The sequence below is a fragment of the Halichoerus grypus genome, chromosome 13, assembly GCF_964656455.1.
Source record: "Halichoerus grypus chromosome 13, mHalGry1.hap1.1, whole genome shotgun sequence".
NCBI lineage: Eukaryota > Metazoa > Chordata > Mammalia > Carnivora > Phocidae > Halichoerus > Halichoerus grypus.
Window position 1 is genome coordinate 40,400,683 of NC_135724.1, and position 144,179 is coordinate 40,544,861.

A 144,179-nucleotide genomic window follows, 5' to 3' on the forward strand; every position below is an offset into this window, starting at 1 on the left:
TAATAAACTCAGTTGGATTTCTGCTTTTTTACATTAGTGGCTATATAAAAATGCATTTTAAAAATTACCTCAGTGAATTGGCTAGGACTTGCCTTAGAGCATTTGGTAACAGAAATAAAGTGGCTTAGACAATGTAAAAGCTTATTTTCACTAATGGAAAACAAGCTCAAAATCTTGGACTTGTATGGATGCTGGTTTTTTGTTTTTTTGGTTTTTTTTTACTGTTTTTTAAAACATTTATTTTAGAATTGCCATGAAGGGGAAGCTTTACAGATTTGAATCCATTAAGTCTAAATATTTCTCCGGAGGAAGAGATATCCAAAACTAAGTCACAAAACAAATAAGAAAATCAGGAAAAAAAAAAATAAGCATTTGTGAGAGATAATACATTACCATTAATAATATACTAATGAATTTCATAAGTTGATATGAAAATAATAAATTACTAAGTAAAATGGGCAAAGAATATAAACAGATCTTTCACAGAAGAAAGGACAGTTAAATTTCAAAATGAAAATATTCTAATCTCACTGATAGATTTAAAGCAATGAAAAATTAAACATCTGTTTACTACTATATTTCTTTCATTCAAACTAAATAATTTTTAAAGTACATATGTTCAGGAAAAATTATGGAGAAATAGAATCTCTCATAAATTACATCTGCAGGCTAAGTTGTAGCTGGCAAATGTTTTGAAAAAAAATTATGAATACATTGCTATATTCAAATCAAGACATTTTACCCAAAATGTGAATTTGTGACTTCTTTTGAAAAATTGACAGTTCTGGTGACACTGAGTCTATATTCTCAAAGTCTGCCAATTGGCTAGAAGTGGAAAGTGGCATTCAGTGCCCTCTGCCAAAGCCAGCGCCCTCTGAATCTTGCCCTTCATGTCTCAGACAGGAAGGCTTCAATTATCATTTATTAGGACATTTGTACTTTCTTTCTTTCCTTCCTTCTTTGTTTCTTTGTTTCTTTTCTTTCTTTTTCTTTCTTTCTTTCTTTCTTTCTTTCTTTCTTTCTTTCTTTCTTTCTTTCTCTTTTTCTTTCTTTCTTTCTCTTCCTTCCTGTCTTTCTTTCTTTCTTTCTTTCTTTCTTTCTTTCTTTCTTTCTTTCTTTCTTTCTTTCTTTCTTTCTCTTCCTTCCTTTTCTTTTTTCTTTCTTCTTTCTTTCTTTCTTTCTTTTTCTTTCTTTCTTTCTTCCTTCCTTCCTCCCTTCCTTCCTTCCTTCTTTCTTTCTTTCTCTTTCTTTCTTTCTTTCTTTCTTTCTTTCTTTCTTTCTTTCTTTCTTTCCCTTCTTTCTTTCTTTCTTTCTTTCTTTCTTTCTTTCTTTCTTTCTTTCTTTCTTTCTTTCTTTCTTTCTTCTTTCCCTTCCTTCCTTCCTTCTTTTTTTCTAAATATGGAACGCTTCATGAATCTGCATGTCGTCCTTGCACAGGGCCATGCTACTCTTCTCTGTATTGGTCCGGTTTTCGCACGGGTGCTGCTGAAGCCAGCACTGTACTATTATTTTCTGAAGGTAGGTTTAAGAGGAGAAAAGAAACAGGTTTTCTGTACTTTCACTTTTTCAAAACAATTTCAGAATAATTTAAAAGGGCTGCTTTTTTCAACCAACGTGACCTCTTTATCTTGATTTCTTTCCTGACCCCTGCAGGCATTGACGTTTGTAGCTAGTTGTGCTACATGAGTTTCAATATAAAATGAATTATTTTGCCATTTGGCATACAATCTACTTGACTTCTTCCCTGTGTTCATTGTTTATTGTTTTCTCTCTTCTCCCCACATTGGAGTGTAAGCTCCATCAGAATGGTGCACAGCACATAAAGGGAACTCAATAAATGTTTTTTGAAGAAATTTATTGAGTGCCTACTATGCGCAAGCATTCCAGAACGCTCTTTTCACAAATATTATCTCATTGAAAATATTAACAACATTACTTCCAATTTAAGCATTATTATTCCTATTTACTAATAAGAAAACTGACGCAGATAGAGGTTAGCTGACTCAAATAAGCTCAGACTGCTAGGTTTCCAGAGAGCCAGGATTTAAATGCAAGTCTGAACAATGATTGCACCCTGAACATTCCTCTTCAAATGGCTTTCCATATCCGTAATACAATGGAAAAAATGTTTAGGACTTCTTAATCCTAAAAGAAAATTATGCATCCTGTGAATCTAGGTTGCTTATTCAGGACCTTCTACGACGTAAATTTCAATCCTCAGCTGGTAAATTTCCATGGGAAGGAGGATGACAAAACAGTCTTTCTTACATCAGAGCAATCCTCTCCACACCAGAATCTATGGGTTAAGTAGATGAATTGTTTCCACTTAGAGTTGTCCTAGTTATGTGTATATTGATAACAATCAAGTTTGCATCTCCAGATTGGATGTCTCTTGAATTCCACATCCATATTCTTTACTAATTATTTCCAGCTTTATGGTTCACAGAAATAGCAAACTCAGTATCTTCAAAAGTGAATACTTAATGCCTTCACAAATGAGCACTTCGCTGCTGTCCTTATCTTTGTTACTAATAGTAACATCCACTCATTGTCCAAATATATATCAAATCCAGAATTCTGCAATTATCTGGGCATGTGAAGAATAGAAAATTAATGCACTCCCAGAGGAGACAGATTTATAAATCAAGTAATTACAATACTTGGGTCAGATAACAAATAACAGAGGCACATGTCAAAACCTGTATGCACACAGAAGACTTGGAAGTGCTTTTCCCTACACAGAGAAGTGAGGGAAGGCTCCATGAGCACTGTGGAAGGAGGCATTCTAATAGAAGTGGAAGTAAGCATTCCCAAACCAAACTAAGCCAAAAACAGACAACTAAAAGCAAAAGAAAACAAGCAAAAAACAAGAATGACTGGAGTTTCAAAAAACACAATTTGAAAACCACTATCATGGAGGATGGATTGGAAGCCTCTTAGAGCTGGAAGACCAATGAAGATGGTCCAGATGAGTGATGTGGAATCAGATATAGCAATTAACCCAGAGACAGATGGATGTGAGCGTGAGGCAGAGACAGTGTCTAGGATGACTCCCTGGTTTCTTACTTGAGTAAGTGGGAGGATCATGAAACCATTAACTACAAGGAAGAGAAAAGCAAAGTTTTGTTATGGAAAGACAATGGCTTTGTTTTGAGACATTTTAAACTTTAAGTATCTGTGGGAGTTCCAGGGAGGTATGTCCTGTCTCAAAGTCACAGAGGACATGATTGATGCTCCCCACCCCCACCTCCCACTCTTTATTACTTAACATCCAGGTTATCCATCCCCAAATATCGGAATTTCATTTAGGGCAGGGACCACATTTTAAATTGCTTTTTATCTAAGTAACTCATGGTATAAATACCTTTTTTTCTTGTATGAATATTCAAAGCATCTTCTCTTTCCTCTGCTCAGCAAGGACTGCCTAGGCATTTCCCCCTTACACCTCTTTTCTCCCTCCCTTCTAGCATCCCTTCACCCCTACCCTAAACTCTAGGATTTGTTGTGAAAATCAAGCCAACCAGCCATATGCTAATGAGGATTACTATTAAGTGAAGTAAGATGTATGTGAGAAAAAAGGATGTGAATTGTATCTCAATAAATTTGTTATAAAAAAGGAAAGGAAAAAAAGAGGAAGTGAGAAAAAAAGAAGAGCTCAGAGAATGAGGAGGTAGTTTAATTTATCTTGTGATAGTTGTTGTTGAGAAATAGAAAGAAGGAAAAAGTTAAATTCACATTTTCAGGAAGCAACATTACACTGAATACAGGACATCTGGAAGGAAGAAAAGATTGTAAAGATGGTTGCAGGGTATTAAGAATACCTCTTGAGAAGGCTAGAAAAGACTGGAAGTATTTGAACAAGTTGGTGTTTGACTGTGTTTCCTGGAAGGCCCGTTGGGCTGAGACTGGGACTGGTGGGGGCGGATAGGAGTGCCGGCACAGTCACTGGTCAGGCAAAGGTCAGGGGAATGATGGCATTGGTGTTTGGTTTTGCTCTTAAATTTATTGAGGTATAATTGACAAATAAAATTTAAATATACAAAGCGTACAATGTGATGATTTACTATACATAATAATTTATGAAATGATTATCAGAATCACGTTAATTAGCAAATCCATCAATTCTTATAGTTACCTTGTTTGGTTTGCATGTATGGTAAGAATGCTTTGGGGTCTACCTACCTGCTTAGCAAATTGCAAGTACACAATACAGTGTTGTTACCTATAGTCACCAGGCTGTACGTGAGATCTCCAAAGCTTATTCATTTCATAACTGAAGGCTTGTACATTTTGACTGGCATTTTCATCTCCCCCTTACCTCTCGGGCCCTGATAATCACACTTTAATCTTCATCAGGTTATCTATCTATATCTATAGCCCTATCTATCTCTCTATCTATCCAATATTGACTAGCTGGCTTCCCCAAAATTGATCAGATGAAAAACCCAACCATAGTTAAATACATGAATCCCTGCTATTACTTTCTCTGGAGCAAGCTCCATAGAATTGTCTATATGGAATACATCTTTGTTGCAAACCAATGCTTGTAATTAAGAATCCTGGGACTTTTTATTTTTGGTTTGAGCCTCACGTTTATGACCACTGTTTATTGATGTTTTTTCATATGCTTTCTACAACTGGAAATTACATAAATCTCTCATGCCTCATTTTCAGTTGTTTTGAAGGATCACAGCCTCTATATGGGGTGACTTCTCAGATGCCCGAGTATAAATTTCAGGTTTGCTTATAGCCAGTATTTTACCTATGCGTATTTCAGAGTAACATCATAACTTGTTAATAATTGGTCTATGGATTACAGGTAGTTTGGTAGTTTGATAGCATATACATTTGTTCAACACATATTTACCAAGGGCCCACACTGTGACAGGCACAAGTTGTAGCCACGGAAAGTGGAGAGGAATATAAGAGCTCATGAAAATGACATTCTAATAGACAGAGATAGACCAAGAAAGCAAAATAAGTAAAATATGAGAGACAGATAGATGGTAGGATGGAGTAGTATATGGAAGACCAAAACTCCCACCAAGACCAACCAAGAAACCTGGATAAAATACAAAAATTTATCTGTTTTGAGATATCAGAAAGTTGCAGAATCAACAAGAGCAAGAGAAGCTGATCTTCCAGAGGGGACAGCACCAGAGAAAGGGGAGTTTATCCCCTGTAAGATAACTTCACTTTTTCCCGAGGGAGCATTTGAAGCTGCTGGACACGGGCTAGCAGCTAAGAACCCAGCCTTGGCCAAAGCAGAAGGCCACTGCCTAGGAAGAGAGAAACGGGGAGCTTTTGACAATTGCTCAGGGCTAGAGTGACAAAGACACTTGACGGATTGCACCTACCTCCGGCTCTCCCTTTGAGACATTTGCTGGGTTCTAAACCTTCATGGGGTGGGAACCTAATAAAAGCAAAACCCTCAAAAAAAAAAAAAAAAGGCAAAACCCTCCAATAAACAGAAAACCATTTCCACAGTCTCGTAGCTCAGGAGACAAAGACCTGCCCGGGGAAGGAGTCACAGTGAACCCACCAGGCTCTTAGTTAAAATCCACAGGAAGTAATCAGAGGTTTGAAGTTTCAATTAGGGTGGACAGGGAAGGCCCCAAAGAGAAGGGGGCACAAGGGTCAAAAGCTGAAGGAGGTGAGAGAGCTGTCTGAGGGAGGAGTGTTGAGTGCAGAAGTGAAAGCCTGAGGAGGAATATGCCCGGCACGTTCCAGGAACAGCCGAGGGCCCCCACCCCAGCAGAGCACGTGATCGGGGAGTAAGAGTTGGAATCTGAGAGACACACGGTGCAATGTGTCAGCGCCCGGGGACCACTGGACAAACTCTGGATTTGATCTAAATGAGATAACAAGCCTCAGAGGGATTTTTTGTTTTTAATCTTTTAACTTTGGAATCCTTCTAGAGGAGGTTGGGGAGAGAAATGTCATGATCTGACCTATTTATTACCAGGGACAGTCTGGCTGCTGGATTGAAAAGAGACTGAAGTGAGGCATATTGGAAGCAGAAAGACCAGTTAGGAGGTTTTTCAAATAACCCAGGTGGGAGACGATAGTGATCTGGACAAGAATGGACATGGTGGGAAGGCGGAGATGCAGGGTATATTTTAAAGGTAGAGTTCATAGAATTTACTGACAGAATGGATTTCTTGTATAAGAGAAAAAGAGGAAGTCTGCAAGATGTTTTGACGGAAATAATTGGGAAGGATGGAATCACCCACCATTCATTGAAAGGGGAGAGACTGTGAGCATCGTCAATGGGGAAGATCAGGAACTCAGAATTGGAAAGATTAACTCTGCAGTGCCTTCTGGACAACTAAGCTAAAATGTCACGTGGACAGTTAGAGCCTGGAGTTTAAGGGAAAGGTGGGGGATAGAGCCTTCCGTTTCCCAATCATCAGCACGGAGATGGTATTTCAAGTCAGAAGCCTGGGTGAGACCAACAAGGGAGTGAGCAGGGATAGAACCAGAAGAAAGGTCTAATCGCCGAGTCCTGGGCATTTGACTAGTTAGAGGTCATGGAGGGAAAAGGGAATCAATCAGTGAGGCACAGAAGGAAAAAGAGAAACCAAGTGAAGAATGTGTTTCAAGGACGGTGTGCAAACTCTCTGCAATAAAGACAGTAATGTGAAGCTGAAAAATGACTAGTATAGAAATCTGAAAGTCCCCCCAACCTTTGTAAAAACACTTTTGGTGAAGCAGTAGGTGAGAAAATTTGATTGGAAAGAGCTCAAGAGATAATGAGGAAAGAAATTGAAGACAGTAAATACAAAACATCTTTTCCTAGAATTGTTTTCTGTAAAGAAGAGCCGAGAAATGGGGTGTGATCGCTGGACAGAGAGATGGGACTTAGAAAGGCAGAGACTCCTGCTGTTTCTGTTTTTGTTTTTTTTAGGTTTAGTTGATCTGCTACAAAGGAGGATAGTGATGGATTAAACTGATGCTGTTGGAGACGAGGAGCAGAACTACCAGAGCAATGCCTTTGAGTAGGGGGGAGGAGAGGAGAATGGATGCACCAAGGGAGAAGGTGACCTTGGCTGTGAACAGAGGCGGGTCATCCATAGCACAGAAGAAAAGGCCACGTGGATGGTACAGATGCAGGCAGGTGGTAGGTGTGGGGAAGCTTGTAGAAGTTCTTCACAGTTTCTTTTTTCTCTGTGAAATGGAAAGCTAAGTCAGAATGGAAAGTGAGAATCGAGGGGGATATACAGGAGGTTTGAGCAGAGAAAAGGAGGTTTTTATTTATTTATTTATTAAGATTTTATTTATTTGAGAGAGAGTGAAAGAGCACAAGCAGGGGGAGGGGCAGAAGGAGAGGGAGAAGCAGGCTCCCCGCTGAGCAGGGACCTGGCGTGGGGCTCCATCCCAGGACCCTGGGATCATGACCGGAGCCAAAGGAAAGCAGATGCTTAACTGACTGAGCCACCCAAGCACCCCAGAAAAGGAGATTTTGGGGAAAAAAATGCCAAGGAGAATGGGGGGTGGTTGGGTAGACTAGGCAGATAGAGTAAGGCAGTGGGCAGCATTAACTCCAACTTAAGACACTGATCATGACCTTAAAGTGAAACTCCTGAACTTGGGTATGAGTTCATCTTCAGCCACAGTCAGAGTATGTGGGAAGAGCTGGGAAGCTAGAGAGTTAGATTTAATTGGGGAGTAACTTTGACCAGAGAGAATCATCTTCTGATTTTGTCTGTTCAACGGGTGTAAAAGGATAGTTTACGATTTTAACATGTAGTTTCCTAATTTTTAAAAAATGTACTTTGTAAGCTTTGAGATTCCTCTATTGTAAAATACCTGGTCATGCTCTGCCCATTTTTTTTTCTATTGAGGTTTCTGTCATGTTCCCATTGATGTGTGGGAGTTCCTTGCATGTTCTGGATATCATTCCCTTGTCCGTGTTAGTCATAACTAATGTCTTTCCCAATCTATCACCTGCGTCTTACCTTTATTCATGGTGTCCTTTGTTGAATTGAAAGCCTGACTTTAATGTAATCAAATATATCTTATTTTATTATTATTCCTATGTGATACATGCTTTTGGGGTATCATTTCAAAAATCTTCCTCTACCTCTGGGTCACATAGATATTCTCCCATATCATCTTCTGTGGACTTTATGTCTTGTCATCACAGGAAAGTTTAAACCATCTGGAGGCCGCTTTTTATGTGGTATTTAGTAGGGAATCAGTTTTGTTTTTCTCCAATAATGATTCAGTTTTCCTAATGCCACCATGGAATAATTTCTCCTCTTCTCAATGGTGTGTGCTGTCCGCATTTTATCAGATATTAAGTTCCCACTTATGCACTGGTCTCTTTCTGAGTTCTATATTAAGATTTAGTAGCATATTTATCTGTTTTTGTGCCAAGAAAACACACCAGGAATTCTTGATAGGCCCATCTCACATTTTAACAAATATGCTAATACATGTCCATCATGCATGAGATCAGATTAGGAACTCTGATCCTGCTAAATTTGATCCAAGACATCACTTTAATAGGCCAATAAATATTAAAAATAGAGAAAGGAAAACAAAGAATTACTGATCAAAAAAGTGCTTTGGCATTACTCATTTATTCATTCATTTACTCGCTCACTCAACAAATACTTACTAGGTGTCTATGGGCGGGGATTCATCATGGATAGAGCTGGAGATGCAAGGTTGAGCCAGAAAAAGCAAGTAGCTGAAGTCATGAAACCCTACCATCTTTGATGAGAAACAAACATTAGTCAAATAATTGTTCAAACAAATTTAACGTTGTAGTTGTGACAAGTACTCTAAACAAGAGGAGCTGTTTCATGAGGAAAGCTTGACTTCATAGAGAGAATTTGACCTGGTAGAGAAGAAAATAAAAGGTAATATTTGTAGGGTGGTTGGGAGGTAACCAGGCTGGAGAGATGGAAGAAAGTTCCAGGTAGAGGAAAGAGCGTGTACAGAGTACTTATGGTAGAAAGGCCCTGAGTGCAAAGGTCTGAAAAAAGCACAGATGTGTTTGTGTCAATATTTAGGAGTCAGAGTAGAAGGAGCTAGCCATGGAGAATGCATGGTCACAGCCAGCAAGGGAAGAAGAAAACAGGACACGTTGCTGTCAAAGAAGCCAAGAGCAAGTATGCTCTAGGCTAGGCTATCTCACGGAACAGTGCATTTCTTGTCTCTAGGTCCTTTTAAGAAGTAGGTAACATTTCATAAACCATGAACAGATTTAACACATGATGTTTATATCGGTGATTTTTCATCCTTATAGAATGCTGTTTATACATCATTTTGTACTTAACTTGAGACTAATCTTCTCTTTTGTTTTACAAAGGAGTCAGCAGGATGTATATCTCAATGGAGCATGTTTCTTGTCCTACCCAGTTATCTTATTTTTCCCTATGTGTTACCCTTGAGCATGGGCCCTGTCTTGTTCACCACAGCATTCCCAATGCTGAGAACAATGCCTGAGACATAGCAGGTTCTCAATAAATACTTGTCAAATGAGTTAATTAGTAAGGCAAACAAATGAACATTTTGTAGTTTTACATTTTTGTATTATTTGTTCATAGCACTCCTGGGGGCCATATATCAATGGCATCTATCAAAGCTGAAGCAGGTGTCATGGACCGGCTCTGGTCATGTTCAACACGATTGCCTCAAAATTCTTTCATTGGCTTGCTTTTATTGAGGGTTTATTAAGTCCAAAGTACTGTAATAAGAATTGATTTGTGATTTGTTTCACACTTTATCCCTTATTTAGTTCCAAAATATACTTAGAAATGTCATGGAAATTGAGTTTGATTAGTACACTATGCTTTATTGAGGCCAATTTTGAAAAGAGAACATCAAAGAAATATGGACAGCATTAAAAAATAAAAATTTTATTTATTGGACAATAAACAACATTAAAAAACTTTCTCCCATTATATAAAAGGATTCTTTTTAAGAAAAAATGGTCTAAATTTTCAGAAACTGCACAACTAGTACGAACTGTGGCAGCTGGCCTTAATGCAGCACACTTGCTCCATTTGGGTCAGAGAAGGTCTGGGGGTCATGTGGAGGGGAAGGGGGTTGAAGGATTTGCGTGTGGTGAGTGCCTTAACCCTGGGGTTCAGCCCTAGATGAGCGTCTGAGGTGGGTACTGGAAGAACAGGAACCAGGGAGCTGTGGTAGAGATGAGGTTGAGTGGGGGTAGGAGTGGGTTGTAGGGATATGGTAGCACAGGAGGGATACCCAAACTAAGTAGCACTTAGGGAGCACTTAGAACATCCTAAGCGTTTCATTTGCTTCTGGGTTCCATTTTGTGCCCTACACCATCCCAAGAGAGATTTGCCCTGAGGGTCACCTGTGCATGTGGACCCACCTTCCTCCAGTAGTGGGAGGACTGGCAGAAATCGTACAGCTCAGGTACTCTATGTACACTTCAGTGAGTAACTGAGATTGTTTTTGGCCACCATTAACATGCTTGCTTTCTGGTTTCTGAAATTAGAAAACTGTGAAGCTAGGCACCATACATGTGCCCCTCTGGACCTGGGGCTGCTGTTGTTCATCTCTTTCAGGACAACTCTGATTCTGATTTTCCATGTGGAAATAAACATCCATTTCCAGCTAACCTTTTCCAAAAACCAGCCACAAGAGGTCTAAGTAGTTTAATTTTAGAAGTGGAAGTTACCATAGACAGCATTCAGTATGACTTTAATTATCTTACTTAACTGCGACTTCTTTAAGTTGTTCCTGACTTTTGGTCTGGTGCACGCCTTGCTATAGCACACTGGAAAACCAGTTCAGTCAGCAGAGTCACCTTCACAGCCAAAAGACATTCTTCTTCTTCTTCCTTTTTTTTAGATTATTTATTTATTTATTTGAGAGAGAGAATGGGAGAGCACAGGTGGGGGGGGCAGATGGAGAGGCAGACTCCCCGCTGAGCAGGGAGTTCTAAGACACGGGGCTGGATCCCAGGACCCTGAGATCATGACCTGAGCTGAAGGTAGATGCTTAACCGACTCAGTCACCCAGGCACCCCCCCAAAAGACATTCTTACAAAAAAATTCTTCTACACCCATTTCATTGTCTTTTCAAATTTATACCTGAAATTTCAAAATTGTTTTATAGAGGAATCCATTTCAGTGACCATAAAGTCTAATCTAAATACATTAAATAAATCGGGCTACTTGTTTAGAGGAGGTCCCTTATATTTCATTCCTTTGTTTAAAAAAAAGTCAAAAAACCCTCCCCCGTCACCATTTTAATAGCCTCAATTAGGTAATGTGAAAGATGAAAATAAATATCTATGATGAATTCTTTTCAGATTGCTTTTCCACCCTTTTTTGGAATGAGGAAAAATGTAAGCTACCCTTAAGGCATTAGGGGTTGAAGTGTAGGTAAGAGTTTGGAAATGTCCTATTGTCAAGGACTATGATGATAGCCTGAGTACATTTCTAGAACCTGAAACTAGCCTGTTTCTCTGTCCTCTGAAGAGCTTCATGCTAGAGATCATGATGTCATTAATAGGATGAGGTGTGTTTATGAAATCATTGCTGGGAAAACATGAGGGTTAAAAAACACGGAAACAAAATCATGTCAACTATTGTCTCATGCCGATGACCCAGGCTTATTTTACTAGCAAAGGTGCAATGATAAATTTTGTGGCTATAGAAATAACAGAACAGCTCATTATGTGTCATTCATTAATAAAATAGAGCATGGGACTAATACATAGAATGCAAGCCATATAGTGTTTGACATTACTTTTGAGTTTAATTATATGGTCAATATTATAATAATCTTGGCTCTGTGTATAATGGTATAGGATGGTACATGTTTTTAGGAACCGAAATGGTGCGAGTGACTTGGTTGGGCTTTTCAAACAGGTTTCTCCAAACATCTCATAGGAGAAAAACCAAATGAAATGGAAGACAAGTTTCTCCTTTGTGGTCAGACTTCCCTGGTTTAAGCCAGTAGTTGAAAAGAGGTGCAAGAGGATGAGTCAGAACGCCCTGTCATTGTTCTCTGGAGAGCACAAGCATGCTGCTTTCATATTTTAATCTTCCAGGTGAAGGCCCGAGGTAATTCACCTAGTTCAAGTACATTGCAAACCAAACATAAATTGTATCCCATTCTTTTTCTTTTCTTACTGCAAACTCTGGTTTTGGTGGTAGGAAAGGAAGAGAGAAATCTCCAGTAAACGTCCAGTTCATTTTAGGAGATAGCTATAAGAAGGTCAGTAGATGGCTTTAATTTGGGACAAGGGAGGGTCTTGGAGATCAGCAGTAGCACACATTTAGTTAACGTCTAGGATCTGAAGCGATGCGTTTTCTGTTGTAACTTACCCTTGATGTTATTTTTTTGGAGCCTGGAATCCCTTAATTAATTAATTAATTAATTATTGTCTTTAATTTATGGTAATTTTCTTGCATCACTGCTATATTGGCCATGACATTTCTTTCTTTCTTTCTTTCTTTCTTTTTTTTTTTTTTGATTATTTATTTATTTGACAGAGACACAGCGAGGGAGGGAACACAAGCAGGGGGAGCGGGAGAGGGAGAAGCAGGCCTCCCGCGGAGCAGGGAGCCCGACGAAGGGCTCGATCCCAGGACCCCGGTACCACGACCCGAGCCGAAGGCAGACTCCCAACAACTGAGCCACCCAGGCGCCCCGGCCATGACAATTCTAAAAGCAACAACAAGACCCCCAAAGAAAGGCGTGCCACAGATGAAAACCCTGTGTGAACTGCACTTGGATGTCTGCAGTGCATTTACTCCAGCGAAGAGTCCCTGGAGTTCCTCTGCAGCAGGTAGGCCTGAGGCAGCTGGCACGTAGACCGGACCTCTCCAGCTCCTCCGGTCTCTGACCTCGGAGCCGCTCGCCGGCCGAGAGGGCAGCGCGCGGGGGCGGAGCCGGGGCGCGGGAGCGCGCCCAGGCCCGCGCCTCCTTCCCGCGGCCCGCCGCGCCCGGGGAGTGAGTGTCTGTACAGTCAGGGCTTCTGCTGGGCAGGGCCAGCTGCTAATCTTCCAGGCGGACACCGGGGCGGGGGGGCGAGACGGGGCATATAGGTGGCGTCCGCTGCTGAGAAACACCTAGCGCAGGTACCAGGGTGGCGGCGAGAGGGAGTTCCCACCTGTTGCGTTCTTAAAGAAATGAAGACTTGAGAAAATACCAAGGAGGGGCCGATCGGTGTCTTTCGGGCGCGCCTGGAGCCCCACCCTCGGCCAGAGGAAAAGCCCTTTGGGTGGCAGGCAGGCGCTTCAGAGAAAGCCAGAGGAAACGCGCCTCTCCCCGCGCGCCACCTCCTGTGCCTCCCACTCGTTCTGCGCGGCCGGCCCAGCCTGCACTCCCGCCGCGGCCTTTGGCCCCGCCGAGCCTTCCCACCCCCGCCTCCCAGCGCCTCTCGGCGACCTGTCCCCGAGCGCTCCCATGGCGCCCGCCCGCCCCACGCGCTCCCGGAGCGGAGCCCTCTGCAGGCAATTGCTGCTGGCCCTCACGGTGAGTGGCCGCCCGGCTGCCGGCTCCCAGAAGGGGGCTCCGCCCGTTGGGGGAGCCAGGGGAAACTCTGGGAGCAGGAGTGGGTGGGGGTGGCGGGCAAAGCGGAGGTTAATGTGTCGCCGGCCGGTTGAATGAATGGAGTTGTTGGAATGGGGGAAGGTTGCCAGAAAGAGGTTCGCGACCTGGGCGCCGCGCTCCCGAGGGGGAGGAGAAGGGAGTCATCCGTAGATGTAATCAGCGCAGGCAGATAGAGACGCAGACGCCAGCTGCAAACACCCATCCAAAACCTTGGCCTCTGGGGACGAGCGGGGAGCGCCGCTCCTCCGTGCCTCTGCCTTTCGGGGGGAGGGTGCTGTCCACCTCGGGCGCGGTGCCGGGTTCCCGCCGCGGCGGAGGGGAGCGCTGGGCGGACGGGACGGAAAGTGCCCTTGGGTGGGAGGACTACGCCCCTTTCCGGGGCTTGCTCTCCGTGTGTGTGCGTGTCTGTAGAGGAGTGGTCTCGACACTCGCGCCTGGAAATGGTAGATGGGCGGGCCCTAGATGACCCTTTGTATAGTTCCCACTGTCAGCGTGTGCGGTTGCTACTCCCTTAATCTTTAGGGAAATGCTCGTCCGGATTTCTTGTGCACAGGGGCATCTGGATTCTTCTCTTTTGCCCTCTCGCTCTAACTTCTTTCCCACTTTAAAGAACACAGTAGCAATGACCTCACCCACCCAAACCTGGGAGTGAAAAGGGGTGGCTTTATTTGGGGACGGACGGTTCCCCCGCCCAGGCAGAAAAGCCTGGGATCCCCTGGCCAGGGGCGGAGAGGGGGGAGGCAGAAGGTACAGGAATTCAGTGCCAGTGGACAGCCCCTGGGAGAGTTTGGGATCAGAGGTTTCCCAGACTGGACTTCCTGAGTCCCGTAGGAAGAGAAAAATTAAATAGACCAGGTGCCAGAAAGTGCTCAACCCGGTAGTGACCTTTCTCGTTGAGCCCCAGGCGTTGGAGCACAAAGTTGCCTGAAGGACAAGGGGACAAACCTGGAGAACAGACAGCAGGAAGATTCCTTCTGGGAGTGCTGGAACTGGGGGGATGAAATAGTCGGATCATTTCACTTCTCAACCGCTCTTAGTTTACAGTGAATTCCTTAAATTTTTAAATCATGAAATTGTAGTGCTGTCATTACACTATCTTTCTCTAGGAGTTCTCTGGACTTCAGACCCTTAGTTAAATTCCCAGGGCACATTAGTGTCATAAAAGGGCCAGGTGTACAGCAATTAGTATTTTATAGTTGAGAAAACCAAGAATGGAATAAATAACGGTCACAACATATGTAGTCGATGACAAAGAAATGACTTTGGTTAGATCCCTAATAAAGTTGCTGCTTCTTTTTAAACCACTGGCCATTACTCTTTGAAGGAAAAGGGGTAATTAAGCATGGACAGTAATAGCTGTAATTAAGCATGGACAGTAATAGGTATGGGCAATAAATAGCATTGCTTTGCATATGCTTGCACACAAAACTTTCTTTGTGCTCTCAGGTCCTTTGTAGAAGAAAGACGATGAAGTGAATAAACTAAAGGTGACTTTTCTTAGCTTCAGAGCTGGATTGGCCAGAAGTGGATAGATAGCAAAGCACCCCTCATCCTGCTACATTCTAGCTGGAAGGTGCGGTGTGGGTCCTTCTAGCTGCTCTGGTGTCTGTGTGCATATCAGGGCCAAGTCCTGCCAGCCTCAGGTGGTTCTTGTGCTCGTGAGCCTCAAGTGAGATAGATGTGGAAAGAGCATTTGAGTAGAAGATATTATTAAGTAGGAGTGAATAATTCCTTTTCACTGGGGGAACACCCTTTACATTTCCTCCTCTCCATGTACCCAATTAATCCTTGACCATTCTACAAATCAGCTTCTCCCTGCTTCCTACTACTGCCTCGCCACACAGGTGTCTCAACCACTTGAACTCTGGTTTCTACCCAAACACCTAATGAGGCTGCTCACTCTCTAAGGTCATACCGGATCTCCACTGCTAAATATAAACCATTCCTTATACAATTCCACCTTGTAGATTGTGCCTTTATTGAAATTCACTCCCTTTTTTTCTTTTGACCTTCCTGACTACTCAGAATCAGACTCCCTATTCTAGGTTCTGTCGGTGAAATATCATACAGGTGCCTCTTTAGATGAAATGTATTTTGGTAGTTGGGATGTCTTCATTAAACAATAAGTCTTTATATCTACCCAGTATGCTGTGTGACACAGCAGTTATTATCTTCTCAAACAATGTTGCTTTTCTTCTTACATCCTGTATTTCAGTGAATGACACTACCATACACCTTGTTGCTCAGGTAGGATGTCTGGAAGCTGTTTGCTTTTCCTTCCTCACTGCTCCCCTCCCCAAATCCATCATTAAGTCCTATTAAATCTACATTCAGAAATACCTTATGGATATCTCTGCTTCTGTCCATCATCTCTGCTGTTACTTTTTGCTATTACAAATAATGTCATAGTGAATAAACTTGTATATATATGTCATTTCATGTATGGGCAGGTGTATGAATAGAATAGATTAGATTACCAGAAATGGTACTGCTAGATAAAAGTATAAATGACTGTGTACTTTTGGTAGATATTAACAGCTCCTTCACCCCTCCATAAAGGTTGTACATGACTAGATGGAAAGCTGTTTTATAATGGACGTCATATCACATCATTGAGGATTTATAGAGAGTATTATATATAATATATAATGTATATAGTATACTAATATATTAGTTATTATAGTAATATATTATAGTATTTTAGTATAGTACTATACTCAGTATAATATACTATATTATATATTATAGAGCATGTTATACTATACTGTATCATATTATACTATATATGTGTATATATATATATAGTATGAGACTACTTGATCTAGGCAGTCATTTGGCAAAAGATGAAGTCGAACCCATAACTCATGTAGAACACAGAAAAGTCCAAAGAGATGAAAGGGTTAAATGTAACATACGATACCATACAGTTAATAGAAGAAAACATGGTGACTTCCTGTTTAAGTTTGGAGTCAAGAAGGCCTGTCTATGGTTCACATGGCTTAGATTTCAAAAGCCATTTATTAATATTGAGAAAACCAATTATATCAAATTATGATCATTAATATAAATATATTATAAATATTATAAATAATATAAATCAATTATATTAAGACACACACACACTTGTCCATGGCAAAAATAACAACCCAAACAAAAATATTATAAGCAAAGTCAAAGGTAACTCAAATTAGAAAAAAAAAATTGCAGATCATATTTTAAAAGGCTAATCTACAAGTATATAAAGAGCTCTTATAAATCAAATAGTCCAACATGAACATGGATATGAAAAAGTCCCATAAAGTACTAAAAATGGCCCATAAAAATATTTCAGCCTCGCTCATAATAAGAAAAGATGTAGTTAAACTTCAGTGACATATTCCTCATTTGGCAAACACCCAAAAGTTTGACAACACACAGCATAGGCAAGAATGTGGTGAAATAGGAACTCCTATAATTGGTGAGTGTAACAAAGTTAGAACATTTATGGACTGTATACAGTTATAACAAATACAAATAGAAACTCTTTTACTTCTTCCTTTCCAATTTGTATGCATCTAATATCTTTCTGCCTATTCATATACAAAATGGCAGTTTTAATTATTGAGACTTCATAGTATTTTTAAATACCTGCTAAGCCTAATATCCTTTCATTGCTTTTCTTTTTCATAATTTTCCCGTCTATTCTTAGTTATTTATTTTTCCTTATGACCTTTTAAATCAGCTTGTCTAGTTCCAGAAAAAATACTATTAAGATTTTTATTGACATCATGAAATTTATAATTTAACTTAGTGGAAATTGATATATTTATGTTGATTTTTTTTTCTATCCAAAATAATGATATATCTTTCTTTTTGTGCGAGTCTACTTTGTGTCCTTCAGAAATATTTTCAGATTTTTCTCAAGTAGAGCTTTACATGTTTCTTGTTAAGTTTACTCCTTGGCCTTTTAACTTTTTATTGCTTTTGAAAATGATTCCTTCTCTTTCATTATATTATTTAACTTGTATTTATGTGTGCAAAGACTAATGATTTCTGTATTTTAATAGTTGTTTCTGCTCCCTTACTGAAATTCTATAGTAATTATAGTAATTTATAGTATTTTATTAGTTTTATAGTAATTTATTAGTTGATTTCTTTCAGTTTTCCAGGTAGTCATATCAAATGCAAATAGAGATTTTTTTTGCTTCTTCCTTTCCAATCTATATGTCATCTGATATTTCCCTCTTGCCTAATATATTTTAATGTAATGTTAACTATAAATGATGACCTTGGAAAGTATGCTGTTTCTGAGTTTAGTGGGGCTGCTGCTAATGTTTTCCCATAGATGTTGTGATTAAAACATAATATAAAATCATCTTGAAGAAGTACTTATTAACTCCTTGGGGGGCTTTTTTTTTTTTTTTAAATCTAAGGATCGTTATTGAATTTGGTCAAACGTCTTTCAGCATCTATGGTAGTGATTACATGCCAGGCCTTCTTTAATCAGTGGCTTGAGGTTCCCAGACCAAGCAAGTAAGGTGAATGTGGATCACAAATCCGTTCAAGGACCAGTTTGCTTCAGGCTCCCTCTACGGCGAAGGTTTTACATTTGGGGTCCCAGATTAATGTGGGCAGCTCTTCTCTTAGATCTTAGGCAGGCCTGTGCTTGATTTTCTTCTCTTCTATTGAGGCCAAACAACCAGAGTCCAATCTTTTTTCAGATCAGAAGTTGTGTCTGATTACCACTCTGTGTTTGAGTTTGATCCTGAGTTTCTGCCTAGCATTTCTTTGCTAGATGGTTTAGGACCGTTAACAAAAAAACATATCCATCCTTTTTCATTTTGGCATTTTTTTCCCCTGAATGACCTAGCTGCCATTTTTGGAAATGAGAATCATTCCCCTGATCCATTCCCCACACTGCTCGGACTCACCTTGTTCCAATGGGAAGCTGCTTATGTCGTTTATCTGCTTAAAGCAAATCTTTGGTTTCTTACTGTCTTTAGGAAAAAAAAGATCCATATGCTTTGTTAACACTGTTCAGAATCTACCCCACACCTACTTCTCTGAATCCATTTTCTTTTATTTCTTTTCTAAGATTTTATTTTTAAGCAATCTCTACACCCAAAGTGGGGCTCGAACTCACAGCCCCGAGTACAACAGTTGCATGCTCTTACTGACTGAGCCAGCCAGGCGCCCCTGAATTCATTTTAAACTTTGTCCCTTTTGTGCTGTGAGCATCAGCCTTTTAAGATTTTGTTTTCAGACCCGTGTCATCTCTGGGCTTCACATTTGCCGTTTCTGTATTTGGAACACGGAAGCTGTGCGTCCTCTTGAACTGGCTAATGTACAGCCACTCTTCAGATGACCTCACCTGGCTCTTACATGAGGCTAGTTCCCCCTGCTATCCTATAGCACCCCGTACCCATCTAGTAGAGCATTTATCCTACTTTATTGAAATTACCATTATGTCTTATCCTTGAATTGAAAGTTTCATGAGGATCATGTTTACTGCTCTGTGTCTGGTACATAGTAGACATTCAGTAAATATTAGTTAAATGCAGGAATGAATGGATGTCCAGGATACTGTTCTCTAAAGTATTGAATTAATCCAGCCATTTTTCACCTTCTCTGCTGTTTTCACCTTAGTCCAAGTCACCATCCTCCCTCTCTTACATTTCTGCTGGAACCTCCCAATTGGTCATCTTGCTTCCACTCTTGCTTCTCTGTAGTCTGTTCTCACAGGGCCACCAGAATGAGTCTGTGTAAATGCTCACCACATTATGCCACTCCACAGCTTCTAAACCTATGATTGTTTCTCTGTACTCAGAATAAAATCTACACTCCTACTATGGTCTTTTAAACCATATGTGATATGCCCATGACCGTCCCTTTAATATCATCTTGTATCACTATTCCCTCACTGTGCTTTCCTACCATGACTGCTTTTTTGTTCCTCTAACACACCAGGTAAAATACTCTTCCAGGGTCTTTGTTCTGGGTTTTCTTCCACCTGGAAGACTCTTCCCCGGTTAGTGAACTGGTTTGCTTCCTCATTTCATTCAGGCTTCTGGTCTTCCCTCTGTCACCTTTTCTGCCTGTTTTATTTTTCTCATAACATTTATCTCTTGGCATTATATGACTTTTATGTATTTATTTTTTTTTGTCTCACATTATAAGGTAATCTCCATGAGGTCAAGGACTTTGTTCACTGCTGAACACTGCCTTGTACATAGTAAGCAACCAGTAAATGTTGGTTGAATGAAGAAGTAGATGCATGTTTTCAACCACCTTGAATTGGACTCTTCACACATCTCATTTTACTCCTGTCTTCTCTAAGACAATACAGCCAGTGAACATTCTTCTCATCTTTTAATTTCCAATCCAAATAGTCTCTTCACTGTGTCCATCCCTAATTTCCAAATGACATGTAATCACTGCCTTGCCTGATCCTCCATATATAACTTAAATTGGATAATTAAATGTATTTTGGCATGTGTAGTGGAAATAAAAGTGTATATTAGAAATAAAAATTTTAATCCAAATTTTGATTATTTTAATTTGTGTTTATAGACTTTGTATATATAGTATCAGTGCTAGTCAGCTATGTTGCTTTTGGTTAAAAGCCTTTGCAAAACTATAGAATTGTTGAATCTTTCAGAAGCGTACATTATACAGTTTTAGGGAGAACAGAATTAAATTTCGGTGTGTTCAAATATATATTGTATTGGAATTGGTTACCGTAAATCACTAACTCATTTAAAAAATTTTAAGTGAAATATTTTGTAAAATGACCTTACTGGTCACTTATGAGAAGATGCGCCTTCAAAATAAATTCGTATTTCAAAGTTCTGTGCTTGTTTGTGTGGGGTCATAGATAAGTAATCTCCAAGTCACTCCGTGATAATGAGTTGATGCTTCTCTTTAAAGCATTGGGTTTTTGTTTAAGATACTATTGATTTGGTACCATAGTTCATAGGCAGTTGACTATTAATTGAAACACTTTGCTGACTCTAAATTTGTTTTTGTTTATTTTTCCTATTCACATACCTGTGCTGCCTTCCTAAGTTTTTAGTGCTCTCACATTGGTTGTCATTCGTTCCTCAGTATACTCACCGTATTAGTCAGTGAATTTACTATTAGCTCCTTTTTACAGAATAGGAAACAAAACCCAAGAGGGTAAGGAATTCTTGGAGTTTACATGCTTTGTGAAGGAGGGAGCCATGACTCTTGGTCTTTTGTTTTATTCTTCCTCTCCATGTAATTTTGTTCTGATTTCTACTGCAGTGTATGTTTTTAAATTTTATTTTGCTAGTTGTATAAACTAATTTATAATTATACCAATTTCTAATTTATATGAATGATGTACAGATTAAAAGGATCTTTTTTTAATGTGTAATACTGATTTGATGTTTTAGATCTTAACATTTACCTGTGATGCCTGCAAAAAAGTCATACTACAAGTTCCCTCCCAGCTAGATGCTGAGAAATTTGTTGGTAGAGGTAAGAAACTGCTAAAATGTGTAATAGATCTTACTTGGTATGATCTTGTAAAATTAGTGTAATTTTTAGAAGGATAGCTGTATTGGAATTAATAGTTAAAACTAATATATTACATTATCATTTGTAATACACACAATATCATTCCAATAAAAGGAATATTGTCCTTTATTGAAAAACATGATTATATGAAGTAGATAAAAAGGCTTAGTTTGAGTAATAAATAATTATTAGTATTTATATTACATGGGGGTAATGGTATATGTTATAACATACTTCTATGAAATTGAGAAATAGTATTGAATCTATTTCTTGAGTTTAAAGGTATTGTTTTTGGATTTTAATAATAAAACATTTTGGTATTTTACTGATATATATTTCCAGAAATTGCTTTCTATCAATTATTATTATTATTATTATTTTGAGTGAGAGGGAATGAGAGAGAGAGGGAGAGAAAGAGCAGTGGGGGGGGGCAGAGGGAGAGGGAGAGAGAGAATCTTAGGCAGGCTCTGCTCAGCGTGGAGGCTGACGCAGGGCTCGATCCCACAATCCTGAGATCATGACCTGAGCTGAAATCCAGAGTCCCACGCTAAACTGACTGAGCCACTCAGGCGCCCCTTATCAATTAATTTTTTTCACATAACTCAAGCTTACAAGGAAAGAGCAGACCAGTGAGAACACAGAATATAATGACTCTAACAATAGATGCAAAGAGTTAAGAAATATTTTAATTTAATAACTGCTGATTAATTTTCTAGATTCTGTTTAAGTTCTCTCATGTGTTACGCTATAGCTAATTTCAGTTAATAAAGAAAAACATCTTTTGGTGTTGGTTTACATATTAAAACACTGGAACTCACATGCCTTTATTTTAGGACAAATGTCTCTTTTTTAAAAGGACGTAAAGGAGGTGTTTGAAGTGACATAGGTGTTTATGCACAATTTAATTAACCATATAGTTTCATATGTACTTTTAAAAATGCAACATTTACAAGTGTCAGTGTAATTTTAAGTTTTTGGTTCCGCACCCCCAAATGAATAGATTACTGTTAGCACTATATATTGTTTTGTTTTACCTTACAAATGATTGCTTGTGTGTATTTTCTACAGTTAACCTGAAGGAGTGCTTTCAATCTGCAAATCTAATTCATTCAAGTGACCCTGATTTCCAAATTTTAGAAGATGGGTCTGTCTATACAACAAATGCTATTCTTTTGTCCTCAGAGGAGAGAAGTTTTACCATATTACTTTACAACACTGAGAACCAAGAAGAAAAGAAACTGCTTGTTCTTTTACAGCATCAAACAAAGGTACACCAAACTATAAAAATGAAGCATAATGAATTGTATTCTGCAGGTGTAACATTACCAGGGAAGATGTGGAATCAGAGATGACGTGGGATAGTTCAGCTTGATGAAGAATGGAAACCATCATGCAACTTAACAGTGTTCAAATGGTGGAAAAAGGTTTTGCCACCTCAGTTATTCTAGGTTGTCATTGCTTTTCATTTGGGACATAAACAGAGAAATTGGGAGAAAATAACTTGGTACGAACATGGAAGAAAGAGAGATGGAATTGGAAGCCTAGAAGCAAAATTAAATTGGAAGCCTAGAAGCATGCGAATTTGAGATTAGACACAAAGAAGCATTTCTTAATCTTTTCCTGTAGAATAGATTTCCAAAACAAATTTTGCAACTCTGTCTATATGTATCTTAGACAGCATAATTTGTAGTCTTAAAAAGTAGATGACTATTTTAGGTTGAGATTCAGACCTCATGCATGCTTATTGGACTCTGACACCAAAGATCCAGATGATTTCTATTCAACCATCGGCCATAATTCAGTGCAGCAGCTTGAGAGTTATCACCATTTTTCTCTCCCCGTTCTGACACAGATTCTCTCTCTGTTGGTCCCTGGCTCTTCCTAGTTGCTGGTGAGTGGAAGGTGCATATGCTATATTTAGAAGGTCACTCACTTTATTTCTTTTCCTTGCATCTCTCTCCTCCCATGGTTTTGCATGGCAATATGGCAACAGTAACGTTGTTGGTTTTTATTTTATTTTTTTTTAATTTTGCTTCTAGGCTTCCAATTCCATCTCTCTTTCTTCCATGTTCGTACCAAGTTATTTTCTTGAGAGTACTGTTGTGTTAACAGATAGGACTGCTATTTCTTTGTTATCTTTTTTGCAGTGTTGACATTTAGTTTGGTTTTCAAGCACCACCATGGTCTTACACCTTCCCAGTTAATCCTCATGAGAGATGTGTCAGAGTTCCAATGTTTGCGAATAAAGTAACCATGGACTTTATTATTTTTTTCCTGTGTTCTAAATTGAGGTATTAAAGAAGAGGCATTCTAAAGAAAAAGTTCTAAGACGTGCCAAGAGAAGATGGGCTCCTATTCCTTGTTCAATGCAAGAGAATTCCTTGGGTCCTTTCCCACTTTTTCTTCAACAGGTACAATTTACTTTCCTTTCACTGTGAAAGTCTATGGTTTCCATTTTTTTTTTTTAATTTGGATGATGAATATAAAGTTATTTTTAAAAACAGTTCTGTATGAATACATGAGTATGTGTATTATATGTTTCAGTAAATGGGTATAAATATATATCTTTATACCAGCATATACTTTTTTGCAGTTTTAGTCCTGCAAAGTCCATTTATGAAATTGTAAAACCCATCTAGCACTCTCAAACATATTGTTCCTTAATGAATTTTCCTATTAGCAAGCATGTCACCTGGGCATAGTCTAGAAACCCCTTTCATAATAGATGAAATTGCTTACACCAGGATAAATGCCATGAAGGGCAAAAGACACATACATCCTTTCCATTGTTTATCCCCAAGTCCACCACTTAAATCGTACTGGATCCACATTTTCTCTCTCTTTCTAACTTTCAGTAGCAACCCCAGCAAATCTTGCCTTCTTCCACTATCCATTGCCATGACCATTGAGTCCTTGACTTGGGTTTCTTTTCTCTCAGTTCTTGAAATTTGAGAGGAACTCTCCTTTATATCCACCAACAAATTTCATACAGTTGAGAAAAGAGCATCTCAAAGTTGAGAAAGAAATCATTTGAAAATCATTGTTAGTCATCCTGACATATAGTCAAGATCTTACTAAGAGGATCAAAACAACTTGGGAAAAAATTTGCTTTTTGAATCAAGTACCAGAATATCACACTTGCCAAGATATTATGTCATTTCTATTCTCCCTCATTTCCACCCATCCTTTCACCTCAGCTTCTATAATAAAAAGATGCTGACAAATAATAGAAACTAATTAAGGAAAGCATTTCCCATGGTTTTTCCCTGTATACAGTAACTTTAAACCTAGCGTCTCAAATGTTATGTATAATAAAACTTCAAGTTTAAAAAATTAATGAAAGGGTAATTTTTCATGCTCTGAATACTTTGTTTTCTCAGACAGTTAAAGTCTTAAATGTTTGGTTCACATAGGTACCATTTAGTGTATTTCTCAGTTATTCGGGAAAACTAAGATACTACTACATTATTTTCCTCATGCCTTGCTCTTGAAATTTCTCAATTATTAGGCTTCTTTATTCTATTGCTGTTTTTTATTCATACATGATAACAAATTAAAGGGGGCAATTACTTATTGCAACAAAAATGGCAACATGATTGTATAAATATATATAGATGAAAGTTTTGCTGAAATAAAAATTTGTCTCTTATGTATATAATATCTACTTTCTAGATTCAATCTGACACTGCACAAAACTACACTATATTCTATTCCATAAGAGGACCTGGGGTGGACCGAGAACCTATAAATTTATTTTATGTAGAGAGAGATACTGGAAACTTGTATTGCACTCGTCCTGTAGATCGTGAGGAGTATGAATCTTTTGAGGTAAAGTCTAAAGTTTACATATTGTATTAGTAATTATTAAGCTTGACTGTTTCATCTCCCATTCTCAATTTGCTTACCTTTTTCTGTTCTCTGAGCTTGTTGTCTCTGCTCTGGCTACATCTGATAGCACAGACTTGAAGCAAAAAGAGCTTTATAGAATAGAGAGCATTAGATTCTTAGATTGGTCTTGGTATGATAGTTTCACTTTTTTTTTTTACTTTTTAAAAAAGATTTTATTTATTTATTTTATATATAGAGAGAGCGTGCCTGAGTGGGGAGAGAGGCAGAGGGGGAGGGAGAAGGAGAAGGAATGAATCTCAAGCAGACTCTGTGCTGAGTAGGGCTCGATCTCACAACCCTGAGATCATGACTTGAGCTGAAACCAAAAGTTACTAACAGACCGAGCCACCCAGGCATTCCTAGATTTAAATATTTAGGTTTGGAATTGCTACAAGATGGCCTTCTAAGTACCTGTGATGCTCTGCTTTCTCTGAGAGTTGTTATGAGAAAAATTGGAGTTGAAATTCATATTATAAAATTAAAAGAAATAAATTGCATTCCACATACAATTTATAGCCATGCATTTGTTCTATTTCTGACTTTCCTTTTTTAAAGTAAAAATTCTCATGAAGAGAATTATCTAAATATAACTACCAATATGCATGAAATTCTAATTAGTAGTATATAAGATAATATTTTAGTTAACTGCGCCTGGGGAATTTGGAGTCCTAAGAATCCAAAGTTACTGAAGATCCAGAGAGGGTATTTAAAATCCATGCACTGGAAACTTTCAAACAAAACAAAATAATAGAGAAATGGAAAGATATTCCAGGCTCATGGGTTGGAAGAACAAATATTGTTAAAATGTCCATACTGTGCAAAACAGTCTATGGATTTAATGCAATCCTAATCGAAATACCAATAGCATTTTTCACAGAACTAGAACAATCCTAAAATATGTATAGAACCACAAAAGACCCTAAATAGCCAGAGCAGTCTTGAAAAGGAAAAACAAAAATTCTAGACTTAAAGTTATGTTACAAAGCTCTACTAATCAGGGCGCCTGGCTGGCTCATTTGGTGAAAAATGTGACTCTTGATCTCAGGGTTGTGAGTTTGAGCCAATGTTAGGTGTAAAGATTACTTAACAAAAATAAAATCTTTAAAAATAAACAAACAAAGGGCACCTGGTTGGCTCAGTCGGTTAAGCATCTGCCTTCGGCTCAGGTCTTGATCTCAGGGGCCTGGGATTGAGCCTCGTATCCAGCTCTCTGTTCAGCGAGGAGTCTGCTTCTCCCTCTGCCCCTCCCCCTGCTCATGCTCCCTCTCCCTCTCTCTCTCAAATAAATAAATAAAATTAAAAAAAAGATAAACAAAGCTGTACTAATCAAAATAGTGTGGTACTGGCATAAAAATAGAGACCTATATTAATGGAATAGGATAGAAAACCCAGAAATAAATCCACAATTATATGGTTAATTAATCTTCACCAAAGGCGGAATGAATATACAATGGGAAAAAGACAGTCTGTTCAACAAATGGTGTTGGGAAAACTGGTCAGCTACATGCAAAAGAATGAAAAGAATGAAACTGGAACACTTTCTATACCATACACAAAAATAAACTCAAAATGGCTTAAATGTGAGACCTGAAACCATAAAAAGCCTAGAAGAGTGAACAGGCAATAATTTCTCTGATATCAGCCATAGCAACTTTTTTTCTAGATATGTCTCCTGAGGCAAGGGCAATAAAAGCAAAAATAAACTGTTGGGACTACATCAAAATAAATAGCTTCCACACGGTGAAGAAAACAATAAAACTAAAGGCAACCTACTGAATGGGAGAAGATATAGAAGATATTTGCAAATGACATATCCAATAAAGGGTATCCAAAATATATAAAGAACTTACAAAACTCAACACTCAAAAAACAGATAATCCACTTAAAAATGGGCAAAAGACATGAGCAGACATTTCTCCAAAGAAGACATTCAGATGGCTAACAGACACATGAAAAGATGCTCAACATTGCTTATCATCAGGGAAATGCAAATCAAAACCACAATGAGATATCACCTTACAGCTGTCAGAATGGCTAGATTCAAAACACAAGAAACAACAAGTATTGGCAAGGATGTGGAGAAAAAGGAACCCTCTTGCATTATTTCTTTATTTTTATGAAAGATTTTATTTTATATATTTATTCAAGAGAGAGAGAGAGCATGAGTGGGGAGGAGGGGCAGAGGGAGAGGGAGAAGCGGATTACCCGCTGAGCAGGGAGCCTGACACAGGTGGGGCTCGATGTGATCACATCTCATGACCCCAAGATCATGACCTGAGCTGAAGTCAGATGCTTCCAAATCACCCAGGCACCCTGAACCCTCTTGCTTTGTTGATGGGAATGCAAACTGGTGCAGCCACTGTGGAAAACAGTATGGGGATTCCTCAAAAAGTTAAAAATAGAACTATCCCACAATCCAGTAATCACACTGTTTGGCATTTACCCAAAAAATACAAAAGCACCAATTCAAAGGGATACAAGCACCCCTATGTTTATAGCAGCATTATTTACAATAGCTGAATTATGGAAGCAACCCAAGTGTCCATTGATTGATGAATGGATATGAAGAGTGGTATATAAATGCAATGGAATATTACTCAGCCATAAAAAGAATGAAATCTTGCCATTGCAATGACATGGACGGAGCTAGAGAGTATCATGCTAAGTGACATAAGTTAGAGAAAAACAGATACCATAGAATTTCACTCATATGTGGAATTTAAGAAACAAAACAAACATGCAAAAGGAAAAATAAAAGAGAGAGGCAAACCAAGAAACGGACTCTTAACTATACAGAACAAACTGATGGTTACCAGAGGGGAGGTGGGTAGGGCGATGCGGGGAATAGGGGATGGGGATTAAGGAGGGCACTTGGGATGAGCACCGGCTATTGTATGGAAGTGTTGAATCACTATAGTACACCTGAAACTAATACAACACTATGTTAACAACTGGGATTAAAATGAAAAACTTAATAAAACAAAACAAAACAAAAAAACCCCACAAAATAATCTTCAAGACTGTTCTGGGAAAATAATAATAAAAGCTGTTAACACTCATCCACAATAGTAAGTACTAGTAAAGAAACCAAAATTATCTATGTTATTATATTAAACATAAAATGCTGTAGTACACCATGGGATTAACCACCTCCTGTGACATTAAGGTTCCGTCCACATCCCCAAACAATAACAAATGGTGAAACTCACACCGCCGTGCTGAACAGTCTCCAAATTGAAGCCAAAGGAAGTTGGAACCATATTTTAATTTTGCTTTTTTCCTTATTTGACTCTTCACAGCTAATTGCCTTCGCCACAACTCCGGATGGATATACTCCGGAACTTCCACTGCCCCTGGTAATCAGAATTGAGGATGAAAATGATAACTACCCAGTTTTTACAGAAACAACTTACGTTTTTACAGTTTCCGAAAATTGCAGAGTTGGTGCGTACCTACCTTAACAATGTATGGCAACTTAACATTTTAATTCATAAATTGAATTTCACTGTGACCATTGGGAGGCAGCATATTCCGCTGGCAAGAACAAGGGACTTGCTAATCAGGGTTGCTGTGGGTGGGAATTTTGCTCTGCCTTTCACTAGCTGTGTGCTCTGACCTTGGGCAGACTTAATAGTCTTGACAAACCTTGTTTTCTTTATCTGTAAAATGGGTTATGATATGCGAGATTGTTGTGAAGATTAAATGATGCATCGTACATCTGGAATGCCAAGCCTAGTGCCCGAAAACTAGAGAAATTACTCAGTTACTTCCTGTGTGAGATAAAATAAATACTTGTAAGAGAAAACACTCTAAGAAGAGTAAGTCTTTGAGCAATTAAAGTCTTAGCCTTGAAGAGATCTACTGATATCCCATACTGATTAAATGATTGGCAGTACTCTGAGCATTATCATAAAGGTCATTGAGAGTAATACAAAGGTTTTCTCAATCTTATGTCAATGGACTGTATCAGCTGGAAGTCAGAATGCAATTTTTGAGTCTTCCAGAAAGATCTAACTAAACCAAGAGTTTTGGACACATTTTTGACCATTTGATCAATGTAAGGGCAGACTGAGAAATAGAAAAAAGTTAGAGTAGTTAGAATTCTTTAGTCTAGAAATACAATGGCAATGGATGGATATTATTAACATTTATAAAATTATACAGTAAATACGGATATGGTCACCAAATTCCCAAATGTTAGAATGCTGGGATATATTTAAAAATGATACTTTATATAGAAGTCTGCAAATGTATAAAAACTACTACTCAGCCATATAATTAAGTGGTCCCAAAGCTTTTTGAGGTAGATGGAAAGGAATGAAATAAAGGGGATGTTGAAAATGTAAAAGTTTTGGAAATGAAAGAGGATTTTTCAATATGTAGGTTCTACCGTGGGACAGGTGTGTGCAACTGACAAAGATGAACCTGACACGATGCACACGCGTCTCAAGTACTCCATCATCGAGCAGTTGCCAGCATACCCCACGCTGTTTTCCATGCATCCAACTACAGGCGTGATCACCACATCATCGTCTCAGCTAGACCGAGAGGTAACACCAATATCAGCAGACAAAACCTGATTGTCACATCGCCATTGAATCATATCTGTATATATCTTGTATAGCGCCTGTAGATGTGTTTGTGAAAAGCATGTTGTGAATCTAATTTTAGAAAAGTTACTAAGTTTGCTGATGGAGGTCATTAACCTTGCAGTGTGCTAATTTTGAACTGCTAATTTGTTCTCTCTTGAAATGTATGTTTTATAAAGTCAAGTTACCTAATATTAGCATTTTTATAGTATAGTAGTAAAAACAGGAAATGTCAAATATGAAAAGTGAAACTTTTGGAAATGTGCAGACATTTGTTATTTACAGATAACAATGCTTTTTTTTTTTTTTTTTTTTTGCCTGTATCGTCTCTTCCCCGACAGTCTCATCTACATTCTTCCCCTTATATAGTTTAAGAGAAAATTTATTTCTCTTTGATCTCTAGTTTACCATTTTCAATCTACTGCTTGAAATCCTGATTTGGATGTTTCACAGGTACCTAAGATGCAATACATGTAAAATCGAACTCTTTTTTCCTTTTAAACGTGCTCTCCTTGCCGTGTTTTCTAGGTAAAATGACATTAATACATTCTTTTCCTGTTGATAATTTTTCTCTTGTCACCCTGAGTTCATGCTCTCAGAATTGTATTTAATGTCTCCTCTTGCTCCCTTGTTCAGATCACTTTCCCAAACATGGTGCTGTTACCTCCAAAATTACATTGTATTTATATTCTGTCCATTTCCACTGCAGCTATCCTAGTTTAGTGAGTCATTCATTTAGGTATTCAACTATTACCTCTTCCACCAGGCATTTATTCATCTGAATTCTTAGTTTATCTGGCCTACTTACTACGTTTATAATCCTTAATCTTAAGGTATAGTAATACATGCTTGTCAGGTATTTGATTCCTAAAACTTCATACCAGATTCATTTTATCTTCCTCTCTTTTTTCCTCATGGATTAGAGTAGTGGTCCTCAAATTTTCTGGTCTCAGGACCTTTTACACTCTTAAATATTTTTGAAGATTTCACAGATCTTTTGTTTATATGGGCTATATTTATTGATATTTATTCCATTAGTATTTAAAGCTGACAAAAGTTTAAAATATTTATTTATTCACCCATTTAAAAATCATAAATATATTACACATTATCATAAATAACATTTTTATAAAAAACAATTACACTTTCTAAAACAGTAAATAATTTACTGAGAAGAATGACACTATAATGTATTTTTCCAAGTCTCTTTAATACCTGGCTTAATATAAGACTGGTGGATTCTCATATCTCCTTCTGCATTCAGTTTGTTATAATATGTAGCTTTAGCTAAAGTATATAAAGAAAATCCAACATGAGATGAAGTTAGAAAAGAGAGGAGTATTTTAATAGTAATTTTAGGTCATTGTGGCTACTCTTTTGATACTACACCAAAACTTGACAATTTTTGTTTCATAAATGTTAGTTTCATAAATGTGTTTTTTGCAATGTACACTCTAAAGCCTTATCAAGGAGCTTTCATACTTTGTTATATTAAATCCATTGGTCTATCTTGTACTCTGGACAATTTATCCATGTATAATTTTGTAACATCATGTGTTAACCATTTGGAAAATAGTGTTTTACTGAATTATGTAGATCTTCCAGAGATTGACACATTTCATTAAGCAATATAGGAAAAAAGTCACCTTTTCACCTCCCTTGATATCACAGTGGTTGATAAAAGTTTTCCAGAAGTCTCATTTTTGTTTGAAACTCCAATTTATCATTGACAACAAATAGTTGTTTTCCTTGAAGTGACAGATTCACTTTATTAAGATATAATGTCTTCCAAATACACTAGTCTGAATAACGATAGATGTCTTTCATGTAAAAATGGTATTTTGTGCAGTAAAACCCCCAAAACAATAGCTAGTTTAGTTCTTAAATAATCACACAAGTACTTCCCTTGAGAAGAACATCGTATGTTATGTAGCAGAACTGCTTTATGCATACCTCCCATTTCTTCACTAGACTATGGGTTGAAATTTAATAAAATTTGGTAAAATTAATCATTTTTACTGCAGCTATAAGGACATTCCTAAGTGAAATTATATTTTATTTTATTACAATTGTATTTATTTTATTCATAAATTCATTTGTTTTTACTGTATGTGCCAGTGAAGAGTACAGTATCATTTACAGAATAAATGAATGAATGAATTGCTGTTATAACTCCAGAAATCATACAGATTTTTCATGGAATTTATGTGCTCGGGAAAAGCAGATTATAGACCAAATCCTCTTTTATCAAGTCTTGAATAGCTCCTTCTACTAAGTCCGTTGAAAACATTGGACTAATGAAGGTGTCTTGGAGTGTTACCCAAGAGTGCTCTGGAGACACTTATCGATGCCAGGATTCCAGCTTTCATCTGTTCCTTTCAACCCCTTACGCTCTTTAAACATCACACTTTTTCTTCTATCTGAAGATATCACAAGTTAATATTTAGGTCCCAAACTTCATCTCTTTCTTTGTTTTATTAGCCAGTTGATTATTTTGAATAAATCTTAATTCACTACAAACAAAATATGTATTCTCTCCTTGAAAGTACACTAGCATGAGTTTTTAAATGAGGCCAGTATTTTTCAGCTCTGCATATGTGACTGATTATGAGAGAAGAGTACATCAGGAAAATCATATGTGTAAAAAGCACAGAGATAGAGAAATTTTAGTTTTATTTTAGGTAAGACATAACAGACAAGAAAGTTTAAGAAGTGATGGAGTTGAGAGAAGGGTAAACATTCTTGGTAGAAGGGCAGGATGGTTTTTTACATATTATTTTGTCTTATGAAAAGAGGTGCATTATATAGGAAAGGTATTAGTATCATCATTTTATAGAAGAGAAAACCTAACTAAAAAGACTTTTCCAACTGCCAGAGAGATTACATTTGTTATTTTTAGAGTTAGGAAAAGAACCCAAGGCTCCTAAAATTCATCCAGAATGCATTATTATTAGAATTGCTTTTAATCCTTTCATGCCTCAATACTTATGATAAATGAAACCGTTATGAGGAGAAACACATTTCTTTTTAAAACTAGCAATGAGCCTTCTACAGTCCCTGATGAATGTAAAGCCCTAAGAACCAGATTACATTTTCCATAGACAGAAAAAAAAATTACAGTTCCAGATATTTTTATAAATGTAAATATTTAAAAATCTGCCTTTTTAGGGGCTCCTGGGTGGCTCAGGCGTTAAGCGTCTGCCTTCGGCTCAGGTCATGATCCCAGGGTCCTGGGATCGAGCCCCTGCATCGGGCTCCCTGCTCAGTGGGAAGCCTGCTTCTCCCTCTCCCACTCCCCCTGCTTGTGTTCCCTCTCTCACTGTGTCCCTCTGTGAAATAAATAAATAAAATCTTTAAAAAAAAAAAATCTGCCTTTTTTATGGGAGGCTATTTTACTTTATTATTCAAGACTGGTGTAAGAGTCACTGCCATATATTTTTCAGCCTAAGAATGTACTTTGGATAGGAGATAAAAGATTTTGATTAACTGCTAGGCAATTTAAAATGTGCTATGGCTACCCCTTCCCTTTCTGGTTAGTAAAACAAAAACCAATTTTTCTATATTCTGTATAAAGCAGAACTTTAAATTTGAGAAGCTACTCTATTTTCATAAATTAATAGAAAATTACTAGTGTGAGGAGATTTTTTGCCAGTACATGAAAACTGTGAAATTTTACTTCTTAAATTTTTAATGCAAGAAAAATTACAGAGTGTAAAATAAGATTTCAATTACAATGTTGCTTTCACTCAATAATTAAATTCTTTCTTTTCAGGTAACTGATAAATACCAGTTGAAAATAAAAGTACAAGACATGGATGGTCAGTATTTCGGTTTGCAGACAACTTCAACTTGCATCATTAATATTGGAGATGTAAATGACAACTTACCAACATTTACCCGTACTTCTGTAAGTACATGATAGTAATAAAAGAAGAATGTAGGACCCGGTGTTAATTGCAAAACATGCATAACTCCAACCATGCCTGCCCCATTATTTCAGATGCAGTGTCCCCAATCACATGACAGTAAATTGGACTTAGGGTTTGAAATCATGTAAACATAGTCCTTGGAAATTAGAAGAACTGAGTTTATTTCCCACAGTGCTCTATTTGTGACAGTTACTAATTAAGGCTTTTTTGTTTTTATTATTTTAGTATGTGACGTCAGTGGAAGAAAATACAGTTGATGTGGAAATCTTACGTGTTACTATTGAGGATAAGGATTTAATGAATACTGTGAATTGGAGAGCTAATTATACCATTTTAAAAGGCAATGAAAATGGGAATTTTAAAATAGTAACAGACCCCAAAACCAATGAAGGAGTTCTGTGTGTGGTTAAGGTAAGAATAAATTAGTAAATTAGTTATTTGTAGCTTATAATATCATAGATTAGCATACTAGAGCTTAATGAAAAGAAGGGAATTCTGGGTAAATATAAGAATAAAAGAGATACATAGGTAAATATAAATGCTGTGTTGTCCGTAACTATAACAGGATGAGTATATTCAAATTGGAGAACCTTTTATAAAGTCTTGGTATTTAAAATAATATTATATATGTGTGTGTGTGTGTGTTCAATAATATCCACTTTGTAACCAACAAGTCTTAACAATTAAAAAACTGGCACAGCTTTGATGCCCATGGGACAGTGCCAAACTTTCCTAGCTCATTCTTTCTGTAGCTGAGTCAGGGAGCCTTCACTTATTTCCTGAATTTCCCAAATGGTGAGTTATTCCTGGTGAGACCCATAGGGACAGCATTTGTAGATTTGTTCATCTGTATCTAGCACACATTACAACCTTAGCTTCCTTCTTGTTTGAGGATGGGAATCCTCAACCATTCAAAGATGCAAATACTTGTGAAACCTCCTTCTAATACTATTCTGCAGCATCTCAGAAGACTTCCCTGCCAGTTCAGAAGCCAGTTAGCCCATAAAGCCACCTGCTTTGGACACAGTCATAGTCTTATTTCTGCTGCATCTTTAACTAGAACATGATTCTATCCTGGGTCCATGTAGTTTCCCTTTTGTACATATTCACAAAGAGCATGCATCAAAAATGACAAATCCTTTTTCTTACAATGATGAAAATTAAGTGCAGTTTGTAGGTTAATTTCTATGTTTCAGAATAGCAAAGAAATGTCTTTTGAATCATATCTCTTGCCTCATCCAACCCCTGCCCTAATCCTTGGTATTCTAAGAAGCAATTTTATCTCTGTGAAGTCCAAGACCTGACAAGATTTCTGTCTTGCAGGAAATGGCTTTACCTATTCTCATTACAGCTACATATCAGGCAAGATAAAATAAAAACCTTCCATTAAATTTGGTACTACTGGTTCTTTAAAAAGTAACTGGGATGGAAGAGCTAAAAAAGGAAAGTGTAATGTCCATGAGCTTTCTATTTTCTTCTCTGTCCTCTCTGAGAAACATTTTATAAATTTGACCCACATTTTCTATCCCAAACCAGGTACAAATAATTCTATTCATTTCAGAAGGATAGGATAAGCTGACCCAAAATGAATGGAGTAGTAAATAACCGTTGATTAGGGTATGGAGGTCCTAAAGTAATTTCTCAAGTGTTAACCTTGAAACACCTTCATTAAATGCTTTTTGAATTCATTATCAGGACCTCTGATATTACTCACAGTTAAGAAACATTTTTTGTTTTGTTTTGTTTTGCTTTTCTGGTTCCACCCAAATACTGAATCAGGTGGATTCCCCTCCTCCAACCACCACCTAGTTTCTGGGTATACATTTAATATTCTCCTGACTATACTCAACACTAGTTATGTATGCCAGCGTGGCCAAATCCTAAATGTCTTGATCTGATTTTCAACACACTTGTGTTTTGTAGCCACTGAATTATGAAGAAAGGCAACAGGTGAACCTACAGATTGGCGTAGTTAATGAAGCTCCGTATTCTAAAGAGGCTAGTTCACGATCAGTCATGAGCACAGCAACAGTTACTGTTAATGTAAAAAATCAGGATGAGGGCCCCGAGTGTAGCCCTGCAGTGCAAACCGTTCAAATTAAAGAAAATGTGCCAGTGGGAACAAAGAGCAATGGATATAGAGCATATGACCCCGAAACAAGAAGTAGCAGCGGCATAAGGTATCCTGTTTTAGTTAACTCCAAATTTACCATGTTTTCAAAATTCATAATTTGTTGGGGTGCCTGGGTGGCTCAGTCGGTTGAGCGACTGCCTTCGGCTTGGGTCATGATCCCAGGGTTCTGGGATTGAGCCCCGCATCGGGGCGGGGGGGGGGGGTCCCTGCTCAGCGGGGAGTCTGCTTCTCCCTCTCCCACTCCCCCTGCTTGTGTTCCCTCTCTAGCTGTCTCTCTCTGTCAAATAAATACATAAAATCTTTAAAAAATAAAATAAAATTCATAACTTGTTTTGATGCCAGAATTGTAATTTGGCCTATGATACAGTTTGTTATTTTCATTCATCATTACTAATAGGTATAAGAAATTAACTGATCCAAAAGGGTGGGTCACAATTGATGAAAAGGAAGGATCGATCACAATTTTCAGAAACCTGGATAGAGAGGCAGAGAGCATCAGAGATGGTATATATAATATCACAGTTCTTGCGTCAGACAAAGGTAAGAACTTTGTGTTTAAGCCCATCAATTTCTGCCTACTTACATCCTCAGTTTGTAAACCACCAACATCGATTTGAAATCAGCTGCATATATTCTCAAAATGTATTTCTCTCCAGAAGACATAGAGCAATTGAAAGGTTTGCTGTAATTTATTAACTCATGGCTGCTTTCTAATAACACCCTCAGTTTTCTGTAATTATAAAATAATTTAGTAATAGAAATACCGGAAACCATAATTTATTAAAAGTAAACAATCATTGAAAATTGAGAAAGTTACTTTAGTAAAATTAGCTTCAATTTATCTAGTCATGTTTTTTAAAATATTCGCTTTGGCAGGAAAATTCATTACACGGAGAACATACTGATTACTCCATAGTGCATTCCTACAAAATTGTTCTATCTTTTTACAGAAACTCTCAGTATACTTGGGGATTAGAATTCTAATTAAGGACATTATATAAAAATAATCATAGTCATGATTAATGGTATATTATAAAATTAGAAAGACAAACACTGTGAATCCATAAAACCATATGAAATGTAAAATGTTCTGTGAGTCATACAAAATGGAGAGGATTTATGAGCACAGTGGTTATATATGAGATCCATTTAGTGCATAACATACATTTGATCTTTGTGCATCCATAAACTAAATATGCTAACTACAGCAAACATAAGTTATTACACTATAGTTTACAACATTAGAGTTTAGAAGCAATCTTGGAAGATGTTTTAGGTATTTCAGTTTTCTCTAAATGAATGAGAAATGGTTCCTATCCATTGATTGAATCGGTAAGGTTGTAGTTATTATTAATTTAACTTTGATTAATTAAAGACTGTCCTTTAAAGGCCTCAGTTTCCTTTGTCCCTTTGTCAGGACATGCTTTTTGGTCAAAGGCAAATGAAAAAGAAGAATAACATGAAAATCAAATCTGTTCTTTTTACATTTTTAACAGTCCTTGGCAAATGGCTTGTTGATGGATCAGATAAATTTGTTGTCCGGAATTAAGTGATTTGGGATATAATTTTATTCTACATTCTCCTTTGTTGCAGAGGAGATAAAATAATTGAGAGTTCAAATATTTGTATGGAGTTTAGATGAGCTAATCATCATTGTGGAATAGAATAAATGTGTCATGGGGCCTTTCCCATTCATTTCTGTTGAAGAGGGTAGGGGCTAAATGTTACAACTATTTATTTTATGAACTGAGATCATACAAAAGGGTTTTGTTTTTTTTTTCCTTGTTTTGTTTTTATCTTTTTCTAAAATCTATGCTGGCTAATTTCATTTGGACCCTCCCAGCTGCTTCCTAATGAAAGATGCTCTCTTGGGAGCACTGACCTCAGGTCCATTCTCTCTTCCCAACTTCCTGCTTCTCTACAGCACTTGCTTTCTCTTTCTAAAACTCTTGCAAGGCTTCTGTATGTAAATTTTTCCACACTTTCCTCTGTGGTCCATATGCTTTCTGGTACTACCTTCTGCTCTCCTGAACCTAGCTATTTCTTCAACTTTGGGTTCAATTTCTCTCTTCTTCTCAATATCTTCTCAAATTGAACTCTCTTGGCAGTGTCATTCAGCTTTAGGTTTCTATGTTTGTTGTATTATTCCAGCTTTAGGGAGGAGTGTGTTTTCAAAATTTTTGAAACATTGATCAGGAGGGTGCCATGCAGAAAAATCACAAAACCATGGGTAGTTCACTTTCCGTGACTTCATATTTGGAATTAGTACTTACTCATATAGAGTTGCATTAATATTAGAAGGTAAGCATTGCATGCATACACTCTAATGAATTAGAGTATTATTTATTTAAACAACAGATTTAAAAACAGCCATGAAACACTGAATTAGATGTCTAAGATCTTCGGTTTAAATATTGTACACCGCTACGAATCACAATGCCTCAAAAAATGGAGTGAATTGCACAACTCTAAATGTTGAATGGAAGGGAAGTTCAGGCATTTAGCATGGTGGTAAAAGAGCAGACATCGTAGAAGTCAATTTTTAAAGACAAGGCGAACCATCAGATTCAGCCAGTAAGCCACGTGCTTTCAACTCTGTGTGGACTCCAATGGCAAGAAATGTTCGAGATATTCCACAATCCCAGTTTTCAGAGAGAGCCAGAACACAGCACATAGGGTGAGGACAAGAGATTTTGAGACGTGAAATTATTCTGCCCTCCAAAAAAGTATGCCAGGCAGATAAAATACAGATCCCCCTGCTTCCTTTGGCTCCCTCTCCTCTCTCTTTTTTTAAGTTGTCCAAAGGGAGAGATCATTGCCTTGTTTCTTACATCTCATTCCTTGTCTCCTGGTTCCCTTTTCTTCTTGCCGGTGTACATCCTTTACTAGTTCTCCCAGTGGTGTGGTCTAGGTGATAAACCCTACCCATTTTATTCTGAAAAATATTTTAATGTCATTCTCCTGCTTGATCTGATCATTTGACTTAATGTAAAGTTTTGAGTTAAGTTCCTTTCCCTCAGCACCTTGCAGGTCGTACTCCATTATCTTCTGGTGTCTCATGTTGCTGAGGTTTATCTACTGTCAATCTCATTCTTGTCCATTTGTAGGTAATGTGTCTAGGTAACTTTTTTGGCTCCCTAGGTTACATTCTGTAGTTTTAATACAATGTTTATGGTGTGAGTTTATTTTTATTTATGTAGCACTGCCTTCAGAATAATTTTAAAAAAAGATCCATGCTTCTCTTTAATTCTGGGATATTCTCAGCAATTATCTCTTTAAATAGTGTTTCCCTGCCATTCCATTTATCCTCTTCTTCTGGAGTCCCTATTAGAGGAATGTTGCTGTTTTATTTCCACTGGAACTTAAGCTATAATTTCATTGTTCTTTCAACAGTTACCCTTTTTTATGTCTTTGGAGATACTAAATATACATGTTTCAAAGATGTCTTACATAGGGTGAAATTAATCTTCTGGTGGGTGATTTTGTTGGTTTTCTTTGTAGCATTGCTCTTGCTCCTTCTGGAATTTTGATTTGCAAGCTTATATTACGTATGAGGTGTTCGGTTTGCTTTCTGTTTTTGGTTTCTTCCTCTCTCTCACTTTACCGCATAGCAGTCTCATAGTTGCCTCCATCTTGTCCTTTTCTGGGTCCCACATTTCAGAACCAGGTCTCCTGGCCCTTGATGACACTTCAGGTATCGCAGGTCCTGTCGCCTTGGTCGAGACTGCAGGGCGGTGCCTGGTCTTCCAGCTTTCCCAGGTTGGCAGCTTCATGTAAGACACAGCCCCAGACAGCATAGGTTTGTTTATCCTCTTGTCCATCCTTGATGTCCCAAGGCCTCCTGATTAAGCAGAAAGAAGTGATCTAGACACAGAAGTCCTGGATTTGTGTTCAGCTTCAGACTTCACAACTGTGTTACTGATCTGTGGCCTGGACCCACATCCACTTCATCTTTGAAGCCCCTAGATTTTCCAGTACGGTGCCCTGTACAAAGTAGTTACTCAGTAAGTTTTTATTAAGTATAGAGACAGATGCATTCCTTAGGCTACAGCCACTGTGATGAGTTTGGTTTACAAATGATTTTCTACTTCTGGAATCTTTTTACCCTTCAAACGTTTCTATGTACTGTTTTCTTCTCATCTTCCAAATCCATATCTTCTACCTTTCGTTTCCCCTGCTCCAAAACCGTATGCACTTTCTATATGCATATCCTTAGGCTGGACTTTTAGCTCTTCTCTGTGGTATCAATTCCAGCCAATCTGTCCATCCCCCTCCTTATGTTCAGAACGTGGATGCGCATACTGTGCTTTCCCACCTTCTCAAGTCTCCTTGTGCATGTAACTATACCACAGTGCTCTTGGTCATATTTTCTCCTTTCAAAAAATCGGTCAAAACTAACCTCCATGAAAGTTTCCATGTCTTTTGCAGCTATTTAGTGAATGAATGACAAATCGAATAGCAGTTATTTCAAATAGCACAACCTATTTGAAAGTGATCATTTTTTTAAGAAAACATTCTTTAAGGGCATAGCCTGCGACTGTGCTTGTCACCGCCATTTATATGTTACCGGTGCCACATCCATATTTAAAATTGTTTTTTTCGATGTACAGTTTCCTAGTGAAAACTCAGAACATTAAAAAATTCTGTTTTTTTCATCCGCTTTTCTAGACGGGAAAACATGTACTGGGACACTGGGAATTATACTTGAAGATGTGAACGATAATGGCGCAGTTATTCCAAAGCGGACAGTAGTAATCTGCAAACCTGTCCTGTCATCTGTGGATATTGTTGCTGTCGATCCCGATGGGCCTACGAATGGCCCGCCCTTTGACTTCAGTTTGGAGAGTGATCCTGATTCAGACTTAGAAAGAAAGTGGAGATTGATAAAAATTAACGGTACGTGAATACTAAGTTGATACCAACTTAGTTCTTAGTTTGTGCTTCTGACTTTAGCCACGAGAGGATCTGTGTTGACGAGAATGACAAAAACAAAGGGGCTCTCTCCATGCCAGCTTCATCACTCCCTACCTCGGCTCTTAACAGTTCAGTGCATCCTGTGTCTCCTGAAGCCCTGGTCACCCAGCACTCCAGCCTTCACGACTCACCACCTGCTATAAACTGAGGGGGTTTGCCTTTAAGGTGTCCTTGAATGTGAATTTCTACCCCATGCTTCCAATGAATATTCCTCCATTTTCTTTTATGACAGATTAGAAAACAAAGCCAAGGGAAGGGGAACAGGAAGGGAGAAGGAAAGCGAGGACACACAGAAGCTACGGTGACGTGTTAAGGCCCTGTGTCCTGAGTCCTGCTCTGTGAACTGACAGCATTTTCAGAACTAACCTCATTTTTAGATTTTCTCCTTTCTGCTGATTTGGTGTCATAACATCATTTCTTTTTAGATTGTGTGGAAGGAGGTAGTAATTTTGTTTAATATTCCTGCTTCATAGAGTAAAACATTGGCAGGATTATGTCAGTCAAAACTTTGTTACTTTAAAGTTCTACTCATCTGTGAAATAACCCAAAAGTCTGGGAAACACCAAGTTACGAAGAACATATCCCAAATAGTCTTTGAAGTCAAATAGGCTGTGTTAAATGCCAGCTCCCCTGTTTATTAGTGATATAAATATGACCATGCTGTTTATTTTCTTTGGGCCTTAATTTACTCATATGTAAAATGGGATTATTTGGGGGAGTAAACAAGATAATGAATGTATCAGACCATGGCACATTATGCATCATAAATTTTGGTTCTGCTAGTCTTCTTATTTTTTACACATAAACTTACCAAGTTAACCATGCTTTCTTTTAAAATGGACTTATTCACTGATTTCTTTACCCAAACACCCAAATTTATATTTAGAGCTTCAAACACCCTAAAAATAAATGGGACTGTCACCCTAGGCCAGTTAAATGGGGAGGGATTATTCTTAGGCATGGGCATGTGGCATTTATATTCAGAATAGTATTCTGTCTTTGGATCTGTACCCAAGACTGAATTGGATATTGACCTGGATATTTTCTACCCTTCACCTAAAAAAATACAGCAAAACTAAAAAGTATACAGTTGGTCCCAGGGTCCTATAGGACTGTGAGACGGTGTAGCATTAGGACAACTCACGCTTGCCACTATGTTCAAGTCAGCCATGTTCTAAGTTGTCAGAATCAGTCTCTGACAGTGAGTCACAACTGTTTGTTTGGCACAATATATGAAAAAAGAATAAGGGGAAACATCCAGAATTTCAGATTCTGATGAACCATGTATAAAAGAAAATTACGCTGAATGGTGATATTAAAAATTTTCAAAGATATGATAATAAGACCAATGTCTTAGCACGCCTGTTACGATAAGAAGCGTTTGTTAATGGGCAGAAAAATACATTATTATGAGAGCCAAAGGAAGTTTATGTGAGAGGCAGCAGAGAGAAACTTGCATGTGCAGTGTGTTTACCGTTGCTCTAGATGAGAACTCGTCAGTCCGTTCACATTCTCAGTCCTAGCAGTGGTGCCTTCCCATCAGGAAGATCCGTTTGTCAGGAAATATGGTGAATATCCTAATGCTAGGAGAAATTAGTGACATTCTCTATCACTCAGTTTTATTTTCTTTCAGATACGGCAGCTCGTCTTTTCTTTCAGGAGGACCTTCCATTTGGAACGTACCGAGTACCTGTCAGAGTCACAGATAGACACGGCCTGTCACTCGTCACCCCATTGAACGTTATGTTATGTGACTGTATTACTGAAAATGACTGCACGCTTCGCACAGATGCAAGGACTGGCCAAGGAGAAGTGAGACTTGGAAAATGGGCCATCCTTGCAATATTGTTGGGCATAGCCTTGCTCTTTTGTAAGTCCTTCACCAACTCGAATAATAGCTTTTGCGATAACTTTCAAGACACATTCTTAGAACCAGCATTGCTATCTGTAGCTGTTCCTTTGTATATAGTTCTAGGTCTACTTAACACAACATACTGAATTTATATATTGAAAGCACTGTTCTCGTGTTATCTCAGCATAGATTCAAAATTCAGCGCAGAAACACAGCATTTAGCATGTCTTCATGGCATACCTGGTCAGGTCAGACTTTCTCCACAAGCCATTGATGTTTTCTGGAAAGCTGTCTTTGTATTAATCATCCTAAATTCAGAACTCTACATTGTTTTATGATCAACTGAAGTAACTTCTCCCACCCTCCAGGTATCCTATTTACCTTAGTCTGTGGGGGTGCTGGGGCAGCGAAGCAGCCCGAAGTATTTCCTGATGATTTAGCCCAGCAGAACCTCATTGTGTCAAACACAGAAGCTCCAGGAGATGACAAAATAGTAAGTAGTTCGTTCTTTTTTAAAATAAGTGCAGAGGACAAATTGGCCTAACCAACTATAATTATCTTTTCTGAGAAGAGTTCTTTTGAAATCAGGTAACTGACAATATATAAAATTTCATCGGTCCTCTGGACTAGATAGAACAATGTTGATTCTCATGGTGATATATGGCCCTTCATTGTGGTCATGTAGTGTTACTTAATAGTAAAAATCCTTTAGCATCTCATCATTATTTCTACTTAAAATAGAACTTCAACTTTAGGTCCAGACTTTTTTATATATTGAAACTGCTGTTTGTGCTGTAAAAATATTTCATTTAATTATTCACAGATCATCAGCATAATTATTTTTAATTTTTTTTTTCTGGCAACAGCAATAAAATGACTACAAGCTTTGATCAGTGTGGGAAGAACTTTAATGGAGTCTTTCGAGTTCTAATATGGGTTAGCAAGAAGCCTGAGGTCAAATACATGAAACGGCAATGCTAGCAAGTGACTACAGAACTCCAGCTTTGATTTCTAGCCTAGTACGTGGATGAGGAACATGTAAATTTTCTACAAAAAGCATAATGATGATAAGAACAGGAAAGATTTAGAAAACAAAAGTGTGTTGACATCTAGGAAGGTATTGAAAAAAATAAAACTTAGGGTTTCCTACAAAAACACAGCATAGAAAATCAGTGACCAGAGCTTTGGTGTTCTTATTTGCCCTGCTGATTTATTTTTCTTCATTGAGATGGCAAGAATTTATTATTGCAGCTAAGATTTTTGGCAACTCTTTTTTTCTATATTTTTGTTTTAGTTGAAGGGAATGACAGAAGACACTGAATAAAAATACCGGTCCCCATTTCTGTTTCTGTTCTAGTCTAGTCCAGTCCTTCTAGGTGAAGGTAGTGAATTTAAACCAAGCAGGGTAAATTCACGTGAGATGTTGATACCGGAATCCTGATTTTGAGCCTTGAGATTTCGGAAGGATTTAACAGATGACATTGTACAGTGTTCTAAAAAGTTTTTTAAGAAGGAATATACATTCAGCTTTCTGATTTGTCTCAAGGTATAGACCGCTTGACATCTGCAGTTTGCAGATGCATTGGACGCTGCATGAAGTTCTGGGGTTACAAGAGTCGGGTATTCAGGATTGCTAAGACAGATTTAGTTCTTGCCCTCAGGGAGCTTACCTTCTAACACAAAAATGCATGGCATTATCTGCATGTTGTTGTTGTTGTTGTTTGTCTCTGTATGCAAATTGTTTGCATTTCAGTGCCCCACGAATGGCTTCACAACGCATACTGTGGGCAGTTTGGCTCAGGGAATTTGTGGCACCCTGGGATCAGGAGTGAAAAATGGAGGGCAGGAAACCATTGAGATGGCGAAAGGCGGACACCAGACCCTGGAACCGTGCCGGGGGACCGGGTACCATCACACTCTGGATTCCTGCAGGAGAGGACCTGCGGAGGTGGACAACTGCAAATACACCTCCTCCGAGTGGCATAATTTCACTCAGACCCATCTTGGTGAAGTGAGTTTCCCTGAGGGTCCTACAAGTTTATTTTGATCTCTTTTCAACTTTCTCAATTATTTCAATTTAGTGGCCTGACTCTTGTTTTCAGTTAATGATTAATCTATTAATTGTAAAGTTGTTGTTCCTTAATTTTGATTTAGTAATGCTCAGATATTAAGAGGACATTTACTTTTCCTCTCAGTTTGTTTGGTTTTTAATTCTTATGGAAACGATGTTAGATGATATTTATTTATTTATTTATTTATTGGACATGAAATGTCTTATTTGGTGTAAGAACAGTCCCAGTTTATATGTTTTTGTTTTTAAAATATAGAAGTTATCTGTGTGATGATATTTAAATTATTTTTTTTCCATGACTTTGTGTGAATATTTCCCATGTGACAAATCGAATCTTAGAAACCAGAAGCGTGGTACGAGGCAATTATAGCCTTATGGTCACTAAGCCTATCTGGAAAGATCTCAGCCCACATCAATTTGGGCTCAGTTTAATGGGTGCATCTCACTTTAGACATGATTTTGAAAGGGAAACTAATGATTACCTAACATGAACCCTCGTATACTTGGGTTTGCTGCCACATATGTGAGATTTTAGAAACATGCTCTAGAGTGAATTTATAGATGATTTATGATATAGACCAATCATGTGCATTTTTTATATGTAGGAATCCATTAGAGGACACACTCTGGTTAAAAATTAAACAATGAAAGGTAAATCAAAGCAATTATTTTTATGTTAGTAAGTTTTGGTGTTTAAAATAATAATAATAAAATATATTGTGTTTCTCCCCTGGCAGAAGGTGCAACTGTGTAATCAGGATGACAAGCATAAGCATGCTCAAGACTATGTCCTTATGTATAACTACGAAGGCAAAGGATCGGTGGCTGGTTCTATAGGTTGTTGCAGTGAACGACAAGAAGAAGATGGGCTTGAATTTTTGGATCATTTGGAACCCAAATTTAGGACACTAGCAGAAGCATGCATAAAGAGATGAGTGTATTCTAATAAGTCTACAAAAGCCAGTGGCTTTATCTCCCTCCCACCTGTGCTTTTTTCATTACAAGCCAGGATTTTTGAAAAATAAAAGATGCTGTGTTTCGGGTTTTCCCCTCTTTATTTCCATGGGATCTCTTTAGCCAAATGGGTATTTACAGAAAAATGCTGTATATACGTATACAAATTTCCCAGGTTTTACATAGTTATTAATTAGTTGTCTTCCACCCAAGGAGACCTACAGATAGAAAAATTAAGGAAGTCTACATTATTGTTTACATTTGGGTATAATGACAATAGCCAATTTATAGTGCAATAAAATGTAATGAATTCAAGTGTGTGTCCTACACTACTTAAAGCATAACCTGATAGAAAATTATAGAGAACTCGCTTTAACATTATCTTCACTTACCTAATTAATTTTTTGTGTGGTGCTTGAAAACTGCTGTTCTCCTAAACATTATAAAGTGTGTATATTACATTCTTGATAATGTTTTATTCTTATAACATTAACTTTCTTTTTAATGCAAAGGGGGAGTCCCAGCCAGGCATTGACTGGTAATACAATTCCATTTTGGTGGAGTTTAGTTTCTGTGTTTTATTCTGTATAAAATCCTGCACTGAATCTACATTTCTCTGTTACCTACCTTGTCAGAGAAGTTTAAGTTTAAAAACTGCTTTAAGAATGTATTTTTACTTCTGCAGAGTTTTGGTCCTTGGTCCCTCTCTGTCTCTAATATCTCTCTATATACATATTTCTCTCTCTCTCTCTGTCTCACTATCTCTCTTTCTCTTTATTTTTTAAATTTCTTCTTGGGTTGGAGAATCTAAATATTTTGAAAAGCCATTTCTCTTCTCTTCTAAAGCGAGTGATTCTGTTTATGTTTTATATAAGTGTATTATTCTGTTTTTCTTGAAATCTGTGTAATGTTGACGTTATTGTTTCAAGTATCTTGGTCATTGCTTCATTATTTCCTCAACAAAGGAACTTTAACTTTGCCATTGAAACTAAAAATAAGTCATGCTTTTATTAGATGCAACATTCTGTGTTAACAAAAGGGTATTTAAAATTGGAATGTGGATAGTATATAATAGCATGTTTACAGTTCATATCTTCAATGCAAGGATATAGTTTTTAAATATGAAATAATGATGGTTTTTGAAATAAGCTTTGAGGTACAGGGATCGTGAAAGTTCTACAGGAATAGGTATTTTATAACTTTTTAGATGAAATGACTAGTTGTATCTATGTGTTTGAGAAGTTGTTGCTTTCTTTTTCATATTTTAAGATTACAGTTTTTAACAAATGTAGAGTGGGCCAAACTATTTATATTTTGAAACAATAAGACAAATTAAACTAAACAGCCAACCAAGTTCCAGGCCAGGTTTCACAGCTGATTTCAGTCAATGAATTATCTATGTATACCAACCACATGGACATTTTAAATGTGTTTCTGATAGTAACAATTGTTAATAATGTGCCTATCTTAAATTCACAAGTTTGGCTTATAAAAATTATTTTTAAAAATTAACATTGGGTAATTATTCCATAGTCAATTTATCTTTTTAATAGTTTTATTATTGTTCAGTCAAAAATACTATTTCTCAAAGTTATTTTAAATAAATCATGTCTACAATGTTGTGTGTTACTAGTTATGAGAAAGTAAATCAAGTAGTTTCAAAATATTAGTGTGAGTTTGTTAATCATGTGTCCAATGTGACCTTATAAGATTATATTTGTCTTACTTTGAGAAGTGAGTCTATTCTTTAGAATGGTGTTCTACATTTTTCAGAATTTTAGAGTTTGATGTGGAGAGATCATTGGTCCATTGTTACCACCACATGTATATAATTTTGCTATTCTAAAGGTTGTCATGCTATGGGATTTGGTTAAGTTGCATAGTTTCTCTGTGTGTGTGTTTTTTTTTTTTTAATTTCATCATAAAATGGGGGATGATAATATAACTCCTTTCCTAGGGTGGCTGTAAGAAATTTGAATTAAAAAAATGGTTTTTAAGCATGAAATTCATATAGAGTGTCCACCTAAAAGGCACTCCTATAATACTAAATGATTTAAAATGTCACTTATACACCTCAATTCATATTAACAAAGATCAGTTAAGAAAATAGGATAATTGAAAGCTGTTTTGTTTTGCTTTACTTTAGAATGTTTGTCAATTGAGAATATGTCTCTTCATAATGATTACCTGATGACTGGGTCTTGTATATCCAATTGTTCATAACGAATATTGTAAAGATTTTTGAAGCATCTGCAAAGGATTGCCTAATTTGAAATACTATGAAACTGTTTAGTTCCAATTGGATGGAAAGCAGAACATCTACTTAAAATGGGCACTAATTCTAAAACCCTATAAAAGTTATATATGCTTAAGACTCTTCCTGCCATGCCCTTCCTAGGCTTCTCTCCCAGCTGGAAAGGTTGCTTGTCTCAAAGACAAGAAATCGCTTGCTTGGGGAATTTAAGACTGTTGGCTTTCCTCAGGGTAACCCTAAAAGTACAAAGACTCCAGAGAGTGCCTTGATGGAAATCCCAACTCTACCCTTACTAGCTGTGGGATTTGAGAAGTCACTTAAACTTGGAGTCTAGTGTCCACTATTATATGACCTGTATTTGAGGGGGTTTTAGGAGTCCATTTCATAGTTTTGTTGTCAGAATTAAAAGAGTTAATTCATGAAAAGAAATGGCACAAAAGGAACACTCAGTATACATTAGCTGCTATTATTATCATAAGAGAAGAGAACGCCTTAGTTGGGATAATCATAGCTTCAGTCTCAAGTCTCACTGTACCTTACAGCTGACATCTTGCCATGATGTTCCCATTCATCTTTCCCGAAAGCCTAACTAGCATTTTACCTGTGATGGCCTTTAGGAACTTCTTGACTCATAATTGTTTTCAGGTCTCTCATTCTGGTATTCAGGAAGCTACATCTTATCCATAGACCACAGATGAGTGTGATAAATCTTGAGACTTAAATGAAAAACAGATACAATTTCTAGTCGCTAGATTTTGCCTCCTTGAGGGATTTCCCTAAGAAATGGACGGAGCTACTTCAGCAGGGATGTACTGTTAGTTCAATACAGTCTGTATTTGGGGTATCCCTGAAATCATTTTCTGCTTTATTTTTTTGGATCCCTTATCTTAAGGCTAGTTTTTATCTTGTTCCTGATTGTATTGTGCAAAATTCGACTTTGACTATAGGCTTTCTCTTTAGTCCCCATCTCCAGCTTTTTCTTGGGCTCCACACTGAAGTCTTCACACCAGACTTTGCCCTGGTCAACACCTTAGGCAGCAACGTACTGGAAATCCAATGATTTTTCTTCTCTGTGCCTATAGCCATCATATTTTTCACTTCCTTGAGTAACTGAAGCTCCAAGAGGTTACATAATATCCATGTAGACATCATAAAACTCAATTCCTTTTTATCTTGTTTGCATAGCATATTGTTTGTTGCCCCAAACTGCCAGACTTTCTGAGAATTTTTAATACAAGTTTATTCATTCATTCATTTGCATACAGTCATTTAATGCCTTCCGAGCCATGCAAGGCCTTCTTAATAAAGACTGTGCTGGTATGAGAAGGTACAAGATGAATTAGCTATTCTCCCCACCCACACACTCTACTGCAAGAAAAGATATGATGTAGTTTTGAGTGGACGTGACTATGGAATGGTCCAATGCCTGTAAAACGTATTACATGATACCTGGCACATGGCAAGTGCTCAATACAGGTAAAAAAAATTCCAGATGATGCAAAAGAACTCTACTGTTCCAGTGAGTGAAGTTGTGCTTCCATTACTCCCAAGCCAAGCGTTCATGACCATGAGGACCCTACCTCTATTGTCCTCCATTCCTCTTCATATGTTCGTCCCACCAGTATCCCATCTCAACTCCTCGGCATCACTCAGCTCCAACAATGGTTATGCCTCCAATCTCTTCACTCTTCCATCCTTCTCCCTGCTGTCAAAGAGCAAAGAGGATCATGGCATTCTCCTGCCTAAGGGCCTTCGGTGATTTTAGAGGATAAATTTGAAATGCAAATCACATTCAAATACCAATCCTCTTGTACCCCCCCACACACATTCTCTATCTTACGCCTTGCTCATAATAGGGCCACCTTGTGAGTATCTTTACTCATTATCCACTTCTTTCTTGCAAAAATATGACTTTTTAAAAAGATTTAGTTCAAAAACCATCTCTAGCCATATGACATTTATGAGTCTAGAGCACATTGCTGTAAAATTTTCACTTATAGGTATGTGTGTATGTGTGTATGCATTCATACGTTCATGCGTGTGTGTGTGTGCATGTGTGTGTGTGTGTTTTCTCATATGAGAAACTTATTGAAGACAAAGGTGTTCCCATTTGTATGCACATTGAACTGCGGCCATCAATGCATTCTGATGAGCCAAATTATATTGCCCAGGTCACAAAGGGAAAAAAAAAAAGGAAGATTACAAATTAAGTTATTTGATTCCTAGCAAAATACCTAACTTTCCCTTGACATAAATTTCCTATTAGAGATGTGATGCATATTAGATTCTGCATTGAATTCTTTTTTCAATACTGGGACATTGAATACATAGAACAGCAAACATTCACATTCACTACTTAGAAAGTGAGGAGGTGAGGTTTTGGAATCCTTGGGGTGGTGGGAGTGACGGATACCATCTGTACATTGTGGTTCAGTTTAGCTAATTCCTTCCTACCACCAACAATTGCCTGACATTCTCAGAACTGGCTACACCACATTGAAACGTAGTTCTCAAAGGTTCTTGTTCATCTTCACCACTGTGTGCCCAGCATATAGAACAGTAGACTTTCCATATGTTTGTTATATGAATGGATGAATGAATTCACATAGGTACTGGACTGAGATTAGATGGCAGCTTTGCTTAAAGAACCATTTTTTTCCAGGGCGCCTGGCTGGCTCATTCGGTAGAGCGTGCGGCTCTTGATCTCGAGGTCATGAGTTCAAGCCAGTTTTTCCTCAGTTGAAACTCATTGACCAATGTGGAAATCTTTTTTGTGGCCATCTTTTCATTATTAGCATGTTCTAACACTAGTGAAAATAAGGTTTGCTAAAGGGCTAATTACCCTCCTTTTCCTGAAGAAAAGCAACCAAGAGCCACTTGGATCTTAGAAATTCAAGAAATGATTCTTATGGGTTTGCCAAAGCCAAGTTATTTATAAACTGTTGAGAGTCAGGCCTTGACTCAAGAAGTATCTTGAGAAATCAGAAGCAAGGAAAGTGCAGATCTCAGAGCTTCCTCCGACGACTCTCTGTAATAGGACACCACGGTGCTCAAATGCATGGCCGGAAGGAAATTGGGAGACGAAAGGAAAAGTTGCCTGTAGCTTCGAGCCTGGGAGCCGGTGACTGTGCTGCACTGTGAGCTGATAAGGTGGCCTGAAGATAACACAGAACACAGAGGCGCCTGTCCTGCTGTTTTAAGGAACAGACCCACCCAATGAATGGTGGGCAAGGCTTAATAAATAGCCAGTCAGCTATGCTTCTGGGTTTTTGGCTTTTGGGAATCGTTCATATGCCTTCTTTTGTTTCCTCTGCCCCGGGTCTGGGTTTCAGTCTGAGAACTGAAGTCTTAGAAAGTGAGATCCTGTTTTTCCTTCCTAGGAGGGTCCTCTGTCCCCACCTTCCCCTGCCCCTGACTACCCACACAGCTACAGAACAGTGTAAGTCACTTTTGCTTCACTTTTTAAAATAGAGCAAATAAATGCATCATCCAGCTGCATTTTAAATTAAACACACAGCATAGAGTCTTCAGGTAAAACAAAACAACCTAGTGTTGACAAGACAGGAAATGTGAAGAAAACTAGTGCTCTGTTTATAACTAGTGTAGTACGCAGAACACTGAGCTTATTTTATTGAAAAAGACCTACATCTTATTTTATAGAGGAATATTGCTGTGTCACGGCTTTGGGACATACTCTTTACTTTCAAACCCATTGGGTATGATTTAAATTCTAGATCTATATGAGACTACAGAGAAGAATCTCACTGGTGACCATCTATTGGTAGTGACAGTGCAAGGAAAAGTCAAAGGCTGTTTTGTGCCACTCTAGTTCCTTTAGCTCCTGTACCTTTTTGCCCCAGCAGGAAATCTGGGCATAGCTAAGAGTTTAGAACTGTAGAGTTTCTACTAGCTGCCTCTTTTTGTTGTTGTTGTTATGTTAGGATGCAGAAGGGGACACAGCAGAATATTGTTTCTTTTGCAGTTGACAAAGATTAGAACAAGTTTGCTGAAATATTTGCACTATTTTTTAGAGTGTGGTTCACAGACCATCTGCATCCAATCACCTGTCATGTTTGTCCAAGTAAACGTCCCCTGTGGAATCAGAATCACAAGGATGACAGGGAGGAAGGATGGCAGCCTTCACTTTTCAGTAAGTTTCCTAGGCCACTGGTACATCCTCTAAAGGTTGAGAACCGTTGATAGGGATTTACTGATTGGGTCTATGTGATGGTTTGGAGATTTAGGACACTTAAGTATTGCAGCTTCCTTCTTCATATAAGATGCATTAAATGCTAGAATTGTACCAAAGAGTTGAAACACACTGATTAGTAAAATTCTACGCTTTCATTAAATGAACCATTTCAGATGTACTCTGTATTCCATGGTTCCTACTTACTACATGGAGGTGAAGCAGAGGCATAATCTTAAGATAGGATTGTGGGACCAGGACAGTTAGTAAATACTCAATAAAAATTAACTGATTTTGCTACATGAATGTGGCTATCCAATAAGATGCATCCAAATTATATTCCGTATATTCCAAAAACAAATTGGGATTGTCAAATCTCCAGAGACAAATAGGACCAGAGAGGCCAACAGCATGTGCATCTGGTGACTCTGTCCATGAGGTGGCAGCTCTTTGGCAGAACTATGCTGTGGTGTGGAAGCCATGTCGGGTAGGGTGACAGGGAATGTTCATAGGATGACTATCATGGCCAGGACGTTCAGAGGGGCCTATGAAACGGAAAGGGGCATGCGGGAAGAGTCAGGAGTTTTCAGTTTAAGGAGTGTTTCCATGGAAAGGGGGCCAGTTGGAAAATTTCTAGGAACCAAAAACATGAGGGGAACTCATAGGGAATAAGAAGTTCAGAAAGCCAGAGGTGGAGGGCAGGGGGTGGGTGTCAACATACAAGCTTCAGTGCAAAATTACCAGTCAAATCAGATAAAAGGACTTTATCCTAAAGAAGTAAGATATGGCACAAAGATCCCATACACATGCAAGGATGTTTATCTCAGTGGCATTAAATATGTGGATAATTAGAAACAAACCAAATGCTCCATGACAGGAAAGTAAATGATTTATAATATGTTATTGTGATACAATGTACAACGATCGAGGGTAATGTATATAATGATCATAGACACTGACTTCCTAGTTAGGAAGACATGAATTCAAGTTGTAGCTTTGTTCTCACTAACAAGGTAAACTTGGAAAGTCACAGAAGCCTCAGATTCCTTACATACAAAATGGGGACAAAATAGGAATAAATGAGGAAATAGATATAAAGATTCTTAGTGCTTTGCGCCTGAATATATCAATAAATGGTAGCTACTGCTATTTTTATGATAATGATGATAAGGGAATGTCATGCAATCATCTTATTTTGAAGACTAATTAAGGGCATAAAATATAGTGTTAATGAAAAACTAGAATAATTGTCCAGATCAGTATAATCCCAAATTCATTTAAATATCAGAATATATGTAATATACTAAAATATTGAGCAGTAATCCCTGGGTGATAGGAATGTTTCTTCATTATATGTTTCTGAGTTTCCATTTTATAATGAATATTATTATTTATAAAATCAGGGGGAAATTAAAAGAATGAAATTAAGAGCAAAAAAAAAAAAAAAAAGCTCATAGGCTTTAAGATTTTTGAAGATTTGCTGACCTGTGAAGAAAAACTGTAAATCTCAGCCTTACTATGTCAAGCCTACAATGAACATCTTATATTCATAGCAAATGACTGAATTGAAGCAAGAAAAAAAATTCATCAGCTTACGTTATTATAATTACATTTTAATGTTTTCTTTTTACAAAGTTTTTAAATAAACATCAGTTAAATTCCTCTTTTTTGCATAACACATATAGAAATCATATAAAGATCATTTTAAAAAACCTTCTACATAATAAAATATTTCTAAAGCTCTATATGATTCATTGCACATAAGGCTTCAGAAAATAAGCTATAGGACAAGAAGAGATTTTGGATAGTTTCCTAGAAATCAGAACAGGATTTAACTTGCAGATACAGTTTTGTTTTTGACAGTTATAATTGAGCATACCATTTCTTCCAAGAATGATAATAATTTAAACCCTGCCAAAACATTTTAGGTTTAAGCAGAAAAGAAAGAAAACAGCACTATTGCTTTCAACTATTTTGGTTTTGATTAACTGGCTCATTTATCTCTATAAAAGGAGTAGGAGTCTAAAATTCTGGGGTTTTATCTCAACCTTCTTATCTTCAGGTAAGTCACATAACTCCTTTGGGTATAAATCTTCAGTAAAAAGAGTTATACTAGATTCAACATAGAATCACTTTCAGTTATAATTTTCTATGATTCTATGTTAATTAAATATGAGTGAAATGGTAATTCGGCATTAGTAAAACTTTGATTGTAAACTTTTCCCAAGTTAAAGAGATTGCATTTTGAATGTCTGTGGTATGTGGGGTTGTACGCCAGGGGCGGGACAAGGGGGCTTGGATTAGTTTCGTTTTAGCTCCATACCTACATGAATCTGGTAAGTGGCCCTGAGAAAATGTCTCTGGCGGGCAGATGCACAGATCTCTGTCTTAAATCTGGGACTTTCGATGCTTCAATTTGTATCATTTGTCTTCACTTGGAACTGAATTCCTCAGGAAGCTCCCTTCTGCTTTTTTAGCCTGAGCATCTTTAGTAAAGTTGCCAATAATATTTTTGGCAATTTCTAGTCTCTTGTAATTTAGACAAAGTTCTTCTCTTGACTCTCAGCATTGTATAGGAAATTTAAAAAGGCAATATTCTATCATTTGCTATTTAGTCATTTTACATGTTTCCTTTAAAGGAAGTCTTACTAAGACTTGTAAAGTTGACTGCTCAGAAAGGAGGAACTGAATGGCCTCCCAGCAGATCTCCTGATGTAATCCAGGGCTCCCTGTGCTAATGGATGATATTGTAGAGAAGGATGGCCCCACATTAAAAAGCCATCTTATTTGAGATAAGACAGAAGTTATATATAAATGCCATTTGCATTTGAAGATGTTCAGTATTGGAACATCGCATCTAAATAGTGCTCTAAAGTTTTTGGAAAAAGCATGTTTGAAAATGAGATTCATTTTGTTCACCTAATGGTTTTCTAGCATGCTAGTACAATGCTAGGATGATGTTTAACACTATAGATCAACTTTCATATTTTCTTTTATTGCACACTGAGAGCTATGTAACTCCAAAACTAAAAGTATGATACCCTGCCTGAATATCAAGAAAGTCATGAGCAAAATTCAGGACTCAATGGTAGTAATTGACCCACTTCAGTTGCTTTACTGATACCTGATTTTTTGTATCTGCTTTATATAATTTAATTTGATAAGCCTTCTTTTTCAAAAGTGGGAGGGATATAAACTTGAATTAAATAAAAAAATGCTTATCAACTCTCTTTTATTCTGATAATATAAACCAGCAAAGAGAGAAGAAAACACTAAAATTCTAATACCTGTCTGTGAAAGTTCTTATATTTTAAGTAAAACAAGTCATTATTCTAATTATTAGTAGGATAAATGGAAGACGCCAGACACAAATGCAAAGATCTCTGCCTCCCAGTATTCATGCTCTCCTGTAATCACCTTCTGTTGACTTTAGAGTATCCCTGGTGACTTATTTCTAGCCAACAAAATTAGACAGAGGTGCAAGAATGTCATTTCTGATACTGGATTACAAAAAGACCGTGGCATCCGCTTTGGTCACCTTATCCTTCTTGCTTGTCCTGAGGGAAGCCAGGTACCCATGTTGTGGGCTGCCCTAGAGAGGACCATGTGGCCAGGAACTGATGTCTCTGGTTAACAGTCATCAAGGAAACCCTGTCAAAAGTCACAGAAGTGAAGTAAGACCCAGATCCCATGGAACCTTGAGATGGATGCAGCCTTAGCTAAACACCTTACTACAGAGTGTCTGCACCAGAGACAGGCAGCTAAGCCACGCCTACATTCTACAGAAATTGTGAGATCACAGGTTCTTGTCTTAAGCCACTAAACTGTGGAATAACACAAAAGTGACATCCAACAGATACAAAGTGGTGCAGTGATAGATAACAGTGTGTGATGGCTATGCAGTGTGTGATTTGATTTATGTGAAATTACAAGGAAGTCAAAACTACTCCGTGACTGAAAGCAGAACTGTGGTTGCCTCTGCATGGGATGGGTATTGGCTTGGGTGAAAGAAATGTTCTGTATCTTGATTTGAATGATGGTAACACCAGTACATATATATATTTGTCAAAACTTACTGAAGTGTCCATTTGAGGTCTATGAATTTTACTCTATGTAAATTATACCTCAATAGAGAAAAATAGAAGGGTCCAGGAGCATCATTGTTTGACCAACTGGGGAGGTAAATTGGAACCTACTCAGGTTGGTATAGATCAATCGCATAGTTGGATCAAATGGAAAAGAAAAAATCTTTTTAAAAATTTTATATTTTTACAAGATGGAGAGGCCAGAGATTCTAAAGTGACATAAGACAATTATGTCAAACACATTAGCAAACAATTTAAAACTTTACTTAGAATCTCTAAACAAATGGGGCTAGAGTACCCAGGTCAGGCAGACTTGTATTTTTGTTTTGTTTATTTTTTTATTTTTAAAAAAGTAATCTTTGTGCCCAACATGGGGCTCGACCTCCTGACTCTGAGATCAAGACTCATATGCTCTACTGACTGAGCCAGCCAGGCACCCCTTGAATTCTTGTAATTTTTGAAGTGGTTTTCTTCATTTTACTAATATTATGTTGTTGCCCAGTCTCTTTTGTTTTGCCTCAACAATGGCAAAGTACAAAGATTTGTTGTGAACTAAAGAACGTCGCCCCATTTGTTCAAAATTAAAAGAAGTAATTAAGGGGAGAAATGAACTAGAGGCCTTCGGACAAACTTGGGGAAAAAGACCTGGTATATTCCTGGCCAATTGCCATAATACAGTACTTTCTTCTATGAATAGATGAATTTGGAAAACTGTCACAGGAGAGCCTGGTAGAGCAAGGCTCAGACGACCTTATTCTCAGGGGACCATTTATATGTTATAACAAGGGAACATGACAGAAAATAAGATGTCCTTTGTCTTCCATTATGTCATAAAAACTCGTGTGTGCTTATCACTTATCACTTTCCAGTATCTCTGGTGAGAGAAAACCTGACTCTCGGTGTATCAAGTGAGAAAAGAAAAGTTGAGATTGGGTAACCCTGGTGTCAATCATCTTGGAAATATTACAGAAAAACAGGTCACCATAGAAGAGGAAAGATCTCAAGCCCACATCCATAGTGTTTGTCCCTTCCCAACTTCTTCTTGTCCACCCATCCTGGATAAGAGGAGTGTGGGAGACAATGGTCTCCAGTCTCTGCCTAGATCTTTGGAGCAATACAGCAGTTGAGATCAGATAATTCGTTAGATGGTTGAGAAGCTGTTCCAGATAATATCTGATTGCTACTTAATGTTCTCTTGAAGAGGAAATAAAGAAGTTCTTATGGATGCCTCTGAGTTTGAAATCATTTGTTCTGACATTTATAAAAAATATTTATTACTTTGGGTGCCTGGCAAGGAGATTTTGGCCCAAGATTCTCATTTTAAAAGTAAAGTATTATAGTTAAGATTAGACCTTCCTCTGACCACCATCTGAACAGAACTTGGAATCTGGGAGAAACAGCCAATTTTATTGAACATGTTGAGAACACTGTAAAGTTAGTAGAAAGTGGGGGGTGCCTAGCTGGCTCAGTGGGAAGATCATTTGACTCTTGATCTCAGAGTCATGAGTTTGAGGCCCACACTGGGTGTCGAGCTTACTCACTTAAATAAATGAATAAAATTTAAAAACAAAGTTAGTAGAAGGTGACAACAAAATAGCTTTCCTGGTACATGCCCATATGCCTACTAGGAATATTACTAGCCCTTCAGTTTTTGTGTTTTTGTGTTTGTAAATGTTTGGGTAAGACCCTTGCATTAGGGTTGTTTAGAGGAGTAAGAATCTGGCATAACCTTACATAGGTACGTGCAAGTTAAGACTCCAGTTTACCAGTTAGGAACGTGAGTAGCTTATAACATCGAAAGGCAAACACAAATACGACACTTGAAAACAATGCAAGAAAAGAACCAATTATTGTGGTGGCATTGGCTAAACAATTTAGTAAAGACTAAATAGCTCATTGGTGGAAAACCTCATCTAGTGACAGAAGGGCTTGCGAAACTGGGCAGGTTGAAAAGAAAAGACAAATCAAGAATAATAAATCTTGAGTAAGTAAAAATAATGAATAGATAATTGATAATCAATAGAACAAATTAATAACAATAAGTCCATAAAAGATGAAGTAAATTATTGAGTTTACTTTACTGCCTATAGGGAACTGGTGGGAAAGGCTGCTTTTCTAGTCCTGAGCTAGTTGATAGGCATTTGAGCTGGGAGATATGCTGCTTCCCCAAGCTGGTGTTGAGGGATGGTCCTCCTAAATGTGTGGGAGAAAAGAAGGCTGATGGGGCAGTGAATCAGAGGATGACGTGGAGATAAATGACACATGGGATCTGGAAGTCAGCCCACTCACATCTGTAAACCTTCTTGCTTGAGCAATGCCCTTTGAACAGACAGATGCACACAATGAGCTCCTGGGGACATGAGAATGTCCAGGAGAAACTACAGCCTCACCCAGTGGGAGGAGATTTCCACTCTGAAGGAGACTGAAGTGAAGAATTATGGGATGATTCCACAATGAGAGGGACTAAAATTTCACCCTGAGTCAGGGCTTTGTTATACTGTTTTTGGCCAGTTCCTGGAGGAAGTTATCACCCATACAATGGGGTTTTGTATTTTCTGTGGAAATCACCATTCCTTCCAGTCCAGTGAGAAGTCGCTAGAAGACCACTTCCCGCCTTAAAAAGGCCTGTTTGTAGAAGATATTTGTAAGGGTGTCTGAAGATTTTAGTAGAAGAAAAGTAAAACCATTATAAAGTTCTTGCATCATTAATGAATAAAGACAGACTAAAAGGAGGCTTTCTGACCCTAGCACATTCTAACTGGATTGGACGATTGTCATGGTGTCATTTATATTGGGTAATTCTGAATTTGAGAAATGTACAAGTGTCTGAATTTTGTATGATTGTTGCCAAGGTTATAGTGAAAAGCGACACCTCTGTAGATGGAAGTGAGTTTTCTCCTGAAGGGAATGTATAGTCCCTCTTTCAATTACTCTGGGTAGAAATTAATCTTTGAATGTCAACTGAGGACCTGATAGACCCAACATAGAAAAGTGGAAGGGGACCCTTCTCGGCTTGGGAGGCCAGGGTCATTTTGGTCTAGACGTGAGGTTCTCTTAGCTGCCTGGCGCATGTTCATGGGGGTGGAGATAGAGCTGGGAGGTGTACCTGCCATGGGAAGACAGGAGAGGGGGAGGCAGACAGAGATTCTGGGATGGCTCTTGTCCTGGGCAGCAGTGTAATATTATAGGTTCTTCTCCTCCTCCTCCCCTTTCTTCCTCCTTCTTCCTCCCTTTCCTCCTCCTTCTTCATATTCCTCCTCCTCCTCCTTCTTTTCCACCTCCTCCTCCCCCTTCATTTTCTTCCTCCTCCTTTTCTTCTTCTTCTTCCTCTTCTTCAATATTATAGGTTATTCTTGACTTCAATTGTCTATTATTCCAAGTCTCAGCAGTCTTTTTAAATGACCAAAAAGTCAAGGCTGTTCTCAGTGGCGTTGTGGGAAATTAGTGGAGGGCCTCTAGTCCTACTTCAGAGAGGTGGTACAGGAAGAGCAGTGTCTTTTCCTGGAACCTGAGTGGTAGTAGCAGAGGTGGTTACTCTTGGAGGAAAACGACCACTTGGTTCCCAAGTAGAAGGAAAGTGTCTCTCTGAAAGAGCAAGTGGGTAGATTAAGGAGAGCTAATTTCCAAAAATAAAGTCTGCACGGCCTCCTGGCATTTGAGTACACATCTGTACAGTATTCCTCACTGCTGATCCAGTAAGTAATTTGCCCGATTACTGCTTATTACAGTGACCATTGATTCTAAGCAGTATTCTCAAAGTGCTTCTGACCTACTGTATCATGGCGGAACTCATTTTATGTCTCAAGAAGGACTGGGCGCCTGGGTGGCTCAGTTGGTTAAGCGGCTGCCTTTGGCTCACGTCATGATCCCTGAGTCCTGTGATCGAGTCCCACGTCGGGCTCCTGGCTCAACAGGGAGCCTGATTCTCCCTCTGACCCTCTCCCCTCTCATGCTATTTCTCTCTCTCTCTCTCTCTCTCTCTTAAATAAATAAATAAATAAAATCTTTAAAAAAAAAAAAAGGACTATTCAAGACCAATCTTTTACTTGGTTTTAGTTTAAGCTTCTTTTCACAAATTTCTCTTTCCTTATTAGCAGGTTCATTCCAAACATCATACAGTTGTCTTGGTTGTATTTTATAGGTGTGTGTGAGGAGACCCACACTTGCCATGTCACCACCCACATAAGCCACAGAGGCGAGTAAGTGTGTGAGACCAGCACCTGTTGGCATTGAGTTGTGCAAGGTAGGTTTCTCAGTGGGCTGGGGGTTAGCTCCTGCCTCTTAAGGTCATTACCCTTTCTGTGGCCAGAGGTCCTGCCTCAGTACAGACAACTCTTCTAAATAATCTTAGGTTTACTTTCTACTGAAAATTTTAGGATTTACCTGGATTCCTGAAATTTTGTACTTCAGCCTAAAATCACTTCCCATTTTGATCCTTTATTATTGCTGTTCTTACCCTTCAAACTAAGAACATAACAAGGGAAAATAATACGTTTCTTTCCCATTTGTGTACACTATTCTTTTAGGAGTGATTTCCAACTGCTTTGGCAGTTTGGGAAATGGGGTATTAAAATAAAGACGTTTCAGAATAACTCTTTATGCTTTATGATGTCTCATGATGATTTAAAGTTAACTTTATAGAAGGATTCAGTTCTCACTATCCTCAAACTGAGGCTTGTATTTTAAATAGATTTTCAACAAACTCATTTTATATTATAATTTACATAGGAAAAATAAAAGAATTTTAATTTATCCTCAAGTCACATTTATATTATAATTTTAACTGCCTATGATGATTCTTCTAAACTATAAAAATGCATTTTTCATTAGAACTTAGTCTAATCTACTCATGATGGACAAGCACATGCTATAGCAAAACAGGACATGCCAACTCAGTAACTAAAACTACACCCAGTTATTCAGTATTCTTTTTGCACCAAAAATTTGCAGTATAAATGGAAAATATCCCCAATATGCTTTCTTACAGGATTTCTGGAAAGACTCCTATAACTTTTATTTTGTAGAAGCTAAAAATGGAAGCTCAGAGTAACTGTTCCATAGTCAGTAGGCTTAGCAATCTCCTCAATTACACGGTACGGACTGAAACAACCAGATAATAGCTATCTTATAGTTTTAGTCATTTGGATGACAGTAATAAACAGGTCGGACTCACTCTAGTAGATAAAATTGAAATCATTGAAAAGCAGGGCTACTTAGAATAAAGAAAAACATTTCAAAGACTTTTATTCCCTGAGTACTAAGGGAAAGCTGTATAAAGACATAAACAGGTTACGAAGGAAGTTAATGAGTTCATTAACTCACCAAAAGTGATGACTGTGTAACTGCAGTTAGTAACCATTTTTATAGATTGAGTGGAAGGTTCTTCATTTTTTCCAGGATGAAATTCAACTCCTCAGCCTGGTTTGTTATAAGCCTATCTTTCTAATCTAATTCCCAGTCATAGAACTTCTGAATGCCAGGCTTTCTGGAGAAACTCCCTTTCTGTTTCCCTGATGGAGGAAGCTGTTACAAGGCTCTCTAGTGCTTCAGAAATGCTGTGGCCTTTGTCTGGAACATGCTCCCACCCTCTCCTTTTCTCTGTTGGTTCTTATCTCAAGCGTTAGTGCTCAGCTCTGGATTCTAAGGGCCCAAAATTAAGGTGTTGGTCTATTTGATTTCTGATGAGAACTCTCTTTCTGGTTTGTAGACAGCCACCACCTCACTGTGCCCACACATGGAACAGAGAAAGAGAGAGAGAAAGAGACTGAGACAGAGAGAGAGGAGGGGAGCTCTTCTCATAAGGACGTAATTCCATCAGATCAGGGCCCTACCATCATAACCTTGTTAATGTTAATTACTTCCTGAGAGGCCCTGTCTCCAAATGCAGTCATATGGAGGTTAGGTCTTCAACATATGAATTTTGAAAGGACACAGTTCAATCCACGGCATCATCTCTGTTACAGGAAAGCCATGATTCACTTGTGTTTCTAAAGGCTGGCTAGGGCCAGAGGAATCTTTGAGAGACTTTCCCTGAGGTCTTTCTTGTGTGGGGTGAAAATGATTGGAGTGGAGAGAAGGTTGGAGACCTTGCTCTGAAACTGGGAAAGCTCTTTCATATGGAGGCCTCCAGAGGTGAGACAGGATTTCTGATGGGTGCCTTGAATGCCTCAGAGATGGACTGGATGCTGAACTTACTGTCCAAATCCTAAGCCTGTGCATTTCAGGGAAGCCCCAGACTTCAGTCAACCAGCCTACTGGGATGACCAGGCCAGGATGAATGAAGGCCACGGCACCTTCCCTGATTAATCTGGACTGTCTGAGGATTCTGACGGTGGAACTTGTACATGGACTTTGAAGAGCAGCGACACATCTAAGAAGGAGTTCCTTCCCAATCTGCCAAGTGGAGGCTTCGAGGACACAAAATTTCATCTAGAGAGAAATAAAGGAATGTGCCTAGGTGTTGTTGTAAGTGACCTATTAAAACATTTACCATGTTGGGCTATGATGCTTGCCTTTATTCCCTCCTAGACTTTGGGTTACTTGGGACAGGAGCTGGGTTTTGTACATTCTCTTTCCTCTAGCCCTTCACTCAGTGCCCAGGCAACTGAGCCTTGATACGTGTTTATTGAGTGATACTGAGTTGCAAGCCTCATTTTAGAGTAGAGGGCTTTGTGTGATAGATTTTCCTTTTACAGCAAACTGAAAAATGGCACCTTAGTACAATTACCATGTAATTACTAAATCAACAATTTACATATAAGAACAAATTCTTCCTTGGAATCTTCATATAAGGTCACAAAATTGGCAGTAAGGAAGCTCTGAATGTAATCACTCATATTTTAGGTACTTAAAATGGCCAGATATCAGAATTTCTTCTACTTGGTTTTAATTTCTGATATACCCAATGCCAGTTTATTCATGCCACTTGGGATAATTCTCCCTCTGTCCTTTATCTTACCATGTTAGTCAAATTTGGAAAGAATATATAAATGTTGTATTAACCAAGAGACAGGCCCAGCATCTGACCAGGAGCTGAAGGGAGTCTCCCCTGATCCAATCACAATGGTGTTCCTGGCACCCCGGAGCGCCCGTGTTGGGACAGGGATCCCTGCAGGCAGACTTGGGCCCTGCAGCGGGAATGCGCAAGCAGCGCGGGTGAGGGGTACGCCCGGGACAATCTGGGAGGCCGGGGCCGGGCGGACCGAGGGCGGGGCGGGAGCGCCGCCGGGCAGACGAGGGGCGTGGGAAAGCCGGCAGAGGGTGGGGCTGGGACCGCTTTCTCGCGCGCCAGCACTCGGTGCGGCCCCCGGGGAGCGGAGGGGCAGGCTAGGGCAGCTCCCCAGCTCCCCGCGTGATAAAACTTGACAAATAACCAGGAAGGGCGGCTCGGCGTCTCCTGGGTCCAATCCCGTCTCAGGAGCGAACACGCTCCCGGGCAGGCGAGCCTGACAGAGGCCAAGGAGACTTAAAGAGGAGTGGCAGCGAGGCACGCCCGCACCGCGCGCGCCGCTGCACCTCCGTGGGCTCTCGCCTCTGGCCTCCCGCCCGGCGCCCGCCTTCCCCCTTCCCGCCCTGCGCCCCTATGGCCACCGCCGAGCCTCGGATCCCCCTGCGCGGAGCCCTCTGCAGGCTGCTGCTGACCCTCGCGGTGAGTGGGAGCCTGGGCGGGAGCCGGGATGGGGAAGGGCTGCACCCGCCCTGGTCCCGCGGGGAAAGCGGAACCGGGGCGAAGCGGACAGAGAGCTGACGGCCGCGGCTCCGCCAAGCCAAATTTGGGCCCGGACCGGTTGAGAGCAGAAAACGATCCTTGGAGGGACGACTCGGGACTGAGTTTTGTCTTTGGGACATCACGTCCGATTGTCTGAATTACGAGTGGCGCTCCGGTGTGGCTGCGCTCTCGCGGGCCTTCGCGGGCGCCTGGGGCTCGCCCTCTTCCCCCGGCTCCCCGGGCTAGCTTTGATGATTGGGGCACATCTGGGTGGAGAGGGACGAACAGTACTTGGTCAGGTATTTCAGGATCCCTGAGTGAGTAAAGCAGACGTGAGATGAGGTCCAAGAGGCTGCCCCACCCCAGGGTCCCCTGGGATGGGGACGTTAGTGAGTGGAGGGGCTGCAGTGGTGTCCCTGGGTCCCCGCGTGGAATTAACTCTGAACACCGGCTTCCAGGTTTTCCTTCTGCTAAAGGTTATTCAGAGCTCACCCACGAGTCTCCTGGCCGGAGGCGAAGTGTGCCTGAGGCACGAGGGCGTGGGAAGGCTGGATCGGGACTGGGGTTGGGCTCGGTGGTGTGATGCGGGGGAAGGGGGCTGTTGGGGTGGGGCAGAGAGGGTAGAGTCCGGGTGGGTGGAGGGGTGGGATAGGCGTGGGTCTGGGTGGTACTTTGTCCGGCTCGGGGAAGCCGGAGCCCAGCTTCGGGTCTTCTGTGCCCTGGAAACCCGCGACTCAGGACGAGATTCGCCTGGAGAGGAAATTAGGGACAATTCTCCGAGAATTTGGGAGACATACAGGGAAAAATCCGGAACTCTGACGGCGCGATTACGCGCGGAGCTTCAGACTAGCCCGGGGTTGCGCTCGGGAAGTGCTGTGGAGAGGAGCCGCAGACCCGCATCCCCGCATCCAAGGATGGGCGTGGGGTGCGGTGCGGGGAGGACCTGCCTAACTCGGGAGTAGGTTGGCTCTGGCTACACGGATTCCTCTGCCCCCAGGCAGGGCGAGTGGATGGAGCAAAGCTTTGTCTTCTCTTTGAATCAGCGAGTTAGAAATATTGGGTTGGTGTTTATGATCTAAGATATGTTTATGGACAATGAATTGTACAAATGACGGCGTTGATCTGCAAGGCAGCTGTTCCAACAAAATGAGCTGATGAAATGACTCTACAAATGAGAACTGGCCTCAAAGTGTGCTCTTTTGTGATAAATTTGGAAGAGTTTCCAGTTTTTATGTTTAAAAGTATGGATTTAGTGGTTTGTGTTTTCTCTGCGAAAGGGATTGGAGAATGGAGAGAAGAAACTGCAGAGGTGCCTTGCTCCCAAGATCTCCCTGGAGGGGAGGGTGTGGAATTCAAGCAACTGTCACGGTGACGGGAATGGAGGTGCAGGTGTTGGGGTGCGGCAAGGCAGGAAAGTGTGTGTTAGTCCGTACGGAGATAGCGTCAGCTCTAGTATTAGACATACTCGTTTAGGATTATTTTAAAAAGAATTTCCTAAAGTTTAGACCGAATGGGATTTTCTGGAGACTTGACTACTGGAGAGTGTACATAGAATAATTTCTTTCATCCAAAACCCCCAGTGCACAAATAACTTCAGTTTCTGCCCTGATGGGTAAATGAAGACCTCTGTTGACCATCTACTGTTGGTATTTCCCTTTGACTCATAGGACTCAGTATAGTATTAATGGCATAACACTTTAGAGACACAGTTTTCGTTTTATAGATACTCTAATGGATCTCTCAAAAACAATTCGTTGTTTGAAGTGAGAGCTCTTCAAAGCAAGTCTTTAACACAAAACTGAGATTTTAACAGGTTAGCCTTCCCACTCAGCTGTCCCGTAAGCTGAGGCATTTCCCATTTGCACCCTTCTCCTGCATCTGCATCCCTTTCAGAGCTCTCTATCCTCAGTACAGTCTACACTACTGCCACAAAATAAATTCCTAATGACCCCCCCCCACACACACACACAGGAAAAAAAAAAAAGAGCAGAGGAGTGGGGCGGGGACTGGAAAGTAAGCATATCAGACCATCCCACTGCTGTTGAAAGTACTGAATGTCTCTTAAAATGTTTCTCCTCTGAATGTAACAAAAATTGAAAACGAATTTGCGGGCGCCTGGGTGGCTCAGTTGGTTAAGCGACTGCCTTCGGCTCAGGTCATGATCCTGGAGTCTCCGGATCGAGTCCCGCATCGGGCTCCCTGCTCAGCAGGGAGTCTGCTTCTCCCTCTGACCCTCCCCCCCTCTCATGTGCTCTCTCTCGCTCTCTCAAATAAATAAATAAAATCTTTAAAAAAAAAAAAAAAAAAAAAAGAAAACGAATTTGCATTAGCTTAGTTGCTCAGCTGTTATGCCACATTACAAATAACAGTACCTTTCAAATATGTTTAATATTGTTCACCATACTAAATCCACTTTGGAAATTGTTATCTATTATATATTTTAAATAGTATGTTCTTGGGCACAGTGAATCTTTCATTTTCCTGAAAGGACTCTTCAAAAGGAATTAAAATAGTGTTTTCCTTTCTAGCATAACATACTGTTTTCCCTTGGAGGATGTGAATCCTACCTGCCACCTCTGCTGACAAATGGACATTCTCTCTTTTCAGATTTTATAGCATTAATTAACAAGAATAATGCGATTCCTTTAGCAGACTTTTTGTTGTTGTTGTTGTTCTTGATAACATTTGACATATTAATCTTTTAAAAATAAGAGTACAATAATTGCTATTAATTTTTGCATTAGTGACAAAAAGGCTAAGGCAAACAAAGGAAGTAAATGCGAACTGGTTAATTTTAAAACTACGATCCTAAAAGTCAGAGTTTTGGTATATATTTGATGGGTGCATTATCAGCTAGCCTTTTAAAAGGAGATTGTTGATGTTTGTATTGAGATAGAGCTAGATCCTGCAACACCTTCTGAATCACTAAATATATGTAAGCCTATGCACATTTTTTGGTCCTGTTGTAATCCCCTTGGCAGTTAGCATTCCATATATGGAATCTGTGGTCACCTGTGGTTAATCCTGCTTTCCATTTAACTAGAATTCCTGTCTTACAAAGAGTTTGGTTAGAAAGAAATTTATTAGCATGATCTAAGTCCCGCGAGTACAGAGAGGTCAATCTTTTGATTTACCTTTGAGCTGGTAAGAATTTGAAAGGTAATATTTCCATTTTGCAGAAGGCAGGTGTCTATAGGAGAAATGAGAAATTTAAAATTTCATAACTATTATGCTCAGCTAAGAAGATCCTATTTATTTTTCAGACTTTTCATAAATTTCCATTGTTTAGCTTCTTTTTCCTTTGTTGAAAAAGGGTGTCATTTTAGAAAGCCTACCTGTGTATTCACAGTAAAACTGTACACAGGAGAGAAGTAAAACAATTTCAGATAACCGCTCTCATTTTCACTCTCCTTTGGCATTAGATTTTCTTATCAGGATTTAATTATTTGTATGATAAACTTTCTATCACAGAATTAATAAAATTTGAATAATACTGTAAGATGAATCAAAGTAATTTTTCCCAGACCACATGGACAATACCTGGTTATCATTTTTTAAAACTCAATTTGCTACATTTTAATGTAAAGTTCTGCAGCTCTAGGCTTTATAAATCAGATATTTAAAAGATTTTCCATTCAAAGAGAGTCTTTTATAACTCAAATAGTCAATCCGTAATTCATTAATCTTAAAATTATTTTTGGAATGTTGCTTTTTTTATTGGGCATTCTTTTATACAAAAGTTATTTTTAAAATACCTTTAAAGGTCATTAATTCACCATTACTAATCTAACGGTGTCTTTACATTTTTATTTTATTTTCAATAATATAGCCAATCTCTACAAACAGAATACCAAATTATAGTTTCAAGAAGCATGACATAAACTGAAATCTATACATGAATATGATCCCTTTCAAAAATTATATTAATGAATTAATTATACATTGCAATGACGTACTATATAATAATGAATGTGAATGAACTACTGCTGTATGCTCAGCATGGATAAATTTCACAAACATAATTTGAGCAAAGAAATCAAGTAGCATATAATTAGCATATGACTACGTATATGTAAAAGCCCAAAATTGGCAAAAAAACCCCTGTATCTTCTTTAAGGACACATACATGAGACAAAATTAAGCAGAGGCAGGGAAAGACATAATTAACACAAAAATTATCCATTAGTTTTAGGGGTTGTGGGCAGGAAGAGAATGCACCTGAGGAGAGGTATAGAGAAACTTTGAAAATAGTAGTAATATTTTATTTCTTAACTTTGAAAGTGAGCACCCTAGTGTTCATATTATTATTTTTTAAAACATGTATGCTATATATATAGCCTTTTGTATTTATATCTTACAAAGAAACAAGCAATACGGAGCATCAACAAAACCAAAAGCTATTCTTTGAAAATATACATAAACCCTGCTAAGGTTGAACAAGTAAGAAATAGAGAAAGCACAGATAAAGCAATATTAGTGATAAAAGGAGGCGTAGTCATAGAGAAGACAGATGTTTTAAATAAATAGATAATAATATTAATGTATTCAGTTAATTTGAAAACAGAACGAGCAATTTCCTACAAAATATAAATTACCAACTGGCTCAAGGAGGTATACAAAACCTAAATAGACTTAAAACCATTAAAGATATTGAATTAAAAGTTAAATGTCTTGACATACAGACACCTTCATATCCATCAAGCCTAGGACTGTGATAGGTAAATTCTTCCATAATTATATGGAACAGATAATCTCTCCTGTATATAAATTGTTTCAAAGAACTGAAAAAAGTGAAATTATTTTTAACTCATTTTATAAGGATTGTATGATATTGAAGAGTAGTAGCCTGATTTCACTTATGGACATATATTTGAAATACTAAAATAAATAGCAACAAACCAAACCAATAATATATTTAAAAAGTTATCATGTCCAGGGCGCCTGGGTGGCTCAGTCGGTTAAGCAGCTGCCTTCGGCTCAGGTCATGATCCTGGGGTCCTGGGGTCGAGCCCCACGGCCGGCTCCCTGCTCGGCGGAGAGCCTGCTTCTCCCTCTCCCTCTGCCTGCCACTCTGCCTACTTGTGCTCTCTCTCTCTCTATCTTTCTGTCAAATAAATAAATAAAATCTTTAAAAAAAAAAAAGTTATCATGTCCATGTAAGATTTATCTCAGAAATGGAAAGATGGTTTCCTATTACCAAATCTGTTATTGGTTTTTTGTTTTTATTTTAGAGAGAGTGAGTGCGTGTGTGTGTGTGCGTGCATGAGAGGGGGAAGGGGCAAAGAGAGAGGGACAGAGAGAATCCTAAGCAGGCTTCATGCCCAGCACGGAGCCCAATGCGGCTTGATCTCATGACCCTGAGATCATGACATGAGCAGAAATCAAGAGTCAGTCACTTAACCGACTGAGCCACCAGGCATCCTAGAAAACTATTATTGTATTTTAACATAGTAACATATTCAGAGAGAAAAACTATATGTTTCAAAATAAGTGGAAATTACATTTATTGCTATAAAATATTCTTAGCAGACTAGGAATGTAAGGGAATGAACTTTTTTTTTTGTCTTAAACATATTGAGGCACACCTAACAAAAATTAATGAATGAAAAAAGACAGGAAGAGGGGCGCCTGGGTGGCTCAGTTGGTTAAGTGATTGCCTTCGGCTCAGGTCATGATCCCGGAGTCCTGGGATCGAGTCCCACATCGGGCTCCCGGCTCAGCGGCGAGCCTGCTTCTCCCTCTGACCCTCTCCTCTCTCATGCTGTTTCTCACTCTCTCTCTCACGAATAAATAAATAAATAAAATCTTAAAAAAGAAATGTTAAAAAAAATTTAAAAAAGAAAAAAGACAGGAAGAAAGAAAGAAAGAAGGGAAAAGAGGGAAGGAAGGAAGGAAGGAGGAATGGAAGGAAGGAACTCTTAATGAATGGTGAAATGGTAAAGGCATTATCTTTAAAATTAGAAACAAATCCAGAATGGTCACTATAGCTGTTCCCATTCAGCATTCTACTGGAGGTCCTAACAAGCACATGCATCAGATAAAATATGTAATAGCAATAATGAAAGAGGTTAAGGATTTGAAGAAAGAAATCTAATTGCCATTTTGCCAGCTTTAGGATTAGCTACATGGGAGATCCTACACTATCTTCACAAACTACCAGAACTAGTAAAAGTAAGCAAATTTCCTGGATAAAAATTTTAGAAAGATTTTTCATGGAATTGGTCAGCTGATCATAAGAATTTTTTGAAAGAGTAGGAGGCTAACAAAGCAAACATAATTTAAAGGAAGATAATAGGGATTGGGGTCACCATAACAAATACTACAATCTATAATAAAGCTATATTAGTTTAAACAATATAGTGTTGATGTAGAGATAAATACATATACTGATGAAATAGTGCAGAGGGCCCAGAAAAAGTTCTATATTTGGGGTCCATGCATATGATGTATGCAGCATTATCATTGTGAGTTAAGAAGGGAAGAGTTGCTCAGTACTGATTCTATATAGTTGTCTATCCATATGGCAAATGATAAGATTAGATATTTATAGTGAATCACATACAGAATACATTCCCAATGAGTAAAAGATTAAAACGTTGGAAGTAACTTTAAAATTTTTCTGAGAAAATACCAGATAATATGTTTATGACAGGATAGAGGGGGAGATATTAATACACAAAAGTATAAACTAGAAGAAATGTTTAATGAAATTGACTACTGGGTGGCTCAGTCGGTTGAGCGTCCAACTCTTGGTTTTGACTCAGATCAGGATCTTGTGGGTCTTGAGATCAAGCCTGGAGTTGGGCTGCACACTGGTGAGGTGGGGGTGGTGGTGTCTGCTTGAAGGTTCTCTCCTTCTACCCCTCCTGTGTGCTGTCTCTCTCTCTCTCTCAAATAAATAAAATCTTTAAAAAAGAAAACTAAAGGAAATGCTTGATAAATTTGACTACTTTAAAACTGAATTACTGTTTATCCAGAAAGATACCACTAAAAGAGTAAAAAAGTAACCTACATAAATCTATAAGGAAAATATAATTAAAAAAGACAATAAATGAAATGATTAAATGAGAGGAATGGATAATTTACAGAAGGCAAATGGCAAATGAACAGAAGAAACAATATTCAGGCTCACTAGAAATTAAGAAAATGCACGTTAAAGTGACTGCTATAGAATGGGCAAAAATTAGAAAAGCCAAGTATAATTAATTATAGTAGAGGATATGAGAAACAGAGGGATCTAATATTCTGGGGACATTAATATAAATTGATGTTAGCACTTTGGACAGCAACTTGGCAATAGTTAATTGAATTGAAGTAATGTATTTCTCTTCTAATATTCTGCACCTGCAAAGCTGTTTATTGGAGTGTCATTTGTAATAGAGAAAATGGAAAACAAGAATACAGTCTAAATGATTATCATAGGGGAATGAGCAAAATAAACTGTGGTGTAGTCCTAGAAAAATCTTAAATATATTGTTGAGTGAAAAATGTAAGTTGCAAAAAGATGCATAAAGACACATACTGCACACAATATCAGCTTATATTTTATAGGTGCATACGTATATAATAAAATTACAAGAACCTACGAGGAAGTATAAATGCCAACTTAGAAAAAACTCTTCCTTGAAGAAGAGAAATGGAAATGGAGTAGAGCATAGCCAGATGTGTAAATTTTAATAAAAAAATGAAGCAACAGGGCACCTGGCTAACCCAGTTGGAAGAGCATGAAACTCTTGATCTTAGGGGTCATGAGTTCGAGCCCCATGTTGGATGTAGAGGTTACTAAAATAAACTTCCAAAAAAAAAAAAAAAGAAGCAAAAATTGTAAAATTAAAAAATCTGGATAGGCACATGCACATTTATTATAATATGTTCTGTTTGATTTAAATATTTAACATTTAACTTCAAATATTTTTTAAAGAGTTGTGATTAAAATATATTGAACATGGCTTTCTTTTGATAGGTCAGAAATACCAACTATAGAGTTCAAACATAGTTGGACCACTGGGTGCATTATTAAATAAAACCATTTTTCACCCATGCTGACAACTATATTCTTAGGGACAATATTCAATTGAGCATACATCATATGGTTGAATTATTTTTAAGAGCAAACAACTTATTGTTTTATTGTCAGGGCAATCTGATTATGACGCTGTGAAAATGACTTTTTTGCTTATTATATTTAAATTAAACAACACTATTACATGTTGACCCTATCTTTGTGTTGTTTTCCTTACTAATTCAAGCAAGGATAAGATAGATCATACATTATAGTTATACTGAACTAACATATTAGTATAAGATTTGATTAAGCATATGTATATGCATATATGTATTTATAATTTGTTACCACCATGACTCTTAATTTTGTGAAGGAATTTGTTTTACATTTGATTATGTCAGAAGTGCAATACTTCTTTGTGGTTATTACCCAATTTTGTCTTGCTGAAGTTACTTATGTGAATTTGTAAATTTGGAAGAGCTTCTCACTGCCAATTTGTAGAGGTGGGTGTGCAAAGAATGATTTTTATATCAATGACAATGTAATCCATTTTTTAAAACTGTTTTTTAAAGATATAATTTACATTCCATAAAACTCACATATGTTGTGCACAATTTAATACATTTTAGCAAATTTACAGAATGCACAATCATTACCACAATCTAATTTTAGAATATTTCTATTACCTTAAAAAGAAACTTCATGTCCATTTATGGTCACTTCCCATTCCTACACCCAGCCCTACACAACTACTCTAGTCTGTTTCTATGTATTTACCCTTTTTGGACATTTCATATACATGAAATCACACAATATGTGCTCCTTTGTGTCATTTCTTTCACTGAGCATAATGATTTTTGGGTTTATCTGTGTTGTAGCATTACAATCAGTTCCTCGTCTCTTTTTATGGCTAAATAATATTCCATTTGGATGTATCACATTTTGTGTATCCATTTGTAAGTTGATGGCCCTGTGGGGTGTTTCCACTCTTTCCTTATTGTAAGTAATGCTGCTGTGAATATTCATGTACAAGATTTTGTGTGGATGTAGGTTTTCATTTTTTATGGGTAGGAGTAGAATTGCTAGATTTTATGTTAAGTGTATGATTAACTTTTTAAGAAACTGCCAAACTATGTTCCAAATCTGTTGCACCATTTTATGTTTCCACCAGCAATGCATGAGGGTTCCATCCTTGGCAACTCTTGTTATTTTTCTGTCTTGTTTATTTTAGCCATCCTAGTGGGTATCTCATTATGGTTTAAGTTTGCCTAACTGTAGGGCCTAATGATGTTGGGCATCTTTTCATCCACTTATTGACTGCTTATATATTTTCTTTGGATAACAGTTACTCAAATCCATTGCCCATTTTTTGTGTTTGTCTTTTTATTATTGAGTTGTAAAAGTTATTATTATTTTTTTGATATGTCCTTTATTTTTATGTGATTAGGAAATGTTTTCTCCCATGCTGTAGGTTATAATTTCACTTTCTGCAGTATGGTATCTTTTAAAGAGCAAAAGTTTTAAATTTGATTAAGTCCTATTCATTTTTCTTTGATCATTTGTGCTTTTGGTGTTTAAATTTGATTAAGTCCTATTCATTTTTCTTTTATCATTTGTGCTTTTGGTGTTATAAGGCATCATTGCCTAACCCAAGATCATAAAGATTTATTTTCAGTTTTCCTCTAAATAGTTTTAGTTCTTTAGGTCTGTGATCCACTTTGAGGTAATTTTACATGTGGTATGAGGTAAGGGTACAAATTCATTTTTTAATGAGGATATTTAATTGTCTCGGCACCCTTTGTTGAAAAGACTTTTTCCCTTGAACTTTCTGAAACCTTTGCCCAAAATTGGCTAACCACAAATGTAAAGGCTAATTTATAGGATTTCAGTTCTGTTCCATTTGTCTATATGTTTACCCTTATGCCAGTAACACTCTGTCTTGATTATCATATCTTTGTAGTAAATTTTGAAATTAGGAAATGTAGTCTTATGGCTTAGTTGTTTTTAAGTTTATTTGGGTCTTTGGGTCCCTTGCATTTCTACAAGGATTAATTTTTAATTTCTGAAAAAAGCTTTTTGGGATTTTAATGGAGATTGCATTGACTCTGGTGAATTTTGGAAATTTATCTTCTGATCCATGAAGATGGAACACCTATCATGAATGGAAGTAGTTGCTTACCTTTATTTTCAGATTTTTTTATTGCTAGTATATAGGAATGTAGTCGACTTTTGTATGTTAATCTTGTATCTTACAACCTTGCTGAACTCATTTATTATTATTATTATTTTTTTTTTTTTTTAATTTTTTTTTTTTAAAGATTTTATTTATTTATTTGAGAGAGAGAGAATGAGAGACAGAGAGCATGAGAGGGAAGAGGGCACAGGGAGAAGCAGACCCCCCGCTGAGCAGGGAGCCCGATGTGGGACTCGATCCCGGGACTCCAGGATCATGACCTGAGCCGAAGGCAGTCGCTTAACCAACTGAGCCACCCAGGCGCCCGTCATTTATTATTTTTGATTCCTTTGGATTTTCTACGTACAAGATCACATCATCTGCAAAAAGAGACTTTTTGCTCCTTCCTTTCCAATTTAGAGGCCTTTGATTTGTGTGTGTATATATGTGTGTGTTTGTGTGTGTGCATGTGTGTGCATGTACAATTGCCCTGTCTAGAAGCTCCTGTATAATGTTGAATAGAAGTGGTGAGAGAGGGCATCATTGTCTTGTTGCTGATGTCAGAGGAAAGCGTTCGGTCTTTCTTCATTAAGTATGATGTTGGTTGTAAGTTTTCCATACATGTCCTTTATCATGTTGAGCAAGTTCCTTTGTATTCCTAGTTTGTTGATGGCTTTTAATTGTAAATAGAGGTTGGATTTTGTCAATTGCTTGCATCTATTGAGATAATCATGTGGTTTTGTTTCTCCTTTTTTTTAAACCACTTTATTGAGGCAAGATTGACATACAAAAAGCTGTACATGTTTAATATATACAACTTGATGAGTTTAGAGGTAAGTATACATCTGTGAAATCATCACCACAATCTATGACATAAATATATCCATTATCTCTAAAAGTTTCCTCCCACCCTCTTTATTTAATTTGTATTATTTTCTTATGATAAGAGCACTATGCTTTTAGCAAAAATTTTAAGTATATAATGTGGTATTAACTATAGGCACTATATTTTACGGTAGATCTCTTGTTTATCTGAAACTTTGTTCTTTATTCTATACTGTATTAATGTGACCTTTTTTTTTTTTAATTCTAGGTCTTCAGTTTTGCTTGTGAGGGCTGTGAAAAGGTGACATTTAACATACCTTCCGAACTAGAGGCAGACAAAATAGTCGGCAGAGGTGAGAAATTTCAAAACAAGTGTTTTTAAAACAGAAATTTAGTTTACTTATGCTGAAAAGAGTATATTATCCAATCTTTGGATATTATCCTCTGGAATTAGCCTTAATCTATTTATACTTAGATACAATTCAAGATAGTTTTAAATATATGTTCTATTCTTTATAACCCTATTGAATTCTGTGGTTGATTCCAGTGCAAATATTCTAAATCCCCATCTTTGTAGTAATTTATGTTTTAACAGTTTAAAGATTACATAAAGAGTTACATGTAGGGGCACCTGGGTGGCTCAGTCGGTTAAGCATCTGACTCTTGATTTCAGCTCAGGTCATGATCTCAGGATCCTGAGATCCAGCCCCACATCGGTCTCTGGGCTGGGCATGGAGCCTGCTTGGGATTCCCTCTTTCCCTGTCCCTCTGCCCCTCTCTCCACTCACGGGTGCGTGCTCTCTCTAAATAAATAAATAAAATCTTTAAAAAAAGTTACATGTAGAATGTAACGCTTTCATTACCCTAGTATTCTAAGCATTAGAGAGGTATAGATAAGTGGCTGAGAAAATAAGAGCAGTTTTTTTTTTTTATCAATGCTAGAGCTCCGTTGAGGAACATCACAAGATGAGCCATTCCATCCAAACTGAACTTAATTCACATGGAGAATTTGGGGAACTTTATAAACTTTCCCAACAGCTGGGAAGCTCTGCCCAGGTGGACTTTCCATGTGATCTAGGGAATACAAGAGGAAAGCATCATGTTTTGTTTTGTTTAAAAAGATATAGCATGTCCCAGACATATCAAATTTACTTTTTCAGCAAAGTGTCCCATTCCTGGTTAAGTGCCTCATTTAATTTTTATCAAACAAATGTCACTTTAGTTCCTATGGGAAGGAAGAAAAAAGAGGATGTAAAAGAGGAGGGTGTTCCTTTGGGGGATAGACGAGAGGTTATCATTATGCTAAAAACGTGAAGATGAGAGAAATATGTCATCGTTCCTAAAGATGTTCACTTCTTTTTGATTCAGCGTTTCCATCGGTGACAGATTTGAATCAAAGTGACAAAGCTTTACATGGGTAACAGTAATCCCTTGAGAGGTTATTACTTAAGTGTGCATTAATATGTCAGCATTAATCTATCAGTTCGGTTGTTGTTAAAACAGATAGTTGAAGAATGAGATGAATTCGATACTTTTTTTTTTTTTTTAAGATTTATTTATTTATTTGAGAGAGCGAGAATGAGAGAGAGTACATGAGAGGGGGGAGGGTCAGAGGGAGAAGCAGGCTCCTCGCTGAGCAGGGAGCCCGACGCGGGACTCCATCCAGGGACTCCAGGATCATGACCCGAGCCGAAGGCAGTTGCTTAACCAACTGAGCCACCCAGGCGCCCGAATTCGATACTTTTGATAGAAGTTTCAAACCACTGCTATTGATCTTTATATTTTATTACTTTTTACTCCCAGGAGGAAAACTCCCAGGGAGAGGAGAAGACCCACATGCAGAGTTTCAGTGAGGAGCCCTGGAAAGCTAGGACTAGGAACGCAGAGAGAGCTGTGGGCATAAGGGGAGCTGGTGGTTGGCAGGAGGTGGATAACAGGAGTGCCAGTGAAAGATTTCAAAGAGAGCCTTTCCTTACTTGACTGTTTGCCAAATTCATACCCTCTGTTGCTCTTTGGGCTCATGTGTATAACTTCTGGCTGAGTCTTAAAAGACTCAAACTATAGTGTTGGTGGGGGGGACCTTTCTGTTTGTTTATTCAGCTGTGTGTGGGGGCGTGTAGCTCAGCTTGGTCATGATTGCAGCACACACACCTCTTTAATAGGAAGATCATTTTCATAAGCCTCTGGAAACATATAAAGGTTTAAAAACACCTTACTTAAGAAATGTATACAATCAAGAATTATTTTTTAACTGAAAGACAGTTATCATTTTTTTATACATGTAAAGAATCTAAGGTATTTGGTAAATGCGAAGTGATGGTTTATTTTATTCTACTTCATGATTTTGAAGATGTATACATTGTTTTAACACTTCTTTTTGTCTTTTTGCATGTGTTTCTACTTTGCAACTTGGAAACTTTTGCTTGCAGTTAATTTGAAAGAGTGCCTCAGGTCTGCAGACCTCATCCAGTCCGGTGACCCTGACTTCAGAGTTCTCGATGACGGCTCAGTATACACAGCCAGCAATGTGGTGTTGTCTGATGAGAACAGATCATTCACCATATGGCTTTCTGACACCAAAACCCAGACACAGAAAAAGATTAAGGTGCTCCTGGAACATCAGAAGAAGGTATTCAAAATACATTGATATTTTCAGGCATGTTTTTTTAAAAATTTAAATACTTTCATTAACAATTGCAAAGAGGGGGGTGCCTGGGTGCCTCAGTCAGTTAAGTGTCTGCCTTCGGCTCAGGTCATGATCCCAGGGTCCTGGGATCAAGCCCTGCGTAGGGCTCCCTGCTCAGCAGGGAACCTGCTTCTCTCTCTTCCACTCCCCCTGCTTGTGCTCTCTTTCTTTCTCTATCAAATCAATAAAATCTTAAAAAAATTTTAAAAGGTTAAAAAATTGCAAAGAGGCCAAAAGGATAAGTCGGTTTTTATCCTTTTCTTTTCCCTCCCCTTCAGTTTGCTTTCCCTCCCTCCCTCTCTCTCTTCCCCTTCTCACCCACCAACACTGGCTAACCATTGGCTTTGGGTTTTGCTTTGTTAATCCTAAATGGCACCTCCTCCGGGAAGGCTTCTTCCACCTCTAAAGTCCAACTAATTGCTTTTGTGTGTCCGTGTCAGTTTGGTTACCCCTCTTTTGTAAGCATTTGGAATTTTTTTTTTTATTTGTGCAAACAATTTATCTGTAGTTGCTTGAGGGCACGAATTGATTCCTTTTGTGCTTATAGCCTCGGTAATACCTAACTTGTAGTCAATAGGTTCATGTTAAATTAATGGTAAGAACAGTGGTTTCCAGGGAATAAGAGGTCGATTTCAAGTGTCACAGTGATTCTGATGTTAAAATGAGATGGGAATCCTGAAGTGTGTGTAAGTATTTGGATACACGGCATGGTATTGGCTGTCATTTGCTGCAGTTCTAGATTCTACATCGTGAGGAACGCCATTGTGTAGGTCATCACAAAAATGATGAAAGGTTTAGACTGGGTTACAACGAATCAATGTTTAGTGAATTAATGGGAAAGTTAATTTAAATGACTATTTAGAACCTTAATACATGTTCAATAAAATTATTAATTAATTGTTAGGAAATAAAAAAGCTTCCTTGCAACACCATGCAATGGGATGGAAATCACTCAGAAGTCCAATGGAACTTTTTGGGATGATGGAAATGTTCTATAATCTGCACTGTCTGATATGGTAGCCTAATATTAATGCTTAGTGAGCACTTGGCATGTGGCTAGTGCAACCGAAGGATGGCACTTTATATTTTATTTAATTACAATCAATTTAAATTTAAATAGTCACATATAGTTAGAGCTACCATATTAGAGAGCGCAGATTGGAGTGTTAAGGCAATGAAGAACGTGCCTTTTCTTGCTCTGGTTCTCTTGAGAATGTGAGGTTTTAGCAGAAAGGACAGGCTGTCTTTAGAGTGTTATAAAGAGGACATGTTCACTATTTCTATGTAGGAAAGAAGAAGAAAAACCAAGAGTGCAGTGATGATTTTCCTAGCCTGAAAGTTTCGTCAGTGTTAGAAAAGTATGCAAAATGAAATTCTTCAGTTTATGAAACTTTTAAACTGTGGATGCATTCTTTCTTCTCCATCTAACACAAAAAGACCTTATTATCTGGCCGTTAGCTTCAGCTTGGAAACTCCTGAGACTGAGCCTCCAGGGAGGCATGAGGTTGATGGACTGTCCACTCCTTCACAACAAAGTCAGCTGTGATACTTTTATTTATTTAATTTTCTTTCTCTAAATTCAGGTACTGAGGAAAAGAGATACTAAAGAAGCCGTTCTCAGGCGTTCCAAGAGGAGATGGGCCCCTATTCCCTGCTCAATGCAAGAGAATTCACTGGGCCCGTTCCCTTTATTTCTTCAACAAGTAGGTTTTACATTCTTTCTAATTGGGAGTGTTTTAATTCCCAGAGTCTGTTTTGTTCAGGTTTCATAACTCTTTAGATACTTAAAAAGAAACAGATTTGATTGAAGATATTCATGAAGTATAATCAAAGTAAGTAAAATGAGAAAATCACTAAAAAACTAATAATAATATGAAAAAGACTACAAGCAGTAAATGATCTTTATGAGCTTATTCATTCATTTAGCAGCTGGCTATCGAGGACCTGCCATGTCCCACAGAAGGCGCTGCTCTAAGTACGACCCGAGAAATGAATTGAGCCTTGGCTCTCACGTAGGTTATGAGCCTAGTAAGGAAGACAGAGGTAGACACACGGTTACGATACTGAGTGATGGGTGCTGTGGCAGAGATGGTTTGGGTGATCTGAGAATTCATGGGATCAGCACTAAGTCCTGGGGTGAAATGGACAAATCAAGAAAAGACTTAGATGAGGAGACATCTGAGCTAGGACCTAAAGGATGGGAAAGTGTTGTGCAGGTTAGTAATTATGGAAGAAGAGGGAGGTACAGAGGTGAAGGTGAGCTCCTTAGTAGCTCCTGGGTAGCTCAGCCCTCCTGGTTATGATGGGGCTGGAGCAGGGAGATGAGGCCAAAGAGGCAGGTAGAGGCCAAGCCATAATGGACCATGTGTGTCCTGATAGGGAATTTAACTTTTTTCTAAAAAAAAAGGAGTTTTTAACCAGGTCAGGTTTACTTTTCATAAAGATCTAGATGGAACATATACAATGAAAGCAGTTGCTGAGGTAGGGCTCTGGCCCAGTGCTTGCCTTTTCCTATTACTGTGCTTGATGTTTCATTCCAACAGTGTGACCTGTCTCCTCCCTTCCAGTGTCTTCCATACTTCAATGCTAGACCTTGTTTCTTCTTTTCAAATTTTGTATTTGAAGCACTCAGGAGGCATATTAAGAATGATTTCTGATTACCAGAGTTATACTGATCATAGCTAATTTTAGCCTCTGCTTTGCTAAGCCAGTTGCCACCTCTCAGTCCTCTTTTCCTTGACCTGTGTCCATTTGACATAGCTGACCCTTTCCTCCTCCTCCGGATACTTTCTTCACTTGGCTTCTAGGACACCACTCACCTAGTTTTCCACTTACCTCACTGGCCACTCTTTCTTAGTATGTTTGGCTGGTTCCTCCTCATTCCCGTATGCCCACCCCCTCCAAACTTTGGAGAGCTCTAGGCTCAGCCTATGAACTTTGTCTCTTGTTTATTTATATTCACTCTCTCGGTAATCTCATCCAGTCTCATAGCTTTAACTACTACTATCTATCAGAGGCTTAAGACCTCATATTTCTAGGACAGATTGCCTAATTGATATTTCCACTTGGAAGCTTAATGGACATTTCAAACATAACATATGCAGAAAAAAGAAGTTTGGGTTTTCTCCTAAAATCATCCTCCATCTCAATCAATGGTACCTCCATTCTTTCAGTTGTTGGGGTATTAGAGTCTATTGGGTAAGGTTTTAGTTGTAGAGAACATACTTCTCTCTAAGTAGTTAACAGATAGGGAGTTATTACAGCGTATAAGCAGTTAACAGAATTGGGGGACTGAAGACACAAAATTTAGATTGAACTTTCAGGAATGAATCCCCAAGCTACACTGCAGAATCCACAACCAGGGGACATGCTGTTTTCTCTATGATGGGGCAGCCACTAATTCAGGAACCAAAGTGCCACTGAGTGGCATAAGCATGACAGAAATGTATTTATTTTATGTGAAATTGTGATCTGGTAAAGAGATTCTAATTTGAAAAATCACCTAGACTTCTTTCTTTTTTAACTTGGCCATCTCTGCAGGTTCAAGATAGCTCATCATTGTGTCCAAATGGGGGAACACATCCCTTCACTTTCCAGAGCACAGTCTAGGGCATGCATATGTTATTTTTGCTCATATCCCATTAACCCGATCTCTTCATGTGACCGTACCTAATTATAACGGAGACTGAGAAATGTATTTCTTTTGGGCAGTCTTGCACTCAGCTATAAATTCCAACCAAAGGAACATGGGCAGAATAGATGTTAGGGGATATTAGCACCCTCTGACATAGTATCATCTTCACAACACACATCCAACCCATCGGCAAATCCTGTTGGCGGTACCTGCAAATTATATCCAGAATCTAAGCATTTCTCACCACCCCTACTGCTATCATGAATTCTTGCAGTAACTAAATGGTCTTCCTCCTTTGCTTACCTACCCACCCAAGTGTAGTCTTAACAAAACACCAAGTATTATCTTTTGAAAATATAAATTATGTATATTACTCTTGTCTAAATTTTCCAATGGCTTCTTACCTGACTACAAGGAAAAGTCAACACTCTTGGAATCATTTACATGATATGGTGATCATCTCCTACTTCTTGCCTGCTAGCTTTCTCTGCTCCAACCACAGTGGTCTCTTTACTGCTCCTTGAACACTCTGGGCACAACCCTAACCCGGTCCCTTTGTACTTTGTGTTTCCTCTGCCAGGAATAGTCTTCCTTATTTATGCTCATATGTCATTCTTCTAATTTTTGCCAGTTCCCCTCCCTAAGAAACATTCAAATTAACTTTCCCTTCACCTGTATATGAGAGTCCCTGATGGCCGGGCTCCTGCTAACAATGGGTATTGAAGTTCTTTTCTATCTTTGCCAGATCTCTAGATGGGAAATTATGCTTTATTGTTTTTAATTACATTTTCTTTGGTTACTCTTTATGTTGAACATTATTTTCATTAAATCTGAGAGTTTAAAAAAATCTTTTGCCAAATGCTCCTTACTCTTTTGTGTGCTGATGAAGTGATAAATGTGATTATTATTTTATGAACGTCTCTTTAAAATAAAAAAAAATAGAAATGCATAAGCTACATCTTAAAAAAATAGCAGTTCAACAGATTTTAATTTAAAGTTTTTAAAAATATGGTTTTTCCCTTTTAGGTTCAGTCTGATGCAGCACAGAACTATACCATCTTCTACTCAATAAGTGGGCGTGGAGTTGACCAAGAACCTTTGAATTTGTTTTTCATAGAAAAAGACACTGGAAATCTGTATTGTACCCGGCCTGTGGATCGTGAAGAATATGATATTTTTGATGTAGGCATTTTATTGATATACATGATTTTAAATGATTAAACTATGTTTCTTCTGATACTCCATGTACTCTTTCCTGTCTTCTTGCATTCTCTTCTTACAGTCAAAGGAAATAGGTTGTGCAATATTTTGGAATATTTGATCTGCTCTCTATTTTAACTTCTGTTAGGTAAGCTTAAAGTGAAGCAAAAAGGTTTAGTTGTATTTGGATGTAAATTCCGGTACATTTCCTGGAGTTGGTTTTGTTTATGAGATACTTTCTGTCTCTTCTCATGCTACATTTTCCTGTCTCCAGGATGCGGCCACCATTGATTGGAAGGGACTTCTTCCCTATTCTGCTCTGTTCTCTTTATTTATTTATTTAGAAAAATTTTTTTGGTTCTTCCTTTCACTTATGTGATTCTCTGATCATGTCTGAGAACTAGATAAGGAAGCAAAAGTGGGAGACCAAACCCAAACAAGGTCAATAAGTCAGCCTTCTGATATGAATGAGCTTACAGTCAATGAGGAATAACTCCGACAATTTTCAGTGCAATATGGTAAATTCTGTGGGGTCATGTGGTCATCCCTGTAGTGCAGGGGGGGATGTTTCTCCATAAGAAAGAGGGATTCTCTTCCTAGAAGAAGGAAGAGATGCTGGGAAGCAAATGTAACTGATGTTCACCACGTGACATTTCTTTGCTTTTGTTTAGAAAATTTTCAACTTGGTGTTGTAATCACACGCTGAATAGAAATACTATATGTTGGCTGATTGAATTTAAATAAAAAAAAGAAATACATTCTGTTTGACATTACATTACCCTTTGATTAATTGGCAATGCAGAAACTGGTAAATATGTTTTGTTAGAAAATCTCTTACAAATATGTGATCTATGAGGTAAAACAATAAAAGGGCTTGTTAGTTGCAAGATTGAGAATCATGGCTTTATTTAGATGATGTATGTAGTAGGATCTTTCCCATTGCAGTGAATTTAATTGTTCTCCCCAATATAACTTTCTGATTATGGGGAGAATAAGGACTCTAACCTGAGTCTAATGGACAGAGTTGTCTCTGACTTGGCTGTACTCGAGTTTTATTTGAATTGCAGCCATTTTTACCAAATACTGGATGCCTCTTACTGCACTTAAAGTGTTTTTCCATTTGATGCTTTGATGATGAAAAAAGAATTGAATAGAATTTTTTAAGTGGTTAATTACCAAAAAGATTTGCAGAGAAGTTAGCAGATAAAGCATAGTGTTCTCTCTTGCTAGAGTCTTATATTAATGGACTATTGGTCTTGCTTTTTCCTGTTTTCCAGTTAATTGCCTATGCCTCGACTGCAGATGGGTATTCGGCAGACTTACCTCTTCCACTGCCCATCAGAGTGGAGGATGAAAATGACAACCACCCTATTTTCACAGAAGCTATTTATAATTTTGAAGTTCCAGAAAGTAGCAGAGTTGGTAAGATAATTTTTTTTAATTGAACTTTTTTGTATGTGCTTTCTTTTGCCATTTGTATTTTTTCTTCTAGGAAATGTATGTTCATTTCCTTTGCTCTTAATTTCCTTGTTTATCTTGCTCTTAACTGTTTTTTTAAATCTAGCTAAAAATGCTCTTTACATATTAAGGGTACTAACCTATTGTCACATTGCAAATATTTTCCCAGTGTATTGTTGCTTTTCAATTTTATTAAAGCTACTTTTTTGAGGTAAAGAAGTTCAGGACTTTCATTTAGTTAAATCTATTCTTATTAGACTCAGAAAGGCCTTTTCCTTTCATACTTTATGGTAAGGGAACTTTTATTTTTTTATTTGTTTTTTTAATCTAAATTCAATTAATTAACATATAATGTATTATTAGTTTCAGAGGTAGAGGTCAGTGATTCATCAGTCTTATATAATATCACGTGCCTTTCTTAATGTCCATCACCCAGTTACCCCATCCCCTCACCCTTACCCCCCTCCCCTCCAGCAACCCTCAGTTTGTTTCCTGTGATAAAGGGTCTCTTATGGTTTGTCTCCCTCTCTGATTTCCTCTTGTTGTATTCTTTCCTCTCTTGCTCTGTGATCCTCTGTTTTGTTTCTTAAATTCCACATATGAGTGAGATCCTATGATAATTGTCTTTCTTGTATTTACTTATTTCGCTTAGGATAATACCCTCTAGTTCCATCCACATCATTGCAAATGGCAAGATTTCATTTTTTTGATGGCTGAGTATTATTCCATTGTATATCTATCTATCTATCTATCTATCTATCTATCTATCTATCTATCCACATACCACATCATCTTTATCCATTCATCTGTTGATGGACATCTGGGCTCTTTCCACAGTTTGGCTATTGTGGACATTGCTGCTGTAAACATTGGGGTGCAGGTGCCCCTTTGGATCCCTACATTTGTATCTTCGGGGTAAATACCCGGTAGTGCAATTGCTGGGTCGTAGAGCAGCACTATTTTCAACTTTTTGAGGAACCTCCATACTGTTTTCCAGAGTGGCTGCACCAGCTTGCATTCCCACCAACAGTATAAGAGGGTTCTCCTTTCTCTGCATCCTCGCCAACATCTGTCATTTCCTGACTTGTAAATGTTAGCCATTCAAACCAGTGTGAGGTGGTATCTCATTATGGTTGTGATTTGTATTTCCCTGATGCTGAGTGCTATTGAGCATTTTTTCACGTGTCTGTTGGCCATTTGGATGTCTTCTTTGCAGAAATGTCTGTTCATGTCTTCTGCCCATTTCTTGATTGGATTATTTGTTCTTTGGGTGTTGAGTTTGATAGGTTCTTTATAGATTTTGGATACTAGCCCTTTATCTGAAAAGACATTTGCAAATATCTTTTCCCATTCTGTCCGTTGTCTTTTGGTTTTGTCGACTGTTTCCTTTGCTGTGCAAAAACTTATCTTGATGAAGTCCCAATAGTTCACTTTTGCGTTTGTTTCCCTTGTGTAAGGAAACTTTTAAAAGTAAAATATATTATGTTAAATATGTTTATCTACATTTTTTGAGACATTGGGTTTTTTATACCCAAGACCAGATTATCCTGAGATGATACTGAACCAGTATCTATTTACCAGAATGGGTAATCCTATTACATCCAAACAGAGTGTAACCTACAAGATATTATAGGAGTCTGGTGTTGTCAACACGATACCAATTAATTATAAAAGCAGATAACAGTTATTCAAGCTTTGAATTGTATTTAGTTTTTATACTTTATTTCACTTTATCGTTTTGTGGGTTTATCATTATTCTCATCTCCAAGAGAGGACATACAGAATAGGATTACAATAAAATTAAAATTAATATCTATATTTTTATTAGGTTTTATTTAGGGAGGTATTTAATGACATCTACTGAAAACACAATCTTTTAAAGCTCTTATTTATATTATCTCCTTTCTTAAAACTACTACTTTATTACTTCCAATTTAGAATGATACGAGGATAACTTTAGAGACACCTACATCACATGTTCTAAACATTTGTTCAGACACATGGAAAACCAAAGTGTTCAGGTTAGTTGGCCCTTAAAATGTGGCATTATGTTGCTTTCTGAGACTTACAATATGGAGAATAACCATTCACAATAAAGTTGAAAGAATGTGGACTCATTCATAAAGGGTGACTTTGCTAACTTGCCTATTAAAGTTTCAAGTAGTTACTTAGATCTTCACTAGATTTTTATATCTGCTATTCCCCTTTATATATTACTCTGATAATTTGGTGTCATAGATGTTAACCTCTTTATTACTCATATGGTACAATTAAAAAATAAAAAATGTTGGTTTGGAGTTTAAGAAACCTAATTTTTGATTTGGGGTTTGTTATTAATTCACTGTGGGAAATGGTGGAAGTCCCTTTGAGTTCCCTGACCTGTAAAAGGAGTTAATTACATTAGATGACCTATAAAATTTTTAGCTTCACAGTGACTATGACTCTGGTACCATTTTCTTTTTTTCAAAGAGAGATTATTGGTTGCAAAGTCTTTCTTGAGGATTCTGTTCTCTATGATAGTGACAGACAAGAATCAAGGGCAAATACTTTGATGTCCAGATTAACCTAAGGCACTTGAAGCATCTCACACAAGAAGGTTCGAACCAGTTTGTACTGTGATACTCTGAACTATTAGGTGTTCCTTGACTTTGCCTTAATTCACATACAGAGATTTGGACGAAGGGTGCTCAACTAATATTTAAGTATAGCACTCATGAAAAGGACTTTTGAAGTCAATATTTTAGGAAGATTTTCTGTGATAAGTAAAGCAGTTCTTATCCAGAGAATTAAAATAGTGTTTGTGTCCTGTCAGTAAAATCGCAGGAAGAAAATATTCTGCCTTACAAAGATTAGAAACTCTTTCTCTATGCAAATGTAGATGAATAGCATTTGTTTTCTTACCGTAATATGATTACTTCATGTCTTCATATGGATCCACTACAAAAGTCTTGCCATTACTTATAAATATATAATTGGATACTCCCTACAATTTTTATATATATGTGCGTATATGTATTTATTTATATACACACATATACAAATTTTAAAGACAGAGTGAAAAAATTATTTAAAACTAATATCTTCTTGCATTAATTGGTTTTTGTTTCTTTCAAATATAGTATTTCATCAAATCTGTATATGTGTGGGAGTATGTATATATGTGTGACTGTATCTGTCTATGTATTGTTCCTTAGCTTTACATACAGGGCTATAGGAAAAGTGGATCTATGTATTATATTTTCATGGGCACTGGAACACTGTCCTTAATACTAAACAATACCAACTCTTTGTAAGCTTTGATACCTATAATCCTTTACCAGAGCAATATTCTTACATTCCATACAGATGGCAAGTGTTAACAGCTCCAACTGAAGAAACAGTTGGCTTAAATTCCTCCTGAAGGGTGAATAGTATGAAATCCCTTCCTGAGGATTAAGTGGGGCTGAGGGCAGTGGGGTGTTGATGCAAAGTGGATGAAAGAGAATGAGACCCGTCAGAGACTAGTAAAAAACATCAGAGAATGGAGATTAGACTGTTAAAGGTCAACTTGACCATTTATACAATTATACCCCAAGTCAGTCTTGATCTATCTATTAATCAGAAATTGAATTAAAAAATTTGATTTACTTAGGAAACATGGTTTCTGTCTCCAGGTAGGTTTGTTATTGAAGTGTGTGGAAATATGTGTTGAAATTCTTCTTCTTTTTTTTAAAGATTTTATTTATTTATTTGAGAGAGAGAGAGAGCATGAGTGGGGAGGGGGAACAGGAGCAGGGGTCAGAGGCAGAGGGAGAAGCAGGCTCTCCGCGGAGCAGGGAGCCCACATGGGGCTCAATCCCAGCACCCTGGGATCATGAACTGAGCTGAAGGCAGACGCTTAACCGACTGAGCCACCCAGGCGCCCCATGTTGAAAATATTCTTGATTGCCATTTAAATAAGTTTTTAGTAATTTACTATCAAACATTTTTAACAGTGAACAGAGTAAAAGTGTACCTTGATTCCCGGCATCATAGTGTTTTACATTATAAATTTGAAGTCCTCTTCATTGGTGCTTCCTAAAGATGAAATAGCTCTGAGAAGAAATATACTTAAAATTAGATTGCCACTATCATTGTTAAAATTTGAATAGTGTAAATACTCCTAAATATGTTTTGCAGTTCTGGAAATTAAAGACTCTTTTTTTTTTTTTAACCTGTAGGTACTACTGTGGGAGTGGTTTGTGCCACAGACAGAGATGAACCGGACACGATGCATACACGCCTGAAGTATAGCATTTTGGAGCAGACCCCGAGGTCCCCTGGGGTCTTCGCTGTGCATCCCAGCACAGGTGTCATCACCATCACCTCTCATTATTTGGACAGAGAGGTAGCTTTCCACTCCAAGGAACATCATTTTACTGGGGGCTGAGATCCCTACCTCATTTACTGTAGTTTGCTCTCCCGTGGTCTTAGGTGTTTCTATTTTATTTTATTTAGGTGTAAGACAGTAAGAATTCCTGGTCTTGTTACCTTTTTTTTTTTTTTTTTTTTTTAATATTACTTCTATTTCCTTCGGTAAGAGAAGCCATAGGATTAATGCAGATCAATTGGTGCTTAGAAGGAGTAGGAACAAAGTATATTTCTTATGAAAGTTGCTATTGTTAACTGTTATTCTATTCTTGTGTGTGGCTAGTTGGTTCCAGCTCAGTAAAGCCTTCAGTTCTCTCATGTAGGACAATTAATTTTGCTTGTTGCATGAGTTTAGATCATAGACTGATCCCTCTCCAGTTATTGTTGATACTTGATATGTGCTTTTCTTTTAAGGTTTTATTTATTTATTTGACAGAGAGAGAGAGAGAGCGAGCACAAGTAGGGGGAGGAGCAGAGGAAGAGGGAAGAAGCAGGCTCTCTGCTGAGCAGGGAGCCCGATGTGGGACTTGATCCCAGAACCCTGAGATCATGACCTGAGCTGAAGGCAGAGGCTTAACCGAATGAGCCACCCAGGCGCCCCTTGATATGTGCTTTTTATGAGGAATGAATTAGTTGATATAAGGTTGATGGATTATTCTGAAACCTGTCACACTGTTTGGATGATAATACTAGCATATTGTCGGGCATATAGCACTTTATGTTCAAATTCTTTACGCATAATTATTATTTGGTCTTTATAATTTCCTTGTTTAACTAGATAAGTGTTCCATCCAATTTATAGAGGACAAACGTGACAGAAAGAGTGATTCGCCTGAATCAAATTACTGCACTGAATCTTCTGATTTTTGTTATTGTTGCTGTGTCTATATTGTCAGCCTGTGTTTAACTCAGAGCCCTGAATTATTGACTGAAGCAGATTAATCAATTTCATGTGCACTAAAGAGCTCGATTACAACACTTCAGTGGTTCCCACTGCAACCAGATTAACACAAATAGAGGGGTCAGTGTGACATGGAGAGATAATGTCCAGAAGAAATCAGTGGAATTTGATGCCAAAGAAAAAGGGAAGGGATGATGAGAACCCGTGAAAAGGAATCAAAAATAGTATAAAGGTTCTATTTGTCATTATTTTTATTTTTGTGTGTGGTCAGGACAGTTTATGTGAGAAAGCACAGGATGGTAATAACTAATGGGCAGGTTTGAAGGGGCAATATGAATGTGTTTTTCGATATGTGGGGATAGGTAGAGTCTATGTAGTAATCAAGCAAAAACAAGCGTTTTCCCTCATTTCTTACACATGGAGAAATGAGGCTTTAGGAAAATTAAATAATTTGAGGGTACACAGCTTGTAAGGTACAGATCGGTGGTCAAACCCAGGTCTGTTTTCCTTTTTTTTTTTTTTAAGATTTTATTTATTTATTTGAGAGAGAGAATGAGCTAGAGAGAGCATGAGAGGGGGGAGGGTCAGAGGGAGAAGCAGACTCCCCGCTGAGCAGGGAGCCCGATGCGGGACTTGATCCCCAGACTCCAGGATCATGACCTGAGCTGAAGGCAGTTGCTTAACCAACTGAGCCACCCAGGCACCCCCCAGGTCTGTTTTCCTGATCAAAAAAAGTCAACAGGATTTTTCGGGGAGCAACCACAAAGTGTGTTGTGCGAACAGCAGACAAAAGAAAGAAATGAACAAGAGAGATAAACAAAAAACCCCAGTGCATTTAGAGGAAGAAAAAGCAGGGTATCAGACAGTGGGGCCTAAAGGAGGAGCATTTCAGGGTGGGAATGTTGGTTTCCAATGTGGAAGGGGGTGGTTAGCAAAATGAACACTGGAGGAAGAGATGGCAGGAAATTGAAAACGGAGAAAAGTAAAAAAGTGAAAACAAAACGAAAGGAGTGGCTAATGGATAATGAGAGAGAAGAGAAAGGCAACAGTGGTAATTGTGTCATAAAGTAATGAGTTCATTTCATCATCACCACACCATTTGCAAAAATTCTCTTCACTGAAGTCAACGGTGACCTCCTAATGGCCACATCCACCTGTTGCCTGAAGCCCCTGTCTATTGTTGGCACTTAATAAAACTCTTCTCTTTCCTGGTTCTTTTCCTGTTTCTCTGATCTTTCCTTTTTAGTGTGCGTAGCTTAGTCTTCCTACTTCCCCCATGCTTGAAATGCTACTGTTCCTTCTATCCTCAGCTCTTCTCATCCGTTAACCTCTCCTAGATAATCTGATTGCTGCTATAATTTCAACCAGCGTTTACATACTAATGACCCCCAGATTGGTATTTCTGGCTGTGAACTCTCCCGTAAGTATGGGGCCATACATCCAAGTGCCTTCTGAACCTTTCTCCTTAGATTTCCCATAGGCGCATAAAATCCAGCATATGCCAAACACAGCTCATTCCTTTTGGCCCTCCTTGCCAACCTTGCTAGTGTTCACTTCCGTGGAGAACTGGGCTCTCCTTCGGCATTTGCTGCAATGGTTGATGACACACCCACCCTCTGCCTGCCCGAGGATGATGGCTGAGCATCATTCTCAACTCTCTCTTTTCTCTTAGGTTTTTATTTTTTTTAATTTTTAAAAAAATTTTTATTTTAATTCCACTAGAGCTAACATACATTCTTATTTTAGTTTCAGGTGTATAATTGAGTGATTCAGTAATTCTATATATTTCTCAGTGCTCATCAGGAAAAGTGTACTCTTTTTTTTTTATTATGTTATGTTAATCACCAGACATTACATCATTAGTTTTTTTTATTATGTTATGTTAATCACCTCTCTTAGGTTTTGTATAGAATCTACCATCACATCCTACTAAATGCTAACTCCCAAGGAACTTGCCTCTCACCCTTTCTGTCTGTCCTCATGGCCACTTCCTCAGATTTGGATCCCCTGTCTTAGACGATTTCTTTTACTTTCAGCTCAGTTTACCACAAATGATGCTAAATCTTCTTTAAGAAACTTCTTTCTAAAACTCAGATGTTCTTATTTTGTGCTCCCTCTAGGACTCCCACAAAACTTTTCCCAATTACCTGCTACTTAAAGTATAAATCTAAATTTTTAGTATAGCTTTTTGTAATTTAACCTCTATTTACCTTTTCAGCTTCTCCCTGTCTACCAAGTTCTTGAAGTGTATACAAATATGGAATCCAATAAAAGCACGGATATGCACAAATAGAAGAGTGTACAATTGAGGTTTCATTTGTAAGTCAAAGCATATGTTTTCAGAACTGATTAAATATTTGCTTTGTTTTCAGTCTGTAGAAAAGTACTCACTGATAATGAAAGTACAAGACATGGATGGTCAGTTTTTCGGATTGATGAGTACATCAACTTGTATGATCACAGTAAAAGATTCAAATGACAACGCACCTACTTTCAAACAAAATACTGTAAGTATATAGTTTCAGAATCTACCTCCACTTGTCAACTATTATTTGTTATTTAATATGAATTAACAAAGTATCTAGCATACTTTGATTATGTTTATTTTTATGAATAAAATTAGAATTTAAATCGCTGACATATAAATCTCTCTTATTTATTCATTGTAGTATTTATATTATCTCCTAATAAAAGCAAGTAACATTCATCTTCATTTATAATGTAGTTCTTTCATTTGAAAGATAATCCTTAATGAAACAACAGTCTTTGTAATTCATAACTTTAAAATAAACTAGATAAAAACTATAAGAACCAGTATTCTTGGAGTGGAAGAAATATTTTACTTTGTTTGTAGAAGTTCTCTTTATAAAGTAAGTTTTTAATGAGTTCTTTCTGTTTCAGTACGAAGCATCAGTAGAGGAAAATGCATACAATGTGGAGATCTTACGAATACCTATAGAAGATAAGGATTTAATTAACACTGCCAATTGGAGAGCCAATTTTACCATTTGGAAGGGCAATGAAAACGGACATTTCAAAATCAGCACAGACAAAGAAACTAATGAGGGTGTTTTGTGGGTTGTAAAGGTACAGTAATAATTAATAATTGACAACTTGGCAAGCTAACAAGTTCTATTCAACTAGTGGCTTAATCAACTAAATAGTTTCAGATCAAAGACTCCAGAAGTTAGAATAGAGCTAAGTCTGTTTAGTCCAACTGTTCCCATCTAATACTGTCTTTCTTCTATAATTTTATTGCCAGTCATTTGTCACCAAGCTTATGCTTGAACATTCTCAGTTCTAAGGATCTCCATATCTCCATTGGCAGCAGATTCCATATTTGGAGAGCTTTGATTCTCGGAAGTCCTTCTTCTACTGTGCCCAAATTATTCTCCTTATATCCCATGGTTCTGTCCCTAATGGTCTGGGTTCCATCCCTAATGGAAGAAATAGAATTCTTTTGAAAAGATTGCTATGTTCATTTGAAACTTACCTTCTCTATGGTAAGTGTTCCTGATTCCTTTATTCCTAGCATGATATAATTTAGAAGCCCATAGTCTTCTCATTCTCTCTCTCTCTGGAATATGCCTGGTTGTATCTGATCCTTTATAGGTGGAATTGAGGATGAAATATAGTGTTATATCAGACAGCACTGAAGGAACTTACTCCTTATTCTATATATTGTATTTTTGGTTGCATTGTTTTATTCTAGGGTCCAGGTTATGAGGACAGAAAAGGCCCTATTTGGGAAGGATTCTTGGTTTTATATTTGTAACTCAGAACAAGGAAGAAAATTGTCCTATGGGCAGGTAAAGGAGTCATCCATTGACTAAAGGAAGCTTTCCTGCCAACAACAATATGGTGGAGACTTTGATACATAAATATTTATTTATAATTGTTTCCTCTGTAAAAATTTCCAGAGATTATGTAATAAGCATCTGCAAGTTCTACCCAGTGTGAATAGACAAATATATTTGTTCCAAATTACTCTCAGCATCAAACCTCTATTTTAGTTTTCTCTAATATGATCTGCTGGAGTTGAATACTGAAACCAACTACTTAAGAAAAATGAAACTTTATAACTGATAGTAGTAGGAAAAGAAATAAGCAGATGGTACTGATTGTTTTTCCTCTTTATTGGTCCAGCTCAATCTGGTCTTCATTTGCACTCTCCAGAAAGCAGAACCCAAGACAAGGAATTCAATGAAGGGAAATATTTAGAAAGTGGATCCCAGGAAGCCAGAGTAAAAATGGGAAAGTAAGACAGAAAAGAATGGAAAGCCAATCAAGTCTGCGTTATTGACTTAGTCACCTCGGGTGTTCAATCCTGCAATGAACCGTGTAGAATGTACTTAAGAATTATCTCCTCAAAAAATAGTACCTGGGGCATTTATCCATCGACTCCCACTGTTGATGCCCATGCCTCTTTGGTTGGAGGTTGCCTCCAGGGAACCTTAGTGTTCCTGCACTTCTGGGCTTGGCTGTGCTTTGTAGAGGGAGAGTACTCTGGCTTGGGAGCAAACTTGGAATCTGAAGAGCTAAATCTTTGTGTGCTTGAGATGTGAATCTGTCAGCATAAGCCGGGGAGTGTCCACCACAGCTGCCCCTGAAGTTGGGTAGGCTGAGGGTCTGTGATGTATAATTTCCAAAGGTAGACACACCTATGTAGTACAGGCATTTGCCTCAAAAACTGATGTGATTGGCAACAAATGTTCTGTAAGAGATTTCTCCTGGACACCTCCTCTGCACACCCCTCACCCCCACCTTCACTTCTTTCTAGAAATAAGTCAAAGAAATAGCTTGAGATCTGAGGTGGATAGATTATGCCAACTGCAGTAGCTCAAGTCAGACCCAAGCTCAGACCTTTTAGAGTTCTCCGTATCTGTTGCTTGATTAGAAGGCTCCTCCTTGGTTCTCTCTCATTCGAGTCCATTATTAAAGACCCGTTATTATTATTTTTTAAATCTCAGTGATTTTATCTTGCTTCAGAAGGCAAAATTTAAGTAACACTGGGAATTAAATTTTTATTGTGAATTTTTTAAACAATACAAAATGAATTTTAGTAAACTTTGTCAGAAGAATATATTCTAAAAAAAATCATAGTATGTCAACACATTCCATTTTTTTCATATTCAGAGTGGATTTTTTTCCCTCGAGTGTTGATCACAGAGACATTAAGAAAAATATTTCCAAATATTTTCAGAAATTACAGCCTGTATCCTAGAATATTTCTCACTCTGTGTGACTAATAAACATCTGTTTTATTTCTGGTGAACAGCTTCTGGGTACCATCTCAGGATTCCCCAGGAGGGAGAACAATTAGATGGTGATACTTTAATTTTTTGTCTCTCATTCAGTTTAAGTTAATTTCACATATGAAGAATAAAGAAAATCCCCCAATAAAATTTATATGCATTTATTCCTATTATCTTTAAACATAAGATAGTTGCACTTATATTTTATAGTTACATCCTAGTTCTTATACCTAGGAAATGCTTTTAGAATTTTAAAAGCAGTTATCAAGTATTGATCACCTTTCATGTCTGTCACAGGGAATGATGCTAATCATCTTATGTAGGTTATATCTAGCTGTCACATCCCCTTTAGGATAAGGTATTATTATTATCCCCATTTTACAATTAAAAAAAGATGCCCCACTTGCCCCAGTTCATGGGAGGTGATAGAGCTAGGATGCGAACTCAGACGTTCTTGAGGCAGAACCTTCCTCAGAACCGCTGTGCTACTTTTCCAGCTGGGGACCTTTGGGTCATGTTCCCCTTGTCTCTCCTCTTTCCCATCCTTGGGTTACTTGGTTTGATAAAACCATGACTTTAGTTGCACAAGGGGTCTTTTTTTGGAACTTGAATTAATTTCTACTTCTCTGAGTTTACTTTTTAAATTATCTCCTTCCTCTGTAATTAATAGCTCCTTTGGTAATTTTACCTTCTCTCTTTCTTTGAGCCATTCATAATAGTCTCTAACATTTTGGTCAATAAAATTTGCATTTTCCATGGTATATTTTCCTTTCTGTATTTTACACAAACCCTTAGAAAACTTGAATTCATCACACAGTTCTTTTGGTAGCCACACTGGTCTTTAAAGGTGTCTTATCTTTTTCCTTGCTAAAGATTTGTGTTTGTGTACTTAAGTTATTTCTTTAAGTGCTTTCTAACCTTGGTGAGTCATCTTCTATTTTAAAATCAAACACTGGGGGCGCCTGGGTGGCACAGTTGGTTAAGCGGCTGCCTTCAGCTCAGGTCATGATTCCAGGGTCCCGGAATAGGGATTGAGCCCCACATTGGGCTCTCTGCTGGGTGGGGAGTCTGCTTCTCCCTCTCCCTCTGTTCCTGCCCACCTGCTCATGCTCACTCGGTCTCTCTCAAATAAATAAATGAAGTCTTAAAAAAAAGTTTAAAATCAGGGGCACCTGGGTGGCTCAGTTGTTGGGCGTCTGCCTTCGGCTCAGGTCATGATCCCAGGGTCCTGGGATCGAGCCCCACGTCGGGCCCTGCTCTGCGGGAGGCCTGCTTCTCCCTCTCCCACTCCCCCTGCTTGTGTTCCCTCTCTCGCTGTGTCTCTCTCTGTCAAATTAAAAAAAAAAAAAGATTAAAAAAAAAGATAAAAAAAAGTTTAAAATCAAACACTGTATAATCAAGGCATTTTGAAATCCATCATTCTTTCACTACTTACATAATGATGGCTAGGAATGAACTTTATTCATTCCTTTATGCCAAAATGAATTAAATAATCAGTAAGTTAAGCCAAAGATTGCTCAAATATACTTCTTTAATCTAAACAAAGCTTCCAAACGTTGCCTTGTTAGTTGGTGTCTCCTCTTGGTGCATTATTTTGGCTATTAACCAAAAATACATCCCTTTTTCTTTCAATTGCCCGGGTGACAGATCCTTATAATCTATAGTAGAAAGCACTCACTGTGGGCTTACAATGTTAAATGTTATTCTTACACAGTAGTGCAGAAGACAAAACTTAGTCTCAGAGAGATTAAGGACCTTAGTCGAAGTGGCACAGCTAGGATGCAGTAGGACAGTATTTGAACCTAGGTCTCTTTAATTGCAAAGTACATGCTCTTAAGTGCCATGTTAAATTCCTTTGTATAGCTATGTGATCTTGGAAAGTTAGCCTCTCTATTATCTATAAAACATAAAAAAATACTTCTCTCTGCCTCCCTAATAGCTATTGCATTATAACAATGAAAGTGAAAACACTTGGTAAACTATAGGATATTATTATTATATTTTTAGAAGCCTTACATGTTCGTGGGGCTAGTGTTATAATTTTCCATATTGGATAACTTTTCTGGAACCGTCGAGCATGAGCTGATGCAATCTTTAGCTCAGGCCTGGATGATCTTTCCATCCCAGCATTTCCTTTCTATTTGAGGAGCAGCCATAGTGCACATGGGCTTGAGTGACAAAAATACTGTTCTCGGCTGTTCTCAACAGAGAGGGCCCACTACAAAACAGCACTTTATATTCTGGGAGCCATTAATATCTCAGTGCAGATATAGGTTATTTTTTTTTTTTTTGAGATTTTATTTATTTATTTGACAGAGACACAGAGAGAGAGGGAACGCAAGAGGGGGGAGTGGGAGAGGGAGAAGCAGGCTTCCTGCTGAGCAGGGAGCCCAGTGTGGGGCTCGATGCTGGGACCCTGGGATCATGACCTGAGCCGAAGGCAGACGCTTAACGACTGAGCCACCCAGGCGCCCCTAGGATATTTTTGAGCTTTTTTTTTTTTTTAATTGATTAAAACAGAAAGCTACCTTGTGGTGGAAGAGAATTCCTGTTTTTTTTCATTAATCACTGATTTCATCCCACCAGATTTCCAATCTGCAGAGTTTTAAGCTTCTAAAGCAATATCCAGTGTAAGCCTTGAAAAATTACATAAAGAAATTCTAAGGCTTTAGCAAGGGGTCCTGGCTGGAATAACAGCACTTCCTCCAGAACAGCAGCTGTTCGTGAATTTCCATCCATGTGTCATTGCCAGGAGATGCTCTCATTCTCTTTGTGATCATACCGACACATGTAATTTGTGACATAGTGTTCATTAGCAACAGATAAACAGATACTAATTCTTTTCCTCTTTTGACTCTCCATTTTCTGGAATGTTCATAAAAAATAAAAAAGCGTTTCACATACATTTTGTGGAATCTAAGATTCAGAAATTTCCTTGACTTCTTAGTGGACTCATGATATTAGGTATCTCAGCTTGATAATAGCTAGGTATGGGGAAAGGTTTAAAATAAAAATTTGACTCCTCCATTTTGATTTTGTTCAATGGCCAGCCAATGATGGTTTTGATAAGCAGAAAGAGAAAGAAAAAAATGCTTCGAGTTTGCAATACAATGTAAAATAATGTTTTTATAGGTTTTGCTTGATTTGCTGTCTAAAAATCAGTTTGTTTTTTTTAAAGATTTTATTTATTTATTTATTTGACAGAGAGAGAGAGACAGATAGTGAGAGCAGGAACACAAGTGGGGGAGTGGGAGAGGGAGAAGCAAGCTTCCTGCTGAGCATGAAGCCCAATACGGGGCTCGATCCCACCACCCTGGGATCATGACCTGAGCTGAAGGCAGACGCTTAACGACTGAGCCACCCAGGCGCCCCTAGAAATCAGTTTTAATCAAAGGATTCACTTAAATATTTTTAGAGGCCGATGAACCCAATTAAGCAGCATCATATAGCAGAGGGATTATAGTGTGGTGGTTAAGGAAATGGACATAGTCAATAGGAAGTAGTAAGTCAAACAAAATTGCATTCTCCTGGAGTTAGATGCCCCCTACACTGGTCCTTTAGTGCTCTAAAGCAGGACTGTAAAAACACTGTTTGGTGTTTTTTTGTTTTTTTGTTTTTTTGCATTATCTCCAGGTTCAGAATCATTTTCCTTAGTAAGAATGAACTATAAAAGTATTTCAGGAATTATTTTTCCACAGCTCCATAAGACCCCCTGCAGAAACGTTCAGACCACTCTTGCTAAAGGCTTCGTGAAGAATCACCTCTCTCTTTAGCCAAGGGTAAAAGTCAATATTGATTGAATGGGAACATAGAATATATGCAACACTATTCATATTTACAGTTGTTCACTTGTTATTTGAAATACCGTATGTATTTTACACTGATGCTGATACCCGTATGCTTTTTTAAAAAGCCGCTGAATTATGAAGAAAACCACCAAGTGATCCTGGAAATTGGAGCAAACAATGAAGCTCCGTTTACTAGAGATGTTGCACTCAGAATGGCAACCATGAACCGAGCCTTGGTCACAGTTCATGTGAGGGATCAGGATGAAGGGCCTGAATGCATCCCTGCAGCTCAATATGTGCGGATTAAAGAAAACTCAGCAGTGGGGTCAAAGGTCAATGGCTATAAGGCGTATGACCCTGAAACTAGAAGTAGCAATGGCTTAAGGTACAAAGAAGTCTGTAACCACATATGAATAATGTATTTGTAATAATTGAGATAGTAACTTATTTTAATACATTTTATATTGCTAAAGACTTTTTATTTTACATTAATAGGTACAAAAAATTGCATGATCCTAAAGGATGGATCACCATTGATGAGATTTCGGGGTCAATCACAACCTCCAAAATCCTGGACCGGGAGGCCATGACTCCCAGAAATGACTTATATAATATTACAGTCCTGGCAATAGACGAAGGTAAAAAAAAAAAAAAAAAGTTTTAATATGGTATTTTAGAAAGGAATTAGAGAATAAACTGCTATTATTATTGTGCAGAATTTTTGTGATAAGTATTTGGAATTGTTAGAAATTACTTTGAAGACTGTTCCTGTTTCTTTTAATCATCTAACAAGGTGAACCTTGTAAGGTAAGCCATGTCTTATTTATCTTTATATCCCCAGCATAGCGAGACCTCAAATGCTTATGGATCCATGTGTTGGAGGGCAAAGACAAAACTTAAGTCTAGGATCAGATGAAATGGCCTCCCTAGACTCTTGTATATCTCTTTATGCCACTTTAAATAGAATCTTTGAGAAACTCAGTTGATTATTAGATCAAAGTGATCCTTTCCTTGAATTCTGTTCCTTAAAACAACCCAGAGGTTCTCAACCTCAGCTTCATACTAGAATATTAGAATAATTCATAATTAGAATAATAGTAATTCACTTGGGGCACTTAAAAAAATCATTTTGTAGACATGACTTTGACACGCTGAATCAGAATCCTGGGTTGGGGAACCTGAACATCAGATCTTAAAAATCTCCCTAAGTGGCTTAAATGTGTATCAGGATTAGAATAACTTTTTGTACCCTTTTTACTGTTCATTAACATCTGTACCAGAAGAAACCCGCCCTGAAACACAGAGTTTGCAATTCACACATTGATTTTTATTGGTTGGTAATAATCCTGACATAAGGTTATTGGCAATTCTGGCTGATATTATCAATGGTGGTACTGATTTTAGATGATCTGTAGGTTTCATGTATCCTTCTACATTCTTATTTCCCATTTTCTGTAATAATCAGCTTATTTAAGAAAACATATATGTAGAATGTAGTTAATTTGTTTTATTAGGAAACTGTAAAAGAAGGCAAGAAACTACACTAAACTTTTTCTCTTTTTTCCTAGATGGTAGATCGTGTACTGGAACACTCGCAGTTAACATTGAAGATATGAATGATAACCCACCAGAAATACTTCAAAGTTATGTAACAGTTTGCAAACCAAAGATGAAGTATACGGACATCTCAGCTGTCGATCCTGATGAACCTGTCCACGGTGCTCCGTTTTATTTCAGCTTGGCAAACACTTCTCCAGAAACGAACAGAATATGGATCCTCACCAAAATTAATGGTATTTATTGATTTATTTTTAAAGATTTGTTTATTTATTTGAGAGAGAGGGAGGAGAGTGTGAGAGAGCATGTGAGCAAGTGGGTGGAGGGGCAGAGGGAGAGAATCTTCAAGCAGACCCATGAGATCATGACCTGAGCCGAACCCAGGTGTCTTTTGGACACTTAACTGACTGAGCCACCCAGGCACCCCAAAAATATTTAATAAAAAATAATGATTTATATGTTCTAAAATAACTGAGAATGGATTTTCTTGTTTACTATAATATTCTCATTAATATATTTGAGAAGACTAACTCAAACTTTTACAAATATTATAGGAGGTCTGTGTTATATATTGCCTATAAAATGCAAGAAATCATAATTTTTATGAAGGCAAAATTTGTATTTCCAACAAAGATAAAAAAGCTTTATTAAAATATTGGGCAGCTTATCATTAAGAAAAATTGTTTTTGGTGTATTTTTTTTGAGAGAGAGGGAGGGTGGGGGAAGGATAGAGGGAGAGAGAGAATCTTAAAGCAGGCTCCACGCTGCGCATGGAGCCCAATGCAGGCCTCAATGTCATGACCCTGGGATCGTGACCTGAGCCGAAATCAAGAGTTGGACGCTCAACCGACCGAGCCACTGAGGCGCCTCTGGTGTATTTTTAAAGTGACTCCAGTGAGGTGAGGACAGAGCAGAGATGGGCAGTTTAAATTTTAGTGTAAGTAAACTCTGAAATGAGGAATCTGGGTGTGTGAGACAAGCACTCTATAGTATTCTGGAAGGCAACATGGTGGGATTGGACAGAGGCATGGCGTTGGAGCCCTCAAAACAGCTTCCTATGATAGTGGTTTCTGGGGGAGTGTAGTATTCTATATTTCAGGCACCCTTCCCATTTCATAGTTCGATATTAATTCATGATACCTGTGGAGCACCTGCCGTCTACCATGCACTGTTCTGACCCTGCAGATATGTGTAGAGTTAACAAGACAGACATGACTCCAGTTCAGATGCTCACATCTATGAAATCTTTCTTGAAGTCGAAGGAGTAGCATCATGACCTTCTCTACCTGTGTTATAGCTCCTTTCATGTTGTATTATCATCTGTTTACCTTTCTCCTCCAATACATGAGTTTCTCAGGATATTTGTGATTAATCTCTGTATTTCCAGCACGTAACCCAGTGCTTAGTAGATATTAACAGCTTAATAAGTGTTTGTGTAATCAATAATTGGTTGATAAATATGCACAAAGGAAAATGCTGGGGGGAATAAGTAAACCAGTGTTGTTAGAGTTTAGGTTTTAGCAGGAATGCTGAGAGGTTGGGTGGGAGGATGGATGGACTCTGGTCGTGAAGAGCCTATGTACCAGGCTGGGGAGACTGACTTTTTGTACAGCACGTGTGCTCTGGGAGTGGGCCGGGAAGGAATGCTGTGCCCAGATTTATGTCTTAACAAGGTGCCATTGGTGACAGGACAGTTTGAAGAGGGCAGAGTGGAATGGCAAGGACGTCCCAAGCTGTTGCACTAGTATGAATAAACGAGATGTGACTACAGCTGAGCTTGTGGTCTTGAGGGAGGAGAGGAATTTGAAGGATTTTATCTTAGCCACAGTATGATCTGGGAGCGTCCCACCTAACCCTTCGTAGTAATTCACATTCCTCCGGGCAGCTTTACATTTGAGGTGCAGCCAAAAATCTTTGAAGTTCTTATCAGCTGTCACAGTGCATTTAAGAAAGGCTTACAAGTTACAGATGACTTCGAGGATGTGCATGGTGCTGCTGCATCATTTCGCTTATTGCAAAACTCCGACTGTTGTAATTGGCTTTGAAAGTGTGTAGAGTTTTTGGTCACCTGATAATGAAGTCATTAAAGTAGGTATCGAGGCTATTGGGGAAATATCATAGTTGATAAAAATGTATTGTTACGTTACAGATACATCTGTTTTTATGTAAGCCTTATACCTAGCCTGGGTGACATTAATTAGCTTTCTGGTATTGAGATCACTTCTAGAGGGAAGGCATAATAACAAAGGGTCTGTTGTACTTTGGAGAATTACCTTATGTGTAAAGATAATGGACAGGTACCAGAAAGTAAATGGACAAGAGAATGTCAACTTAAGACGTACTTTGTGCATAGCAATAGTTGTTAATTCTTTATGAGTACCATAAACTGGTACTATAGAAAAATGCTTGAGGTGCGTATCAGGGGCCCATCTACCATCATTGGTTTGTAGATAAGGGAAAGATAAGGGAATATTCAGTATTGCTGAATTGCTACTGGATCACTCCAATGTCAAATTATGTCTTTCAGCCTCTCGTAAAAAGTTACAATGGACATACATAGTAATATTAGTGCTGAGAAATGTGGAAGGTAGTTCTCCATTTTAACACAGTTTCATGTGGCAGGTGGTTCCTTGAGAATAATATGTTTAGAAACAAAGGTGGCAAAACAAATGCTAAGGGAGAAATAAATGTCCATTAAAGATATAATTCTTTCATTTTCTTTCAGATACAGCTGCCCGTCTTTCATATCAGAAAAATGCTGAATTTCAGGAATATAGTGTTCCTATTACTGTAAAAGATAGAGAAGGTCAATCTACAACAAAAACCCTGAGAGTTAATCTGTGTGATTGTACTCATCCAAGTCAATGTGTGGCAGCTCGAAGGAGTGCAGGAGTAATACTTGGAAAATGGGCGATCCTGGCCATCCTACTGGGTATAGCACTACTGTTTTGTAAGTCCTTTTACTTACTTAAAGTTAAAATGTATCATAAATACCTGAGTGCAGGAAAAGGTCTTTTTTTTTTTTTAAAGATTTATTTATTTGAGAGAGTGAGAATGAGAGAGAGAGAGAGAGAGAGAGAGTACATGACGGGGGGAGGGTTAGAGGGAGAAGCAGTCTCCTTGCTGAGCAGGGAGCCCGATGCGGGACTTGATCCAGGGACTCCAGGATCATGACCTGAGCCGAAGGAAGTCGCTTAACCAACTGAGCCACCCAGGCGCCCCAGGAAAAGGTCTTTAAAAAGTAATCTTGTCCAACTATCCATCAGGGGTGGGCAATTTACAAATTGCTTTTGTGTTATATCTGAGTTCTGATGGACTATTTTCAGGGAGAGGGAGCAAGATCCTTTTTGAAATACGATTTCCTATTTGGACAGAGCTGTTTAAAGTTCCTTAAACGGTACCAAATCTGTCAACATACAGTTTTCATTTCTTGGTCCTAGTACTACCCCATGTAGGGCTAAATAAAACAATCTAAAATTTCTGCCATATGAAAGTCCACGACAAGCCACTGTGGTCTCGTCTCATCATTTTGCCATGGCCTTATGGGAATGAGTCGGATCACAGCAATATCTCTTCTTGGGTGTATCTTGCTAGTTTTGATTTTTTTAACCTCTTCCTTGCCGGTTGTATAGTTCCCAGTGGCATCATATTTTTCCCTCTTTTTATTTCCATCTGCTCCTCCAGCCTGGATTAGCCCCTGTTCCTTTGTTCTGTGATAGGACTAGCTGTTAAGAGCAAGACTCTGGAACCAAACTCTCTGGGTTTGTAACCCAGCTCTATCATTTGCAAGCCATGTGACTGGCGGGGGGTGTGGGGGTGCGGGCCGCGAGTTCCTTAACTGTGCTTCAGTTTCCTCATCTGTGAAAGGGGATAATTGGGGTAGCCTGCTTTACAGGGCAGCACTGAGCATTAATTGAGCTAATGCACGTGAAGAGCTTAGAATAGTACAGTGTTCAATATTTTTCAGCAACTCCACAAAATAAATAATCTATTGAAGACCTACGATATGCCAGAAACTGTCTAGGTGCTTGGGAGTCATCAGTGGACAAAAGAGACCAAACCAAACACAAACACTGTGCCTTGTGACAGTAAACTAATAAATAAATGAAATGCTGTGGAGGAAAAAATAGAGCAAAATAATTAGGAGCTGTAGTCCTGTGGAGCGTGTGTGGGTGATTGTGGGGGATTAGGGTGAGTGACTACAGATTTGGTGGGTGGTTTGGTAGGGGCTAACTTGACAAGGTTATCTTTTTTTTTTGTCTGAAAATGTCCCTTTTCTACTTTTTAAAAAAAAGTTTTTATTTATTTATTTTTTTATTATGTTCAGTTAGCCAACATACGAGGTTATCTTTGATGATTTTTGGGAAAGTTGAAAGAGTCAGCTAAGTATAGTACCTGGGGGAGAGGTTTTCAGTCTAGGGGAAAGTCAGCTCAAAGACCCTTAGGTGAGAAGGTGCCTGGAGAAGTCAAGGCATGGCAGGGACACCGGTGTGGCTGGAGTGGAGTGCATCAGGAGAGCGGGATTGGACATGGAACCAGAAAGGTAACAAGGGGGCCACATAGAGTAGGCGGGCATTGGTACCCTTTTCCTATAAAGGGCTAGATAGAATATATTTTACATTTTGCAGGCCATGTGGTTTCACTTAGAACCAACGAAATCTACCCTTGTAATAGGAAAGCAGCCATAGAAAATATTTCAGTGATGGGCATGGCTGGGTTCCAATAGAACTTTATGGACGTTAACATTTGAATTTCATATAATTTTCACGTGTAGTGAACTTCTATTCTTTTAATCTCTAAAAACCATTTAAGAACCACAGCTCATGGGCCATACAAAAACATGTGATGGGCTGGATTTGGGGCTGCAGTTGGGCCACCCTTTATTAGAGGGGTTTGTAGAGCATTGTAAGAACTGTCGTTTTTATTACAGCTAATTTTATTATCACATATTTCAACCTCCCACAGGTATGACGTAGAATGAAAATTCTGAACAGACAAAATACAGAATAGTTTTAATTAAGATACTTGGAGATAAATCTGTTCTGGGGAGAAAAATCTGTCATTTTTTCATATAGGCAAACCATTCTTTTAGCAATCAGTAGATCTCTTTAAGGTCTCTGTCTTAAATAAATGTCACTGAAATTTTTGAAAATTTATTATTTAACTCACAATTGTAAATACTTGAACATTATGGATAGAATTCAAACTCTTAAACAGACTTATAATCAAAATATACATATAATTAATTCAGATTTTAAAGTCTAAGCTAAATTATGGCCTATTAATTTAGAAAAGCCAAGGTAATTCACAGGACCATGCCTTAGTGGCTTTGTTTTCCTCCTGTGTACCCGAGGTAATAAAAAATAAAAGATGAGTATTTTATTCTATGTATGTTAAACTTTTTTTTTTTTAATGCAGCTGTATTGCTAACTTTGGTATGTGGAGTTGTTGGTGCCAAAAAAAAAAAAGGTTTTCCTGAAGATTTAGCACAGCAAAACTTGATTATATCAAACACAGAAGCACCTGGAGATGATAAGGTGGTAAGTAATTTTTTAAAATGAGTATTTATCTCTGAGTATCTCCCATAATTTCTTTTACTGATTCTCATGAAGTTGTTTTGTTTTGTTTTGTTTTAAAGATTTTATTTATTTATTTGAGACAGAGAGAATGAGAGAGAGAGAGCACATGAGAGGGGGGAGGGTCAGAGGGAGAAGCAGGCTCCTTGCTGAGCAGGGAGACCGATGCGGGACTCGATCCAGGGACTCCAGGATCATGACCTGAGCCGAAGGCAGTCGCTTAACCAACTGAGCCACCCAGGCGCCCTCATGAAGTTGTTTTGTAACTTAAGAGTTAATATTTACATTTTTAGCTTGGTCAGCTTTTGTAGGCGTAAATATTTTATCTGTCAATATTCAAGTATTTATGTAGGTGGCATTTATTGAACTTCTTAAATCAGATGTGTTGTTTTAATTATCATTCTTCCACTCTCTAGTGTTATGATTTGAAATTTGCTCTTTGATGTTGTGAAATTATTATAATAACAATCTTTTAGTTGCTTTCTACAATGTAGAAATATTTCCAGATAGTATTTTTTTATCTAACTCTTTGACCATTTATAATAGGAAAAAAAACTTATTGAAAGTTTTCAAGATAAACTAAGAAGATATCAAAGAGATATATATATATATTTTTAAAAAGTGTGTGGGGGAGGGTAGATTACTTGGAAGGCTATTGTCACTGTCTTTCCTTATATATTTCTTGAGACCACTGAGGTGCTTGCTTAGTACTAGGTGTCTTGTTTGGGGAGATGTCTATTTAAAAAGTTCTTACAGGGCATGTTCTTCCCTCAAAAAGATTTCAAAGTATTTATGGGAAATTGAATCTCCTTTTATGGGAAAAATAAGTAGGAACATGCAAGTAAACCATTAGCACCAATATGAGAGAGCACTGTTATCGTTTAAAGATACTTGTGATACATAAGTCCATTTGTGTTGTCTGGATCAACTGTCAAGGCTTAGTGAAAGAGGTACAGATTCCTCTGTAACTTAAAGAATAGGAAGAGTTTGAAAGTTGAGAGATGGAATAGCAAAAGAGGTGGAAAAGCGCCTCAAGAATAAAAGTGGAGATGATAGGGGCGCCTGAGTGGCTCAGTCGGTTAAGCGTCTGCCTTTGCCTCAGGTCATGATCTCAGGGTCCTGGAATAGAGTCCCGCGTCGGGCTCCCTGCTCAGCGGGGACCCTGCTTCTCCCTCTCCCTCTACCTGTGCTCTGCCTCTTTGTGCTCGCTCTCTTTCTCTCTGTCAAATGAATAAATAAAATATTTTTTAAAAAGGAGATGACAAAGTTTAGGGATTATTCAACAAATAGTAAAGAAATTGATTTGAAGTGGAAGAAATGTTGTTTTACAATAGAAGCTTGACACTTAATTAGGCTCTTGGGGGGAGAGGATGTAAGAGAGGAGTAGGACATGGGGCTGTTGTATGCCACACTAAGGATTTGGGATTATTCTCTTGGTAAGGAAGAGCAGGTGAAGGTTTTTCTGCACAGAAGTGGCATATTGGGAGCAGCGTGATGCTGAGTCAGTAGGGTGATCGGTGAGAATAGGAAGACGTCAGGGATAGGGAAGGTAAAGGATTAAAATCTTTCAATAGTTGAAGCAGTGGATAACTCTGCTAGGATGGATAATGGTCATTGGAAATAGGGATAATAAATATTTTAAATGTGTAAATGATAAGATTGTTAGCTTTTGAGTAACAAAATAAAAATTGAAATCAAACGACAGAGGCTGTAACCAAGGACAATGACTTTATATCAAGACTTTTCTATATCTCAGTGTGAAGGCATCTTTCTTACTGACTTTCTCTCTTTAACTACCTCCCATCATCATGGAAAATCATAGCCCACCTGTGCTTGACAGGCCTACATGTGGAACCCTGTAATTATTTCTCCATTCAGAAAATACATTTAATCCCTTAATCGTCCTTGACTCATAGTAAGTTCTTATTTTATATCTGAGAAGGGAATAATTGAGATGTTCATAATACTTGTTCTTTGCCATTTGATGCTAGAGCTGGTAGCATTAATTGGCTGTTTCACCAAATGTACTCATCCCTATCTTTATCTGTTCTCTGTTAGGAACACTTCTCAAAAGGACTCAGAATTATCAATTTATACCAAAACATAATTTTAGGTATATTTTTACAAAATATAACAAGATTTCTTAGTGAATGTGTAAGCTCATTTTAGTACAATGAGTACAGGTGATGACTTTAGTTCTGGAGCTAAGTTTAAGTCAAAGGCATTTAGGTGGGGTTAGGAGCTGGTTGAAGAGTCAGGACTGGAGAAGTTAAATCTGGGAATCATTGACATGGAAAAGGAGTCGTTGATACCCCATGAGAATAAACTTTGGGCAACGCACGTAGAGATGGTCAGGAAGGAATAGAGAATAGAGAGAATGTGAAACGGCACTGTGGGCTTCGCCTTGGTTTTAGTTTAGTTTTAATTCTGGGATTAGCTTGCATGATCTCTGAACATGTATTTATAATGACAGAAATTATACCATCAAAGAGATTTGATAATGAGGTTTTTTTTTTTTTTTTGGAATTTCACTGTAGCAGCAACCTAAGCAAAAAATATAGGGAAGCAGTGCCACCAAATGGCTACTTCTCAGTTCTCTTTTCCGGTATAATTTTCTAAGGCAATGAGATACCGTGTTTGACATTTATAGATACATTTCAGATTCTGAAATATCCGAAACTCTAAATCATCTGAACCTGAAAATCTTCCAGTTTAGTTAGAGACTCTGCATATTAAATAGGAGAAAAACAAATGGGTAAGAAGATGGCACAATGGAGCTTTATTTTACTGGAGGTCTTGTCTGAGAGTCACAGTTCATAATTAGATCTGCCATGCTTGAGGTTACTGCTCGAACTGAACTTCTCACGGGCGGCCCAGAGTTCCGTGTGAGGTGCCCACATTAAATCGATGCTTAGTCAGGTCTTTTTTATCTTCAAACATTCCCTCGACTCTGCTTTCCTCTAGTTCCCTTCTGATCTCTTTTTCTTTGAAACTGAGCTTTTTGAGAGATTTATACTCGATTTCTCCATGATATTACTTCCTGTTCATTCAGCATTTCTTGGAAATTCTTTTGACAAAGACGACCAGTGGCCACTTTTTATGCTTGAATCTAATAGGTGGATTACTTTATTTGAACCAGTTCTTAAACTACTTGGATGCTTTTCTCCTTACCATAATCCTCTCTGCATGGCTTCAGATTTGTGCCTCTTGGATTCGTCTCTTCTCCAATAGCTATTTCAGATGAGTTCTGTCCTCTAATTCCCTTAGTCACCCCTTAAAACGTGTTTTTTCTTGTGGTTCTAGTCTTAGCCTTCTTTTCGTTTAGTCTACCATTTTCTCTGGGTGTTATAATTTATTCCCGTGGCTTCTACTACCTCCTATATGGTGGTGACTTCTGGAATCGTAGCTCCAGCTCGGCTCCCCCACCTGAACTCCAGACCCACATATTCATATACTCACTTTGGACATCCATAGGTTTCTCAAATTTACCATGTCCAAAATTGGACTGTTCACTCTCCTCTCACCCACGAGTGTGTCCTTCATCCCTACTTCAGTGAATTATACCATTTATCTAGTTGCGCAAGAAGAGCACCTAGGAATAATTCCTGACTCTTCCCTTTGCTGTTTCATCCATCTGACCACCAGTAAAACTTTGTATGGAGTCCAACCACTTTGAATCATCCTTGCTTCTGCTTTGGCTGAGGTCTTCATCATGTCTCACCTAGAATGATTCAGTGACCTCTCCGATATCCACGACACTCAACTTGTCTCCTTATTTATCTTTTACATTATTGCCTTGAATGATTTTAAAAAATATGTCTCTTCCCTGTTATTAAAACCCTTCTTTGAGTCCCCATCATCTTCTTGATAGTCTAAATTTTTTAGCATGGCATATGGGTCTTTATGTTCTCTGGTCTTTTGTAACCTCTCCACTTCCTGTCTCACTTTGAACTCTGAGTGGTAGCCATTCTCAGCAGGTTGAAAGTTGAGGGCCCCCAAAGTACCCCGCTGCCTTTGTGTGTAGACCTTCCTGCAGATACTGCTTTCTTCTTCCCATTTCTCAAGTAGGCGTCCTTCAGTGCAGTGTTTTCTACTCTATTCCACTTACTCTGTCTGTGCTTGGATTTTAATGCTCTTCCTCTGCGTTCCTATAGCATTCTGTGCTCACCTACGTATACATTCTTAAAATAATTCTCTATTTTTCTGCGTCACTGGAATAAGAGCTTCTTAGAGCCACTGAGAGATCGTGTCCCTCTTTGTATCCCTACAATGGGCACAGAATCTGAAAATATAAATGTCTGCTAATGAATGGATGAATCAATAAAAGGTTAAATAAACGTTCTCTCTCCCTTGTCTTCTTATGACTTAACTTGGAATCCGTTTCCTCTCAGTACAGATGATCTTATTTTATTTTATTTCAGTGTTCTGGCAATGGGTTTACGACCCAGACAGTCAACAACTCTGGCCAAGGCTTTTGCGGTACCATGGGATCAGGAGTGAAAAATGGAGGGCAGGAGACCATTGAGATGGTGAAAGGCGGACACCAGACCCTGGAATCATGCCGGGGGACCGCGCACCATCACACCCTGGATTCCTGCAGGGGAGGACCCATGGAAGTGGACAACTGCAGATACACCTACTCCGAGTGGCATAATTTCACTCAGCCCCGTCTTGGTGAAGTGAGTTTCCATGAGTGTTTTGCCTCTGCAATTTAAATGTCCAAGTGTAGAACAATAGGAAATTGAAATTAATGTAGAGTTTCAGAAGCTGCTTTTCCATATTTTTCAATGTACCCTTTCTCTTTCACTCTCTGGTCATTCCCTGCACTCCCACCAGCCCCCACCCCATGCCCTCTGATCTTGTTACATTATTTAACATAAGAGAGATTTTATTCCATCTGTCATATTTCTTTTAGTTTCTAAAATCTTGTGAGAATTGGAGGTTTTTAATGACCCTGTTAAAGTTACATGCCATTTTTAGATGTTGTTTACCTCATGAACTATTTTAATAGAGAAGAATGTGGAAAAAAATCTCATTCCCTTCAATCACAAAACTCCCCCAGTCAAATCTGCATTTTTCTGAAACAAAGCATCTGTACACAATTCTGGGGTGAACATTCAATAATATGAGCTATAAGAACTCTATTTAATGTAAGAAGCACCGTTCAAATACAAAGTGTTTTTATTCAGGGGAAAGCAAGGATATGAAAGAAAAGAGGGATTAAATCATGGATTTTCAGTCCTGGCGGCACATCAGAATCCCCTGGGGAGCTTTTAAATGATAGTAATACCTGTGCTCCACCTTGAAGGATTTGGGCATAATTGGTTTGGCTTATTATTCTTATTATTACTTTTAAAGCTCCTCAGGGGATTCACATGTGCCACCTGGGTAGAGAGGCACTGGATTAAATATTCTACCTGGTACTAAGTTGTCTGTTTATCAGAGTGTACCAGTACTGTTGTAACCCCCACAGTGGACCAGAAGCCCTTCATCCTTTAATGGACTGCAAATAGGCACCATTCTGTGACACGGCTGTAGCTGATCACGTGTCCGTAGCATTTTTTTTTTTTTCCATCAGATTCAAGTGTTCATCTTTGTTCTGTTTCTAGACAGTGTGCATGTAAGATCAGGTTGGGAAGGCGTGGAGCTTAAGAGGCGTTCTTAGGGGTGTTCATGGGAATGGGATCTGAGGCTGACATGGTCATGAAGAAAGGCATTTGGTAACATAAGCCAAAGAAATAAGCTGTGGGTTAGAGAGGGAGGTGAGGTGAGGTGAGGAGGGAGGAGGCACAGGAGTTTGACAGGTCGGCAGCCAGGCTGGTAACAGTGAGGCTGGGTGTGGCTGAATGCTTGGCCGCTCCATTCCAAAGGCCCAGTTTCTGCAGTGTGGGTGATGTTGATTATTTTTAATCTCACTAAAATGCTTTGTGCATTTCTCTACTTTGTCACGTTTGAGCTATCTTGGGCACTTGCTTCTGAAGTCAGTGTGGTAATTCTTGCCTACTTTATAACTGCATGTAGTAGTAGTTTTAGTTCACGTTTATTGAATATTTACTATGTGCTGGACAAAATAAGAGAATTTTTGGTGCATTATTTTTTCATCATTATCGCAAGATAGTCACTGTATATATTCCCATTTTAGACATAAGGAGAGTTGGAAGTGAGACTTGAAGATGTTTAGTAACCTGCCCAAAGTCATATACGTAGTTGGTAAAGCAAGAGCTTTGACTCAAAATCAGGACTGTTTGAATATCCAATATCAAATTCTTCACCGCCATGCATATTGTCACCATTTTGTGGACTAGCCTGACCTCTAGATATAAAATTAAGCTTTTAAAAATGATGATTTAAATGTACTTAAATATAACATTTGTGTGCATATATATATATAATTTTTTATTTGTATGGATTACTAGAAATGTAAGATATACTGACTTTGTGGTACGGTTATGATATCGACCAATCATGTGCATTTTTTGTATGTAGGACTCCATTAGAGGACACACTGGTTAAAAATTAAACATAAAAGGTAAATAAAAAATAAATTTTATGTTCATATGTTTAAGAGTGTTTAAAACAATAATACAATCCTTTTTTTTTTTTTTATTTTACAGAAATTGCATCTGTGTAACCAGAATGAAGACCACGTGCCATCTCAAGATTATGTCCTTACATACAACTATGAAGGAAGAGGATCTCCAGCTGGTTCTGTAGGTTGCTGCAGTGAAAAACAGGAAGAAGATGGCCTTGACTTTTTAAATAATCTGGGAGCCAAATTTACTACATTAGCAGAGACGTGCACAAAGAGATAATGTTAAAGTACTACAATTAGACATGTATTTGCCAGACATTCTGGAAGTTTCCAAAAGGAAAGGGATATTGTAAAGTTCAATTTCAATTTCTAATGCATATATGGATCTATATTAGAATTTCAATTTCTAATATATTTAAAGATAGATATATAGATATATTTTTAATATATCTATACATTAGAAAAAATATACAATTTTTCTAAATTTGGGGAATTGTACTATTCACCAATTTGTATTTTTATAGCAATTTGTTGCTTATGTTTTCCAAGGAGTTTGAAATGTTAAAATGTGTTTTGTCTTCTTTACTGCCAAGTAAATAGACAGCTAGAAAATCTCATGCTATATCGTTGGAATTAAGGTCTGTAAAGGACCTGCTATTCTTTATAGATATTTTACCAGTAAATGTGTTGACTTAATATTAGTCCAGTGATAGCTAAGCTGTATTTGATTGAATATAGAATAGCTATCTGGGCTAGAAATTCTGTTCTTGTTCCAGATTTAGATTTAAATGGATTAGGATTATATCAAACATTGTGTTAAATTATATTGCATTTTTTAGCTCTTTAAAAAATCAGTACCACTGAGTTTGTAGCTCCAAAGACTACTAGAATTTCATTTTCCTTCTGGTTAGCATTTAGATCATGAAGAGCAGTTCTGTCTACTTGATTGCCCTAATAAGGTTTTAAAAAATACATAGCTATGGTCTTAAACTACACGAGGAAAGTGTAGACCAAAAAATTGTGTTGTTTTTATGCTTTTGAATGTGTGCTTTATGGTTTGCAAAAGGATTATTATGAGGACTAAGTTTCCTTATTCTCAGGAAACGGAACTATATTCACTATACAGAGAGTTATTGTTGGTATTTTAATGAAAAATACCAAAGATCTATTGAGATTGTAATCACAAGTCTTGACATCTTTTTCCCTGAGATTCAGGACTACAATTGCTAACTTGCAGTAATGAAAATTATGCTGAGAAAAAGTTGCTTTTCTTCTTTTTAATATTGTACTTGCATATTTTTATTTGCAAGCTTAGCACATAAGGCTTTTTATTTTCTCTCGATAGTAATTATTTGCAATTAGAGTATGTTATCGTTAGATGGATTGTGTCGTGCCACATATTCTGAAGAAACCAGACCCCGTCCTAGTTATGGGTAGCAATGAGGGATGAGTGTGCATTTCCATTCACTACCATTTTCATACAAATTACTCCTTATTAAGGCAGATAAATATTTTAATATGCTGTAAAGGATCAAAAGAACCCCTGGGTGCAATTTAATATCTTCCAAAACGTTGCTTAAAATTTAGTGCTTCTCACATTTGTTCATGTGATAGAGCCCCTGGAAGGACTTGCAAAATACCCCAAAGCAATGGTGTTTAAACTTAAAATAATTCACACCTAATCTTATGATAAATCTAATATCACATTATTGTATACTCACTTCAAGTGTTAGTTTAAAAAATAGACAAGAAATTTTAGGTATCACCAGTTGAAGAAAATTTTGGAAGAGAAGACGAAATTAACTTACAAATTTTGCAGCTTTTTGGGATTTACCCAAAGAATTGGGACTTACCCCCCCCCCCACCATGCCCCCAAAGTTATTTATTTGACTTTGAGGCAGAATCTGTGAGGTGGCCCATGTAGTGGCAACTTTCAGTATGAATATAGGCTTAACTGACTTTCTCTTTATATATATATATAGAGAGAGAAGAGAGACAGTGGTGTCCCCCACTTTTCAAAAGTTTGTGTTTCACAAAAGACCTACATTAATACCTGTTTTTGCGAACCTAAAGATACCTGAAGACTTTTGCTTATAAGAAAAAAGGCAAAAAGCGAAAATCGCATTTAGCGCTCGTCTTGCCGCGAGGTTACAGAGGCAGCGTGAGTGGCCCCGCCAAGCTCTTCCCTGGAACCTGCTCTCCCCTTGTCCGCATCCAGCCGCCAGAGCTTTGAGTGGTGTCTGCCAGCATCTGTGCTTTATCTCCATTTATTTTGTGCATCCCTTAGCAAGACGTGTCCTAAGGTACCAGAAAAGCCGGAGAGAGGTTAATTTTTGGGTCTGGAAACACTCAAAAATTTTCCATATAAATGAATGGTAATTGCTTCTTTGCTTTATGCCATTTCGACTTACGGAAGTTTTCATAGGAATGCTATAAGGATAAACACACACACACACACCACACACATATATATATAAATATATGCTTATATACAACTATTAGCCAATGCCATGTTTAAAATAAAATGAAAATCAAAGGGGAAGATGATAATATAAGGCTGGGGCTGTCCTACAATAGGAATCCAGGGTTTTTAAAAAGAGAGAGCCTCTTATACTTAGGTCTTCTGTGCTGCAGAGCTGAGCATAACAGGAAATAGTTCATGTACATTTGTGTAATTTCTTTAAAATTGTATGCAGCTAATTAAACGTCTCTGGTTTCAGGGGAAAGGAGAGCGGAAACTAGGTGGAACAGTAGCTTTGCTTCGCAGTTTCACTCTGCACGCCCAAATGAGGAGCAAAGTGGCAAAGGCTGTTACAGCTAGGGCTGCCTGACTCCCAGTGGTGAGGTTCCAGAGATGACATGCTTTTCTTGGAGCTAATACTGAAAGCTTTTTTAAACTCAATTCTGGTAAAAGGATTCTATCACCATTTTCTTTTTCTCTCCTATCTACCGACATTTTTAAAGTTTAGAGCCAAATAACCATGTTCTGTTGGTCAGATTTCAGGGGATAAAGGGAGCTGGGGTGGGAGCACAAATCTTACTGAAGGGACTGAGTGCTGCCTGACTGTCTTAAGGCTCATCGCCATTTGCTGTGTTCTAATTTAAGCCTGGAAATGATAAAATACCACTTCCCTACTCACTGCCCTGGTTTCAACTGGCATTGGTGTGATTCACAGAAATCCAGCCCTCCCATCGGTCCCCTTTCTTTAATCTCTCTCCCAATATTGTCAGTAACACTTAGGTGGAAAATGCTCCAGGCTGTCAATCACCTTTTAGTATGAATTAATTTTTATGCGATTGCATTCTTACAAGGATTTTTCAAGTAACAGAAGAAATAGGAATTTTTAATACAGGAAAGAAAAAGACCGAGTAGTCATTTGGAAACACGGGACTTAGGGAGAGTGCAGGCCCAAGTACGGTATTTGGACAGACAGCAACATGAAAATCCAGGCCTTCAAGGGCAAGGAGAGAAGCCAACAAAGGGACAGGAGTGGTAGTAAAGACAATATTGTTTGCTACTTAAATTTTCCTAGGCCAGGCCCTCCTTTTCCTTCTTTTCTCAGGCCAGTGGCAGCTCCCATTTGATTTTGGTGAAATATCACCAACCCTTTCTCCATGCCTCACCTTATTTGGAGTGTGGAATCAAGGGAAGAGCTAACTGCATCATGCGTCTGCAGGCACTTGCCGGATGGGCCCGAACTGGCTGTGCAGAACAAACAAGGCATTCATGGGGAATACTTTCTTCCTTATGCAGCCCTCTGGGCACTGAGATAGAAGGTCTTCAGTTAAGTGTGTGTCTACATTGTTTACTTGATGCCACATTTCCCGTTTTCTAATTTTCCCCTGAAATCTAGATTTTCAGACTTAGAGTTTTCAAAGGGTACTTTTCCTTTTAAAGACTTCTTTTGTTTAATGTAAACATTTATAACGTGGTATTCTTCTTTCCTTATATGTGTAAGGGGAAAATTATGCTATTTCAGTGTGAAGATAGCTTTCATTCTTTTTCTAGTGAATATTCTTGAATTTTTAATGTAAATGTAGAGATTGTTTTTTCATATTTTTATAAGGAAGCAGTGAACTGTCTAAAATGCAGTAAGGTTTGGTTTGCAGCATTTGTAACAGAACTTTAAGTCTCCTATTAAAAGAAGTTACTTCACTTTTAAAGAAACATGGCAGGTTAAAATAAGCAAAAATTGTTTGTGTAAAGTAATAGTTGCAGATGTAGGATGTAATAAAACTCTTAACTCGATATCTTGTCTTTGCTATATTTAGGGATTAAATGATTCCAAGATGGTCATGTTGTAAAATTGTGCTTAAGACTGGCATGGAAATAGATCCTCGAAAATGTCTTCATTGTATTCCTGGGGAATATTTTAGAGAATGGGTCATTACCAGATTGTCAACATCATTTATATATTAAATTATTTGGGGGAGATCACTATTTGGGGCACAGCTTTACAAATGATGTCTATGTATATCTCCATCTGATTGTTATTGGGTAAAGAAGTATTGGAAGATACTTGTAATTGTAGAGTGTTCCAGAAATAAAATGCTGACATAGCATTCTTACCTGGAGCAGTGTAGTCAAGGGGAAACATTATGAGTTAAAAAAAAAAAAAAGAGCAACAGATAGTCCAATCTTTGTTCTGTCACTTACAGAATATATGACCTTCAAGCTTTGTTCACAACCAAATTATGGTGCTGTGTATTTCACAGCGAATCTTTTCCCTGGGTGTGTGTGTGTGTGTGCTTTCCCACAAAGGTAAGGCTGACCATTTCAAAAATGTACTCATTGTCTCAAAAGCTTTCAATTGTAGTGGAACTTGAACAATAATTTCAATTTCAGGAACTTTTATTGTGATGATTATGTTTATGTCTAAATATTTGTCTTTAAAAATGTTCATTGAATTTTTGTTTCTGATGTCAAAACATTCGGTAAATTCCAGGCATCCAGCAGAACTGACTTGGTAAAATACTGGCTCGTAGCGGTTGAGAAGGTACATGTCTAGTGTAGAGTCAGACTGTTTGCAGGTAAATCCTGGCACTTACTATCTGTGTGGCTTTAGAAAGGTTACTTACTCCCTCTCTTAGTCTGAGTTTTCTTGTCTTTCAAAGCAAAATAACAATACCAACCTCAAGAGGTTGTTGGCATGACTAAATGAGTTACTATATTCATAGCATGTAGAACACTGCCTGTATTAGTGAAAGATACATAAGGGTCACATATATAGGCAATAAAACCAAGTAGTTGAATATACTATAATATCTAAGCTCTTTTTAGGGAAGAGTTTATGCTTATTTATATAAAAAAGATCTGAACAGATTCTTTCCAGACAGTGAAATTTTGGTGGATTTGTATTTTGTGTCATTTTCTACAATGAGCATTGATAACATTTTCAACTTTATTTTTAAAGGGTTAATCCCAGCTCTAGGACAGTTTCTTTATGGCGCCTGTATTAGTCAGGATTAGGATTAGCTGCGTGGACAGAAAACAAGATGGCAGTGACTTAAACAAATAGGATCCAGATTGAGTTTGCAGGTCTCGCTATTCTGATGGCTTGATTCCATCGATTTGAGCCTCAGAACTTTTGTTTTCCCCTTATTTTTTTTCCCTTTAATTATGGTAAAATTCACATAACATAAAGTTCACCTATTTAAGCCATTTTAACCATTTGATTTTTAAGTGGTCTCTACACCCCATGTGGGGCTCAAATATACAACCCTGAGATCAAGAGTCAGGTGCTGCACCCACCCAGCCAGCCAGGTGTCTCTCCTTGAGCCATTTTTAAGTGTACAGTTCAGGGATGTTCATTCAGAATGTTATGCAACCAGAACATTTTCATCCTTGAGTTTCCAAAAAGAAAACCCTTTAAGCTGCCATTCCCATTTCCCCATTCCCTCAGCTCCTGGCAACCACTAATCAGCAAGCAGAAGACTGGTGGTTGCCAGTGGCCGAGTGGGGGTGGGGAGGAACCAGGGGGTTGCTGTTCAGCGTGGATAGAGTTTGTCGTGCAAGGTGAAAACGCAACATTGTGCTTTCAGTTAACAATACTATACTGTGCACGTAAACCTTTGTTGAGGGTAGGCCTCAGGTTAAGTGTGTTTCGCCACACTGGGAAACAACCACAACGATAAAAGAAAAAATACTTGCCTTCAAGATGAACTGGTTTTGCAGTGTTCTTTGGGCGAGGTAAGTTCCATGCGTCCTCGAGGTAGGAGAGGCGTGGTATTCTGCCCGTGCCTCCCAGCTCCCAGTGTCCGTGGTTCCTTTTCAACTATCTATAACAGAGCGGACGGCACACTGTTCAGTCACACCTGCCTCCCCTGTGCTTGAGCACAGACAGGAAAAGACACCTGGGGCAGCACGAACACGTGGGCTGGGCCTGAGCAGCCTGCTGTTCCATGAGACTTCAAGAGCAGAAGGATCTCTGGACGCCAATTTGAAAAGCGCCAAACATCGGCAGAAATACCTGCAACCTAAACTTCTCTCCTTTGTGATCGTTCTCTGTCTCCTGTGTACCAAGCAACCACAGAGGGAGGTGAATCTGCACTGTGGGTATTATGAGCCCGTAGTTTACATCCGGGGAAGCTAATACATAGACATGATGCCACAAGAAACCTGAATATTTGTTACTAAGTTCCCACAAAATTTATATTGATTTCATTATTTTCTTTCCAAAGTACATGAAGGGAAATCTATGCTGTGTGACATTAGTGTATTTACATTTCGTTTATTAAGAGAGATTTACATTCTAACTGTAATAGATCTACTTCCTGATAGAAATGATCTGAGCCTGTGGAGTTAAGTTACATGACTGGTTACAGGATTCTGCTGAGACGCATTCTGGCTCATCGACTGTTCAAGTGGCTCTGACATGATGTGACAGGTTCCAAGCGAAAGGGCAAGTTCACAGAAATCCCTAACTTCAATTTCTTCCTTTTTTTTTAAAGATTTTATGTATTTATTTGACAGAGAGAGACACAGCGGGAGAGGGAACACAAGCAGGGGGAGTGGGAGAGGGAGAAGCAGGCCTCCCGCGGAGCAGGGAGCCCGACGCGGGGCTCGATCCCAGGACCCTGGGATCATGACCTGAGCCGAAGGCAGACGCTTAACGACTGAGCCACCCAGGTGCCCCCCCTAGTTTCAATTTCTAATTGAAAATTTTTTTTCTTAATATGGATCATCACAGACAAGTTAAAGCAAATATATAATTATATAAAGTTACTTGGGGAGAGGCAAGAAAATGGCTCAAGCATATGAGGCATAGGAAGAGAAAAAAAAGAAAAGTGATGTGATTTTATTGGAATCAAACCAGGTTAGTCACATTTCTGTTCTGTGATTCTAACTTGGTGAAGCTGGACACACCTGATTCACAAGGGCAATGTGTCCCTGAGTAAAACAAGAATACCCTTCCCAGTCCAATTCTCAAAATGCTGTGTTCTTTACAGGGGGCCCCTCCCTCCCCCACACCCTCTTGATTCAGAAAGATCATATATCATTTCAAAGGAATTCTGTATATATGTGTTTACTTAGGCTACAAATAATACCCATGATCACAAATTCACAGAAAATGTCAGTTTTTTTCATAATTTGTCTTTATCTTGTCACCCCCATACACCCCCCATTCAGTGGGGTGGCAGAAATGAAATAAAAATGTAAATTTTACCAGTCAGATTAAAATTAGCGTTCTCCCTCACTCTTCTATTATGTCTGAGCTTCGGAGAGTTTATGCTACTTACAGCAATTGGGGATCAGAGTACAGGGTCTCTGTTCCTGAGATCTTGAGAACCAGCGTGCCCCCCGCCTTCTTTTCACTGTATTTGCTAACTCCTGAAAAACTTGTATGCTCCTCTAGCCCATCTTTCTGACCAGATTTGCTAAGTAATCTAAGAATTTGAATCAGTTCAAATTAATTGAAACAAATTATCGCAGACAGCTAATTAGTCTAATTTCCTATCTCTAATCTACACACATACCAAATATGTAACAATAGAGTAAGATTATTATCTTGATAGATGAGGCTAAGACAACATAAGAAAATGCTCTAAAGAGAAGAACAACAAAGCAAGCCAAAACAAAAAAACACACGGGTATACACACAAGAGAACTTTCAAATTTGAATGGAATTTCTGTTGTCCTAAATAGGTCCAAAAATTGTTGGGCCTGGCATGGGAAAAATACTTAATCTGCCAAGTCACCTGGATAAGCTTCTTAATCTCCCTGTGCTTCAGTTTATTATCTAAAGCAAGGCTCTTCAGTGAGTGAGTCAGTCAGTCATTGACAATTATTTCTTGGTCATCTACCACATGCTAAGTGTAATTCTAGGTGCTAAAGATAACAGCAGTGGGGGCACCTGAGTGGCTCATTCGGTTAAACATCTGAGTCTTGATTTCAGTTCAGGTCATGATCTCAGGGTTGTAAGATCAAGCTTTGGGCTCCGCACAGGGCATGGAGACTGCCTAAGATTCTCTCTCCCTCTGCCCCTCCCATCCCTCTCTCTTAAAACATAAATAAATAGATAAAAAATCAAGACACAGCAATGAATAAAATAGCCGAAGTCTGTGTTCTCACAACAATTGCATTCCAAGAAGGGAGGGAAGACAGTCCTTTTTTTTCCCTCCTTTTTGTCTTGTATTTACTGCCACCCAGAATTAGAACTGAGTTTGGATCCTAGCTTTGCTACTTGGCAGATCCCTTTATTTGCGCATCAAAGGGGAGGTGCCCATGACTCTGGAATATTGCAGAGAAGACATAAATAAGCATGAACTAGCAAGTCTTTCTGAGAACCTAAACTGCTAATATCAGCATTTGGCCGCTTGTTGTTCTTCTAACAATGGGAATCTGACTTGTTTTCTGACATGTCTTCACAGCTATGAGACTGGTCTGATTTCAGATCTGGTGTTTGCCGCCTGGCTAATTTACATTTCCCTTGAGGTTTTGTCTCCACCCCATGTCAATCCATTCTGGCTATAGTGCTTGAAAAAAAATTCCCTTTTAAACAGAGCCTGCTTGTCCTTCCTAATCTTACATCATGACTTGGGCCCTCTATATTCCACTGTCTAGGTTTCTATTTATCTCTGCACCAGCAGCTCTGTAATTTTATGTGCTGGTAAGAAAGGTAAAAGATGTAAATAGTCATGCTCCAAGGAGCCTACCAAATAAATATCCAGAATGATCTTGATTAAGCAGATTTTAACATGCAAAGATCCCAAGGAGATAAAATTTGGCAATATATCTAAATTTTATTATAAATTGAAAATCCACTCCATTGTGTATACTGACATTCACTTTATATAAAAAGAGATGACACTTGTCAAATTGTTTCACTAGAGAGCTAATTTTCCTTTTGGGATTATTTATGTGTCCAAATAATATGTTTTAGATATTTTAGGAAGGCATCAATGTGACCAGTGTATGATAGAATGATTATTAATGCATTTTATCTATTATTAATTATGTCAGCTGTACCCAAACTCACAGTTAATTTGGTTTTCTTTTTTTTTCTTTCCTTTTCCCTTCTCTATTTAAAACCAAATGCTTTATTTCACACACCATAAAAGCTCAGTGCAATTCATGTGTGGTGGATTTATAAGTGCTTTCTTCCTGCTTCTGCTGCTTATTCCAAACATGAAACAAATAAATGTACTTGAGATGGCTTCTATAAGAAAATTAATTTATTTTTCATACCTTGCCAACATTAGATGAAAATCCGTTTGGGGCTATGGGCTATTTTTTAAAATTATATTCTAAAATTAATGAGGTTAAGAATTCAGGATAGAGACCAATATAAGTGGCATTTTTTCCTGTTCTTTTATTTTCCACCTAAAATAATACTCAACATGCAGATATTGTCCACACTCATACCTCTGTTGGTGAGATGACTTTTTTTTTCCCCCCAGATCAGGGCAGGTTCGGAATCCCTGTATTTTGAGGAGTCAATAGGAATTTTTTTTTCTCAAGGGGAGTTGTATATTTTACTAATTTCACTATGACCCTTGAGACAGAGATAATGGGCAATGGTACCAAATATAGTACTTTATTCTTTATTCGAGGCAGTTTTAACTGGCAGGTTTCTTTCTGTTCTTTAATAACAACACTACACGGCAAGTTGGCATAATTTCTGGACTTGGAAATTTCTCAGAAGAATTTTGTAAAGTAGTTTTTTGGAAGTGACATACAATTCCACATTTCTTGTCAGAGCTGTCACTCTGGATAAAGTAAAAGTCCCCCGGTGGCTTTCAATCAGAGAAGAGAAGTGTGTTCTGATACCAGTAACCATCTCACTGCATTGCTCTGAAGACTAAGCCCCAGTACACGCACTGTATTTAGCCCGGTGCCAGGCCTGGAGTGAGCGTTCAGTAAGTGTGAGCATGTGTTGGGTCATTCGGTATTAGCTGACCTAGAGTCAGAATTGGGTTTGGATTCCCAGCTTCATCACTTACTAGACCCCCTCATCTGTGATACTGTGGAGGCCCCTCACAGTGAGTTGAGTGACGTTAATATCTGGACTCTATGAAAATACATTGAGAGTCATAAACTAGCAAGTTACACTTAGAAGCTTGACCTACATTGCTGTTTGGCATCTTTTCCCTAGGGGTCCAAGAACCTAAATAAACAAAAAACCTATTTGATGATTAATCACCTGAATGGCTTGGCACAAGGGTTATGATGCTATGTGTCAAATAATAATGTTATGCTCTACATCACATAGTTTATGCCCTACAGTGATCCTTGATCAGATTCCTTCTATTAACCTAAAATATCCCTGCCCCTTTCAATGCAATTTGTGATGTTTTTCCTCTTGGGAAGAGTAAATTACATTAGCATTAAGTAAAACGTAACTTATTAAATCAGCTAGTTGAGGAGGTTCCTGGGAGGGAGAGGGCACAGTCGCATCCTCAACTGAAGATTCTCTGCCTCTCTCCAGCTTCTTGCAATTACAGCTCATCTGTGCCAGGCCTTCTATAATCCTGCATTCTTTGCATCTATCTATAAACTAACCTAGGTCCTCGATGGTAACTACTTACCCCCAGATCCCATACAATATTTGAGAACAAATTCTAAAGCTTTTGTAGGTTAGCATGAGTTCTCACTTTTCTTTTTCCTATTCTTTTTTTTTTAAGCTCTCACTTTCAAAGAATGTGTTTTTATTGGCACTTTCTGAGGTTTTCCCCCACTCACTTTTCAACTTCCTGCTTCTTTATTCCTCAGAAGGTTTCTATTTGATTTTACTGGTCCCGATTCACTGATTTTACTAGTCCTTGTATGTATTTTGTTGTCTGAGAATTATTTTTGTATATTCATTTTCTATCGTCATGTAAGAAATTGCCACAAATTTAGTGGCTTACAACCACACATTCGTTATCTTGATCCCATGGTGCAGGAGCGTGAGCCCAGCTTAGCCAGGTCTTGTGCTCAGGGTCTCATGAGGTTGTAATCAAGACGTTAGCTGGGCTATGGGCTCATCTGGAGGCTTGCTATGGAAGAATCGCTTCCAAGCTCTTTCAGGGTGTTGGCAGAATTCATTTCCTTGCAGCTATAGAATTGTGAACCTCCACTTTTGGCCAACTGTGGTCTTTATAGGTCGCCCTCAGGTCTTTCAGGCACGCAAGTGCTCAAAGCCACTCCACGTCCTCGCCCTGCCCTTCCTCAACACAGCTGCTTGCTTGTCTCCCTCCGGTCTAAGCTAGAGACCTACATAAAGCAACCTAATCATGGCAGTGACATCCAATGGTCTTTGCCATATTCTGTTGGCTAGATGCAAATCACAAGTCTGATCTGCATGCGGGGGCGGAGGGGGAGTCACACAAAGCCATGGACACCAGCAGATCACAGGGGGTCACTTAGGTCTGTTACCACATCCTGTCTCCTGGTCTCACTGAAAACGGAGCTCCAAGATTTTATGTCTATGCCTTGTTTTTAATGTTTCTTACTGCTGTTTTATGAATTCCGAAAGGAAAGATCTCTATGTTTAGGGAGGTGGGTGGGGGATGGGCTAGATGGATGATGGGCATTAAGGAGGGCACTTGTTATGATGAGCGCTGGGTGTTATATGTAAGTAATGAATAACTGAATTCTGCTTCTGAAAGCAATATTGACCTGTATGTTAACTATATAGAATTTAAATAAAAATATGAAAAAAAGAAAATAAAAATAAAGTCAAAATAAAGATGCATTGACACAATTTAAAAAGAAAGATCTCTGTGTTTATACTGAAAGCCCATTGGTAGAAATTTTAATGATTTAATGAGGGACACCATTTCTTTTTTTTTTTTAATTTTTTATTGTTATGTTAATCACCATACATTACACCATTAGTTTTTGATGTAGTGTTCCATGATTCATTGTTTGTGCATAACACCCAGTGCTCCATGCAGAACATGCCCTCTTTAATACCCATCACCAGGCTAACCCATCCTCCCACCCCCCTCCCCTCTAGAACCCTCAGTTTGTTTTTCAGAGTCCATCATTTCTCATGGTTCGAGGGACACCATTTCTTTAGGCCATATTAGAGTTTTGGATACGTAACATCTTATATCTGTGTTGTAAACATGTGGCATTTTCTGTTGTAGCTATTCTATCTAGATGACTGATTATAATTTGCATCTGTAATGTTTAGGATGATTGGGAAGAGGAAAGGAAGTAAGAAAACTAACATTGTTGAGTACATGTTGGATAGTTTAGAATTTAATTCTGACATGTTGCCATATTTATTTTATAGATCAAGAAACTGAGGTCAGAGATTAAGGAACTGGTCCAGAGCCATAGAAATAGTTGTGGAAGAGCGTGGGGCTGAAGTAGCTTAAGTTCATACCTCAATCTGTCTCCCTAGGATGCTTCTTCAGTTTCTTTGTTTTTTTGTTCCTAAGTGATTACGATGTTGAAAGTCCTACAGAAAACTTCTCAAATCAGTGCAGTCAACATTTCATTATTTGAGATTGTTCAAAAATGGGATATTCTACTGCTTCTCAGAATGAAAAGAATATACATTCTGAGGCTGCCACAGCTAGCGTTTTGTGTATGTCATTTAGGTCCATATGGCTAATCAAGTTGTTCGAATATCGTATTTTCTTATTTTGTCCACCCATTCTATCACACTTTTGTACTGAGGGAGGTAGTTATGTTAAAACCTCCTACTGTCATTACGGATTTGTCTTTTTCATGTCTCTGACAATTTCATACAAATTTGGAATTTTTATATCTTCCTCTTGAATTGATCATCTGGTCATTATGAAATGTTTCATTTTATCTCTTGTAATATTTTTTGCCTTAAATTCTAATTTGTTTAGCTGTAATGTAGCTACACCAGTTTTCTTTTGCTAAGTGTATGGCATTTCTCTTTCTCTTTTCTTTATTTTCATCACATCTGTCTTCATTTATTTATTTTATTTTAATTTTTAAAAATATTTTATTTATTTGTCAGAGAGAGAGAGAAAGAGAGAGAGCACAAGCAGGGGGAGCGGCAGGCAGAGAGAGAAGCAGGCTCCCTGCCAAGCAAGGAACCCCATGTGGTACTCGATTCCAGGACTCTGGGATCATGACCTGAGCGGAAGGCAGAAGCTTACCCGACTGAGACACCCAGGCTTCCCTATTTATTTATTTCTTAAAGTTTTTTTTTAATTTATTCATTTGAGAGAGAGAGCGAGAGAAAACACAAGCATGGGGAGGATCAGAGCGAGAGGCAGAAGCAGACTCCCTGCTGAGCAGGGAGCCCGACATGGGGCTCGATCCCAGGACCCTGATATCATGACCTGAGCCAAAGGCAGATGCTTAACTGACTGAGTCATCCAAGCACCCTAAGATTTTATTTTATTTTTAGAGAGAGAGAGAGAGAGAGAGAAAGAAAGAGATGGGAGGGGCAGGGGGAGAGAGAGAGAGACAGAATTCCAAGTAGGCTTCACGCTGAGGATCCAACATGGGCTGGATCTCACAACCCTGAGATTATGACCTCAGCTGAAATCAAGAGTCAGACACTTAAACGACTGAGCCAATCAGGCACCCCTAATTCAGTTGTTAAAAAATTATTTCATTATATCTCTACTACTAGAGTTCTATATATATGTCTGTAAGTATGTATGTTTATTTATACAGCTCTTTGAGACGAAGTTCACTATCATACAGTTCATGCATTTGTAATGTGCAATTAATTGAATAGTTTTCACTATAGTCAAAGTTGTGCAACCACCATCACAATCAATTTAAATACATTTTCATCACCCCCCAAAGAAGGCCCATATCCATGAATCATAATTCTACAGTGTCTCCGGCCTTATGCATTAGCCAACTAGCCTACAGATTTGCCTATTCTGCACATTTTATTTCAATGGAACCATATAATATGTGATCCTTTGTGACTGTCTTCTTCAGCTTAGTATAATATTTTTAAGGTTTATCAAGATTGTAGCATGTATCATTACTTTAGTCTTTTTATGGCTGAAAACACTCCACTGTCTGGATATACACATTTTGTTCTTTTATTCATCAGCTGGTGGACATTATGATTGTTTCCATTTTTTTAGCTATTATGGATAATGCTTTCATGAATATGCATGTACAAATTTCTGTGTGGATATGTTTTCATTTCTCTTGGGTATATAGCTAGGAGTGAAATTACTGAATCACATGGTAATTCTATGTTTAAGTTTTCAAGAAACAGTTAAAATGTTTTCCAAAGCAGCTGTACCATTTTACATTCCCACAAACGGTGGGTGAGAGTTGTGATTTCTCCACATCCTTAGCAATGCCATTTTAGAGGATGTGAAGTCATATCTCACTGTGGTTTTTATTTCTCTAATAATGTTAAGCTTCTATTAATGTGTATATTGGCCATTTGTCTATCTTCTTCGGAGACCTACCTATTCACATCCTTTGTCCGTTTTTATTTTTTTTTCTTAAGATTTTATTTATTTATTTGAGAGAGAGAATGAGAGAGAGAGAGAGCATGAGAGGGGGGAGGATCAGAGGGAGAAGCAGACTCCCTGCTGCAGGGAGTCCGATACGGGACTCGATCCTGGGACTCCAGGATCATGACCCGAGCCGAAGGCAGTCGCTTAACCAACTGAGCCACCCAGGCACCCCACTTTGTCCGTTTTTAAAGTAGGTTATTTTTCTTTTTATTATTGAGTTCAAAGTGTTCTTCACATATTCTGGATATACAACTTTTATCAGAAATGTAGGGCCCTGGGTGGCTCAGTAGGTTAAGTGTCTGCCTTAGGCTTAGGTCATGATCCCAGCTTCTCCCTCTTCCCGCCACTCCCCCTGTTTGTGCTCTCTCTGTCTCTCTCTCTATCTCTCTCTCTGTCAAATAAATCAATAAACTCTTTAAAAAATGTAATTTGGAAGTATTTTCTTTCATTTTGCAGATAGACTTTTAACTTTCTTGACACAGTTCTTTGCTTTTTTTAATAAAGATTTTTTTTTAAGGTAATTTCTGCACCCAAGGTGGGGCTTGAACTCACAACCCCAAGATCAAGACTCAAATGCTCCACTGACTGAGCCAGCCGGGCGCCCCTGATAGTATTCTTTGAAGTACAAATATTTTTAGTTTTGAGAAGTCCAATTTATCTATTTTTTCTGTTGTAGCTTATAGTTTTGGTGTTATATCTAAGCAATCATTGCCACATCTGAAATCACAAAAATTTTTTTTCTATATTTTTTTCTAAGCATTTTACAGTTTTAACTCTACATTTAGGTGTTTGATCCCTAAGAGTTGATTTTTGTATATGGCATAAGGTACAGATCCAACTTCTCTCTTTTAGATGTGTCTATCCAGTCGTCTCATCACCATTTGCTGGAAAGATCATTCTTTCCCCTATTGAATGGTCTTGGCATTTTTATCTTAAATTTCAGGTGACTCTAGATATGGGTTTATATCTGGGCTCTTCATCCTATTTCATTGATCTTTATATTGTTATACCACTAGCACACTTCTTCATTACTGTTGCTTTGTAGTAAGTTTTGAAATCACAAAGTGTGATCCTTCAAGTTTGTTCTTTTTAAGATTGGTTTTGCTAATCTGGGTCTCTTCAGTTTCCATATAAATTTCAGTATCAGTTTATGAAGTTCCACAAAAAAAACGAGCTGGGATTCTGATAAGAATTGTATTGAATCTGCAGATCTAGGATTTATTATCATTTTAACAATATTATGTTTTCTGATCCACAAAGGTGAATTTTTACTTATTTATTATGATCTTTAATTGCTTTCAACAATATTTTTCAGTTTTCAGAGTACAAGTTTTGCACTTGTTTTGTTAAATTTATTCCTAGTATTCTTTTTCTTTTTATGTTACTGTGAATGTAATTTTCTTCTTAAAGTCATTTTGGAATGAAGACATCATTACTATTTTTTCAGATCTTTTATTTGAAAGGCATCAAGTCAGAGAATATTTGAGGGCTCATTGAAAGGTAAGTGGAAGGTGGTAATCCCAACATTTTGGTATCACTTTTTCCCATGAGGTGCTTATCAATTTGCGAACAATGCATACTTAAGACTGTCTTAAATTCTTTGTTTTTGCTAAATTTGATGTTTGGGCTTCCCCAGGGACAGTTCCTGTTGATTTATTTTGTTTCTCTGAATGAACAACATTTTCCTGTTTCTTTGTCTGCCTTATGATTTTTTGTTGAAAATTGGGCATTTGATTTTTATGATGTGGCAACTCTGGAAATCAGGTATTTCCCTTCTGCAGGGTTTGCTGGATTTTAAAAAAGCTGTAGTAGTATTTGTTTTGAGACTTTTCCAAACTATGCAACAAGTATTCCTTGTCATGTATGCTCATGGAAGTCTCTGTTCCGATATCTGTTCGGAAAATGCTTTGACAGAGATTTCCTTGAATGCCAGGAACCGAAACTGATAAACAAAAATACACAATCAATTGAAAGAAAGGAAGAAAGAAAGAAAGAAAGAAAGAAAGAAAGAAAGAAAGAAAGAAAAATGATCTCTCCCAGTCTTTGTAGAGTAGTGTGTGTGTGTGTGTGTGTGTGTGTGTGTGTGTGTGTGTTGGGGGGCGTCTTTCATGGATTAGCTAGGTTTGCTCCAAGCCTAGGGATCACCCAAAGTGAGGGTTTAACCTTTTCTCAGGACTTTTTTGAGCATGCATCTTTCCTAGACATGCATGTGACTTTCTAAAATCCTCTGTCTGGGGCGTCTGGGTGGCTCAGTCGTTAAGCATCTGCCTTTGGCTCAGGTCATGGTCCCAGGGTCCTGGGATCGAGCCCCGCATCGGCCTCCCTGCTCCGTGGGAAGCCTGCTTCTCCCTCTCCCATTCCCCCTGCGTGTGTTCCCTCTCTCACTGTGTCTCTCTCTGTCAAATAAATAAAATCTTAAAAAAAAAATCCTTTGTCTAAGCAGTTGTTTGCGTTTTTTTTTAAGATTTTATTTATTTATTTTAGAGAGAGAGAGCGTAGCAGAGGAAGAGGGAGAAGCAAGCTCCCCGCTGACCAAGGAGCCTAACATGTGGCTCGATCCCAGGACCCTGGGATCATGACCTGAGCTGAAGGCAGAGCTTAGCGACTGAGCCACCCAGGCACCCCTAAACAGTTGGTTTTGGATGTCCTGATTTCCCACTCTCACCCCTAAATTTGCTTCCTGACCTTAGATGGTCTATTATATGTCTCTATTCATAATCTTTTACTCCAAGTACCGTGGGTCGGTAGTCCCCTTGTGACTTTTATGAGGAGTGTTTGCCACTTTTTTCATGCCTACATTCCAACTTATGGGAGACAGAGGCTAACAAGTCAGTTGTCCAGATATCTTGCAGCCTTATTAGACAGACATACAGAATCATGTCCAAGGATTAGGACAACTGGGAACTGGGTTGTTGCTGCCCAAGACCAGGGAAGAGGTGGGGTGAGGGCAAATAAAAATACAAAACTTCCCTGCTATTTTGGAGTTGGTTTTCTCTTGACTGGGGCTTTGCGAGGTAGCAATCCTTTGTTTCCACAGCTCTTAGAAAGTTGGTTTAGATAGCTTCTGGTTGTTTTGTCAATGTTTAATGTGGGAAGGAGAGTTAGGACCATCCTAATCTGCCATTTTGCTGATGTTGGATTCCGTAAGGGTTTTTAGTTACCCAAATAATTCCAATTTTTTTCATGTTTCTCCCTACTTTCTGGCATTTCATATGTGGAAAGATGAGCTAGGGAATAAAAATAAAATCAAAGGATGCATTGTTTACTGTGCAAAAGAATAGCTTTATTCCCCATTGTGCCACAAGTAAGATACTAAGTCCTAATGATTCAGGTTCAATGTTAGCATTTGCCCATAGAAGCTATTTATAAAATGTTTTCTGTTTTGAGTTATATTTATGTAAAACATCTTATGATACTCATAGTTGATTTTCCTGAACAGTTGGTAAATATCTTTATATTTCAAATGCTTTAATATGAACCTCAAATATTGCTTATATTTTATTTCAAGTCATAAAATTATTTGCTTTCAATTTAAAAGCAGGAATAAATATTTCTCACTCTTTTAAAAAAAGATTTATTTATTTATTTTAGAGAGAGAGAGAGCACGTGAGTGGGGGAAGAGGGGCAGAAGGCAAGGGGGAGAGAATCCTCAGGCAGACTCCTTGCTGAGTGTGGAGCCCAACATCAGGGCTCAATACCAGGACCCTGAAGATCAGGACCTGAGCTGAAATCAAGAGTCAGGTGTTTAACAAACTGAGGCACCCAGGTGCCCCTGTTTCTCTTTGTTAAAATACAATTTAAAATATCTAGTAGTATTGACTTCATATTTAAAATCCTTTTTTCTGTTTTTGAGATTTCTTATATTTCTCTTTTTAAAGAGTACTTTTTCTTTGAAAGTGAAACTATAATATGTGAACATAGGAATCATCTTTGTGAAGGTAATTTTCAGAACTGTGTTGATTTTATCAACCCAATTAATGTTGTAATTATAAGATGTCTTCACAAGTAAGCTTCAAAGTTGGTTTTGTTTTCAATTACCTTTTCAATTAACTAACAAATGCTTCATGGATAAAAACTTGTCCAAATAGGGCCTTTGAGAATAAAGGGGTCATTTTGAGAGAATGATCAACCAAACACTTTTAAAGGATTAAATGACGAAACAAGGATAAACATTGAAGAGAGTTGAGTTTCAGCTTTATGATTTTGATGGCCTATAGGAGTATGCCAAATGTTGATGCCCCAATGAGTCCATTACCACTTAATATCATGATAAACCTTCTTGTGCATATAGCTTGTAAATATCTCTGATGATCTCATTATACTTCTCTGTGTTTCTGTTTTTTTAAAAAAATAGTTATAATAAAATTAGTATGTGTTCATTATTAAGATATAAACACAGAAAGAAATGTATCAATAATAAAATACATACTATCCCCAAATGTTTTGAGTCTAAACTATCCCAGTAGGGGTCTTTTCCATTGTCATGGCAGCGAAGTTTCATCCTCCACTTGGCCTAGTGCCTGATAGATGAAAAGCAGTGTGTGACCTTCCTGCTCAAGCTAAGGTCTCAAGGTGAACACAAACGTCCACTCTGGCAGTTTTCTGCTTTCTATGGTTTTTCCTTTGTAATTTTTTTCTTTTATTTTTTCAGGTTTTATGTATTTATTTGAGAGTAAGAGAGAGAGTGAGAGAGAGACAGAGCACAAGCAGAGGGAGCAGCAGCGGGGGAGGGAGAAGCAGGCTCCCCACTGAGCAGGGAGCACGATGTAGGGCTCTACATGGGGCTCAACGTCGGGCTGGATCCTAGATCCTGGGATCATGACCTGAGCTGAAGGCAGATGCTTAACCGACTGAGCCACCCAGGTGCCCTAGAGACCATATTTTAAGCTATCCCATGTAATGTGGGAGTTTTCCTTTCCACGAAGGTACGGATTTTTAATTCTGTGTGAGAGTAGTGAAAAGGGTAAGAATGTTCAAACTGAGAAGAGTAGCCATCCTACCAGGACACAGATATTTTTCTGATGCTTGGTAGTAAGTAGAATGCCTGATATGGCACAGTTGAAGGGTGTTTGATGAAGACAATAAATATATACAAGGTGATAAAGACAGCATTTGAGTATGTGGCTAAGAGCTTCAGAAGAAACTAATAGGCTGATATAAAGAGAAATAGTAGACAAACATCTTAAATTGTTGCTCTGAAAACCAAAACCAGAGTCAGAAATTTATTAAACAAGCTAGTATAAACCAAAGTAAAAACAAAATAGCCAAGATCCTTATCTAGAAGAATAGACTCAATGCCAGAGTTTAGAGAAAGTAAAGGAAAACTAGAACTCTGGAAGCAAAGGCATTCAAGGGGACAGCATTCACACTGAGGATTTAGGTTATTTTATATCACAGTGGAATCTAGTAGAATTAAGGAGAGTTTTACTGAGGCCCAATGGAAAAGAAATTTTCATTAAGAGAGGCAAAAAGAAAAAATAGGGGAGGGAGATGGAAATTCCCAGCTATAATTAAAAAATGATATCAGGCGGGCCAACCAAATAACTTAAAACCATGAGTTTGGACTCAAGTGTTGATGTGGTTACATACTCAAAATAACAATGCACGTAGAACCACAGTAAAAAAAAAAAAAAAAGTGGGAAAAAGGTGCAGCTGTCATAAAAGCAAAGTATGGAAAAAATCTAGAATCCAGTGACAAGATATTAGGTAATGCTGGTTAACAAAAGGAAACTGAAATTAATCTAGTCAACAAATCAGGTCAGGGTGTGTACTCTGGACTCTTACTGTGTAATACTGATTGGTTGTGAATTCTTCTTCAATTTGTGTCTCAGCTGCTAAAGGATAAGATCTGTATCTTTCTATGTGACCATGAACTCTTCTCCACATCATATGGGTTTTCTCTTGCTTCTTGTAAGTTTGCTAAAAGCAAATGTAACAATTGCAACCACCTTTAACTTAAACAAAATGTGATGGTTTAAAAACTCTTAACCTAAAGCACTTTTGTTACAGCCAAAATATTGTGTACAGTAAGGAGACGTGGATCTCAGTTCATCGCATATTATTCTCCTCTTTCTAACTATTTACTATGTAGACACTGATGATCTAGCATCTGTTCCTGGAACCCAAGCAGGAAAGGGAGGCCAGAAGCTGATACCATGATAGTGAAGAGACATGTGGCTATCGTCTTTCATCTGATGGTGCCAAGAATTCCTTTGAGTCAGATTCAAAGGCCTGACAAGCTGTCACTCAGATTGCCCCAGAACCACTCAAAACAGCCTTTCCCTCTGCCTTCTGTCCTACCATCCTGTAGTGTACAAGCTGGAAAAAGAAAAGCTACATTTCCCAGACTCAGTTGCATTTCGGGCTTTGGCTGCAATTTAGGTTCCTGTCCATCAGATGCTTTTGCACAGGTGCTGGAAGGTAGAAGGCTGGCAGAGGCCTGGATTCTGTTTCTTCCATGAAAATAAGTCTTTTAGAGGCATCTTCTTCCTCTGATAAAATTGACACTTCTGGACTGTGGTTTTGTCCCGATAGTGGTAATGTCATGAATGTGGCAGTGGTGACTAATGCCCGGAGCCAGCCACTGTAGAAGCAGCTCCCCTGGTACCTTTTTTCCTCAGTGTGGCTCTGTATTATTTCCTACACAGTTGACCTGTTTGGTTCAGTTCAATTCAACTCAGTCTGTTTCTTCAGGCTTCACAAATCCGTAAGCACCTCATTCCTTTCTATCTTTTGCTAAAGCTAGCTTAAATATATCGTTTTCCCTAAACCCTGACCCATACAGCACCCTCTTCAATGATGAGTCCAAAAATCTAATATTATCTATGACTGAAGCAGTGTGATTAACTATTGTTAAAGTTAGATACTGGCCGGACGTCAGGTGGCTCTGGAAATTCTGAGGCCGGCTGCTGACATGCGCACATTGGCAGATAACACTAGTGTGCTTGGATTGCATGTTATCCAATGTATTATCCAAACGCTGAGACACTTCCTTACTCTTCCTTTGCAATGAGACTTAAGACATTTTTTCAGGTCTCAAAAACATGGTGGACATGTCATTCCAGGTAGAAGGGCAGATTCCAGCCTCTCGTGTGTACGAATGTGTGTAGGAAGAAGTGAAAACAGGTCTTCAGGATCACCACAAACTTCATCAAGAACCTCCTTCCCATCTGTGGTAGGAAGAATTCTAGAATGAGTTCCCAATAACATCCATATCCTAGTCTTCACACCATTGGATATGAGCTGGACAGAGTGGACTTGTTTCTAAACAACAGAGTACAACAAAGTTGACGAGATGTTACTTCTGTAATTTGGTTACAAAATACTGTAGCTTCCATCTTGCTTGAAGATTCTATTGCCTTCTTGCACTTTTTGTACTTTTTGATGAAGCAAGCCTCCATTTTGGGGATGCCCATACCCAGAAAGGCACCAAAACCCTCATTCTAATAGCCCATGAGGAACTGAATCCTGCCTGCAACCATGTGAGCTTGGGGCATAACTTGCCCACCTGAGCCTGTGATGATTATAGCCAACCTGGCACCGCGACTGCAACATGTGGGAGACTTGAAAGCGTAACAGCCAGCTGGGCTGGGCTGGATTTCCTAAACAAAGAAACTGAGATAATACAGATGGGTCTTTTTTTTTTTTTTTTAAAGATTTTATTTATTTATTTGACAGAGAAAGAGATAGCGAGAGCAGGAACACAAGCAGGGGGAGTGGGAGAGCGAGAAGCAGGCTTCCTGCCGAGCAGGGAGCCCGATGTGGGACTCGATCCCAGGGCCCTGGGATCATGACCTGAGCTGATGGCAGACGCTTAACGACTGAGCCACCCAGGCGCCCCCAGATGGGTCTTTTTAAGCCACTGAGTTTTGGGATAATTTGTTACTCAGCAATAGATATTTTTTTACTTTCTTTTATTCAGTTGTACTGAGTTTTTAGTTTGCACATTGAAAAAGCACCTAACTTTTTGGCTGGCAGGCTGGGATTCTGATAGCTTCCGAACATCTTAGTTTAGAATTCCAGAGATCCACAGCAGGGGGAGAAAAATTAAGGAAATGAAAAGGTAACCTACAGAATGGGAGAAAATATTTGCAAACTATATATCTGGTAAGGGGTTAATCCCCTAAATAGAAAAGGAATTCCTGCAACCCAATAACACCACCACCAACAACAACAAAAAACCCCGAGTAACCTGATATAAAAATGGGCAAAGGACTTGAATAGATACTTCTCTAAAAGAAGCCATACAAATAGCTAAGACGTATATAGAAAAAATGCTGTCATTAATCATCAGGGAAATGTGAACCAAAATCAAAGTGAATATTACTTCACACTTCCCAGGATGACTATTATCACATAAACAGATAACAATAAGCTGGGATGTGGAAAAATTAGAACCCCTCTACACCATTACTAAGAATGCAAAATGGTGCAGCCACTATGGAAAACAGTGTGGAGGTTCCTCAGTAAATTAAAAATAGAACTACCCTATGATCTAGCAATCCCACTTATGGGTATTTATTAAAAAATGAAATCAGGATCTCAAAGAGACATTAACAGTCCCATGTTTATTGCAGCACTATTCACAATAGCTAAGATGTGGAAACAACCCAAGATTCCATTGACAGATGGATAAAGAAAATATACTACATACACTCACTGGAATATTTATTATTTGGCCTTAAAAAAGAAGGAAATTCTGCAATGTGCAATAATATGGATGAACAATGAGGACATTATGTTAAGTGGAATAAGCCAGTCTTAGAAAGACAATTATTGTGTAATTCTCCTTATATGAGATGTCTAAAATAGTCAAATTTAGAGAGACAAAGAGTATAATGGTGGTTGTCAGGGGCTGCGGAAGGGAGAAATGAGGGGTTGCTGTTTAGTGAGTGTAGTGTTTCAGGCACGCAAGATGAAAATGTTCTAGAGATCGCCTGTACAACTCTGACCCCATAATCAACAATACTGTACTGTACACTTAAAATTTGGAGAGGGTAGATCTCATGTTAAGGGTTCTTACCACAATAAAATAAAATTTAAAAAAATTCCAAAGATTAAAGTATTTGAAACAAATGGGGACACTTCTATCATTTTAGCCAAGTTTTGAAAATTTGAAACTCTGTTGACTAAGGATTGATTAAAAATAATCACTTTGAAAATAACAGTCTCTGTCTGTCTGTCTGTCTCTCTCTCTCTTTCATTCTCTCTCTCATTGCACTGCTTCATAGGCCAACTGTCTTAAACTTCACTCAGCGGTCATATTACCATTGTTTCCTATCATAATTTTATTATATATCTAACTTTTTTCCTTTCTTACTTGCTAATTGATACTTATCTTTCCCCAGGTATTTTTGAACTTCTTTCCAGGTGAACAAGCTATGAAAACTCTCCTCTCTGTCTCTCTCTCTCTCTCTCCACTTCTTCCTACACTCTGGATGTAGTGAAGGAAGATATTTAGTCTACCCTCGAAGGGAGGGTGACTCTCTAGGGCAGGATGAACCCATCCAGAGTGGGTCAGCATCATTTTGAGTGACTCCACTGTCAGCCTTGGAAGTTGACCTCAACCTTTGTTGTTTATGGACAGAGACTCCCAGGCGCTGGCTGTGAATAGCGTGAGCGGAGAGGTCACACAATTATATCCAGAGCCCTCAACTGTCAACTGTCCTGTTCCCAGGTAAATGAAAGTGTCACACTGCTTGTCCCAAGAAAACTTGCACTTCACGTCCAACAGCTGAGTGGGATGAACAGCCTGCCAGTGTCTTAAGGCTCCACCACAATTTTATCTCATGGGAATTTCTGGTCCATGATGTCCCCAGCACCTGAATCTCCAGCAGACTTCTGGACACCTGGTGTGGTGGTTATGTGGTTGCAAATGGACTCTCATTTCTGTACTTTTGGGGTTGGATGGGGTAGTTTAGTGTCTTAGTCTGGGGAAAATGGGGAGTAGATACCATTGGAGTATAACCAAGCCCGAATTTTAGTAACATAAAGAGACATAACAAAGTTAACATAATTCACTGGAAGAAATACATATTCTAAAAAAGTTGACTTGAAGTAGTCATAATTGACTGCTGAAGAACGGTGATGTCATATATCACAAGATCCATACGGGTCTTGAATGAATGATTACGGTTCTTTTTACACTGAGGCTTTTGAATATGTGTTTTGGTCTACTTAGAATTCTCCTTCCCTTACAAGTCTGATCCCCTTTATTCAAGCTAATTTCTATTGATCATTCAAGAATTATCATAAATGCTATGGTCTTCCAAACCTTTAATATTGGATTAGATATCCCTGTTAGTGCTTATGCTAGCTGTGTAACTGGAGGATATTCACCCACTCTTCCCTTCCATACCACCGTCATCACCTAACTCTAGGTGTTGCTGGGGTAGGAGATGGGTGGAAGAAGGAACGATTTTTACTTTCTTTTACCTAAACAAAAGACCAGAGCATGCCTTGTTCATGAACGTGATCTGGCATACAAAGGGGAAAAAGCTCCCAATAAATTTAGTTTCAAAATGTCTTCTGTGTCTATATGTAGCTAAAAGATAGTCATCAAAGGGTATATGGTCCCATAAAGGACTCAATTTATTACTCGCTTGTCTTACACAATAGGAGGCCCTGGGACATAGTTGAAGAAAGAAAGAAAGAAAGAAGAAAGAAGAAAGGAAGGAAGGAAGGAAGGAAGGAAGGAAGGAAGGAAGGAAGGGAGGAAGGAAGAAAGAAAGAAAAACCAAAAGGGAACTGCCACTGTTTTTTGCTACACAGAAAATATTGCCTGAACTGAGAACAACTGAGGGATTGCTTTAGGAAAATATGTCTTTTCCATTTTGTGAATTCAGGCTCTCCTGCCCCGAGAGTTAGTATGTGTGTATGCTTGTGTACTAGAAGCCTTTGTTGGGTTCATCACCAGCTGGCTGGATGCCCAGAAGAACAGAGTACCTCTGAACGCCTCACTGGTGGACCATCTCAAAAAGGAACAGGCTTTAGGGGCCGACGTCCACTCTGAACAGTTTGGGGAGTCTTGCTGGAGAGTGACAGTTTCTGGTTGTGTGTCTAAGGGGTCTTAGAGGTGACCGACCCCTGAAGGTAGAGTGTGGGATTTTCCTAAAGACAATACAGGCTTATATAAGGGTTTGCAAATTCAGGATTTATCCACGAAGAACATGAACCCGGGGAGAGAATGGCACTTCTAGGAATTTGGGTCCAACCCCAGAGACGTCTGTTCTGATCCATCTACCTCTTGATACTTATCGTTTTTGACTATGGTAATGATTATGGTTAATGTACAGTTTTTCTTCTATGTTGGAATTCTTTCTATTTATCCCTAAACATTTAGTTCTGTCTTATGAATGCTTACAGTGTTTTGTCTTGGTATTTTGAGACACCAAGGAGGAAACCAGTGAAGGACAGTGGGCTATCCCACACTGACTGAGTCCTGTGGTTGACTGCAACACTGTATTGGGTGGTGGTGGATGATACACGTTGTGACCAGCAAGGAAGAGAGGCAGAGAAGTAGCTACTGGTACACAAATGGGTGGATGTGTGAAAACCCTTTCTTCCCCAATACACCCAGGAAGGGGGCTAGTGAATGGATGGAACTGATTCTTAAGTTAAATTCTAATTAAGTACTTTCTATGCCTTATCATCACTCAAAGCTTGTTTCCTCTTGTAGAGGCTCATGAGGCAGAGATTGTGTATATCCTGTTTATTATTTATTTCTGCTAACTAGCATATAACAAGGCACGAAGTAGGTATTTAAAAAGTATTTGTTAAACGAATGAAATTGTAACTATTTTTAAGGCTTAAATTAGGCACATTCCATCACTTGGGGAACTGAGCAAAAGTTTAATTTTCATTATTTGCCATTAGCTGATGTATTATGTATCACTTCTTCTGAAAGGCAATGTGACAATCACTAACTTGACATGATTGGTACATTTGTAAATTAAATGCATATAGGTAGAAATATGTATGAGCAGGCAGATCAAAATCAGCTTAACATCCAACCCCCTCGAAATAGAAAACATCTTTACACTTAGAAGCATTCAATACATTTAGAAAATTAGCCAATGAAATAACTAAATAGAAGATTTCCGAAATAAAATTCTTACAGCAGTTAAATAGAATTATAAGTTAACCTGAGTTCAATGATGATCTACTCTAAAATTCTATTTCTGGGTGTAATCACTGTGAGACGCCTTTGAGCCGAATGTCCAGTTTAGTCCAAACTGTGATTTAAGAAATGGCCACTAGATGGCAACATATATTGCTAAGTTATTTTTCAAGGTTAGGTCCAAGTTATTACATGGTGCACAATTTTCACATAAACATTTTATTTTTAAAATTTTATTTAGATAAACTGAATTATACTTTATTTAAGATATATGAGAAAATTTCAAAAAAGGGTTAAAATTGTTGTCTCAGGAATTTTGGAGTTTGATGAGATTTTCAAGGTTAAATATTTTGGGTTGACAACTGAGTGGATTGGATAGTCAGCATTTGTGATGTCAAATGCCAGTTTTGAGTGTGAGAGATATTATGGGTCTTGAAGTATAACCTTAATGTTTTGACTTAAATCAGTATTTATTACTGCATGATAATAGCACTGATTAAAAGCCGGATTTATAAAAGATAAACTAGTTCTTCTTTTAGGACTTTTCAGAGATTTAATATGTGAATGTGTATTCCTTTTCTCAAAAGGAAAAGTATGTAGAATTCTTCAAGTGGAACATCTTTTTCGAAACATTTCCTTACAGAATAGTATTCTCCAACATCTGAGGGAAAATGGGGTCTTAAGTGAGGATTTCTAAACATGCCACTTAATATCATTAGAAGTGATTGTAGGCATGTGAGGAAATAGGAAATATATATAAAGTAACAAAATATAGAATGTGGCGGTACTAAATCTAAACTAATTTTTGAAAATATTGCAATTTTTAAACTTTAAAAAGTACCTAAAATTCATTGGCTAGATCATCCGACTTGAAGATAATTATATCCTGTTCTGCGAGAAGATAATGGGAATATTAAAAATCCTGCATTAATAAGCCAGAAGAGCTTGAAAGAATCAGAATGGATTTTTGTACATTTGAGTTTCTTTTTTATGAGACAGGGAAATGGCACCAGAGACAGGAAACTGGGTTTTGATTTCTAAAAAGCAAACCGTAAGACTGTCATGGACGGGTATTTTACATTTCTTGAAGCTCTAATACTTCTGACTGCCAATTCGTGTTCACACTGAGAGCGCCGTAACCCTACAAGACACTACAGAATGAAAGAGAGATGTTTTCTACTGGACTAAATTGAGAAATGACTTGGTGAGGTGTCATTGCAACCACACACGGGTGGACTAAATATCACACACATTTTCCCCACGAGTGAATTTGTTACCAGTTTCATGTGTTAGGCACCCAAAGGATTCACGTCTGATTAATAACCTCTGGTGGATGATTTTGAATTAAGCGATCAATTTTGATTTATCGTCCTATGCTGCCATCCGGTGGTTACTTGAGAAATGAATAAAGTGGGGAGATCTCATGTTTAAAAAAAGCTCTGAGCTATTTGCTTCTGTGGCATAATAGAAATAAGGGACTCAAGCAGACCTGTGCCCGTCTCCCCGGAAAGAATGATATTCAGTGGCATTCCTTCATTTATTTTCTCTAGCTTTCACCCCTCTGAGATAGGATGAGTTTAAAATAGTTGCTGCATAATGTATGAAGGAGAAAAATCCTGAGAGGACTTAACAGTTTGGAGAAATAATTGTCTCTTATTCTTAAATATTTCCACGGTGGGGGGGAGGGAGGAAGAACATCTATTTTCACCTTAATTTTCGTTTGATCGGGAGAACTCATTCCTTTCTGAACAGTTTGTCTAAACTAGGTTTTGAAAAATATCCATCATATCCATATAGTAATGAAAAAGCTAAAGCCGATCAGCAGAGAGCCGGGCTGATTTATTTTGGAATGCGACTACTTCAGGTTTTATCTTTTTTTATCTTAATGAAACATGGTGCCATTATGCAAGTGGTCTTTCTATTACCTGCAAAATAATCTACCCTGTGATGGAATGGAAGTCTCTGTGAAGCAATTCAATGTAGAAATGCTTTCATTTATTCACAACAGATAATGAATTATCTTCTAAAAAAAAAAGGTAGCTTTTGATCACCTGTTTCTAATTTAAAACAAATTACTTGCTCTTTCTTAGTTGTATCTAATGAAAAATAACTTAATGAACATTATATTAAAGATTAATCTTAATATTAATTCTTATGATTGTATTAATTGTCAAACCAATTAAAGCCATTAGTCTATGCTTACTGAGAATTTTTCTGTTACTGTTTCTATTTTACATAAATAGATATGATGAGTTTTAGTGTGTAGATCCAAGGCATAGAAGAAAACAGAAGTGAAAGAAAATCAGAAATCTAAACTATTGATTCAGCTTTATGTTTAATTATTCATTCATATGGTCCTTGATATTGCATTTCAGAAAACATTAAATATTGCAATTTTCTTATTAAATATTTAGTTCTGGCACTTTTATGTTACAATATTAACAAACCATGGCTTTGCCTAATCAAAAAAAGAGCCATGATGCTAACTTGCTAAGGTTTGTTTTATTCCATTTCTGCCTTCTAGTCGTCTACTAAATAAGGACATTATTTGTCAGATATTATTGTTGAAAATCTATTTGGTAGAACATTACCATCTTTGTAATGCATGTAGAGTTTAGTAAACATTTTAAAATGCAGTCACCTTATCAATGATAAGAACACAGTTACATCATCACTGTAAATTGACTTTATTTCCTCCTGTAGGGGAAAAAAAACTATATGCACAACAAATCAATATAAAATGAAAAAGGTAAACAACAGCTTGCTAAATAAATAACATAAAGCAATTCTCCATCAAAGCCTCTGTAATTACTTTGTGGAACAGGCTGCCCTTAATACAACAATTAATTAATTTTTCCAAATGAATTAGGCAAGCCAATATTTTTTCTTCATTAATGTTTTGTTGAAGTCATTAAATTTCATTAATGAATAACAAAGAAGTAATTGGGTCTTTATTCTAACTGATATATATTAATGTGCTTAACTTGAACTAAATGTGTTTCTAGTATGTAATCAAATTTGAATCAATCAAGTCAATTTACCAGTCAAATGTCCTTTTGGAGCTCCAGCAGCTTCGTGTGGATGGCACTTCACAAAGCACATGCCGAAAGCGACCCAGAAGGCTCCATGGTTCTGCCAAAAATCTCATCAATTCCTAGTTACAATCCATTTGATTTTCTAAAGGAGGCCACTAGTGCCTCACATAAAATTCTGATTCTAATTACGATGAATGTGAATAAAAGCCTAAAATTAATCATTGTAAAATTATGACTATTATCCAAGATGCCAATTCCTTTTTCCAAAGGAGAGAACAGATAAATTCATCCTAGTCTTAGTTCTGTGAGAGTATAAACGTAGACAGGTTTACTCTTCCCTTTTCACAGGGTGTATGTCTGAAGAGCAGTAAAGCTCATCTTGTTTTTATATCATGGCTGTCTATATGAAAATCAAAAAAATATAGGTTATTGAACTACGTGATGTATGACATTGTGACCTATTATCTTCCTACTCGAACAAAGCCTGACCATACCCTTATATAATCTGTGGGACATCTGAACAAGAGCACATTCATCAAGATACCTGCATCTGTCTATGAGCCTGTCTTTTTTTCAAAACCAGTTTTTAGTAATAACTGAAGTAGCTCTTGGTATTTTAAAAATAAAATCAAGCAAACTATGTCAAGATTTTTAAAATTTATTTTATTTTATTTATTTATTTTATTTTTTTGTTGGGGCAGGCATACTCGTTCTAAAATTTCTTTTGGCAAGATTGTTGTAAAACAATCTTTACAAAGAAAAATAAAGTGGGAAGAATTACTCTACTTGGTATTAAGCCTTATCATACAGCTATAGTAATGAAGACAATGTGGTATTGGTGGAAGAATAGGCATATAGATCAATGGATCAGAAAAGAACACCAGAGACACATCCACACAAGTACAGCCAGTTGATTTTTGACAAAGGTATAAAACCAGTTCAGTGAAGGAAAAATAGCCTTTCGACAAATGCCTGAACAATTGAATATGCATAGGGAAAACATTAACAAAACCAAAAACCAAACAAAAAGACCCTTGACCTAAAATGCAAAACTTACACAAGATTAACTGAAAATAAATCATAGAGTTAAATGTAAAAGGTAAAAATATAAACTTTCATAAAAAAATAGGAGAAAATCTTTGGGATCTAGCGCTAGACAAAGAATTCTAACAGCACAACCGAAATTGATAAATTGGTACTCATTAAAACGTAAACTTTTTCCTCTGTTAAAGCCCATGGGGATTGGATAAAAGGATAAACTATGACTGGGAGAAAACATTTCCAAATCTCATCTCCAACAAAGGACTAGTATTTAGAGTATATAAAGTGCACCCACAATTCAACAGTATAAGTAACATAATTAGAAAATGAGCAAAAGATAATAATAGATATTTTAACAAAGAAGATAATACAGATGATAAATAAGCAAACAAAAGATGTTCAATATCATTATACCTCAAGGTAATGCAAATTAAAACCATAAGATATCACTACACACCTGTCAGAATGGTTAAAATAAGGAGTGAAAATAGTTTGGTGGTTTCTTATAAAACCAAACATGCAACCACCATATGACTCAGGAATTATACTCCTGAGCATTTATTCCAGAGAAAATGAAAAACTGTACAAGTGTTCTCTCTGTATCATTTCTTACAACTACCTGTGAATCTACAATTATCTCATTAAAAATCTCAATAATAAAAAAAGAAGAAGTAATTGGGAATAAATGGAACCATATAGTTGAATTTCATGTATTTTATTAGGTAGCCAAGTCAAAGGTTAACATCAATGTACACAACAAATTATAATTAGGATACACATTTCTCACAATTCCAGACTTCAAATTATATTATAAAGCTGTAGGAATCTAACAAGTGTGGTACTGGCACAAAAATAGACACATAGATCAATGGAACAGAATAGAAAACTCAGAAATAAGCCCACAGTTATATGATCAATTAATTTTTGACAGAGCAGGAAAGAATATCCAATGGGAAAAAGACAGTCTCTTCAACAAATGGGTTGGAAAAACTGGTCAGCTACATGCAAAAGAACAAAACTGGACTATTTTTTTATACCATACATAAAAATAAACTAAAAATGGGTTAAAGACTTAAATGTGAGATCTGAAACCATAAAAATCCTAGAAGAGAATACAAGCAGTGAGGTCTCTGACCCAGGCTGTGGCAACATTTTTCTCAGTATATCTCCTGAAGCAAGGGCAATAAAAGCAAAAATAAACTATTGGAACTACATCAAAATAAAAAGTTTCTGCACAGCGAAGGAAACAATAAAACTAAAAGATAACCTACTGAATGGGAGAAGATATTTGCAAATGATATATCTAATAAAGGGTTATTATCCAAAATATATAAAGAACTTTTGAGACTCAACACCCAAAAAACAAATAATCTCATTAAAATATGGGCAGAAGACTTGAACAGACA

The 144,179-nt window shown here is 38.0% G+C and overlaps 2 protein-coding genes and 1 non-coding gene across 7 annotated transcripts; 2 read left to right on the forward strand and 1 right to left on the reverse strand.

Annotated features, from left to right (window-relative positions):
• Positions 1 to 1,392: 1,392 nt before the first annotated feature.
• LOC118538642 (U6 spliceosomal RNA) lies at positions 1,393 to 1,498 on the reverse strand. Its single transcript, XR_004918713.1, has one exon. It is a non-coding gene; the product is annotated as a U6 spliceosomal RNA (small nuclear RNA).
• Positions 1,499 to 12,931: 11,433 nt separating this feature from the next.
• DSC2 (desmocollin 2) lies at positions 12,932 to 45,772 on the forward strand. 4 transcript variants are annotated; one of them, XM_036096706.2, is made up of 17 exons: positions 12,932 to 13,470; positions 20,943 to 21,027; positions 22,135 to 22,334; positions 23,367 to 23,477; positions 24,739 to 24,894; positions 28,254 to 28,398; positions 29,338 to 29,504; positions 33,316 to 33,450; positions 33,698 to 33,883; positions 35,396 to 35,652; positions 36,004 to 36,146; positions 40,275 to 40,502; positions 42,214 to 42,450; positions 42,801 to 42,925; positions 44,186 to 44,443; positions 45,109 to 45,154; positions 45,241 to 45,376. In XM_036096706.2, exons 1-16 carry the CDS (start codon positions 13,402 to 13,404, stop codon positions 45,142 to 45,144), a joined length of 2,538 nt encoding a protein of 845 aa, XP_035952599.1. In that variant the 5' UTR covers positions 12,932 to 13,401; the 3' UTR covers positions 45,145 to 45,154; positions 45,241 to 45,376. The 4 variants fall into 4 exon arrangements, with proteins under 4 accessions (XP_035952599.1, XP_035952596.1, XP_035952597.1 ...); XM_036096705.2 differs by having other exon boundaries at positions 12,933 to 13,470; positions 23,358 to 23,477; XM_036096703.2 differs by lacking the exon at positions 45,109 to 45,154 and having other exon boundaries at positions 23,358 to 23,477; positions 45,241 to 45,772.
• Positions 45,773 to 63,385: 17,613 nt separating this feature from the next.
• On the forward strand, positions 63,386 to 115,921 carry DSC3 (desmocollin 3). Of its 2 annotated transcripts, XM_078060474.1 has the most exons (17): positions 63,387 to 63,633; positions 74,965 to 75,049; positions 77,126 to 77,325; positions 78,966 to 79,085; positions 82,043 to 82,198; positions 83,494 to 83,638; positions 87,874 to 88,040; positions 91,337 to 91,471; positions 91,866 to 92,051; positions 98,133 to 98,392; positions 98,503 to 98,645; positions 99,576 to 99,800; positions 102,290 to 102,514; positions 104,983 to 105,104; positions 109,562 to 109,819; positions 111,627 to 111,669; positions 111,755 to 111,892. In XM_078060474.1, exons 1-16 carry the CDS (start codon positions 63,568 to 63,570, stop codon positions 111,651 to 111,653), a joined length of 2,520 nt encoding a protein of 839 aa, XP_077916600.1. In that variant the 5' UTR covers positions 63,387 to 63,567; the 3' UTR covers positions 111,654 to 111,669; positions 111,755 to 111,892. The 2 variants fall into 2 exon arrangements, with proteins under 2 accessions (XP_077916599.1, XP_077916600.1); XM_078060473.1 differs by lacking the exon at positions 111,627 to 111,669 and having other exon boundaries at positions 63,386 to 63,633; positions 111,755 to 115,921.
• Positions 115,922 to 144,179: the final 28,258 nt, after the last annotated feature.

What these genes read in the sequence shown, in the direction of transcription:
- DSC2 (XM_036096703.2), top strand. Translation starts at nt 13,402, where the DNA reads ATGGCGCCCGCCCGCCCCACGCGCTCCCGGAGCGGAGCCCTCTGCAGG. An exon ending in AATTGCTGCTGGCCCTCACG is followed by an intron (nt 13,471 to 20,942) that starts GTGAGTGGCCGC and finishes TTGATGTTTTAG; the next exon opens with ATCTTAACATTTACCTGTGA. An exon ending in TTCCGAAAATTGCAGAGTTG is followed by an intron (nt 28,399 to 29,337) that starts GTGCGTACCTAC and finishes TTCAATATGTAG; the next exon opens with GTTCTACCGTGGGACAGGTG.
- DSC3 (XM_078060473.1), top strand. Translation starts at nt 63,568, where the DNA reads ATGGCCACCGCCGAGCCTCGGATCCCCCTGCGCGGAGCCCTCTGCAGG. An exon ending in TCCTGGAACATCAGAAGAAG is followed by an intron (nt 77,326 to 78,965) that starts GTATTCAAAATA and finishes CTCTAAATTCAG; the next exon opens with GTACTGAGGAAAAGAGATAC. An exon ending in CACCTGGAGATGATAAGGTG is followed by an intron (nt 105,105 to 109,561) that starts GTAAGTAATTTT and finishes ATTTTATTTCAG; the next exon opens with TGTTCTGGCAATGGGTTTAC.